The 104,251-nt window shown below is 49.5% G+C and overlaps 4 protein-coding genes, 2 long non-coding RNA genes and 1 pseudogene across 13 annotated transcripts; 2 read left to right on the top strand and 5 right to left on the bottom strand.

The window, feature by feature from the left end:
• Nucleotides 1-8,714: 8,714 nt before the first annotated feature.
• Nucleotides 8,715-9,460, bottom strand: LOC101091378 (annotated as a pseudogene).
• Nucleotides 9,461-22,700: 13,240 nt separating this feature from the next.
• Nucleotides 22,701-29,831, bottom strand: LTBR (lymphotoxin beta receptor). The gene is made up of 10 exons (XM_003988317.6): nucleotides 29,487-29,831; nucleotides 29,272-29,368; nucleotides 28,890-29,015; nucleotides 28,654-28,806; nucleotides 28,190-28,286; nucleotides 27,976-28,067; nucleotides 24,917-25,024; nucleotides 24,576-24,601; nucleotides 23,775-24,003; nucleotides 22,701-23,615 (listed from the first exon to the last, which is right to left on the bottom strand). The coding sequence occupies exons 1-10, from the start codon at nucleotides 29,601-29,603 to the stop codon at nucleotides 23,374-23,376; spliced, it is 1,287 nt and encodes a 428-aa protein (XP_003988366.4). The 5' UTR covers nucleotides 29,604-29,831; the 3' UTR covers nucleotides 22,701-23,373.
• Nucleotides 29,832-31,893: 2,062 nt separating this feature from the next.
• Nucleotides 31,894-36,715, bottom strand: LOC123386517. The gene is made up of 2 exons (XR_006600491.1): nucleotides 36,602-36,715; nucleotides 31,894-32,850 (listed from the first exon to the last, which is right to left on the bottom strand). It is a non-coding gene; the product is annotated as an uncharacterized LOC123386517 (long non-coding RNA).
• On the top strand, nucleotides 34,205-60,178 carry SCNN1A (sodium channel epithelial 1 subunit alpha). 3 transcript variants are annotated; one of them, XM_045061290.1, is made up of 14 exons: nucleotides 34,205-34,784; nucleotides 35,084-35,249; nucleotides 37,355-37,714; nucleotides 49,164-49,431; nucleotides 50,276-50,466; nucleotides 54,263-54,366; nucleotides 54,753-54,916; nucleotides 55,332-55,430; nucleotides 55,664-55,781; nucleotides 58,650-58,728; nucleotides 58,829-58,886; nucleotides 59,079-59,134; nucleotides 59,273-59,348; nucleotides 59,710-60,178. In XM_045061290.1, exons 3-14 carry the CDS (start codon nucleotides 37,359-37,361, stop codon nucleotides 60,076-60,078), a joined length of 1,938 nt encoding a protein of 645 aa, XP_044917225.1. In that variant the 5' UTR covers nucleotides 34,205-34,784; nucleotides 35,084-35,249; nucleotides 37,355-37,358; the 3' UTR covers nucleotides 60,079-60,178. The 3 variants fall into 3 exon arrangements, with proteins under 3 accessions (XP_044917225.1, XP_019689963.1, XP_003988407.1); XM_019834404.3 differs by lacking the exons at nucleotides 34,205-34,784; nucleotides 35,084-35,249 and adding an exon at nucleotides 36,645-36,687; XM_003988358.6 differs by lacking the exons at nucleotides 34,205-34,784; nucleotides 35,084-35,249 and adding an exon at nucleotides 36,746-37,190.
• A 4,882-nt stretch (nucleotides 60,179-65,060) lies between these two features.
• Nucleotides 65,061-77,772, top strand: TNFRSF1A (TNF receptor superfamily member 1A). 4 transcript variants are annotated; one of them, XM_045060763.1, is made up of 10 exons: nucleotides 65,061-65,522; nucleotides 72,976-73,129; nucleotides 73,379-73,507; nucleotides 73,714-73,863; nucleotides 74,099-74,177; nucleotides 75,688-75,761; nucleotides 75,888-75,998; nucleotides 76,305-76,333; nucleotides 76,505-76,784; nucleotides 76,875-77,772. In XM_045060763.1, the coding sequence occupies exons 1-10, from the start codon at nucleotides 65,484-65,486 to the stop codon at nucleotides 77,189-77,191; spliced, it is 1,362 nt and encodes a 453-aa protein (XP_044916698.1). In that variant the 5' UTR covers nucleotides 65,061-65,483; the 3' UTR covers nucleotides 77,192-77,772.
• On the bottom strand, nucleotides 75,512-76,007 carry LOC109501436. The gene is made up of 2 exons (XR_002159484.2): nucleotides 75,867-76,007; nucleotides 75,512-75,687 (listed from the first exon to the last, which is right to left on the bottom strand). It is a non-coding gene; the product is annotated as an uncharacterized LOC109501436 (long non-coding RNA).
• Nucleotides 77,773-77,979: 207 nt separating the features above from the next.
• On the bottom strand, nucleotides 77,980-95,354 carry PLEKHG6 (pleckstrin homology and RhoGEF domain containing G6). 3 transcript variants are annotated; one of them, XM_045061287.1, is made up of 16 exons: nucleotides 95,083-95,354; nucleotides 93,043-93,248; nucleotides 91,579-91,734; nucleotides 90,835-90,999; nucleotides 90,387-90,482; nucleotides 90,046-90,096; nucleotides 89,538-89,687; nucleotides 88,256-88,366; nucleotides 87,952-88,101; nucleotides 87,603-87,740; nucleotides 87,185-87,304; nucleotides 86,692-86,824; nucleotides 86,456-86,571; nucleotides 79,754-79,899; nucleotides 78,409-79,104; nucleotides 77,980-78,211 (listed from the first exon to the last, which is right to left on the bottom strand). In XM_045061287.1, exons 2-16 carry the CDS (start codon nucleotides 93,178-93,180, stop codon nucleotides 78,202-78,204), a joined length of 2,376 nt encoding a protein of 791 aa, XP_044917222.1. In that variant the 5' UTR covers nucleotides 93,181-93,248; nucleotides 95,083-95,354; the 3' UTR covers nucleotides 77,980-78,201. The 3 variants fall into 3 exon arrangements, with proteins under 3 accessions (XP_044917222.1, XP_006933501.4, XP_044917224.1); XM_006933439.5 differs by lacking the exon at nucleotides 95,083-95,354 and adding an exon at nucleotides 94,715-94,893; XM_045061289.1 differs by lacking the exons at nucleotides 77,980-78,211; nucleotides 95,083-95,354 and adding an exon at nucleotides 94,715-94,895 and having other exon boundaries at nucleotides 78,405-79,104.
• Nucleotides 95,355-104,251: the final 8,897 nt, after the last annotated feature.

Genomic DNA, 104,251 nt, shown 5'->3' with positions numbered 1-104,251 from the left:
TGTAATAAAAGTTATGTGAACATGGCCTCTTTATTTCTTTCTTGCTCTCTCCCATCCCCGCCCACAACACAAAATGTGTTGTGATGATGTGAGATGATGAAATGCCTCCAGGATGTGATGAAGTGACGTGAATGGCATAAGCGTTGCAATGTAGCGTTAGGCTACCTTCTGAGCATACATCAAAAAAGGATCATCTATTTTCGGACTGTGGTTGACCACAGGTAATGAAACCACAGAAACTGAAACTGTGGATAAGGGAGGGACTACTGTATATATATATTCCAATACAAGGCTTCTCTGACATTATCAGAACAGTTTGATCTTTAATCTCGTTGTCAGATTTCAGCTAGTCTGTATAGAAGAGTATTGAAGGACCTGTGGTTTTCTGGGCTAGGAAGTTCAAGATTCTGGCAGAGCCTAAATCTTAAAGGGAAATCAGCTCATTCACTCATCCTTCTAACACTCAGGAGGTTCACTAAAGCATGTGTTAGTTATTAGGCGTTATGCTAGTAGGAGGAAATGTCTGACACCTGATTCCTATCTTCAAGTTTACGGCCTAGTGAACAGACAGACATTGGTGTAGTGTTTAACAGTTTACACAGCACACATTCTGTCACATTTAATATCACTACAACTCTGTTATTTCCCCCACCCTACAGATATGGAAACTCTTTGACCACAACCTCCAATTCTTACTAAATCACTCCCACTATGCCTGGTCTGCACTCAGGACCCCCAGGGTACTCTCTCTCCACTTGATTTTCAGCCATTAGCTCCTTCCACTTTGACTTCCCTGTCCATCTGAGATCCTACAGGCTACCACTATTTCTGTCGCTCTTTTGTTGATATTATAAAATCCTCTGTCTCTCTGACCTTTAATCATATCTTTGTGGGATATACCCCAATCCTGGATGGACTTCTGTATGCATATAACCGGGTCTCTCTGAGTACCCCTGGGCAGTCTCATATGTCAGCATAGATTGGTACTTCAAGTTTATGGTCACCAACTGTACCCTCAACACTGCCTGGTGATACTGCTCCGTCCTTGTAACTAACATGCCCTTCCCCTCCAGGCAACGGCTACTCACACTCCCTCCATTCAACCTTCCAAGCCCTATCTCATCCTCCTGTTGTCAACAGCTGACCATCTTTACCAAAAAACTAAACACCACCAAATTTACAAACACACACACATTTACACATATCCTCATTCCCTGTCCTCCTCTACATTGGACAAAGTTCCCTCCTCCTATCAATTCCTCCACATGCATTCTGAACCCCACTTCTTGCAGCCTGGTCAGAAATCTTATGATATTGATTATTCCCTCCCTCTTGATATTTCAACCTCTTCTCCACACTAACTCCTTCTCCAAAACTTGTAAATATGCCCAAATTTTTCCTCATCTTAAAAAAATACCTCCCACTCAATGTTGTTAATATATCAGTACTCCCCAGCTTGATCTGTAGACTCAACACCATCTCAACCGGAATCCCAGCAAGTTATTTTGTGTATATTGACAAACCAATCTAAAGTTTAGAAAGACCCAGAAGAGCCAACTCTGGACTGGAGAAGGATAAAGTCAGAAGACTGACACTACCAGTTTCAAGACTTACTACAAAGCTTCAGTAATCAAGACAGTATGAGATGGTGAAAGAATAAACAGAAAGATAAATGGAAGAGAATAGAAAGCCAAAAGTAGACCCACACAAATAGAATCGACTGATCTTTGGCAAAGGAACAAAGGCAATCAATGGAGAAAAGATAGTCTTTTCAACAAATGTAACAATGGACATGCAAAAAAAAAAAGTCTAGAACAGACCTTCTACTTTTCACAAAAATTAACTTAAAATGGATCATTGACCTAGATGTAAAATGCAGAACTATAACACCGCTAGAAGATAATATAACAGAAAATCTAGGAGACCTTGAGCTTGGCAAAGACTTTTTCATTTATTTATTTTTTAAAGTTTATTTATTTTTGAAAGAGAGAGAGGACAGAGAGAGAGACAGAGAGCTCAAGCAAGTGGGGGAGGGGCAGAGAGAAGCAGAGAGAATCCCAAGCAGGCTTTGCGTTATCAGTGCGGAGCCCCACATTGGGGGCTCATGAACTCATGAGATCATGACCTGAGCCGAGATCGAGAATCAGACACTAAACTGACTGAGCCACCCAGGTGCCCCTTGGCAATGACTTTTTAAATACAATAGCAAAAGTAGTATCTGTGAAAGAAAAAAATTGATAAATGAGACTCCATTAAAATGAAAAACTTCTGTTCTGTGAAAGACACTATTAAGAGAATGAGAAGACAAGCCACAGACTGGGGAAATATTGGCAAGATGAAAGTCTAATAAAGAACTCGTGTTAAAAATATACAAAGAGCTCTTTAAACTCAACAATATGAAAATAAGCAACTCAACTTATTTTTTTTTTAAAGTAATCTCTACACCCCACATGGGGCTCGAACTCATGACCTCAAGATCAAGAGTCGCATGTTCCACCAACTGAGCCAGACCGGTGCCCCAGCAATACAATTTAAAATGGACCCCCCCAATGGGCAAAAAGCTCTGAACAGATACCTCACCAAAGAAGATATACAGATGGCAAATAAGCATAGGAAAGATGCTCCATATTATATGTGTCATTAGGGAATTGCAAATTAAAACAAGATACTACTTCACATCTATTAAAATGGCTAAAATCCCAAACACCAATAGGTGGTAAGTGTACGGAACAACTGGAGCTCTCATTCATTGCTGATGGAAAGACAAAATGGCATAACCAATTTGGAAGACAGTTTGGTAATTTCTTGCAAAGCTAAACATAGTCTTATCATATGACCTGGCGATTGCATACTTTGGTATTTATCCAAATGAGTTGAAATCTTACGTCTGCACAAAAATCTGCACATGTGTGTTTTAGCAGTTGTATTCCTAATTGCACAAACTGAGAAGCAACCAAGACATTCTTCTAGAGTGTCTTCTAGACACTCATTCTAAATAACTGTGGCACATCTAGATCATGGAATAGTATTCTGCAATAAAAAAATGAACTATTGAGCTCACCCCTGCAAAAACATGAAATAACCTTAATGCATATTGCTAAGTGAAGGAGGCCAGTTTGAGAAGGCTACATATTGTGTGTTTCCAGCTATGACATTCTAGAAAATGCAAAACTATAGAGACAGTGAAAAGATCGGGGGTTGCCAGGGGCTTGGAGAGAAGGAGGGATGAATAGATGAATCATAGGGGATTTTTAGGGCAGTGAAACTACTTTGTATGATACTATAATGAGGGATATACAACATTACACATTTGCCAAAACCCATAGAACCACACAACACAGAGTGAACTCTAATGTAAACTATGAACTTTGGTTAGTAATGATGTATCAATTTGCCTCATTAGTTGTAATAAGTGTACTATAAGATGTTACTGCAAGATGTTGATAGTAGGGGAAGCTGTGTGTGGAGGAACAGAAAGAATATATGGACCCTCTTTGTACTTTCTGTGCAGTTTTTCTGTAAACGTAAGCTTTAAGAAATAAAGTTAATTAGGGGCGCCTGGGTGGCGCAGTCGGTTAAGCGTCCGACTTCAGCCAGGTCATGATCTCGCGGTCCGTGAGTTCGAGCCCCGCGTCAGGCTCTGGGCTGATGGCTCGGAGCCTGGAGCCTGTTTCCGATTCTGTGTCTCCCTCTCTCTCTGCCCCTCCCCCGTTCATGCTCTGTCTCTCTCTGTCCCAAAAAAATAAATAAAAACGTTGAAAAAAAAAATTTAAAAAAAAAAAAAAAAAAAAAGAAATAAAGTTAATTAAATGAAGTGAAAGCAAAACAAAATGAATACTACCTTCCTTCAATTCCATGTCCCCCTCCAGCTATGGTCATTTCCCTCCTCCCATCATGGCCACTCTTCTTAAAAGAGTTGGTTTATGGGGTGCCTGGGTGGCTCAGTTGGTTGGGCGGCCGACTTCAGCTCAGGTCATGATCTCGCGGTCCATGAGTTCGAGCCCCGCGTCGGGCTCTGTGCCGACAGCTCAGAGCCTGGAGCCTGTTTTGGATTCTGTGTCTCCCTCTCTCTGACCCTCTCCCCAGTTCATGCTCTGTCTCTCCCTGTCTCAAAAATAAATAAACGTTAAAAAAAATTAAAAAAAAAGAGTTTGAGTACTACAGAAGATAATAATTACATGAACTGAATGCTTATTATGTGTTAAACATTTTACGTAGATGGTTGCATTCACTTCTCACAACAGTCCTCTGTTATAGATTTGGACCCTGAGGTGTAAAACGTTTGAGTAACTTGACCAACTTCACATCGTTAGTAAAGGGTGGAATCAGTGCTTGAGGACAGGCTGCTGGGCCTTAGAGATTAGAGGTACTGCTCTTTTTTTTTTTTTAATGTTTTATTTATTTTTGAGAGAGAGAGTGTGCATGTGTACACATGAGTGGGGGAGAGGCAGAGAGAGAGTGGGGGAAAGAGGATCCAAAGTGGGCTCTGCACTGAACAGTAGTGAGCCTGATGCAGGGCTCGAACTCCTGAATCACGAGAACCTGAGCTGAAGTTGGATGCTCAACTGACTGAGCCACCCAGATGCTCCTAAATTAATGCATCTATGTGCCCCTCTCCAATCATAATCAAACTTTCTTTTTCCTAGAGCAATGGCTGCGTGGTCTTTGGTGATGATCATATTAGTTTCACCACTTATGTATCCATCCCTGAACAATGTAGTTTAGTTTTTTAAACTTTACGAATGGAATCACACTGTATGTTTTCTTTTCTGTCTTCCTTCTTACTCTCAATAAAATATTTATGACATTCATATTTATTGTCATGTTTCACAAAGTGCATCCATTTTCAGTATAACATTGCACTGTGTGACTAAACCATTATTTATGACGATTAACATTGGGTTTATTTCCAGTTTTTGGAACTGGAATTATAAGCACTGATTCTGTTGACCCTATCATGCAGGAATCCTTGAAATAATATGCATACATCTCTCTTTGTATATACCTAAGAGTGGACTTGCTGGGCCATGCCAAACTCACTTCCAAAATGATTGAACCAATTTCCACTTCTTGGGCATTATATGGGAGTTCTGGTTGCTCCACACACTTATCAATATTTAACACTATGTACTTTCAGAGTTCTGAATTTTTGCCAATCTGGAGGGTGTGGTTTTATTTGTACTTCTCTGGTGTCTAATGAAGCTGAGAATCTTTTTATGGGTTTATTAGCCTTTTGGATTTCCTTTTTGGTGAAGTGAGGGTTTAAGCTTTTGCCATCTCTATGTCTGGATTCTTACTGTCTCTTCTGGTAATTCATTATGATTGCCATCTCCCTGGTGTTTTTTTCATGATTTATGAAAAGTATCCATTATTTTTAGTTGCTTTCAGCCAGAGGTTTAGACTGAAAGAGCTAGTCCGTTACTACTGGAAACTGGAAGTTTTCTATTGGTTTCTTTTAAAAAATTATTACTATTATTTTAAAAAAATTAATGTTTATTTATTTTTGAGAGAGAGAGAGAGACAGAGCATGAGCAGGGAAGGGACAGAGAGAGAGGGAGACACAGAATCTGAAGTAGGTTCCAGGCTCTGAGCTGTTGGCACAGAGCCCGATGTGGGCTCCAAAAATTATTATTTTTTAAAATGTATATTTATTTTTGAGAGACAGAGGGAGGGAGGGGCAGAGAGAAAGGGAGAGAAAGAATCCCAAGCAGGCTCTGTGCTGTTAGGAACCGTGAGATCATGACCTGAGCCCAAATCAAAAGTCAGATGCTTAACCAACTGAGCCACCCAGGTGCCCCTAAAAGTTTATTTTTAATGAAATATTTCTGGCATATAAAAAAGTATAGGTAACAATATAAATAGTCACACATGTAACTATGGGTCTGCTTAAAAAGTAAAACATTGGATGTAAAATTAAGGCCCTTTGTATATCCCTTTCCCCCTTTTCCCTAGAAGAAGTTAATAACCTGAATTTGATTTCATAATTTCCTTGCATATTTTAATAATTTTTCTAGAAATATGTTCATAATCTTCTTTGGTATTTTGCTTGTTTCTTAATTTCATGTAAATAGTATTTAACTGTATGTATCTTTTTAGCAGCTGATTTTATTTTGACACTACACACACACACACACACACACATCATGTGCCATGTATCAACAAGGGTAAATTTCCAATATATATGTATATGTGTATATATATATATACACAATAGTAAGAACGAAAGAACTAAAGCTATATGTATCAAAATGAGTAATTTACTATTTTTATTATGGTATTATATTTATATTACATTATATAAATAAACCCCAATGTACATATCCATTCTATTGATGGATGTGGTTTTCACTTTTTCAACTATTAGAAAACAATACCCGAGACAACTTTGTTGTTTATGTTCCCTTGTGCATGTGAACAAGAGTTTCTCTAGACTAGATAGCTAGTTACCTAGATATGAAATGTACATCATCTGTAAGAATATGTATCTTCTGTTTAGCAAGATATGACCAAATTTTGCTTCAAAATGATTTAAATTTATTTTGCCATTAGTTATGCATGAAAGCGCTGGTTGCTCCAAAGTGTCACCAATTCTTGCTTTCATCAGATTTCTTAATTGTTGCTAAGTCTCTATGTTCATATTTCATGACCTAGTAAGGTTGAGCGTCTTTTTTTTTAAGTTTTAATTTAAATTCCACTTAGTTAACATACAGTGTAATATCAGTTTTGGGTGTACAATGTAGTGATTCAACGCTTCCATACAACACTTGGTGCTCATCATGACAAGTGCACTCCTTACTCCCCATCACCTATTTCACCCAACCCCCACCCGCCTCCTCACCAATAACTATTAGTTTGTTCTCTATAGTTAAGAGTCTGTGGTTGAGTATCTTTTAAAATTATTTTTTTGGCATTGGTTTTCTTCATTAATGAGTTGCCTGTTCATATTCTTTGCCTATTTTTCTGTCAGATCATTTGTCTTACTAATTTTTTTTTTTAACATTCTGGATGGTAATTCTTAGTCAGTTATATGAATTGTACATATCTCCACCCAGTCTGTCCTGTGTTTATATGGTCTTTCAGTGCACAGAATTTTTATATTTTCATGTAATCAAGTTTATTAATCCTTGATAATTTTCTAGTTTGATATTACCACCCATTCAGTTGCTAAAGCCTGAAACCTGGGAGTCATCCTTGTCTCTTTTTTTTTTCTGTCTTACTTCCCACATCCAATCAGTTAGCAAGTCTAATTATTCTACTTGCCAAATATCTCTAGAATCCATCTTTTATTCCCACTGCCACCAGCTTGCCCAGGTGACCATCATCTTGTGGGCTCCTCCTGATTTCTCCACACACTCCTCTCTTGGTACCCCTGAATCCATTCTCCCTACTGTAGTCAGAGTAGTATTTTATTTTTTTATTATTTTTTTAAATGTGTATTTATTTTTGAGAGACAGAGACAGAGCGTGAGCAAGGGAGGGGCAGAGAGAGAGGGAGACAGAATCTGAAGCAGGCTCCAGGCTGCTTCAGGAACAGCTTTATTGCCATAAATTTGATAACTTAGACGAAATGAACTGATTCCTTGAAAGACACAAACTTCTAAAATTCACTCATGGGAAAATAGATAACCCAAAAGAAATTGAATTTGTAGCTAAAAACTTTCTAATTAATAGAACTCCAGGCTGAGATTAACTCATTGATAAATTATACCGAACAGTTAAGGAAGAAATCTGTTCCAGAAAATAGAAGAGGGAACACTTCCTACCCAATAAAACTACCATTGCCATAATACCCAAACCAGACAAAGGTGTTATGGGAAAAGAAAACTACCAATACCAATATTCCTCATGAACATAAGTGTATAATTCCTCAACAATATCAGCAAATCAAATCCAGTAATATATAAAAAATGTACTACAGCATGACCAAATAAAATTTACAAGAATGCAAGTTTGATTAAATGTTAAAAAATCAATGAAACACATCATATTAACAGATAAGGTAGGAAAAACCACATGACCACCTCAATAGATGCTGAAAAAGCATCTGACAAAATTCAACATTCATTCATGATAAAAGCTTTCAGCAAAGAATAGAGGGGCTGATTCAAAGATTAAGCTATTCCTTAGCCTAATGAAGAATATCTGTGAATAACATACAGATAACACTAAACCTAATGGTGACAGATTGAGTGAAGATTGGAAACAAGACAGGATGTCCTCTCTCACCATTCCTGTGACATAATAAGAAATATATGCTTGGTTTCTGCCCTTAGTTCCTGACACAGAGCTCCCCAAAACCCTTGTAATTTCCTGGTAGGAGAGGTTTTAAATTTTATTTCTATTTATAGATTCATGCAAAAATTCAGGTTTTATTTTTACTTATTTTTACATTGGTGGAAGCTGATGTCAGGAACTTATAAGAAAACAATAACTTTTGTTTTCTACCTCTTGGCTGAACAAATATACACACAGGGTGGCATTATCATTAAGCAAGACTTGCTTTTTTTTTTTACATTTCATACATGAATGCAATGTTATCCTTTCTTGAACAAAACTCATGAAAATGCCCAGATTACTACGGAAGCCATCTTTGTAGGAAGTGTTTAATAAACTTATTTTCTTTAAATAAATCCTCCAGTAGGAAATGGGAGAATTCATTACCTTTTGTTAGAAGGAAGGTTTTGAAAGTTATTGTTAAATTTATGTGTTCAGCTCACCAACATTTCCTTGTTGGAAACATCAATATATCCACATCACTGTTTCCCAATGATTTTAAAATCTCAAAATTCTGTGTCTCCTTTGGCTTGCTTCTCTCTTGATTCCACGTGGGCTTCATTAACGGTTCGCTTCATATCATTATCTTCATTTTCATAAATTTTCTTTAGAACATTCATCAATGCCTTGCTAGGATCTGTTTCAGCGTCCCGGGAGGGCTTTTCTTTCTCTTCTCATTCTTTTTCAACCTGAATCAGGTAGTGCCACCGCCTGTTTTCTGCTTTCTTTCTACATAGGAACTGTATCTGTCTTGACTTTTTTGAACTGCCTTCTGCAGAGATGGATTTCAAGAGATTGTTCACCATCATAGGTAACTCTTCCCATTTAGATTCCTTACCAAAAGATCAAATAATTGCTCTGGGAAATGCACCTGCACATTCTCAGTGGGGACTTGGGCTCCAGTTAAGGTAATGAAGATTTTCACAAACTCATCTGACTGATCCCATCTACAATTACTGATTTTCATTGTATATCCCGTTGTAATGGGAGGAACCACAGCAGCTGGCTTTTCATCGTCAAGAAATTGTTTTTCCCTGTGATTTCTGCTGCATCTTATTCTTGATTTCTGCCTCAAGCATGGATTTTTCAGCTACAAAGGCATCATGTACCCTTTTACTGGTGGCCTCTTCCAGCGGCACTTTCACCTCTTCTAGATCTTTCTGTAGCTCTTCCAAAGCTGAAGTCATGGTCCAGCTGTGTCAGGCGAGGCGCGAGCTGCAGCCACACGGGGGAGAGAACAGGAAACGCCACCAGGCGCGCACTCACCCAGAGGCAGACCCGCCGGCAGGAGTCGCAGCGCCCTAAGCCTGTGCGCACACCCGACCTACCGGCCTCCTGCACTTGGTGCCTCTCAAGTATGTTTCGTGTTAAAGTCGTGACTCTTGGTGTGTTCCTTCATAGCTTCAGGGTAGGAACTGGTTACTAGAAAGATTAAGCCACGATTAGAAGCTTGGAACGTTCAGCCTTACCCACCCGTACTCTAGGGCGGGGCGGGGGAGGGTAGAGATAGAGTTAATAACCCATTCTGCTTACATGATGAAGCCTCCATAAAAATCTCTAAACTATGGGGTTCAGAGAGCTTCCAGGTTGGTGAATGCATCCATGGGCACCCCAAGCTCCCAAGGTCTGGATTCTTCCAGACCTTGCCCTAGGTACCTCTTTATCTGGTTGCTCACTTGTATCCTTTATAATATCCTTTGTAATAAACCTGTTACTAGTTAGTAAGGTATTTCCTTGAGTTCCATTAAGGTGTTATAGCAAATTATCGTAGTTGAAGCGGTGGGGCGGGGGGGGGGTGTCTTGGGAGCCCCTGATTTGTGGACAAGTTGGACAGAAGTGTATGTAACCTACTAGCTCTGTGTAGTTAGTGTCAAAATTGAGTTAAATTGTAGGACATTAAGTCAGTATCTGCAGAGAATTGGAGAATTTCTTGGTGTGGAAAACCCATACATTTCACCAGTGTTGTGAGTAGAAACAGATCCTACTAACTGGTGTCAGACAAGTGGGATTTGCTAAAACAGCCACGGTTCACAGAAACTTATGGTTTGGGAAGAGAAAGTAAGAAAAGGCAGGGAATAAGGAAGCTTTGATCCCTGGACGGCCACTTAGTCCCTCATGGTCTGAAACTACAGCTGTGCTGAGATCAGTTATGATCCAGAAATGGTGCTGGATTTGATTCTCAAGGAGTTGGCTTATTAGATATGTAAAGAAGTGCAAAATAATGAGAAGCATGCTAAATGTACAGTCCCCTGGTTATTATCTGTAAGAGCCAAAGTGAAAGTAAAAGAAAGTGGTGGGTCAGACCTTGATGGTGGATCACGAGCTTTAGCCACTAGTCCCAAAGTCTGAGCTTTAGCCTCTAGCCTCAAAGCAGCCTACAAAGGGGAAAATTGTGCTCTAAGGCCTCTGCTTACCACAAAGGTTGTCAAGATGGGGGGAAGACAAAATCAAGACACTACTGAAGCCAGAAGCATAGTGTGAAGGAGTTGTCTTATTTTGTAGATTGCTATCATTGGTTCCCTGAAGAACTTTTACTGAAATGGATTGTGAGAGTAATTAATTTGGGGGCTGTGTCCTTGGTTTTGAATGCTGCAGAGTAGAAGAGCATGTTTGGATTGATACAGGACTTACAGCTCATCCTTGAAAAATCGAAGGTGGAGATACATGATCCAGGAATACACAAGAGATTATTCAAGAGGCAACAGCCAGCATGGTGGACTGGACAGAAACCACTGGAAGGCGTGTGTATCCTGACAAGATGGACTACCCAAAGTCCCCTATAAATGCCAAGTGGAACACCGCAGATGAAGCAGCTATGTTTCATACACAAGCCATGTGGGATTGGCTTTGTGATGGCCAGGATGTTCACCTGCTGAATATGACATTTCCTTTGACATATGGAGGTATGTCCTTGACACAGGAGCCAAGTGCACTGGGAATTCACAACCTGTTGGTGAAGTTTAACAGGAGCTAAGATTGGAGTAGGCGGATATGCAGGTGCAGTAATTGATGGAATTGAAAGTCAGGATAGAAATTGATGGTGGTTCCAAAATGCATGGCCAGTATCCTGTTTGAAAAGCTGCTGTGTTAAGACTGTCAGATGGAAGGACTGGTAGAAGGTCGTCTCTCAATGGGTTGAACTGTGTGCTGTTGCCTAGCTGTGATGAAGTATTGAACATTGGTTAAAAGCCCCTGTGTTTGGGTTTTTATGGACTCATGGGCAGTAGCCAACAGCCTGGCCATGTGGTCAAGGTAGCTGGGCAAGCAAAAACTGGACTATTAAGGGGCTGCCTGAATAGGGTGAAGCCATGTGGAAATCACTCTGGGGAGTTAAGGAACACATTAAAGCAGGGCATGTTGATGCCCATTGGACAAACTTCCTTCCAGACTTACAAGGTGATAGAAACCACCAGGTAGACCTTTTGGTGCACTCCCTTGAGGTGGCCACCTAGTTTTATGAAATGGGTGGACACGTGGGTGCTGAAGCAATACAGAGGTGGGCTGAATCTAGACATATTCCTCTCGCACTTTTTGAGGCACAAAATGCTAACAAGAGAGAGAAAGACTGCAGGTGGCGCTGGGAAAGATGCCCCCGGGAGGATGGCCCTGCACACAGCTGACATGCGGACTACATTGGACCAGTGCTGGTAGGTCCGGGGGACGATAAGTGGGTCCTAAGAGGAATAGACACTTAGGCTGGACTGGGCTTTGCATTCTTGGTAGTAGACCCAAACACTTAAAATGCTATTAAAGGACTGGTACAGAAGACATTGTACCAATTTGGGCCACTGAGTAACATTTCTTCAGACCAAGGGATGCACGTTGTAGCCCATAGTGTCCAACAGTAGGCAAAGAGATATCACATCAAATGAACAAATCATTGCATATCATCCTGAGAGTAACTCAGGCAGATGGTTGTGTAACTAAATCTTGATCAAATTCTTAGAAGGGTTCCCTGGTTATAACTGACAATATAATGGCAGAATGCACAAATACATATCACCCTTGTTTTTGTGGATAGAAAGCTAAATATGGATAGCTTTGTGGATAGATAAATATGTGGATAGAAAGCTAAGCAAAATAGGGAAAAACAATGAGATTTGAAGGGATTAAAGTAACGGGCATCACCTGGTGGGTTTGAGTTCCCCTGGAGAATGGCCTCACCCTGAGACAAGGAAGGCTGTGGGAGGTCTTGTGGCATAGTCAGACTAAGTTACATCTAGATGTGACTGCCTCTCATTTAACCCCAGTATAGGGAGACCCAACATTTTTGGGTAGAAAGTTTTGTTGTTGTTGTTTTTTAATGTTTGTTTATTTATTTATTTTTGAGAGAGTCAGAGAAAGAGTGCGCGCATGCTGGGGAGGGGAAGAGAGAGAGGGAGACGGAGAATCCCAAGCTGTTAGCTCAAAGCCCAACGCAGGGATCAAACACACCAACTGAGAGATCATGCCCTGAGCTGAAGCCAAGAGTTGGTCGCTCAACTGAATGAGCCATCCAGGCGCCCCAAGAAAATAAACGTTTTACAGATTGGAAAGGAAGAAATAAAACTGTCTTTGTTTGACAATGACATAGTTGTCTGTATAAAAATCCCAAAGGAGCTACAAGAATATTCCTAGAATAAGTAAGTTTAGCAAGTTTGTAGGATACAAGGCCAATATACAGAAGTCAATCATATTTCCATATATCAGCAATAGACAATTAGACTTTGAAATTAAAAAAATATGATTTATAATAGTCCTCCCCCCCAACACACACTTAAGTACTTAAGTAAAAATATAATAAAGTACGGGCAGGATCTGTCTACTGAAAACTACAGAACACTAATAAAATAAATCAACAAAGATGTAAATAAATGGAGAGATATACTGTGTACATGGATTGGAAAATTCAATATTGTACGGATGTTACTTCTCCCCAGTTTGATTTATAGAGTCAATGCATCCTCAATCAAAATCACAGCAGGCCTCTTTTTTCATTTATTTATTTATTTTTTTTAGAAATTGGCAAGTGGATTCTAAAATTTATACAGAAAAGAAAAGGAACTGAAAGGAACTAAAAAAAGAATGCTAGCTGGAGAAATTACACTACCCAATTTCAAGACTTATTAGGAAACTACGGTCATCAAGACAGTGCGGTATCAGCAAAAGGGTAGACACATAGGCCAGAGGTACCAACAGAGAGCTCAGAAATAAATCCACACAAATATCATCAACTGATTTTTGACAAAGGTACAAAGACAACTTAATGCAGAAAGAACAGTCTTTTCAACAACTGGTGCGGGAGCAAGTGGACATTTGTATGTAAAAAAAAAAAAAATTACATACCACAACACATTACACCAAAAGTAATGGCTCATAAGCTTAAATTTAAATAGTGAAATGGCAAAATATCTAGAAGAAAACACAAGACAAACTCTGGGTGGACCTTGGGCTTGGTGATCAGATTTCAGATACTACATCAAAAATGCAATCCACGGGGGCACCTGGCTGGCTCAGTCAGTGGAGTGTGCGAAGCTTGATCTTGGGGTTGTAGGTTTGAGCACCATGTTCGGTGTATAGATTACTTTAAAAAATGCAACCCATAAAAGTAAAAAAATTGATAAAGTGGACCATATCAGAATTGAAAAACTTTGCTCTGTGACAGATATGTTAAGAGAATAAACAGGTGAACCACAGGCTAGGAGAAAATATTTGCGGATCGCATATCTGATAACAGACTTGCATCCAGAATACATAAAGAATTCTTAAGGGTGATAAGAAAAACAACTGACCCAATTTAAAAATGGGCAAAAGATGTAAAAAGGCTCTTCAACAAATAAGATATATGGGTGGCAAGTAAGCATATGAAAAGATGGTCAACATTTGTCATAGAGAAATGCAATTAGAATCACAATGAGGTACCAGTGTTCACCTTCCAGAATTGCTAAAAATCACCACCACCACCACCCCATGGGATGGAACAACGGAACTCTCACTGCAGGAAGAAATACCAAAGGGTATACTATAGGCACGCGGAAGGGCAGTTTGACAGTTTCTAATCATGAGAAAACATCAGACAAACCCAAAGTGAAGGACATCCTGTAAAGTAACAGATTAGTACTCTTCAAAACTGACAAGGAAAAAATGAGGGAAGAAAACAAGGAAAGAAATGGTTTTTCAGAGAAGACTACAGGGTCATGACCACTAAATAGAATGTAATAACTTGGATTGGATCCTGGACCAGTAAAAGGACATTAGGGAAAACCTAGTGCAATCTGAATGAAGTCTATAGCTTAATTAGTATTAACAATGTTAATTTCTTAGTTTTAACTAACAAATCATGAGTATGTAAGATATTAAAATAAAGGAAGCTGGGTGAAGGGATAACAAACCTCTCTGCAAAGTTACTATCTTTGCAACTTTTCTGTAGTTCTATAATTATTCCAAAGTAAATAATTTTATAAGAAAAGAAACCCCACGGTGAGAAATATACTCATTAAAGTGGCTGATATCTTTTTTAAGTTTATGTATTTATCACGAGAGAGAGAGAAAAAGTGGGAGCAGGGGACGGGCAGAGAGAGAGAGGGGGCCAGAGGATCTGAAGTGGGGTCTGTCCTGACAGCACAGGGGCTCAAATTCACGAACCGTGAGATCATGACCTGAGCCGAAGTCAGACGCTAAACCGACTGAGCCACCCAGATGCCCTAAAGTGGCTAATATAAAGGTGAATGACAATCCCAAGTTTGGGTAAATATGTGAAGCAACGGAATGCTCATGCATTGCAGGAGGAATTGTAAATTGCATCATTTTAGAAATGTTTTAGCTGTATTAACTAAAACTATACGTATTTCTACCTTATGATTTAGCAATTTTACGTCTAAGTATATACTGAAGAAAAATGAGTGTCTCTAAAAAGACATGTACAAGAATATTTGTAATAACTTTATTCACAATTGCTGAAAATTTGAAACAAGACAAGTCAAAAAGAACGAAGAGAATGGATAAATTTAGGTGTATTTATACAGTGGAATACTACATGAGACAATTTAAAAAAGAAACCAAGCACCTGATGCTAGCAACAACAAGGATACATCTCAAAAACAGGATATTGATTAAAAGAAGTCAGACAAAATGGTTAATATGACATGATTCCATTTATATGTAGTTCAAGCATAGGCAAGACTAATGGCTGGGGGTAAGTCATTAAATTAAATAGTGAATATCTCTGGAGATATCCTGTATCTCAAATGTATTATATGTCTCCCAGAATAGTAACTGAGACCCAAGCAGTAAGGATTACTGAGGGGGGAGGGATGTGATGTCTTCTTCTAGGGTACTGAAAATGTTCTGGATTTTCTGGGATGGCAACATGAGTCTGTACATACGTAATAGTTCTTCAGGTTATACACTTAAGATCAGTATAGTCTATGTACTTTACCTTATGTATCTTATGACTTAATAAAATGTGAACTAAAAAAGAATAACAGGCACCTGGGTGGCTCAGGATCCTGGGTGGATCATGCAGGTCATGATCTCACAGTCATGAGACTGAGACCTCTGTCGGGCTCTGCACTACGGAGGGAGCCTGCTTAAGATTCTCCCTCTCCCTCTCTGCCCCTCCCCCGCTTGCTGGCACATGGCTCTCTTTCAAAATAAATAAACATAAAAAAAAGGTAAAAAAAATCTTTAAAAAATACGATAAAAGTAAATTTAAGATTCATTTCTTCCGTTGCACTAATCCCATGTCAAGCATTCATTAGCCAGATGTGACTGGCACCTACCATATTGGACAACACAGTTAATGATTTTTATCATTACAGAAGGTTCTGTTGGACAATGCTGATAGAGCTTTTATAAATGGACTAATCCAAAGGGAGGCTTTAGGCCTTGAGTGTAAAAATAATTGCCTTTTTGAGGTCTTATTGCTCTGGAATGGCTTCTGCGTGAATCACCCTATTTTACTGGACAAGCCCCTTTATCAAACAGGTGTTTTTTGGTTTTAAAAAAAATTTTTTTTACATTTATTTTTGAGAGACAGAGAGAGAGCACAAGCGAGGGATGGGCAGAGAGAGAAGGAGACACAGAATCAGAAGCAGGCTCCAGGCTCTGAGCTGTGAGCACAGAGACGGATGTGAGGCTCCATCTCACAAACCATGAGATCATGACCTGAGCCGAAGTCGGACGCCCAACCAACTGAGCCACCCAGGCGCCCCTCAAACAGGTGTTTTGAAGGTCAGTTCATAAGTTGAGGATATCAGAGCTATGTTACTTGTAACAAGTAAATCTTTTCATGATAAGCACATAAAAATGAACAGATGCCTAGAAAAAGATCTAACATGAATGGCACGGCTCTGTGCTGAGCAGCAGCATGGATGGGGGACGTGTTGACACTGGGGTGGGGGAAGGTGAAAGGTTAGCTATCCTAGATATTAAACTAAATTAACTCTAAGGTATAATTCCTTAAGGATGAACTGTTATGTCAGAAATATAAATAGAATTATAAAGCAATGAAGAACATAAAATAGACTAATAGTACAGGCCCAGCTCATTTATGAGAATCTGAATAAAATATTAGCAAACAGGATCCCAAAGGTACATTAAAAGAAAACAAGATCAAGTGTGGGTTATTCCAGAAAAGTAAAGATAGTTTAGTATTAGGAGACTGACTTATGCAATTCATCAGATTGATAGATTTAAGGAGAAAAGTGGTGTAATCATCTCTGCAGAATTTTAAATGACATTTGTTTTCCTCTTGTAAAAATTCAATATCCATTGTTAATTTAAAACTTCAGTGAAATGCGGATGGGTACTTCCTTAGCATAATAAAATAAACACATCTATTGTAACTTCTGCTGAAAGGGGACATTTTCTTTTTTTTTTTCTTTTTTTCTTTTTTTATTTATTTTTGGGACAGAGAGAGACAGAGCATGAACGGGGGAGGGGCAGAGAGAGAGGGAGACACAGAATCGGAAACAGGCTCCGAGCCATCAGCCCAGAGCCCGACGCGGGGCTCGAACTCATGGACCGCGAGATCGTGACCTGGCTGAAGTCGGACGCTTAACCGACTGCACCACCCAGGCGCCCCGAGGGGGACATTTTCATTAAAATCAGGATCAAGACAATGATGTTCATTAATGCCATTACTATTTAACACTGTTCTAAAGGTACTAGGCAATATATTTAGACAAGATTAAAATGTATTAGAAGTATAAAAATTAGACAGCAGAGATTAATTTCGTATTAGTTATTATAGGTGATAGTGTAAGAGAATCAAATGAAAAACTATTATGAGAAGAGAATTGAGTAGGTAGCTGGGTAAAAAAACAAAACAAAACAAAGATCTCATTTCCATGACACTTACACAGATAAAACACCTAGGAATGAACTTAACAAGAAATACTCAAGATCTATATTTAAAAAAAAATTGAACATTAAAACACTACTGAGGGATACAAAAGGAATCGATACACAGAAAGTTACCATGTTCGGGGCGCCTAGTTGGCTCAGTCGGTTGGGCATCCGACTGCAGCTCAGGTCATGATCTCATGGTTCGTGAGTTCCAGCTCCACATCAGGCTCTGTGCTGACAGCTCAGAGCCTGGAGCCTGCTTCAGATTCTGTGTCTCCCTCTCTCTCTGCTCCATCCCCACTCACACTCTGTCCCTCTCTGTCTCAAAAACAAATGTTAAAAAAAAAAAGTTACCATGTTTTTGAAAGGAAGACTAGTACCAGGAAAATGTTAGTTCTGAGTAATCTAGAAGTTTGGTAAGGCTCAATACAAATACCAATAGACGTTTTTTGGGGGAGGGTTACTAAATAAGCTGATCTTAAAGTTCATTCGGAAAAAGAAATAAGAAAATATAATCAGAAACATTCTAGAAAAGGAGATTAAAAGGAGCTCTAATATATATTAAAATATAAAGCTAAAAAATGGAAAGACTGTGGAACTAGCAAATTAAAAAGATCAGAAGAGGAGACTTGAAAATCCAGAAGTAAATTCAAGTTCTTACACAAACCTGGGTTACGATAATGGTAGTGTTTCCAGTTAGTGAAGAAAAAAAAAATCATTGTTCAATAGGTGATTTGGGGGATAGCAAGATTACATTTGAAAATTGCCCAACAGAAAAATAGTAAGAGAGATGAACAGACAGTGGAAAGTAGTTTACAAATGACTCTAATGTAATGAAAATGTTCACTCACAATGAAATGAAAATTGTCAGTCACAATAAGAAATGCATATAAGAGGTGCCCGCGTGGCTCAATTGATGAAGCATCGGACTCTTTTAAAAAAAATTTTTTTTTCAACGTTTATTTATTTTTGAGACAGAGAGACAGAGCATGAACAGGGGAGGGGCAGAGACAGAGGGAGACACAGAATCTGAAACAGGCTGCAGGCTCTGAGCGGTCAGCACAGAGCCCGACGCGGGGCTCAAACTCACGGACCGTGAGATCATGACCTGAACCGAAGTCCTGAAGTCGTACGCTTAACCGACCAAGCCACCCAGGCGCCCCAGCATCGGACTCTTAATCTCAACTCTTGATCTCAGCCCAGCTCATGATCTCACAGTTCATGAGTTTGAGCCCTGAGCTGGGCTCTGCCTTTGCTGGCAGCACGGAGCCTGCCTGGGATTCTGTCTCTCCTCTCTGCCCCTCCTCCTCTCTCTCTCTCTCTCTCTCACTCTCAAAATAAATAGATAAACTTAAAAAAAAGATGCAAACAAAAGTTACACTGAGCTAACATTTTTCACCTTTGATGACCTCAAATGTTTGATAACACACCAAAGTTGGTGTTTGCACACGGAAATGGACACTCTTAAAAATAGCTGATGTTCAGTCTCTATGGATGGCAATTTGGTAATATTTATCAAAATAAAATATATCTGCCTGTGATCCCCAAATTTTTTGACCCCAAATTTTATTTCTAGCATTTTTTGAAAGCAATATTCGCACATGTGTAAAATGACATAGTTTATTATTGTAGAATTGTTCTTTTTTTTTCGTTTTTTTTTTTTTTTTTTTTTTTTTTACATTTACTTATTTTTGAGAGAGAGAGAGAAAGACAGAGCTCAAGTGGGGGAGGGGCAGAGAGAGAAGGAGACACACAATCTGAAGCAGGCTCCAGGCTCTGAGCTGTCAGCACAGTGCCTGACGCGGGGCTGGAACTCAGGAACCGTGAGATCACGACCTGAGTGGAAGTCGGATGCTTAACCGACTGAGCCACCCAGGCACCCAGAATTGTTCTTAATAGTAAAGATTGGAAGTGAATTAAAAAGCCTCAAAGAAGTCTAGTTAAATGGAGCAGCCATATAATGGGATACTATGCAGATGCAGATATAAAAATTAAGGAGGAAGCTTTTTGATACTGATATGTAATTATGGCCAAGCTAATTTGATACATGAAAAAGGCCAGGGAAGGATATACAGAGAATGTGCTACCATTTGTGGAAAAAGGAGGAAGGGAATATATGTGTACATATTTGTAAATTACCTCTGGAAAAGCATCAGAAACAGTAACATTGTTTGCTTCCAGGGAGGGCAAGTTGGTGATTGAGGGTCAGGAGTGGAAGAGACATTTCACCATTTACTTTTTGATACTTTGTGAATTTTGAGCCATGTGAATAAATTACCTACCCCAAGAAAGGAAATAAATAAAGTTAAAATTAAAAAAGAAAAAGAAAACTTAACTCTGGTTTACACAAAAAAGAATGCCTTATGAACCATGTTCTTTTCTTTTCTTCCAACACCTCCATCCTCAGAGGACTGGCTTTTTAACTCCATGACCTTTCCTTCATGACAGCAAGATGGCTTCCCCAAGCAAGATAGCAAGATAGGCATCATGTTCTCACACAAACATTCCCCAAACACGAAAGGAGGGACAAGGGAAGCCAAAAACTTATGATGTTTTTTGTCCTGGGAAGGAAGACTTCACTATACATGTCATTGGTCAGAAATGGATCTCATGCCCATCCTAAACCTGGCAAAAGGTAATGGGCTTACTGGCTCTTGTGATTGGGGAAGGGGCCTCCCTTCCTAATATCATGGACTCTCTGCCCTAGTACAGAAATAAGGGTCTGTTTCTAGGAAAGGTATGGAAGTCTGTTGCATATGCTGCAGAAAGAATTTATCACAGCTGTCAATGTGAACCACTCCATCTTTTGGAAAAAAAAAAAAAAAAAACTTAATTACCCAAGACAACATAGATAAGCATGGGCAGTGTTATAGGGTGAATTATGTCCTCTGAAATGCATACATTGAAGTCCCAGGCCCTAGTACCTGAGAATGTGACTGTATTTGGAGATTGTCTTTAAAGGCATAATTAAATTGGGGGCACCTGGGAGGCTCAGTTGGTTGAGCATCCGACTCTTGATTTCAGCTCAAGTCATGATCCCAGGATCAAGCTTTGTGTCGGGCTCTACACTGAGCGCAGAGCCTGCTTGGGATTCTTTCTCTCTCTGTTTCTCTCAAGTTAAAAAAAAGAAAAAGAAAAGAAAGAGAGATAATTAAAGTGAGGTCATTAGGGTGGGCCCTAATCCAATCTGACTGGTGTCTCTATAAGAAGAGGAGATTAGGACACAGACATACAAAAGCCAGAACCATGTGAGGACTCAGGGAGAAGACAGCTATCCGCTAGCCAAGGACAGAGACCTCAGAAGCAACCAGTCCTGCTGACACCTTGATCTTGGACTTTTAGCCTCCAGAACCCTGAGAGAATAACGTCCTGTTCTCTAAGCCATCCAGTCTGCCGCGCTTTGTTATGGCAGCCCTAACAAATTAACACGGGCTGATATAGTCCTAAATTTGAATGGTGTCACCTAGGACTGGGCCTCAGCACCATTTCTTTAAAAGACGTTTCCTCCTTTTATTTTGTTGAAAACTGTGTACTTTTTTTTTTTTTAAATCTAAATACCTTGAACAATTATTGAGGATTCGTGTTGTCTGGCTCTGGCATACTGGCAGAGCGGGGCGTTAACTCGTGAAGATATAGCTCAGGATGACTTACTTGTCAAGAAAGGAATTTGGGTCTAATGTTTTCATGGTCAACCTTAAATAACCCATCCACTCAGTCGGATCAGATGGCCCCTGTAGCCACAGCATCTTGATGAGCCCCAGCAACAGTGTTCTCAACATCAGACCTAGACGGTGGCCTTTTATGGAAGGAGCTGTCCGCTGGCAGCTGCTTTCCTCCCAATCGTTCAAGTTCAGGTTGTCTCTACCAGGCAGTGAGGTAGACAAATTCTGGGCCCAGACGTTTTCTAATAATAGAGCTTGAGGAGATTTAAAGTTCTATTTGAGAAAAATGAAATAAGGCAAAAGAGAATAAGCAAGGAAAAATCAGGAGTGTGCCTTGCGAGTGGAAGGAGGCTGGCCCAGATCTCTTCCCCAACAGAATGGGAAGAATATTTCACATTTTAGGGCTAATGTGCGTATCTTTCCCTTTGACCGGCCTTGTGGAAAGAACACTCTTTTTTTTTTTTTTTTTTTTTAAATTTTTTTTCAACGTTTTTATTTATTTTTGGGACAGAGAGAGACAGAGCATGAACGGGGGAGGGGCAGAGAGAGAGGGAGACACAGAATCGGAGACAGGCTCCAGGCTCTGAGCCATCAGCCCAGAGCCTGACGCGGGGCTCGAACTCCCGGACCGCGAGATCGTGACCTGGCTGAAGTCGGGCACCTACCGACTGCGCCACCCAGGCGCCCCGAAAGAACACTCTTTCACTTTGCATCGTGGCTGCGGGTAGGAGAGTTGGCTGAGATTGAATATGCCTGCAGAACATGAAGCAGGTCTGATTATTTGAGAAAACCAGCCCATTTTTAAACCCCTTTTTGGAGAAACTCTGTAAGGGTATGGTGTGTGAAGTTTTTACCCGAGAGGTCTCTACGGCCTAACGGGGCGCAAATCCAGCTTTGCCATTTGCAGCTGAATTAGGCAAGTCATTTACTCTGTCTGTGACTCAGTTTCCCCAATAGTTAAATGCGAATAGTAATACTATCTATCTCAGAGAGATGTTGTGAGGGTAACATACGTTAATATTATAAGGCATTTATTTACTTATTCATGTTTATTTATCTATTTTGAGAGAAAGAGAGAGATCCTTCGTGTGTGTCCGGGGAGGGGCAGAGAGAGGGAGAGAGAATCCCAAGCAGGCTCTGCACTGACAGCAGACGTGGGACTTGACCTCACGAACCGTGAGATCATGACCTGAACTAACATCGAGGGTCAGACGCTTAACCAACTGAGCCACTCAGGCACCTCTATTGTAAAGCATTTAGAACACCATTTGGCACCTTGTCAGGGATGGCCGGCTAATACAGTTATCACCTGAATTACAGACAGCAGCCTCTCATTGAAATACCTTTGTAGGATTATATTTTAATGTTTTGACCTTTGCCTTTGACATTGCCCCAATGCAATAGTGTTTCTATGTAAACCCCAAGAAAATGAGTGATCTAGGTCTCGATCTCCTCTTTATTTGCATGTGGTTACAATTTATAAATACACTTGCCGTTTTCCTCTCCCTCCAAAACTCTCCGTTCTACCTAGTAACTGTATCCAAACCCCCAGTTTTTAGTGACTCCCTTTCTAGGAGGAGAGGGGAGGGGTGGTCCTCCATGTAACTCCATCTTCTACAGGGTCTACTTCAGTCCATGTGAAGTGTGGGCTCTCAAAGGGCCTCTGAAGCTTGGGGATGAGCACCACGAATCTGCTGGAGGTCCCGCTGATGTCCTTGCAAGTGGCCATGTGGCTGTCCTCCTTCTGTGCCCTGCTTAGGGTGCAGAATGCCGTGGCGGGCAGCAGTTAGCATCGTTTGCCCTGTCCGTGCCTGAAGCCGGGCCAGTGCAGCCCCGGCGGGCAGGAGGGTCTGCAGTGAAGTCTCAGGCCTGCACAGGAGGCGGTGAGAGTCTTGTGGCACGCACATACCCGGCCAGTGCCCGGGCCTGCTCTCAGAGATGCGTCTCAGGCCCGGCCCCTCAGGGTCTGCCTCTCAGGGGCCCTATCCAGGCCCTCTGTCAGTCCTGTGTGGGTAGGGCAGCCGCAGGGAGAAGATGCTCTTGCACCTCCCTTCTCCTGGCTTTTCCCAGACACCAAGAGGCATGGGGGACAAATTGGGTCCTTGGCCCTGTTAGAGGGCATGGCACCCCAGTGTCTCTGTTTCAGCCAGGTGCCAAGCTTTGCCATCCTCCTGGTAGGGTGTAGAGAGCCCGGGGGGGCCTGGGGCACCCTCTTCAGGGGTGGGGTATGGAGGTTCTGGGGGAGCAGGGGGGTCTCCAGGGCCCCGTGCTCCCCCCAGTACTGGCCCGTTGTAGATGTAGATGTTGCCAGTGACAGTCACAGACCCGCCGGTGACATGAATGCCGTTGGTACCTGTGGGAAGGGAAGCAGAGTGAGAGGGGCCGACGGCTAGCTGTTGGAGTCTCTGTTTTGCTCTGCTTCTGTCTGGCTCACTTTCTCCTCTTGCACACCATCCCTCCCACCCCACCCTTCCGTGCCCCCTCTTCTCCCTCCTGCCTGCCCCATGCTCACCATGGGCCACCTGGCCTTGCTCTGGGAGCTCAGCCTCCAGCTCCCTGGCCTGGCTTAGAGGACTCTGCTGCTGTAGCACCTCTTCCTCCAAGCCTGGGGTCGCTGGGAGCCTGGCCGAGGCCGGGGCCAAGTCTCCAGAGAAGGGCAGAAGTGGCTTTACCAGGTCAGGGAAATGTGGGTTGACCCTTGGAGGTTCCCAACTTCCATCAGCAGTATTTGATTCCTCTCCCTGCAGGAGAGAGGCAGAGAACCAACCAATGACATGGGCCTCAGACTCCATCGTTCTTTAATTCCCACACCCCACCCCATGCTTAGGCAGCTCATTGTTCTCTCTTCCACTTCTTGCTCCCTGCCACAGGGCCTTTGCACTTGATGTCCCTCTTCCTGGGGCGCTTTCCCCCAGATATTCTGACGGCTGGCTCCCTCATGTCTTCAGCTCTCTGCTCAAATATCTGTTTATCAGAGAGGCCCTCTCTGTCCACTGTAAGATAACATACCCCCCTCCTTTGCCACTGTCATTCACTGTCCCACTACCACGCTTTATTTACCAATTATCACTACCTGATAAATGTTTGTCTAACTTTATTCTTGCTCCGCTGGCATGTAACTCCAGGAGGGTAGGTAATTTGTTTTGCCCACTGCTATATCCGTGGTGCCCAGAATGGTATCTGACACATGGTATACTCAATCAGTTATTAGCTGAATGAATACTGAAGCCTGCACACTCTTATCCTGCCTACCCTACCTGTTCACGTATCCCCGTCTACCCCTCCTTGTGGCCTTCTCAGCCTCCCCCATTACCTCTGGACGCCTCTTGAGCAGGGATCCTGCAATGGAAAATTAAAAGGGTGTGGAGCCTCCGGTATGGCTTTCACCCTTCCCCCACACCCCGCTGTTGCTCCCCACCCTGGGGTCACAGAAGGAACATGCTATCTTTGCCCTTATCTCCAGCCTCAGAATGGGGGTGCTGGGTGGAGATGATGTCCATGCTGAGGGCACGCACTGGGAGTCTTAAGGGTGTGGAGGGACAGAAGGGTTAGCCCTGGGGAAGCTGACTGTTCCCTCCAAACCCCCTTCCCCATCAGGTGGGGACGGACAGCCGGCCAGGCCTGCGTCCCTGCCAGCATCCAGCTCCTTCCTACCCAGCTTCCTGCAGAGAGAGGGGTGGCTCTTCCAGGAGCAGGCCAGGACTGTGGTGAGGAACAGGAGAGAGGCCAGCGGCAGCAGGATGGCCAGCACCAGCACGGTTCCTGCCGGGACAGCAGACGGAACAGCTGTGACGACCCCAGGAAGGGCAGAGGGGAGGGAAGCTAAGGAACAGCTTTCTGGTCCTCTGGACAACTCAGAGAAAAGGGGCGACAGCAGCTTTTCCCTTCTAGACCCACTGCAGTTCCTAAAGGCAGAATTGGAGAAACTTCCCTTGGGTTACAGAGAAGGGGAACTAAGTTGGACTGGGGCAGGCCCTCCTGACTGCCGGGGGAAACTCAAGCGAGGGTGGAGATCTCTGGAGGGCATGGATGGTGGCCACCATGTAGAGACCAAGGACGGGGGCAGTCTTGTGGGTGAGGACAGGAGTGTGGGCACTTGGTTTTCCAGGGTTGGAAGTGGGGGTGGAAGGCAGTACGGGGAAGGTGGGACTTGGGTTTGTAAGCAGACTCGGGCCACAGGGTAGAGCCACATTTCTGTGGACGTGACCATCTTAGAGAGAGGCTGCTATAGGAGCTGAGATTGCCCCTCTGTCTCTGTGGGGGTGTTTACAGGGGTGGGGGAGTGGGGCTTGCAAAGTCTCCACCCCCTGGCTCAAGGCAGGCTCCAGGAGGGGAGGGAAGGGAGGCTGGGAGCTGGGATTCTCAGGTCTTGGTATGTAGCAGTGGATAATTTCTGTCTTTCACAGAAGAGTGTAGAGCACCCATCAGTTGTACCTGGGGAAGGTCAGGAAGACTTGGACATTTGTTTACTGGGAGGTGGCCCTTTCTGATCCACCTAAACCTAGGGCCTGAGGGAGCACAGAATGGGAGGTGTGGGAAAAAACTGGACCTGGCATCTGAGATGTCTGTGTTCTGGCCCAGTTGGGTGACTTTTTTTTTTTTTTTTTCAACGTTTTTTATTTATTTTTGGGACAGAGAGAGACAGAGCATGAACGGGGGAGGGGCAGAGAGAGAGGGAGACACAGAATCGGAAACAGGCTCCAGGCTCTGAGCCGTCAGCCCAGAGCCTGACGCGGGGCTTGAACTCCCGGACCGCGAGATCGTGACCTGGCTGAAGTCGGACGCTTAACCGACTGCGCCACCCAGGCGCCCCTTGTTGGGTGACTTTTTAAGCCATTCTACCTCTTGGAGCATCAGTCTCCTCAAAGATACAATGAGGGGGGTTTGGTACCTACTGTCTAAAATTCCAGCTCTAGGGGCGCCTGGGTGGCTCAGTTGGTTAAGCGTCTGACTTTGGCTCAGGTCATGATCTCGGTCCGTGCGTTCAAGCCCTGCATCAGGCTCTGTGCTGACAGCTCAGAGCCTGGAGCCTGCTTCCGATTCTGTGTCTCCCTTTCTCTCTGCCCCTCCCTGACTCGTGCTCTCTCTCTCTCTCTCTCTCAAAAATAAATAAACATTAAAAAAATTTAAAAAAAAATAAAATTCCAGCTCTAAAGTGCCAGTTGTATTTGATACATGGTTAAAAAGTACTAAGAGGACAAGGAAAAAGATGATATAGCTGAATGAAAAAATCAAGTGACAAAATATTCAAATGACTCCACTTTTAGAAAACCAATTCTATATATTAGACATCCATTGAAAAATGTCTGGCAGGATATATTAAAAAATGTTAAGAGTGGATATGCTAAGTGATGGTCCTGTGAGTGGTTTTTAGTTTTACCTCTCTGAATTTTCTTTTTTTAAAAAAAATTTTTAGTGTTTATTTATTTTTTGAGAGAGAGCACGTGTGCAAGTGGGGAGGAGCAGAGAGAGAGGGAGAGAGAAATCCCAAGCAGGGATGAGGGGCTCGAACTCACAAACTGTGAGATCATGGCTTGAGCTGAAGGGTCAGACGCTTAACTGACCGAGCCAGCCCAGTGCCCCTGTTTCTCTGAATTTTCTAATTTTCTATGGTGTGTGTGCATTATGGTACACGCTCTGGAGTAAGAAAGAACTGAGTACAGGTCTTTGTAATATCAGATACCAGTGAGTGATCTGGGCCAAATCCCATAACCTCTCAGCCTCAGTTTCCTCCTGTCCTCAGTGAGGATAATAATAGAACTACTGTTGACCCTTGAACAATGTGGGGGTTGGGGGCGCTGACCCCTGTGTAGTCAAAAATCCACGTCTAACTTTTGACTCCCCCCAAACCTTAACTACAAATAGTCTACTGTTGACCAGAAATCTTACCAATAACACAGTTTGATTTATGCATCTTTTATATGTTATGTATTATGTACTGTGTTCTCGTGATAAAGTGAGCTAGACAAAAGAAAATGTTAATTAAGGAACTCATAAGGAAGAGAAAATACATGTATAGTAATGTTCCGTATTGATTGAAAAAAAAAGCCACATATAAGCGACCCGCTCAGTTGAAACCCATGTTGTTAAGGGTCAGCTGTACTTTACAGGGTCATTAAAAAGATTACATGAGCTAGTGATTGTCAAGTGCTGGCAGAGTGCCTGATGCCCTAGCTCTCAATAAATGAAAGCCATAATTATAAATATTTGGTAATTTTTAAAAAGTTAATAAACTCTCTCCCCACTAATCATGTTTACAGTTATTAGAAATACCCCTTAATCATCTGTTAGGCTAGGAAACCAGCAACGTCACAGAAAAGAAACAAACAAAACAGAGTCAAATGTGGGATGAACTCTCTAATAATGAAAGTGTGTAATCTAGTAAAGAGATTTTTGGTCTGGTAAGTGGGTTATATGATGGTTGCATGTCCAAGACGAGGACAGTAATGTCAGTTACAATTACATCTCAGGGTAGGAGTGTTCCTTGGCATAATAGTACATGTAACTTACAAGTTATGTGTATAACACATAACTTAAAAAGAATGTGTATATCAAGCTGGCCTAGGGATACTCCAATTTTTCCTTAGGGAACTTTTCTGCTTGCCCCAATTCTGAGAGAGAAGGATTAATCTTTTCCCCATCTTTTTAGCTGGGAGAAATGAAGGCATTTTCCCCGATTCCCCCCATGTGCCCCTGGGCCCCAGACTCCTCACCTGGCATCTCAGGGGACTCGAGTGGATTTCTGCAGCTGGTGTCAGACTGGGCAGTGCCTGGAACTGCCTCTACCAGACCCTGTTCCTCACACCTGTGAAGGAAAGGGAAGCCCAATTCAAGCGGGCACAGGGCTGGAAGTGGAGGCTAGCCCATGCATGCGAGCATAAGGGTGGTCAGCAGCTGGGACTTCTGGGATGGTGGGGGTGCACTCACCTCGTGTGGGGCTGGCAGCGGGCCCTGGGGGAGGAGGTATTCTGGAAGTGCCCTGCCTTACAGGGAACACAGTTTCTCTTAGCCTCCGAGACTTCATCTGGCAAGAGAAAAGCAAGGCCAGCCAGGGTGAGTGGGCAAGGGGCGTCTCTCCACGCTGTGAGTTTCCTTTATTCCCACTGAATGGCCCTCCCTGCCCGTAGCACCTTTCCTGATCTTCCTCTGGCCCGAGCCTCCCTGGGCTGAGAGAAGCCTCCTTCTGAGGCCCTGAATCTGTCCCCTGTCCCTGTTCCATTTCTCTGCAGACCCCTTCTGTGGGCCTTTAGCCCAGGGAGGGAGAGGAGGCTCTTTATGTCAAAGAGAACTACCTGGGGGCTCCCCACAGATGAAGTACGCGCTCCCGGCCCCCATTCAAGATCACTGGTGCCCAGTCTCCTCCCCTCCTTCTGCCCACAGTGGCCTCTGACCTTTGAGCTCCACCTCAGTGCCAGGTGGGCAGTTGGAGAGTGGCTCGCAGTGCACACACTCGGTGTCCCAGTGCACGCAGAACATTCCGGGCTGGCAGCGGCACTGGGTTTTCTGTTTGCTGGTGCAAGGCACAGTCTCCTCGAAGCCCAGCACTGGTGGGGAGACAGACAGGGGAGCTCGGTGGAGGGGCTGCGCTCCAGGAGATCCCAGCCTCCCCGGGCACACGGCCACTCACTCTGGTCACAGGGGCGGCACATCTGGCAGAAGGAAAGATGGTTCCAGTGCTCGTTGTAGGAATTCTCGGGGCACATGGCACACACTGTGTTCTGGCCGCGGCTGCATTCCACTGAGACACGTGTGCCTAGGATGTGAGCGAAGCGATCCGGGTGTCAGGGGAGCGGGGCTCCCACCCTCACCTCTGCCGCCTGCCTGCCGTGTGACCCTGTCCTCTTGGGGGCCACGTCTGACGGATGGCCGGCTGCTTTCCCGATGCAGGAGAAATGCCTCTCCTTTCCCGGGGCGATGGTGTCTGTCTCCCCTCTGAGGCGGTAAAGGTGGGCTGGAGTGCCCTGTAACCCACCTCCCGTCCCAGGCGTCCTGTGGCCCTCGGGTCTCACCTGGGGGGCAGCGGGAGCAGCAGACCCGATGCTTGGGCTCGTAGTACTCCTTTTCCCGGTCCTGGCACGTTTGGTTCTCCGTGTGGTATGGGGGCGCCTTCAAGGGGAGATGGAGGTGGGGGGAGAATTGTCCAGGGGGCACCAGGGGAGGGCAGAGGGACTAGAGGGAGGGCTGCCCAGACCCCGCTTCCCCTCCCGAGTCTGCCCTCACCCACCTGTGCGGGCCCCTCCCTCATCAGTGGGGCCTGGGATGCTGCCAGGAGACTGCAGAGGCCCAGGACGAGTGGCCCCCAGGCCAGGCCGCAGGGGGAGGCGGCCCACGGCAGGCGCATGGCGGCCAGTCGGCCAGTCGGCCAGATGGGTGGAGGCCTGGGGGGTAGGTGGGAGGCCTGCACGTCCCGGGCAGTGGTGGCAGCGACCTCCCCCCGAGCCCAGGGTCTGGGACAAGGCTCGGGCTGACGTGCCCCTGGGGCCGAGCGCCCGGGCCTGGCCTGGCCTCCAGGGCTCCAAGAGCCGGGCTCAGGAAGTGGGAGTGGAGCAAGCCGGCCTCGGGGCGGGGACAGGGAGCGCTGGGAGCAGAGGCAGCTGTCGCAATCGGGGAAGAGGAACAGGCTTGGCCGCCCCGATGCAGGGCGGGAGGGGGCGGCCGGGAAAGCACGTGAGGGCAGCAGGGCCGGAACCGGGCCTCCTCCCTTCTTCGGAAGCCTGGCCGGGAGGGGAGGACCGCTAGGTGGGAATGGGCCACAGAGCCAGTGGACAGTGCCCAGATGGGCCTCCGAGAGCAGGGCAGAGCTGACTCGGAACAGAGGGAGAGCCGGAGCTGGGTCCAGCCGGGTAACAGATCTCAAAGTGGAAGGGCCTGTGAACGGCAGACACGGAGAGCGCAGACACCCGCCGAGGCCCACGGCCAGCCAGCTGCAGCATCTGGGAACCAGAAGTCCCAGTTGGCATCCATCTGGACTCCTGGGGGTTCCTGCCCCGTTGTGTGACTTTTAAAGATAAGCTGCAGAGGAATAACAAGCCAGCCAGCCCTTCCGTCCCCTGATCCACCCCAGTGCACACATTAGTGGGCACAGGTCATCTACAAGACACTGCAGAGAGTGCTGTGGCCTCTGCTCCCCTGTCCTTTGACGACGGAGGACCACGTAGACCAAATTCCCCATGAATAGGGGCGGCTGCACCGGAGCTGGGTAGCCACAGTCTTCAGTCCCAGTTTCCTCACCCAGGAAGGAGCCTCTGAATCCTTCTGAACTGGAGGAAGCTGAGAGACCACCAGTCCAGCCGCTTTGCCTTAATCGTGAGAAGATGGAGGCTGAGGGTGCCACATAGAGAGAGACCAGGATTCCGGGGGGCTTGGTCTAGTCCCTGCCCGCTTTCTTCTCACCATTTCCCAGCAACCCGTTAACAACAGCCCCTGCCATGCCCCCTTATGCCAGGCTCTCTGGTCTTCAAGTTGCTGTGCTCCTGGCGAATTCCCACCCGTCCTTGAGGCTCGCACGGGCTCTGGGATACACCCCCACCCCAGGCTGCACAGATGCCACACAGACAGCGGTCTGGGCTTATTCTTTCCTGCCTCACCAGGCTGTGAGCTGTGCAATGGCCTAGACTGGATCTTTAGGACTGGGTCTCAGTGCTTGGCCGAGTCTGGCCCATACCAAGTACATGTTTATGGAATAAACGATGATGCCTTGTCCACATCACATAGCCAGTCTGCGGCAGGACTAGCCTAGACTCCAGAGTTCCCGATTTCTGGGTCCCAAGCTCATTCCTGCCTGAGTTTAGATATTTCACTCTCCTCTCCCGGTGCAGACCTCAGACCTGTACTCTGCAGGCAAATGTTTATATGGACGGTCCCAGGCAGCCCGGAAGGGGAAGAAATACCACAGGAGCACACCCTGCTCAGGGCTGCCGCTCTTTCAAAGTCCAGGGAATTGGGGGCTCAGACTGGACTCAGCACTGAGCTCTTCAATGCATACAGGTATGTGCATGCAGTGGCCTTAGATTCCTTTTCCTTTTTATTATGGAAATTCACACACCACACACACACACACACGCATACACACACACACACACACACACACACACACACACACACACACACGAGGAGAAAATAATACTGTGAACTCCAGCTTCAGCTCATGGCCAGTCTTATTTCTTCCACACAGCCCTCCTCCATTCTTCTGATCTCCTCTTAATTATTTTGAAGCAAATCCCAGACATATATCATTTCGTTTGAAAATATTATAGGATTTTATCGAAAAGAGAGATCTCTCTCTCTCTTTTTTATTATTGAGGTATAACTTATAAACAGTGAAATGCTTGAAGGACACTGATCTGATGGATACAGATCAATGAGTTTTCACTTTTGTATGTTCTTGTGTATCTCCCCCAGAACATTTCCTGTACTTCAAAAGGCTCCTGCTTCACAGGTAAGCCCTATCTCAGATCTTTTTTAACCAGAGCTGGCTGAACTGTATCCTTTCTGCTGCCAATCTCATGCTGTCAGTTCAGCCTTCAAGGAGTCTCTGGGTCCTAAAGAAAGAGCCTTCAGATCTGGACTTTAATCCTGGTCCCGACACTTCCCCTCTCTGGGCCTCTTTTTTTTTTTTTTTTTTTTTTTGTATTTGCCAGTCAACTGCTGGTTTGCTTACAGATCTGTCCTCCCCTCTTCCTCTGCTGTTTTGTATCACTGCTGGGAACTACATTTCCCAGACTCCTTTTTCCTCGGGCTTCTGGGTAGTTTCAGCCAATAGGCAGACAGGTGAGTGAAGGACAGGTAGGTGGGAGGAGGAAAGAAGCCAGGCTATTTCTCTGTCTCTCTTTGCTTTTCGGACATCGGATATCACCTGTGTTTGCCTGTGTTTCTTCCTTCCCTCCTTTCATAATCCCATCTCCTGTCAGGCAGTCCCCACTATTTAATTCCTGCCAAATAACTCAGGAGGCCTCTGGGTCTATGATGCTTAATTACCCTGCTGTCCTTCCAGCCCTAGAGATGTAGCTGCTTCCTGCTTCGCTGTTTTCTGGGTTGCCTCGCTGTCCCCCGTTGGCTTCTCATCTCTTTCATCACCCGTGTACCAATTTCTTGGGTTAACTTTCTTCCATTTGGAAGACTTAAGAGTGTTTGCTGTTTCTAAGCTGGACCACAATTGATAAGTCTTAGCAATAAATGGTTATTATGCCTACCCAACCTTCTCCAGGAGGGTGAAGGAAACTCACAGGGGGTTCCATGAATTCTTTGTGGGCAGGGCGTTGTCTTGGTTTCTTTTTCTTTGTGTTCTTTGCCAGCTTCCTTGAAGCTCATTTCCATTGGGCAGCACCAGGGCTGGACTGAGTACCCCACAGATTCCCAGAATGTTTGGCCTTCTTCCGAGAGGACTGCTGAGAGATCTTCCTTCCCAGAGGTCCATGAAGAATCCAAAAAGGGTGCCTGGTGGGAATGGATTCTTCTGGATACTCTTTCCCACACAGTTCTTAGCCAACTGGTGCTCTCAGAAAGGGTCTGGTAAATACGGAGAGATGTGTCATGGGTGAGGGGGTCATCCTTCTCCGGAGACTTTGCATTTTCATTGGGGACCATCCCTTTAAATAAACCCAAAGAATTATCCAAATGTCAGTTGTGCTGAGGTGGAGAAATCCTGCCTTGACCCAAAGGAATAAACTTCTAATGGTGAACTTCTAAGCCTCCTGCCAGGTGACTAGAGTAGGAGTGGTATGGAGGAGTTTTCTGGTCATTCCCACCATATAAGTGCAGATAGAAAGCCCACTGTTTTCCACAGTGGGCAGCCCAGTGTTGAAAGGCTCATTAATTCCAAGTAGTAAGAATAAAGAGCTGCATTTAATTGAGTGACTCATTTTTTACCCTAGAAATGGAAAAAATGAAGGAAATTTAGGCAAATTAGTAGATGACAAATTAATGAGTTATCAGAGGAAATTAGGATGTTCAATGGAGAGGCTTTCTCGTAGCACATCACTCTCTGCCGAAGATAAATCTTGAGTCTTAAGATGCTCATTCTGCCATCTTCTGCAGATTGGGTCAACAAATAGTGACCACTAGACAGTGGGACGACCAAGATGAGTAAGCCTAGAGCTTGTTCTCAGAGAACTCATAGTATGACCTGTGTATACGCACACATGCACATACCAGGCTAGTAATCATATACAGTGGTAAGTGCGGCCGTAGATTCTCAACAAGACTCTCTCTCTCTGGCAGTGTGGAAGAGAAAGGGATTATTTCCATCATCTTCTGTTCCCCAGAGAGCAAGAGGCAGTAAGCCCCTTTGAACTCATGACCCTCACCCCATCGCAGACTCCCTATTTCACTTCTCTCCCTGTAGCCTTCCACATTTATGGCCACATAGGGTTAGGGCATGGCTAGTGCCAGGAGGGAAGGAACAGCTCCAGTCTGGGGGAGCATTTTCCAATGCTGGGGAAGCTTCCAAAACAAGGACCACAGGGCCGTGGGACCCCACAGAGCAAGAGTCCACTTCTCTGGAAGTCAGGGGAGCAGCACTGAACATGGAAAGGAGAAACTCAGCTCTCCATCTGGCCCCACTCCTAACTCCTCACTCCTCTGGGCCTCAGTTCTTTCTTGTGTTAAGCAAGGGTTAATGCACAGTCAACTGGAAAGGGCTTTTGGGACCATCTGGGACCCTCACTCTCCCTTCCCCCTGCCATTTCACTTTTCAGATCAGAACGCAGAAGCCCAGAGAGGTATAGTGCTTTTCCCAAAGTCACATAGTTTAAAGGCAAAAATGGAAGTCACAGAATACCTTTTATGAAAAAAAGTATAAATGTAAAGAAATGCATATAATTTTATAAAAGCACACAAAAGATACAGATGGATATACCGATTACAACAGCCCTCCTTGGCCTGAGGGGTGGGTAGGGAATGGGACAAAGGGAAGCTTTTGCTGTTCTCTATATTTCTGTCTTGTTGGAAAGTCGCATTGTGGCAAAAATGTATTTGGGCATTATTTCTGCACTTTCAAAGATAACACTTAAAATGGAGCCGTAACAGAAGTGCAGATTTCTGTGTTTCTCACAACAAACTTGCTCTGGTCCATTCCAGATCTAGAACGACGCCTTCCCTGAGCATGGGCTGCCCCCCACCCACTGCCCCGGTACACTGACAGGCACTTCTGGGGACACCACGTCCACGTGCTCCGGCTCAGCCCAGACCCGTCCTTGTGATTCTTCTCACAAAGCCCTTGAGATGAGAACTATTTGCTGTGCTGCTTTGAGCCCGTGGTTGGATTTCAGACACCAGCTAGCAAACAGAAAAGGCAGGGAGGTGCCTCTCCTAACCTTTGAGATCAAACAGGCAGGGTGCTGTGTACTCCATTTGTTTAAGAACCTGGCTCCGGGGAGAATAGGGGTTCTAAGGTTGTCTGGGTCCTGTGGGAATGTGGGGTCAGTGTAGAGAGCTTTCCACAGAGCTGGGGAGATAAGCCAGGACCCAGATTGCTGATGAGCCCATGAACTCTGCGTTTGAAGCTCCTAGGTTTCAAAACCAGGTACAGGGGGGCTCCAGTTCCCCATGAGTCTGCGGCTGGTTTGTCATGGGAAATAAATGGCAAACGTCCTAAGTAGACATCCCTGCAGGAAAAGAATTCTGATTTTGTGTTTCTCTCGGCTGCTGTTTTGTTCTGTGCCCTCAGAAAACTGGCTTCTCTTTATGGAGGGTCGGTTTCTTCATCTAGAAAATGAAGGAAAAACCAGCCTTTCCCTTCCCAGGAGAGTGTTCCCAGCAGGCATCAAGGGGAGTGATGGGACCGGGTTTGGAATCCTGGCTGACAGCAGCTCTCACTTTAAGAGGCCACAGGAGACCTTCTGCCCTAAGAGGAAGCCGCAGGGCCCAGCTGCACCCTGAGTTTGGAGTACCCCGCTTCCCTCTTACTTGTTTGGTACACCCCTTGGTGTTCCTCAAGACCCAGCTGAGATGTGACCTTCTCCAGGAAGCCTTCCTGAGTCTCCTCAGGGTGAGTGCCTCTGCCTGCCACCCCAAGACTCCCTCAGCACTTACTTCTTATCTCTGCCACTAGAGTCCTTATCTCATGTAGCATGACTGCCTTCTTCTGCCACTCTCCATCAGTGCTCAGGCTGGGCCTGTGTCTGCACATCCCAGGCCGGCTTCCCCCGGGTGCCTCCGGTGAGGGTCCGCTGTGGCCGACCTCCTACCATCAGGCGCGGGGCCTGGCTTGTGTGGTTGGGGCTCCTGTGCCTCCTTGGGCTGTCTCTGGGCCCTCTCTCTGACCCTTCCCTTTCTGTGTGCTCACTGCTTACGCTTCACTCTTTATCCTCTTGCTGGATTAAGTTCGGAGCAGAGATATGGGAGGAAAAACACAGCCCCTACCAGCGAGCCTTTCCCTCTTCCCAGGGCTGGTGTCCACTTGGGCCATGCCCAGCTTCCTCCTTCCCGACACCCGGTGCTGCCTACATCCCTCCCTATTCGCTCAGGGCCCACTGTCCCTAGAGCTCCTCAGGCTCCAGGTCTGTGCCCAGGTGCCCTGCCTGGCCCCTGTGCTGCCTCTCGGTGACCACATTCCTGCAACCCCGTGACCACAACAGGGGACATTACACATTCCTGGCCTGGCAGCCAATGGTGTAAAAAAGAACAGAATGTCCCAGGGCCCCGCCCAATCTCCAGCCTCACCTGGGCCCTTCCCTGGCCTGGACGAGGTAAGGGGTGGCAGTGAGGAGTCAGGAGGGAGAAGGATGGACCAGGAGGGAGAGGCAGAGGGGCGCTTTGTGCCCCAGTGCCCAGTGGGGCCAGGAGGTGTCCCCACTTTACTGAGTAGATACCCCTTCTTCTTCTATAAGACCTGGGGGTGAGGCTGACCTGTGGGTGCCTTTGGAAGGAGTGCCCAGAGAGGGGACCCAGCTCCTGGAAGCCCACTTGGGGCTTCATCCCCTCAGTCTCCTGGCTCTACCCCCTTCACCCTCCTCTCTCGGCCTCTCCTCCAGCCCTCCCTCCCAGGCCTTCATCCTGTCTTCTTCCATCCATCTCCCTTTTTCTGCCTTCCCTGTTCTGGTCTCCCCTGCCTTAGTCTCCCTCATCCTGGCTGGTTCTTTTTTCTTTGTTTTGCCCTCCTGGCTTTGTGCTCAGGATCTCTCTCCTTGTCTGAGATCTCTGGCCCTCCCCCTGCCCTTTTGTCTCAGATCTCCTTGCCTGTCAGCCCCCAGGGCCGTTACTCTTCTAGGTGGGGGGGGGGGGGGAGCACCCACCTCCTCCAGTCCCACACTTCCGGGGTACCTGCCCTCAGGAGCCCTCCTCCCTTCGGAGAACTCTCAGCTCAGACTCCTCCTTTGCCCCTCCCCCTGCCCTGCTCACCTTTAATTGAGATGCTAATGAGGCTTCTGTCGCTTCCATCCCAGCCTGGCGGGCGGGCTCCCTGGCTGGGCCGCTGCACCTGTCAGGTGAGGGGGAGGAGAGGCTCGGCTGCCAGATTCAACTGGAAAGGAACCAGTCCCAGTCCAGCCACAACCTGGGAGCTGGGAGCAGGAGGCCGTCCAGACCTCCTGGAGCCCTGCAGTCCCTGGGACGGACACAGCCCAGGGCCAGGGCCAGAGGCGGAGGAGAGAGCCCACTCAGACAGAGAGGGAGCAAGGCAGGGAGGAAGAGGAAGAGAGGCAGGACCAGAGAGCCTGGCACACAGACAGGAGACAGGCAAGGAAGACGAGAGCTGAGAAAGAGACCCAAAGAGAAGCAGAAAGCAGAGAGAGAGAGAGAGAGAGAGAGAGAGAGAGAGAAAGAGAAGAGCTGGGACACAGAGGTCCTGGAGGAAGGAGACTAAAGATAGACTGACTAAGCAGGGCAGACTGACAGCTGAGGAGACAGAAAGGGAGGTGCTGGGACAGAACTCCGAAGGGTGCTTCTCAGGCAAGCCCAGCTACAGGTCTCCTGGCCCGGACTCCAGCAGGTCAGCCGGCTCCTGGGACGGTGGAGGGAGGGAGGGAGGGGTAGAAAAGAGTGGGCTCAGGGCGGGATGCGGGCCTGGCCAGGAGCAGCCTTGCTCTGGGTCAAGGAGTGAGGCACCAGAGCCTAGAAGTCAGCCCTGACCCTGGCCCCCCATGACCCCCCAAGGCTCATGAAAGGAGAGCAGCATGAGGAGCAGGGGCTGGGCCCCGACCCTGCGGCACCCCCGCAGCCCAAAGAGGAGGAGGAGGCCCTGATCGAGTTCCACCGCTCCTACCGAGACCTCTTCCAGTTCTTCTGCAGCAACACCACCATCCACGGTGCCATCCGCCTGGTGTGCTCCCAGCACAACCGCATGAAGACGGCCTTCTGGGCTGTGCTCTGGCTCTGTGCCTTCGGCATGATGTACTGGCAGTTCGGCCAGCTGTTCGGGGAGTACTTCAGCTACCCCGTCAGCCTCAACATCAACCTCAACTCGGACAAGCTCGTCTTCCCCGCCGTCACCATCTGCACCCTCAATCCCTACAGGTCAGTCGACCCCTCTGTCACTTCCCCGGCGCCTGGAAGTGGGGGACAGAGGGCGCGGAGGCAGACCCGCAGACCCGGGAGTAGGAGGGGATACTCTTGTCCCTAGGTAGACCTCCCTTTGGGCAAGATAGGGAGCCCCTGACTCGATGGGCTCTGCCCATCCGAGCGGCTCTGCCAACGGGGCCCTCCAAGTGCCCACAGCTTATCCAGAGTGTGGTTGTTGGACTTCCCTTCCTCCTCCCACAAGTGGGAGGGCGAACAGATGAAGTGAGATGCGGATAGCTCCAAAGAGCAGGGTAGAGATCATTCCCATCCCTTCCCTGGAGCAAGAGGAGGGCGAAGAACAAGGCCTCCTCCACCTCGAGAGAAGAATCTAATGGACAGGTGAAGCCGTTGGCAGGTGCTGTGGGGGTGGGTGGTGAAAGCTGGCGGGGCTGGGCCCTGGTATGTTGGTCTCAGTGTAGAAGGGGAGTTTGTTTTGGGGAAATCAAGGTGGGGGCTGGTGGCAAAGGGCTGGAGAGCCTTGAGGCTGGGGGTAGAGTCAGAGGGAAACCAGGACAGGACAGAAAGCAGCCCTCCCCTCCCCCCCCCCCCCCCCCGCCATCTCCCCCCCCTCCAAGACCCAGTTGACCCCTGCTGGGCTGTGTACTTCACCTGCCCAGGTGCCTGACTTTTAAGTGCTCGGGTGTGTCCTGAAGGTTTGGGTTTCATCGTTGCCCTTTGCCAGTTTTTCTTCTAGAAGCCAGAGGGGATGGTAACCATAGAGAAGAAAGGAGGGCACAGCTAGGTGTTTATCCACACCTCTTATTTGTATTTACTCAGTCATGCAACACGTGGAGGATACCTGGAGCATATGCCCAACACTGCTAGGCACTTGGCAAATGGGTTCATTAATAATTCATTCAGTCTTCACTGAAGGCCAGGCACTTTGCTAGGTTCTGGGGACAGAAAGATAAAATACAGTGGAAGAGACAGGCCACGCAGATAACAGCAGGACAGTGTGGCTTCGAGAGTCAGTCTCTGCCCTTAGGGAGTGTAAGATTTGTGAGTGCCTACAGGTGTGATTGCGTGAGTGTGCATGTGTGTGTGTATGTGTGTGTGTGTGTGTGTGTGTGTGAGCAAACATTGGGTATAGGTATGATTATGGAGGATGGAGATTGGTCACATATTAGGGATGAAGGCCCCCCATGTGTTCCATGGTGTCCAAAGGTGTATCACGGACTAAAAAGGGTTGGGACGTCCCGTGCTGCAGGGAAAACCCTGCCGGCCGTTTTCATGGATAAGCCTCCATATGCTGTCCAGGCGAAGGGCGCGTTTCCTAAGAAGCTGCTTCATGCACCAGCCACTGCTAAGTACTCTGTGGCACCCCTAATTCTCCCAGAAACCCCACAAGGCGGGGACTATTGTAATCCCTGTTTTGCATTGGAGGAAACTGAGGCAAAGGCAGACAAGTCACAAGGTCACAGAGACAGTGACGGAGCTGTGGTTCACCCTCGGATCACAAATCCCTCCTTTTCTTGATATCCAAGGTGTGGGACACGGAATCAGCGAAGTGTGTAATCAGATGCGTACATCTCATTTCCCAGCTCTCCTTTTCCGGCTCAGCCTCATTTCTCTTCCTTGGTGCCCGTGAGCTTGGCTCCTCTCCTTTCCGACCCTCTGCTGCTTCGCTACCCTGATCTTTCCCCTACTTATTTCTCTTCACCCCCTTGGGCCATGGTGGAGGGCACTGAGTCAGCAGGGAGGGGAAGGCGGGCAGGCAGGAAGGACTAAAGGCTGGGTAGTAGGCTCTCAGTAAATGTTTGTGCTTGAAAGACATGGGTGGGAGATGGAGAGCAAAGGACTACATCTGTTGAGGCCTGCTGAGGGCAGGGTCATGGACAGTCTACGAAAAAGCCCCAGGGGATGAAACCAGAGCCACTGCTCCTGAGGCCTGCAGGCTGGGAGACAGGTGTCCACACAGAAAGAAATCCCTCCTGCCTGACTAGCGGCCACAGGGCTTAGAGGGGAGAGAGCCCCCGGGGAGGGAGGGGAGTCAGGGAAGGCACAGGGAACCGTGTCGAACACCTGCTACATGCTCACCCTTTGCTGGGTCCTTTATAAGGACTCTCTCATTTCATCTTGACAAGTCCATGGCGGTGGACATAGTTATTATTTCCATTTGGAAGTGGAGGCAAAATAATTTGAGCAAGGTCACAAAGCAAATAATAAAGAAATAGCAACAATAATAGTGAACACTTCTTTAAAAATTTTTTTTAATGTTTATTTTTGAGAGAGGGAGAGAGGGCACAAGCAGGGAGGGGCAGGGAGAGAAGGGAACACAGAATCTGAGGCAGGCTCCAGGCTCTGAGCTGTCAGCACAGAGCCCGACGGGGGGCTTGATCTCACGAACCTCGAGATCATGACCTGAGCCGAAGTCAGATGCTTAATTGACTGAGCCAGCCAGGCGCCCCAAGAACACTTCTATAGTACCTAATGTGCACCAGATATGTTACATTTTATACGAAATTATTTAATTCTCACAACAGACTTCTGAAGTAGGTACGGGTATTATTCCCATTTTATAGAAGAGGAGACTGAGGCCCAGAGAGGTTAAATAACCTGTCCAAGTTCACACAGGTAGCAGGTGGTGAAACTGGGATTCAAAAGTCACCCACCCACCCCACCAAGCAGCCAGTGCATTTCTGGTTAGCAGCTGAGTCACAAACCAAGTGTGTTTGATATCAAAGCCCTTTATCACCTCTACACTTTAAGAAGGTGCCACAGGGTTGCCAGCTGCCAGGTGGGGGCTTATGGGTGAGACAGATGAGGGGTACTTGTCATGAATGGAGGAGAGAGGGATGCAGGGCTCTTGGCTCCTATTCAAGGAGAGAGGCAGGGGTGGGTGGACAGGTTAACACAGCCTGGTGGGTGATGACCCGAGGGTGAATCACAGGTGCTGGCTTGCGGCAGGTGCAGGGGACAGGCCAGATGAGTGATTCCTACCGAAGCAGCAGGGAGGAGGTGGAAATTTGTGGACAGGATAGACGAACCCGTGAGATAACAGGAATGAGGCAAAGTCAGACCAGGGATGCCCAGAGCTGGTGGGCACGGCCGGACGTCCACGGCCCGCAGAGGTGGAGGGGTTCTGGGTTGCTTGGGAACTTCTGAGAGAGGCTGCAGGGGCCACAGTAAGCAATAAAGCGTGAAGAATCCACTGTGAAGGGTCAGCCACTGCAGTTGCTTTCTTTGTGGCCAAAAAGGGCTTTATTCATCCAGGAGAGAGGGCCAGTCTTAACCACATCCACAGAAAACAGAGCCCAAGAACATATTTCATCTAGTCCTGGGAGGGACTGAGGCTGGGCCTAAGGAAGAACTCAAGATCCTGAAACATCACAGGAGGTGATGGAATCCCTTCCCAAGATGGCAGAGCAGAGGCATGGCACAGGAGTGGGGAGAGGAGAGGGGCAATTCCCTAAAGAGGGAAGCTGTGGGCCTTTTTTTTTTTTTTTTAATTTGAGAGAGAGAGAGAGTGCGTGAATGGGGCAGAGGGGAGAGGCAGAGAGAGAGAGAGAGAGAGAGAGAGAGAGAGAGAGAGAGAGAGAGAATCTTAAGCAGGCTCCACACTCAGCATAGAGTCCGACATGGGTCTCTCTCCCAGGACTCTGGGATCATGACCTGAGCCAAAACCAAGGGTCAGACGTTCAACCTACTGAGCCACCCAGGCACCCCTGAGCCTAACTCTGCAAAGTAGGGCTAGCAGTTTGCTCTGTGATGGCAGGCCTGGCAGGGACAGAAAGCCAGGACTCTCAGAACTGCCCCCCTTGGCCCCCAGTGCTGGGCTCCTTCTCCTGTCGGGACCCTCCCTACCTCTGTAGCAGCCGTTGTTAGAAAGTTCTTCCTCAGGGCACCTGGGTGGCTCAGTCAGTTAAGTGTCTGACTCAAATTTGGCTCGGGTCATGGTCTCACGGTTCATGGGTTCGAGCCCCACATTGGGCTGCACGTTGATGGCGCAGATCCTGCTTGGGATTCTCTCTCTTCTCCTCCCCACTTCGCTCTGTCTGTCTCTCTCTCAAAGTAAATAAATAAATAAAAACTTTAAAAAAGAGAGAGAGAAAGTTCTTCCTTAGGTAAAGCTGCAGCTGACCTCGTTATAACTTCTAGCTTCTGCTCCTGGTTCTGTGTCTTTGACACAACCCTAAAGATATCTCCTTCCTCACCCACCGGCCACCAGCCCATGGCAGCAGCATCTTCAAGGTAGCTTGCAAAATTCACCACCGAATTCAGATCCTCCTAACGAGCTTGTTAGATAAGGAAGAGATACCCGCCCCCTCCCCCCTCCCAGCCAGATGCGAAAACTGAGGCTCTGAGAACCTGCCGGCTTTGCAAAGGTCACCCAGCTGTTATGTGGAGGGGTCCGAATTGGAATCTGGTCTTAAGTTCTACTTTTTTAAGACCACAAAGTCACGTGGCAGCTAAGTGGCAGTCCTCCTGTGTCTCCTCCGCCTGCTCTTCTCCAATAACAGCGCTGATACGAAGACAATAGCAGTAGTTGTACAGTGTCTACTCTGCCAGGTATTTTTCTCAGTACTTTTCCTGTATCAAATCATTTCACCTCCACAATAACCCTTTGCCACAAGGACTCTTTAAAAGAAATAGGTTTATTTAAGTAATCTCTACACCCAGCATGGGGCTCGAACTCGCAACCCCAAGATCAAGAATCACACACTCCTCCGGCTGAGTCAGCCCGGCGCCCCGGCAAGGACTATTAACAGTCCCATTTTACAGATGATGAAGCAGAGGAACAGAGGCTAAGTAACTTCTCCAAGGCAAGCCATCAATTTTTTAAAAATGTTTATTTTATTTTTGAGTGAGAGTGTGTGTGTGCAAGTGGGGGAGGGGCAGAGAGAGAGGGAGACAGAAAATCCCAAGCAGGCTCTGAGTGGTCAGTGCAGAACCCGATGCGGGGCTCAAACTTACCAACGGTGGGATCATGACCTGAGCCAAAGTCAGATGCTTAACCTACTGAGCCATCTAGGCGCCCCTCCAAGATAAACCATCCAAACGGTGGGCAAGGCTTAGATAATACACCTGGAGAGCTGATTAAAACTTTGTCCCTGCAACTTTTCTTTGGATGAAATGGTTTCTAGAGCTCTTACCACCCTGGCTGTTCATCTTTGGAACAAGCATTAGTTTGTGAACATCTGTTGGTCTAAAATGTTGCAGCCATGGGGCGCCTGGGTGTCTCAGTCAGTTAAGCATCCGACTTCAGCTCAGGTCACGATCTCACGGTCCTGTCCGGGAGTTCGAGCCCCGCGTCGGGCTCTGGGCTGATGGCTCAGAGCCTGGAGCCTGCTTCCGATTCTGTGTCTCCCTCTCTGTCTACCCCTCCCCCGTTCATGTTCTGTCTCTCTCTGTCTCAAAAACAAATAAACGTTAAAAATAAAAAATAAAAAAAAAAAATAAAATGTTGCAGCCAGGACGGAACTGAACATGTAATCTGAGACTCAGAACTGACCCTAGAGAGGCTGACTCTGTCTTCAGGAGGGATCCGGGCTGAGGGGCTGCTTGAGGGCACCCAGAGCTCACAGAGGCCCCAGGGAGGAAGTTGGAGGTGCTGAGATGTGGAGGAGAATGGGGCTGAGGGAGGGGCCAAAGAAAGGGAGGTCAAGGTTGTCCCTGGAGGAAGGAGGGTGCCGGGTAGGTCCCCAGATGCACCCTGGCAGGGGAGGAAGCTGGTGAGTTTCCAGTGCCCAGTTCTGCCAAGTGCTTCTGGAAGGCTGGCTGAGAACGCTCCACTAGGGTCCTCTGGGGGCACGGGGCAGTGGCAGGGGGGGGGGGGGTGGTGATGAGAGCCTGGGCAAATCCAAGGCTGCTCTGTGAGAAGGGCTCTTTTGTGAGAGGGGGCCACCGAGGGGAAAGGGGGAGGGAAGAGATACACATAGGAAGATAGCAGGGGTATCAGTCCTTAAATCTCTCAGTATCCCTGCTCCTGCTAGTCTGTCCTGGGCAGAGAAGAGGGGATGCGGGTGGGGGGGGGGGAGGGGTGGGGTGACAGCCCGCTGCAGGGAAAGGAGATTTTGCTGCCCATTCTCAAGTGCCTCTGAACCCGGAGGCAGAAGTAGTAGAAAAAGCAGGGACCATGAAGTCGGACAGGCCTGGGTTCAAATCTTGACTCCGGTACTTCCTAGCTGAGTGGCCCTGGAGAAGTTGCCCAGTTGATGGTCCTCAGTTTCCTCAACTGTAAAATGGAGTAGTAATGCCTGCCTGATTGAATTGGCAGGGCTCCAATGTCGGGCTGTCAGCCAGCGCAGATGAGAGTCGGGGTAGTGACCGGGACTCGTGCAGGAAGTCAAGGTTAGGGCTAGACTGCCTTGCTGCAGCTCCAAGTGTGTATTCTTTATCCCCTCTCCAGCCCTGGTCTCCTCTTGCCAGGGCCCTCCTGCTTGCAGGATAAGATCTGATGGCATTAGTGGGATTTACTCAGTGGTCAGTTTTCTTAGTTCTAGATGTCAGCTGAAAGGGAGGGAGAGATTTCTTTTCTGAAGGGGTGATATGGGAATATCTCTTCCTTAAGGGCTCCCCACCAAAAGGAAAGTAGACCTTGGGAGGGAGGGTGTTTTGTATGGAGCCCAGCCTCTTCTGGAGGTGGGGGTTGCGGTCTCATCAGAGGCCTCTCTGGAAGAGGCAGGAAGGAGCTGAATCTGAGGGAGACCACTGAGGGGAGACCTGGCTTAGGGACAGCTCGGGGCTCTGTGGGGAGGAGCCTTGTGGTTACAGAAGGTGACAGACAGCTCTGCGTCTCTGATGAGGATGAGGCAGGTGTACAAGGCAGAAGGGGGGCACAGGGCGACTTGAGACAGCTTAGAGGGGTGTGCCAAGGGAGGCTCAGCCAGAGATGTGGTGGCTCAGGTGGAAATGACTCCAGCCATGGTGGGAGACCTGGATTCTTCCTGTGTGACCAAGTTGAGTTTCTTGGGCTTTGGGCCCCCATCCATGTCTTCCTGAGATTCAGTGGCCTCTTCATTTTGTGCCACTGAATACTTTCTCATTTAACCCTGTAAGAGCTTCATGTGGTATGCAGATCTAGTGTTATGCCCATTTTACAGATGGGGAAACTGAGGCCTGGATTCAGGAAGGTTGAGTTCCTCACCAACATTCCCCAGCTAGAAGTGTGTGGCTGGAATGCCAGGCCCCACATCCAGTCAATTCTGGCTCTGGTGCTCTTTCTGGGGAAGCTTGTCCATCTGCTAAAATAGCCAGAGTTAGCAGGGACAGAGCAAAGGACAGTGTGATGGATATAGTGCTTTCTGACCTGGTTCCTGGCTGTGTGATCTTAAACAAGTCACCTTCAGGTTTTTCAGGCTTTCCACCTGTAAAAAGTATTAGCTAACAGTGGCAGATAGTTTTCTGAATTACACTGAAGATTAAGTGAGTGTTCATTCGAATACCACAGGGCCAACCTCATAGTAAGTGCTCAATAAATCCAAGCTATCACTGCCATTCTTTTCATTACCAACCACAAGCAAGTCTCTTGGAATGTCAAACACACACCTTGGTTGGACCTGGGCTACATTTTCTGAGGGCATGAGGGGTATCTGGAGCCGATGCCTAATGGCCTAGCCAGCTAGACTTTATGAAGGAAAGAGAAACAGAGCCAAGTGGAGTAGACAGTAGGGTATGGCCTAGAGACTGCTTAATGTAGCTGCACTTTAGGGTCCCTGGGGTTCTTGTAAAACAACCTTGTTTGGGCCCCACCAACATTCCCAGTAAACACCAATCTCTGGCAGGGCCCCCCTAAACACAGGTATGTGACTTTTTCTTTAGTTGAGGTATAATTTACTTATGATGAAATGCACAAATCTTTTTTTTAAATGTTTATTTTTGAGAGAGAGAGAGAGACAGAGAGAGAGAGAGAGCAAGCGGAGGAGAGGCAGAGAGCGAGGGAGACACAGAATCTGAGGCAGGCTCCAGGCTCTGAGCTATCAGCACAGAGCCTGATGCGGGGCTCGAACTCACAAACCGTGAGATCATGACCTGAGCTGAAGTCAGACACTTAACTGACCGAGCCAACCAGGCCCCCCTAAAATGCACAAATCTTAAGCCCTCGCACAAATCTGAAGCCCTCACTGAAGTTTGCTAATCAAGGTAGTGAACATTTCCATCACACAATGGCCCTCTGAAGCCCATTCCTCTCTCTCTCCCACAGCCATTCTCTGACTCCTGTCACCATCAATTAGTTTGACTTGTTCTCAGACTTCACATCAAGGGAATCACACAATGTGAATTTTTTTTTTAATGTGTCTGGCTCAACATACCCATTTTACTGAACTTAATATTTCTCAAATTCTCTCATGCTTTTTGCCTGTATCAGCCCCCACTTAAAAAAAATTTTTTTTTTTAATGTTTATTATTTTTAAGAGAGAGAGAAAAACAGAGCACAAGAGGGGAAGGGGCAGAGAGAAAGGGAGACATAGAATCTGAAGCAGGCTTCTGGCTCTGAGCTGTCAGCACAGAGCCTGATGCGGGGCTTGACCTCACGAACTGTGAGATCATGACCTGAGCCAAAGTCAGACACTTAACTGACTGAACCACCCAGGCTCATTTGGGTTGTTTCAAGCTTTGTGGCAATTATGAATAAAAGTGCTTATGAACATTCACGTACAAGTCTTTATGTTTTCCTTGTGCTTGAGTCAATAGCGGGGAGTGGAATCGGGTAAAATATCCAGAAGTGAAATTGCTGGGTCATAAGGTAGATGTATGTTTAACTGTATGAGAAGCTGCCAGATGACCCGCCAAATCGACTGTGCTGTCTGACTCTCCCACCAGCTGCAACCCCAGCTGCTCTCCATTCTCACCAGTTGACACTGTCCAAGTCTTTTACTTGTTTGGCCCTTCTCACGGATGTTAAATGGTGGCCTCATTACCTGTTTTTAGAAGTTTGCCTTTTTTAATTGTATTTTTTTTGTTGTTGAAGTAGAGTTGATGTGTAATATTCTATTAGTTTCAGGTATGCACCACAGTGAATTGATCATTATGGTTTTTTTAAAAAAAATTTTTTTAACATTTATTTATTTTTGAGACAGAGAGAGACAGAGCATGAATGGGGGAGGGGCAGAGAGAGAGAGAGACACAGAATCCGAAGCAGGCTCCAGGCTCTGAGCTGTCGGCCCAGAGCCCGATGTGGGGCTCGAACTCACACACCGCGAGATCGTGACCTGAGCTGGTTGGACGCTTAACCGACTGAGCCACCCAGGCACCCTGATCATTATGGTTTTAATTTGCGTTTTTCTGAAGGCTAATTATGTTGAGCACATTTCCTGTGTTTAGTGACTGTCTATCTTTTGGTGCATTTAAAAAAATTTTTTTTTTGCATTTATTTATTTTTGAGAGCGTGAGCGAGGGAGAGGCAGAGAGAGAGGGAGACACAGCATCTGAAGCAGGCTCCAGGCTCTGAGCAAGAGCCCAACACAGGGCTCGAACCCATGAACCGTGAGATCATGACCTGAGCTGAAGTCCGAAGCTTAACCGACTGAGCCACCCAGGTGCTCCCTTATTTTAGAGAGAGAGCAGGGGCAGAGGGAGAACAATAGAGAATCCTAAGCAGACTCCATGCTCCAAGCAGAGGGGAGGGCTGGGGGGACGGCCCACATGGGCCTGACTCAGGGCTTGATCCCATGACCCTGGGATCATGACCTGAGCCGAAACTAATATGCAGCCACTCAACCCTGACTGAGCCACCCAGGAGCCCCTAAACAACCTGTCTTTTTATTGCCAATTTGTAAAAAGTCTTTATATTTCACAATAAGTTCTTCCTTAGATACTTATTGCAAAAAATACTGCCTACCTCAAGGTCATGAAGATATCTTTGATGTTTTCCTCTAGAATCTTTCTGGTTCTGAATTTTATGTTTAGGTCTGTGATTCAAACTGACTTAATTTTTGTGTAGAAACTGAGGTGGAGGTTGAGTTTCTTTTTTTTGTTTTTGTTTTTTTTCCTTTTTCAATAGAGCATACTCTGTTTAAAAAAATGATTTTCCCCATTGAATTGAATTGGTGTTTTGGTCAAAACTCAGTTGACTGTATACGTGTGAGTATATATCTGGACTTTATTCTGTTCCATCGATCTACTGTCTGTCCTTACATAAGCACTACACTGTTTTGATGACTGTGGCTTTATAGTGAGTTTGAAGTCAGGTAGAACTAAGTACTTCAATTTTGCTCTTTTCCAAAATTGTTTTGAGGGGCACCTGGCTGGCTCAGTCAGAAGAACATGTGACTCTTGATCTCAGGGTCATCAGTTCAAGCCCCATGTTGGGTGTAGAGATTACTTAAAAATAAACTTACAAACAAAATTGCTTTGACCACTCTACATTCTTTACATTTCCACATACGTCTTAAATCAGCCCATCAGTTTCTTCAAAATGTGTGCTGAAATGTTGATAGGGATTGTGTTGAATCAAACGACCAATTTGGGATACATCTTAACTATACAGAGTTCCAGACCCAGGAACTCATGTAACTCTCTATTTTGGTTTTTGAGTTCTCTCCGCATGATTTTCGGTGTAAAACTCTTGCCTCTTTCATTAAATTCATTCCTGGTATTTGATGTTGTTTATGCTATTTAATATGGTGGTTTTTGTGATGTAATTTTCCATTTTTTTGTTGTTATTATGTAGAAATACAATTAATTTTTGTACAGTGGTTTTGTACGCTACAACCTTGTTGAATGTATTAGTTCTAGGTGTGTTTGTTTTGTTTTGGTAGATTCTGTCCCTACGGCGCTGCTACTATGGACTTTCATGACGGAGCGGGTAACAATGCCTGTGCTGAGAAGGAATGTGATGATTTATACTGGACAGCGTTTAACTTATGGTGTTTGGGCCCCACCCATCTCATTAAAACTGAGTCTTTGATGGGGAGGGGCCGTGTGCAGCATCTGTAGTTTTAAAGTTCCTGGGGAAATTCTAGAAGTGCAGTTAAGCACCCCTAATTTAGAAGGTGCCAGGCGGCAGACAGAGCCAAAGGCCACCCTTGCCGGAGGAGGCCAGGGTGGGTTGACCTGCTCCCTGGGTCTGAGGGAGCTTGTGGGCGAAGGCCGCGGCCACACCCTCTCCCGTCTTGGAAAAGGGCAGACGAGTTCCGGGTTCCCTTCGCGGCCAGGGCGAGTGGGAGGAGAGGGCCTCACCGACAGGAGCCTCCGCCTCTCCCTTCTGATAAACAGGCCGTAATAAATGCCGTCACCGCCGGGGCTCATAGTCGCCTCCACTAACCCCGTGGAAAACCAGTCTACACCCTCACGTCCCCATCCCTCCGAGAGAGCCTTGGAGACACCAGAGTTATTCCCTGCAGGCTTTTCCAGGATGGACCGACCTCACCGGTTTCTGGCGAGGAAACCGAGGCCCTGAAGGGCCAGGGACTAGCGCGAAGCCGCCCCCCAAATCCGACCCTCTTCCCATCGCCCCTTCCAGGTACACGCAAATTAAAGAGGAGCTGGAGGAGCTGGACCGCATCACAGAGCAGACGCTCTACGACCTGTACAAATACAACTCCTCCAGCACCCTGGGGACCCACCCCCGCGGTCGTCGCGACTTGCGGGAGCCCTGGCCGCACCCCCTGCAGCGCCTGTGGGCCCCGGCCCCGCCCCCCGGGGCCCGCGGAGTCCGCAGCGCCGCCTCCAGCGTGCGGGACAATAACCCCCAAGTGAACAGGAAGGACTGGAAGGTCGGCTTCCAGTTGGTAAGCCCCGCCCCCGGGGGCCCCGCCCCCGGCCTTCGGGTCCCGCCCCTCCTGGTTGCCCGGACCCTCCGGTTCTGCCCACTCCCCGACAGCACTCCCTTTCCGGACCCCGCCTTTGTTGCCTAGCGACGGGAGGCGGGACCTCGTCGGCCTGCTGGCAAAATACGTAACTAAATAACATCTCTCTGAACGCCAGCTTGTGGGGGTCTCCTCGCTGGGGCCTCTGTGGGAGGGTTTAAACGTCTGGAAGTCAAATCTGTGGCGGAAAAAGCACCTTTCTGAATCGTCAGCCCCCCACTGGTCGGGACTCCCTTGGGACCCTCCTGTATGGCAGGGAACTGGGGCTCTGCCTGCCTGAGATAGAGAATAAGGAATCAGTAAAATGAGAGACTTAAAAAAATTGTTTTAATAAAAAATAAAAGGGAGAGTAAGTGGAAGCGGGAGAGGAGCAGAGGGAAGAAGAGAGGCCCCCTTTGGGGAGAGTGGACCGCGCAACCAGGAGACCTGAGTTCCAGTCCTAGCTCAGTCGCTAGGGCAAGCCTCTGGATTCCTCCGTCTTCCCATCAGTAAAGTGGGGAGATGAATCCTTGCTCCACCGTCTTGCAGAGGCTGTATAAATGACCCACACTTGGGACCACAGCTCCTGGTCTCCTTGGCCAACTGCTCCCTTAAGCCTAGGCTCTCCTGGTCCACTCTCTTCCGGGCTTCAACTTCTGCCTTCTGTTCTTCTGCACTCTTGGCTCCCCACCCCAGTCCTCAGGACCTCAGACCACTCATTCTTTGACGTTAGTCTGCCCTGCCGCCTGTCCCCTGCTGCTGATCCTCTGATGCTCTCTGTGTTTAGTGCAACCGGAACAAATCGGACTGCTTTTACCAGACGTACTCGTCAGGGGTGGATGCAGTGAGGGAGTGGTACCGTTTCCACTACATCAACATTCTTTCTCGACTGCGGGACACTTCTCCATCCTCAGAGGAGGACATGCTGGACAACTTCATCTTTGCCTGTCGCTTCAACCAGGCCTCCTGCAATCAGGCGTGAGTCCCTCCTGCCTGGCTCTGTGCTCTCCACGGAGTCTTCTTTCTGAAGTCAGCCTGAGGCTCAGATGGGCAGCACCCAGGAAAGGCCTTTGGGCTAAATATATGCCTGCAGGGAGGAGGGGACGCACTGACCTCAGGTCTAAACTTCTGCCCCATGGATTATCCTGCAGGGCTGGGTCTGAGTGAGGCAGTCTAATGCGCTGCCCTGGGAAGGCTGTGGTTGAGGTCTGGCTTTGAGAATCCAATGGCTGGAAGCATGGTTCTCCATCTTTCGAAGGCCCCTCTGTCACTAGCACCAAACTCACAGGTGCCCGGAAGGTCATCTTCTCAGATGAGGTGGACAGCAGTGGTTTGGAGGAAATAGCATGGGTTGAATGAAGGAGGGGACCTGAGTCACTGCTCTGGCTCTGTAACTTTCCGGCCAGGTGACTCTGGGCATTTCACATCACTCTTCAGAGACTGTTTCTCTGTAAAATGCGGGGAAAATGAGATTAATTCATTGTGTATTCAGACAAATACTTTTTACTGTCTGGGCTGTGTGCCAGTCATCGTTTTAGGCATTTGGGACACATCAAACAGGGCAATGTATATAATCCGTGCCCTTCTGGCACTTTTACTCAAGTGATGAAGATGTTGATAACACCCGTCTCCACGTTCATGAGATCCGCGGGAGGGCATTTTGTAAACTGCAGTGAAAAATGGGTCTCTGTTGCTCGTGAACGGAACAGGTGAATGTGACTTGCCCTAGGCCACCAGGCCAGCCCTAGCTAGCTAAGGATCCTTCCCACTCAACTGCAGTGCCCGCCAGGCATTCCCTCTGCTATAGATCCAGTCACAATGTCCTTGCCAAGAGGTCATGGCAGCTGGGCAGTTCTCTGAGGCTGTAGCCTCTGGCCCCTCCTACCCCACCCTTCCCCTCCTACTTCTCCTTGGTTTTCACCTTTTCGGGCAGGGTGCTGAGGCAGCCTCTCCACTCTCTAGGGGCCCTTCCCCCCCCCCCCCCCATCGCTGCAGAATGGCAGCAGGGCCAGGTGTCACCTGCTTCTGCCCCACCCTCACCTGGTGCACACACTCTGGTCAGCATAGGATTTTGTTGTTGTCTCCAATCTTCTTGTTTGTTTGAAGACAGGAGCTGCCTGCTGGGAAATGAGACAGTAGCAGGGCCTGGGCCCCAGTCATCTCACCCTGCCACTGGGTGTCTCTAATTGTCACCTTCCCACCAGTCCTCTTGCTCTGCCAGCCCCATGCTCCTACCTCCCCATCAACGGAAAGTCCGTAGTTCATCTCAGTCTTGACGGTTAGGTCACTTCCTTAGCTCAGAGCCTCATCATTTCTCACCTGGGTTATTATAATCCCTTCACCTCCCATTATCTTTCTGCCGCCAAAGCCTCTGATTATTCTGCAACTCTTCCAGTTAGTCCTGCTCAAAATCCTCCACTGTCTCCTGTGGCCTCCAGAACCGAGGTGAAGCTCCTTATCATGGCTTTCTCATCCCTCTCCTCCCCATGTCATCCTTTCTCCTTCTCTCTGTAATCTTTTCTCCAGTGACAGCTTGATTGAGATACAGTTCCCACACCACAAAAGTCATCCTTTACATGTATACCATTCAGTGATTTTTTAGCATATTCACAGAATTGTGTAAGCCCTATCTAATTTTAGGACATTTTCCTCACCCCCAAAAGAAACCCTACACCTCCTAGCGGTCACTCCCGATTCCCTCCCCTCCTCCCAGCCCTGGAAACCAGGAATCTAGTGTCCATCTACGTGGATTGCCTATCGCGGGTGCTTCGTAGAAATGGAATCCTACACTATGCGGCCTTTGTTCCCGACTTCTTTCACTTAGCATCATGTTTTCAACGCTCATCCATGTTGCAACATGTGCCAGAACTTCATTCTTTCTATGGTTGGATAATATTCCATCGTGTGGATATCCCACCTTTGATTTATCTGTTCGTCAGTTGATAGACATTTGGGTTGTTTCCACTTCTTGGCTATCATGAGTAATGTTGTTAAGAATATTCCCGTACCAGTTTTTGTAGGGATGTATGTTTTTATTTCTCTCATGTATATACCCGGGAGTGGAATTCCTAGGTCATGTGGTAATTCTATATTTTGAGCAACTCTCAGACGGTTTTCCAAGTGGCCGTGCTATTTTACATTCCCCGGGCGGTATATGAGGGTTCTAAATTCTCCCCACCCTCCGCTTGTTACTTTTTTTTTTTTTTTTAATGTTTATTCATTTTTGAAAGACAGAGACAGAGCACAAGCAGGGGTGGGGTGGAGAGAAAGGGGGACACAGAATCCGAAGCAGGCTCCAGGCTCCGAGCTGTCAGCACCAGAGCCCGATGCGGGGCTCGAACTCACGAACTGCGAGATCATGACCTGAGCCGAAGTTGGACGCTCAGCCAACTGAGCCACCCAGGCGCCCCTACTGTCTTTTTCACTTTAGCCACCTTAACGGATGCCTGTAACCTTAAGAGCAAATGTATACAGCTCTTACTAAGTGCTCGGCACCTTCCAAGTGTAATTTCAACCTCACAGCACCCCTGTGAGGCAAGTCCTGTTCTTATCCCCATTTTACAGATGGGGAAACTACAGCATGGAGAGATTAAGTAACGTGGTTGGTCCCACAGCTAATACTTGTTAAAGCTAGGGTTCAAATATGGGTAGTTTAGTTCTGGAGTCTATGCTCTTAACCCTCACGTTATATTGCTTCTCATATATTCTCCTATGGATATATAAGTGGTCATGTCTCGTTTCCCCTCTTGTTTTCCTAAGCTCTGTTTTTAAGATCCATCCATGTTGTTGCATCTAATCGGTTGATTCCACCTGCTGCATACCGTCCATGGTGTGTGTCCATCACATCGTACCTGGCTGTCCCCTCTCCCCCTGAGCTGGGCTTACAGGCCCTTCAGGACTGGCCTCTGTTCACTTCCGTAGCCTCTTCTTTCCTCCCTCCCTGAATCCTGCCTTAGCTCTGGAAATGCTGGCTTCCTAGCACTCCCTAGAATGTGCACCAGTATTTCATATCTCTAGGCCTTTGTTCTTCAAGGCCAGTGGAATATTCCAGATCATCCAGTTCCAGCCTCCTCGTTTTACAGATGAGAGTAAGCTTAGAAAAAATGACTTGCTCAAGGCCATCCCACCAGAACCCTCTCCCTCTCATACCTGTCCTGGGATCTGACCTTCCTCCGCTCAGCTCTGTGTTCACCACTGCTCTCACTGTCTCCCCTAACTCTGTTCCCTTCCATTTCTCTACTTTATTCATTCGACCACTGTTTATTAATGATCTTCTGTAGGGCCTGTAGGTCAAGAACTATTCAGTTAACCCAGAGATGATACAGAGATGAAGGAGATGTGACCCTTGTCCTCAAGGAGATCACAGTCCAAATGGGGAACTAAGATTTAGATTCACGAGAAGCTAGGGACACTGCCAAAGTCTTCGTAATGCAACAGAGTGACACAAGAGAGGTCACAAGGCCAGTGAGGTCAGGTGGCCTGGTGGGGAGGAGACTGCATTAGAAGGTAGATGACCTGTGTTTGAATCTCAAGTTTGTCATCACGGTGTGACCTTGGACAGCTACTTGACCTCTCTGAGCCCTAGCTTCCTCTTCTGTGACGTGGGGATGATGCACTCACAGGCTGTTGGTTGGAGTGGCTGAGGGAACATGGGGAAAGCTTCTAGCACATAGTAGGTGATCAGGAAACAAAGGTCACTGAAAGTCCCGCTCTCTCTGACCCACCCACCCCCCAACTTTCTTTTTTGACTCTACTTTTTCTCTCTCCCGGATAGGAATTACTCCCACTTTCACGACCCGATATATGGGAACTGCTACACTTTCAATGGCAAGAACAACTCTAACCTCTGGATGTCTTCCATGCCTGGGATCAAAAATGGTGAGCAAGCCCTCATTTCCGCAATCCCTGTGCCTCAGCACTTCTCACGGCCCTGCCCACCCACAGTTACCCACCTTGTGCTCATGTCCTAGACATGCTGTGTGCCTCTGGGCCTCCCCACAACGTGCCCGTCTGCATCCTGGAAGGAGTCCTCTCTGTTCTTTGTCCCCCATGGGTACCACAAAGTCTTTTCCAGGTGTTATAGGAATCTTGTCCCAGTTCTTCGCGCCCACCCCTGAATCCAGCCCGGGGGCTGCCAAATCCCTATGTAGGTCTTCTTGGCCTTGCCCTCTGTGGAGCATTAGAAACTAGGCGCGTGCAAGGGGCTTTCCATCCCCCAACACTCCTCCAGGACCTCCCCCACTCCACTCCCTCTGCACCCCTAGGTCTGTCCCTGACGCTGCGCACAGAGCAGAATGACTTCATCCCGCTGCTGTCCACAGTGACCGGGGCCAGGGTAATGGTGCACGGGCAGGATGAGCCTGCCTTCATGGACGATGGCGGCTTTAACTTGAGGCCTGGTGTGGAGACCTCCATCAGTATGAGGAAGGCAAGAGAGGGCCGGGAAGATGGCAGGGGAGGTGACTCACCAGCCAGAAGACTATAGAGGGAGATCGTGTGGGGTGGGCCTGAGGCAGGTGGCCGTCTTCAGAAGCAGAGTTAGGGGCGAGGGGCTGGCAGAAGTAGGGACCTGAGGAGGAACCTTGGGTGAGTGTGCTGAGAAGGGTTCAGGATGTGCTTAGGGTTCCGGGGGTGCTCTGGAGCCAGTGTCCTTGAAAGTAGCACCCAGATGGGCGTTGGGGGCTGCTGGGGTGTGTTTTGAAATGGTGAGGCAGACAGGAGAGGCTGGTAGGTGCGAGATACAAATGGCCTGGACCTGAGGGAAGGTGGAGAATTCAGGAAGAGGTCTGGGCCATTTGCTCTGACTTCTGACCTCTGATTTCTTTGTGTGTGGGGGTTTGCAGGAAGCCCTGGACAGACTTGGGGGCGACTATGGTGACTGTACCAAGAATGGCAGTGAAGTCCCCGTGGAGAACCTTTATGTTACCAAGTATACACAGCAGGTGAGACCAGCCCGTTTCTATGGCGACCATCTCCCAGGCCTGCCCTGTTGGTCAGTCCAAGTTGGAGGGGTGTGTGTGTGTGTGTGTGTGTGTGTGAGCAAACGGGACAGGTGGAGAGAGGGGTACAAGTATGGTGAAGAGCATTGTTTGTCCTCCCCTTTCCTGCCTCTTTTGGGCTGTGTGTGGGGAGAGCAAGCCTGAACCCCCTTTCCTGTCACTCCTGTGTCCCCCAGGTGTGTATCCACTCCTGCTTCCAGGACAGCATGATCAAGGAGTGTGGCTGTGCCTACATCTTCTATCCGTTGCCCAAGAACGCGGAGTTCTGTGACTACAGGAAGCATAATTCCTGGGGTGAGACCACAGGGAGCCCCTGGCCGGCCCCTCTGCCCCAGGACTCTCACAGACTTCCCTCTCAGACCCTCTGTGACCCTCATTCTCCCTCTGTCCTGCGCTCCAGCCCCTCCGTTTCCTGTCACTCCATCTCTCCCCTCTATCCCCTTCCTCCCTCGGGCTTCTCTCTCTGGGTTTTGGCTTCTGTGTGTTTATAGAGAAAGGCCCCATTTAAAAATAACCTGCAGCAGAAGGAAGGAGGAGCACGTGAAGAAAACCTTGCTCACTCCACACTCTGCCTGTAGCTTCCCTGTCTCACTCTTCCGGTGCCGGGCGAGGCACAGGACAGCTCACCAGGTGCAGGAAGAAAATACTAGAAGTTAGATGTATCTATCTCATTTCCTAACATCTTCCATTTTATATATGTTTTATAATGTACTTAATGGATCAATTCTGTAGTAGCAAGTTTGTAATTTATAAATCAAATACATATGTTGGAGTTACTTAAGACCTTTTTACCTACAGGTGGGCACAATCAAAAAAAGTTTGGAGAGCGCTGAGATCTCCTTTTTTTTTTTTTTAATGTTAATTTATTTTTGAGACAGAGAGAGACACAGCATGAGCAGGGAAAGGGCAGAGAGAGAGGGAGACACAGAATGTGAAGCAGGCTCCAGGCTCTGAGCTGTCAGCACAGAGCCCGACACGGGGCTTGAACTCACGAACTGTGAGATCATGACCTGAGCCGAAGTCGGATGCTTAACCGACTGAGCCACCCAGGCACCCCTGAGATCTCCTTTTTAATCTTGGATTAGGAGTAGACAGATCCCTGTTCCTTTCCACTATAGCAGAGTTATGCCCCATGGAGGCTCTGTGGTAGGAAGCTGAGAGAAAGGAAATCCCAAACAAGAAACTGGAAAGTAGAGGGTTAGAAATCCTGGTGCACAGGCTCTCAACTGGCGCCTGTGACCTGAGGGTCCTCCTGTCTGGCTCCCTTGGGCCCAGCTCTCCCTCTGCTGGTGGCCACTGCTGGAGGAGATGAACCTCCACACCTCTGAGGGGACGGGACAGACCCCAGGGGTTATAGTGTCTGCCTCTCTTGGTTCTGTCCCTGTGGATCTTCCTGCCTCCTCCCTTCCCTGGGTCTGCTCCACACAGCTCTCTCCCCTGCCCTGCATTTGGTTCCCATCTCTCCCACCTTATGTCAGAGCACATCAGAGCTGGAGGGACACTCAGGGACCCAGGGGGAATTCGTGATGTCATGTCTGAGGACGAGGAGGATGTGCAGAGCAGGGACTCCCTGCCCCCTGCTCCCCGCTGCCCCCAAACAATGATTTCTAAGTGCTTGTGAGTTTGAGGATCTGTGAGAGGAAAAATAACAATGCTGATGGCTGAGAAGCCGTGGGGATGGGGAGAGGAACAGTCTCCCAAGGACTGTTTACTCCCCAGAGGAAGGGACCCAGCTGCTCCCCATGCTTCACCGTTCCAGACCCCCAGCCCTCGTAGATGGAGGGATTTGGGTCAGAAATGGAGAAGGACTTCTGGACCAGGCAACTAAAAGTAACAAGAATGACACAATAGAACATACTTACTTAGAACTTGGCGAATAGGGGAGAAGGGAGATCCATAGACTCATTCTCCCCACCCCCTTTTTTTTTTAGGTAGCAACTCAATTGAGATAATTTCTATCCCAAGTAATTCACCCATTTGATTTTAGTATAGCTTTAGTCTTCAGTATAATCACGGAGCTGTACAGTAGTGGCCGGTCAACTTTAGAACATTTCCATCACTCCACAAAGAAACTTCTTACCCATCAGCACTCTCTGAGCTTCCCATCCTCTGCACCCACAGCCCCCCACCTCACCCCCAGAAACTACTAATCTACTTTCTGTCTCTACAGATTTGCCTGTCCTGAGCATTTCATATAAATAGAATCATCTGTGGTCCTTTGTGACTGGCTTCTTGTATTTAGCACAGCATTTTCTTCTTCTTTTCTTTTTTCTTTTTTTTAGCACACCATTTTCAAAGTTCATCCAGCTTGTAGCATCTGTCAGTACTTTGTTTTTATGGCTGAATAATGTTCCATTGTACAGATTCGTCACGTGTGTTTATCCATTCATCAGTGGATGGACATTTGGGTTGTTTCTATTTCCTGTTTCCATTTTGTGTGTGAACATATGTTTTCAGTTCTCTTGGGTATATACCTAGGAGTGGAGTTTCTGGGTCATATCATAACTCTGTGCTCAACATTTTGAGGAACTGCCAGACTCTTCCAAAGTGGCCACACCATTTTATGTTCCCAGGAGCAATAGAGGAGCATTCTAGTTTCTTCACATCCTCACCAATACTTACTTACTTACTTATTTATTTTTAATAGCCACCCTGGTGGGTGTGAAGTGCATCTCATTGTGGTTTAATCTCATGATTCTTCCATAACAATTGTTCCCAGTTTTCCTTTTGACTTTTATTTTAGAGAGAGAAAGAGAGAGAGAGAGAAAGAGCGTGAGGGAGAGAGTATGAGTAGGGGAGAGGGGCAGAGGGAGAGAGAGAGGGAGAATCCTAAACAGGGTTCAGTCCCATTACCCCGAGCCATCAATCAGTGAGCTAGATGTTCAGGTGACTGAGCCACCCAGGCACCCCTCTTTTTGAATTTTAGAATTTTGTCCATATCCTACTCATCTTTACATAGATGAGTCCTGGGTTGTTTTTTGTTTTTTGTTTTTTTTCCTTACGTAGCTTCATTTTTTCAACATTTTCGGTGTTGCCACTCAGGAGACATCACTGTAATGCTACTTGTGATGTGGGAACCCACATATCTTGGGAGACCTCTTGGGTTCAGGGTGCAGAAGGTTGAGGTGCCCTAGGGAAATGGGCATCTCTCTGCACCCACAGGTTACTGTTACTATAAGCTCCAGGATGCCTTTTCCTCAGACCGCCTGGGGTGTTTCACCAAGTGCCGGAAGCCGTGCAGGTGAGTGTCCCCTTCCCCTGGGGCACAGGTTGGGCAGCCAGCCACTTGGCTGGGTGGGAGAACCCCACCCCCATCACTGAGCTCCTTTCTCCATCCCCAGTGTGACCAGCTACCAGCTCTCTGCTGGTTACTCACGATGGCCCTCAGTGACATCCCAGGTAATGTGGGGAAGGGGAAGGATACGAGGGAGAGGGGATGTGTGTGTGTGTGTGTGTGTGTGTGTGTGTGTGTGTGTAACACTGTGGTCTTTTCTGGGTGTATGTGTGTGTATGGATGTGTTTGATCCCACCCCCCACCCTGTAAGCCTGAAGAGTATGGGGTGACCCATTGACACCCCCATTCTTTTCTAGGACTGGATCTTCCAGATGCTATCCCGACAGAACAATTATACTATCAACAACAAAAGGTCAGTCCTACCCTGAGCCAGCTGAGGGGGACGAATCCTTGGGAGGGAAAACTGATCTGGGAAGAGAGGAGGGTGTTTGTAAGGGTTTGAGAAGTGAACCCATTGCCATTTCTCCCTCCCTTCTCCCTGACTCCAAAGAAATGGGGTCGCCAAACTCAACATCTTCTTCAAGGAGCTGAACTACAAAACCAATTCTGAGTCTCCCTCTGTCACGGTATGTCCTTGCAGTTCTCTTGGAGATCTTGGTGGGTGTCTGCCAGAGAAAACAAGGGGGTGCCTCTGTGGGGCCGGAAGTTTCGGGCCTTGAGGGCAGGGGACCAAGGAAAGGGGGGGCGAAGGTGAGGTTGCAGAGGTTGGAAGAAGGGGAGCTTGGCTGGGGAATGAAGTCTTTGGGTGTGGTTGGGGGGGGGAAGGATGCGCCAGATGGGTATGACTAGGACAGAAGGGGTCCAGGAGACCACCAGGAGGCTGAAAGGGGTGAGGGAGGACCTCAGGGAGGGAGGGATGGGGCTCTTCTTCTAGAGCCCACCCAGGGCCCTCTGCCCCAGTGATCAATGTGCCTTTCTCCCTCACAGATGGCCACTCTCCTGTCCAACCTGGGCAGCCAGTGGAGCCTGTGGTTCGGCTCCTCGGTGCTGTCTGTGGTGGAGATGGCTGAACTCATCTTTGACCTCCTGGTCATCACGTTCCTCATGCTGCTCCGGAGGTTCCGAAGCCGATACTGGTCTCCAGGCCGAGGGGGCAGGGGTGCCCAGGAAGTGGCCTCCACTCCAGCTTCCTCCCTCCCGTCCCATTTCTGCCCCCACTCCACATCCCCACCAGGCCCTGCTACCTCCCCGGCCTTGATGGCCCCTCCGCCTGCCTATGCCACTCTGGGTCCCTGCCCATCTCCATCCAACTTGGTGGAGGCCAGCTCCTCTGCCTATACTCTGGGGGAGCCTTGAGAGGGAAGGAAAGTGCCCTCCCCTCCCAAGGCAGGCGCTTCCCCTGGTGGGAGGGGAGCAGGCTTGGCAGGATTAAAGAATGTCTTGGGACTTCCTCTCAGAGCTGCCTAACTGCCTTTGGTGTGGGGGAGGGAAGCAGGGTGGATAAGGGGCTACAGAAATTGCCCAGGAAACGGGGGCCAGGGAACCTGCCCATAATTGCCCTGGCTTCTGTCTTGTGCCCTCTGGTCCTGCCTCTAGAAGACTCTGATTTCCCTACCCAAGTGCAAACAAGTCTTCTTTTCCCTGGGATCAGCCAAGCCAAACTTGGAGCTTAGACAAGGAACCTTCCTAGGAAACCACTGGCGACCGGAAACAAAACACAAGCAAGGGCACACAAAGGCATGCACAGGTTTCCTACCCAAAGATGACTGAAGCCAACCCCGGGCCTGGCCACACTGCTTTCCAGTGACACAGACATTTGATCCTCTTCTTGAACTTGAGTGGGGAACCCCACCCAAAAGCCCCCTTTGTTCGTTCTTGGGCAATTCCCCTTCCTAGGGCAGGGGCCGGAGCAGACCAATGTAGTCAAGGCTTAGCCATTCCTAGTTGGCTCCAGGCCTTTTCCAGCCTCATCTAGCCTGTGCCCCCACAGAGCCGTACCCCAATGCCTCTGTGTCTTTCATACTTCTACATATTTGCTCAAGCTATTTCCTCGGCCTGGAAGCTTTCCACACCATCTGGAGAACTCCTGTGTATCCCTTAGAACCCTACTCAGACACCTCTACTTATGTGAAGCCTTCTGCCCTTTCTTGTCTGCCCCAGATTTGCTCACTTCCCTCTCCCCTGGTCTCCCATAGCACAGCATAACGTCCCTTGGGGTGCTGATGTTGCATCATACCTTCTTGTTCACTTGTGTCTGCCTCCCCAGCTAGACTGTGAGCTCCTTGTGGTCAGGGAATGAATCTTGTTCATTTATGTATCCTCAGGGTCTAGCCCAGTGTCCCGCTTGGAGCAAGTAGGCAGGCGCTCAACAAATGTATGTTGCATAAGGAATGTCTGGAGGGCTGTATGGGTGTAGGGAGTGGATGCAAGTCCCTGGGCCCCAGACTTCCATACCCCTTGGCTTCACTATGGAAGGGTACATTCTTCAGGGGCATTGGCAGAGACAAACTTTGCTGCCAGCTCCTCCATGGGCATTGCTGAGCACGTGCTAGGTGCCCATCACCAGGTTAGGGTGCAAGAGCGAAGTCACGGTGCTGCTCTCCTTGGGAGACCTACTGGGCAGTGTTTGGGATGACTTACCATCGTCCACTGTCTGGACTTTCTTGTCCTCCCCAACTTTACTTACTGTCATCAGTAATCCTCCTCTGTGATCACTGAGTGCCACCTTCCATGCAGCTGTAAGATAAAGCCCTCACCTGCCCACCTCCCCATCAACTGTCCGGTAGTGGGGGTGGTGTGAGAGGATGAGACTCAGGCCAGTTTCTTCTGGAACTTCAAAGCCTGCTATGCTGTATTCTCTCATCATTGCAGAGAGAGCAGCAGCAGCAGCAATCCCCCCCGCCACGCCGCTTTTAATAAAGGATAAACTGAGGGGTGTGTGAGTTGAACCCCAGTTTTGGGAACCCTGGTTCCTTTCTCTAGCATCAGACCTGGCATCCGGAAGTTACTATTCCTCGTCATCTTTGGGGACACTTCCCTTGCTGCCTTGGTCTTACCCCTCTCAGTTACAATCTCCCTGTCCTGGGGGCCATGGGAACCTTGGGGAAAGAGGGGGAGATGGTGAAGGGAGTGGAGAGGTAAGAAAGGTTGTGACCAGGAACTGACGTGAGGACTTCTGACTTCCCTTTCCTGAACTCAAACTGATGGGGGGAAATGGTGGTGTCACAACCACCATTGGTGTCCAATGGTGTCCTCGTCTGAGCCCTCTTGTCTGCTTTCTGCCGCAGCCCAGCCTGGGCCTTGCCCCTCCCCAGGCCCAGCCCCTCTCCTCTGGCAGACTTCATTATGGATGATGGCAATCAGTTCCTCTACCCCCACCACCCACCCCTACTAACCATGCTGGAGTTTCTTTATCTCCATGCCCTATCTGTACGTACCGGTGGGCCCCATGGTTTAGGAGTTAGAATTGGTGTCAGAGAAGAAAGGCTTTAGGTTGCCTCCTTTTCCATCTAGGGCAGGTTAGCAGGTGAAGTGACTTGCCCAAGTTCATGATTCTTACAGACCCAGCTTGGAGCCAGGTCTCCTGCTATGACCCACCATGTCTCCGTGCCACACATGGAGTTGGATGGCAGGGCTGGGGCTAGAACCCACGTCACCTTGACTTGGAATCCAGTGCCTTTGCGATCACTCTGTGCTGCTGTGGGGGTGTGTGCGACATGTGATGGGGAGGGGTCTCTGCTCTTCTGTCTTCATCCATTGCTCTACAAGCCATAACGGCCAATTCCATCATCCCCTAGTCGCCCCTCTGCTATTTCCCCATCTCTCCATTCTCTCCCTCCATTGTTTCTTTTTTGCCCTGGAAGGATTATGGCTATATTCTCACCTCCTCCATGAGATTAGTTAGCCTTTCATAATCCTTTTTTTTTTTAAGTTTTTATTTATTTTTGTAATAATCTCTATACCCGAGGTAGGACTTGAACTCCTGACCTGGAGATCAAGATTTGCATCCTCTTCCTACCGAGCCAGCCAGGCACCCCAGCCCTTCATGTTCTTACAAACATCCATCCCTCACCATTTGTTTCAACGTTTATTTATTTTTGAGAGACAGAGAAAGAGAACGAGCAGGGGAGGGGCAGAGAGAGAGAGGAAGAGACAGAATCTGAAGCAGGCTCCGGGCTCTGAGCTGTCAGCACAGAGGCCAACACAGGGCCATCGGGGCTCTAACTCACAAGCCATGAGATCATGACCTGAGCCGAAGTCAGTTGCTGCACCGACTGAGCCACCCAGGTTCCCCAAACCATTTTTTTAAAAACAGAATTTATTGAACAAATTAATATCATATTTTTCAAAATTTAAAGTAAATACACATTTATCCTAAACAATGAAAGAAACTCTCTTTTTGCACCAGGCTACATATAATGGCTTTGACAACTGACACAGACTATTAAAAATTCCTTGTAACACTAAAAATTAGGACATTAAAGTTATTAATTGTGAATACTATTAATTGTGCAACTTTTTTTTATTGAAAAATTTTTGTGTTTATTTTTGAGGGAGAGACAGAGAGCTAGCGGGGGAGAGGCAGAGAGAGAGGGAGACACAGAATCTGAAGCAGGCTCCAGGCTCTGAGCTGTCAGCACAGAGCCCAACGTGGGGCTTGAACTCACAAACCGTGAAATCATGACCTGAGCTGAAGTCAGTGTTTGACGGACTGAGCCACTCAGGCGCGACTAATTGTGCAACTCTTAACATTGCTACCACTTACTGAATGCTTCATATATGGTAAGCACTTTTTTCTTTGGAAGCTGGAGGATGGGGTGGAGTGAAGTCAGCCAGAGAGAGATGGGAGGCATCTGAGCTCCACTGTCATCTACAGATGTCCTACTCTTGGAATCAAAAAGGGGAGGCCAGGGAGAGCCAGGGAGTGTGGAGTCTAAAGTGTGGGGTCAGCTGGAAGATCAAGGGGAGAGGGAACCAGGAGCTCTGATTCCAAGTCACAAAGACCTAGGACCTCACCCTCCAGTCTCCCTGCATTTCTAGCAACCTCAGTAGATGGAGGACCTTGGGCCTGGATGGGGTATAGTGAAGGTCATTGTGCCTATAGGATATTTGGGTGAACGTTGTAGCCTTGTGGAATTCATCTGGGAGAGACCCTGCACAAATGGGGGTGGCATGAAATACCCAGAGTCAGAGTGTGGTGTCTGACTCAAGGGGACGGATAGAAAAGTGGCAATGTGTCTATCATAGCAAAATGGGCCCTTGGACTGAAGTTGGGGCTCGGGGGTTTCAGCTGGCGGTGCAGAGAACATGCCTTGTGTGTCCCCAGGCCTCGGTTTTCTCTGAGACTTCGCTTCAGGTCATGATCTCACGGGTTGTGAGTTTGAGCCCTGTGTTGGGCTCTGTGCTGACAGCTCGGAGCCTGGAGCCTGCTTCGGATTCTGTGTCTCCCCCTCTCTGCCTCTCCCCCACTAGCTCTCTGTCTCTCTCTCAAAATTAAACATAAAAAAATTTTAAATAAAAAAAAGAACCACACGATTAATCTATAAAACAAGGTGCTGTAGCAGATTATGTCTAAGGTCAATTTGGATTGATGTATCAGAGTATTTGGGAAAGGGGGCACTGAGAATATACTGGTAATACCTGATCCAGGTATCTGTGATTTTCACGAATAATTATCTCATCAAGCCTCATGACAGCATTTTTCCCATGTAGGTGGGCTAGGCATTGTTACTGTCAATAAAGGAGGCTTGGTGGAGATTTTGCGTTCGTTTTTTTTTTTTTTTTTTTTTTTTTTTTTTTGCGGCAGAGCCACATCAGCGCCTGGGGGGGTTCCAGCCCGGCAGAGAGTGAATGAGCACCAGATTGGGGGGGTGGTATTAGGGCCCCAGTGAGGGCAGAAAACTAGGGTTTGGGTTTACTCCAAGTTTGAGTTTGGGTCGGAGGGGTAAATTCCCAAGAAAGCGAGAGATTTGGGGTGTCGGTGGAGAACTCTGGGGCTAAGGGAGGAGTTCTTAAGGAACACCGAGTACCTGTCATGGATCCTATGCTTACCTGTCCTGTCTCAGTCAGTCCTTACAGTAACCCCATGAGCTAGGTGCTCTCTCTCCATTTCACAAACTGGAAAACAGACCCACAGAGTGTTGGTTATTTGTCCCAGACCACCCCCAGCTCAAAGGCAGAGGATTCTGAACTGAAACCCAGTGAGTTTGACTCCAAAGCCCTGAATCGTTCCAGTGCTGTTCACGTGGGGAAGGCCGGGTGACTGGGTGAGGAGGGAGGGGCTTATCGCGCCGTGGGGGGGGGGGGGGGGGGTCGGGAGGGGTCCGGTTGGTGGGTTGCGGGCACCAGGCTGCTGGATCCGGGACTCTGGCGCCTCTGACTGAGCTACGAAGGGTTAAAGACCTTCGCCCCCTCCTCCCGCCTCCTCCTGTCTCCTCCCCCAGGCTCTTCCTGTCCCGAAGTTGCAACACCCCATCTGCCACTCTCCCTTCCCTTCTACCTCCACTCTCCTTTCTGCTTTAGTTTTCTCCCAGTTCTTCGGACTCGGCTCCGGCTCTGGCCTTCGGGGTGTGAGGTCCTTGGGATCAGGCGGTGACCTTCACCCCAACCCCATCCCGCTCAGCTTCCCTCCCCGGGGTGCGGGCTCTTCTTGGGACCTCCCGACCCCGCGCATCCCGGACTCCGGTCGCCGCCGCCGCCGCCGCCGCCGCCGCCACTGCCTGAGCCCTGATGGGGGAGTGAGAAGCCACAACTGGCCGGACATGGGCCTCCCCACCGTCCCTGGCCTGCTGCAGCCACTGGTAAGACCCGGGACGAGGGCCTAGTGGGCTGGGGGCTGGGGGGAGGAGGGGGGAGGGCGCCGCCCCGCCGGAGTGGAGTGGCCCTCGCCCCGGGCCCCGACCTTCGGCCGGTGTGGCCCAACTTCAGACTCGGCCAGAAGTTCGGGTTTCCCATTCTGAGGCCTGCTCTGAGTCGGAGGCAAGGCCGAGGGTGAAAGGGAACCCGAGGACAGCCAAGGAAGTTTGCTGGGCTTTGGGTGGCCAGGAATGTGGGGGCAGGTGATCCCCGGAGGCGGGGCGCATTTCGGAAGGGTAAGGAAAGGAGTGGAAGAAGGACGTTTCGTCCTCTCGGAGTCCAGATGATTCAGAGTTCTGTCCTCCGGTCAGCTGGCCAGCCGGTGTGTGTGGGGTGGGAGAGGTGAGGCTGCCCGTGGACTCTGGCTGAACAAACCTTGGCAGGGCGTAGGAGTTGGATGCTAGTGAAGGGGGAAACTGAGTCCGGGAATGGAGATGGGCTGGTGGGTAAGTTTGGGATGCTGTGTGTGTGTGCCCGTGTGGAGAGGGGGTATTTGGGAGTGGAGTGGGAACCGGATAGGGACAGGGCAGTGGAGAGCCCCCCAGGGCCAGGACGCCCACCTGCTGGCATTCCCCACTCTCTGCTTCTGGCTCAGCTTCTAGGCGGGTGCCCTCCGTTGGACTGACTCTAGACAGCTGCCAGCGCCTCCACCTGGTCCCCGACCCTGTGGCCAGCCTTCAGCCCCCTCCCCACAGACCCAAACAACAATCTCTTCGTTTCTTCTTCCACAGATCAGTTTGGGGAAGTTAGTAGAAAGTTGTTTTCGTCACTGGAAAATGTCCCTTTCTTGTGCCTCAGCCTTGTTTCAATGTATCCTCCATCTCCCTGCATGTCCTGGAGTCAGCCTGTGCGATACCGGGAGCCCCTGTCCCCCACCTAGTAGGGCGGATTTTCCTGGCCTGTGGTTGGCCAGTTTCTCCTGGGCCCCTGCCTGTCTCTGGCCCCCATCTTCCGCACTGTCCTCTCTGGGTCTTGTCCTGTCTCTACTAACCATTTCTTCCTTTTCTGTTGGTTTCCCCAGAAGTCTCCTTTCTGAACCTTTTTCTCTCTGGTGCCTCCCTCTCCCTCTCTTTTCTGCTGGGAGTCCATGTCTCCAGACCGTGATTCCCCGTGCAGCACCTCTCTCTCAACCTGAGTTCTTACTCTTATTCTCACTGTCTCACCTCCTGTCTCCCCAGCCTGTCTCATGACTTCTCTCAAGCCTGTCCTTCTCCCAGGCTCCCTCAGCCCCCATCCGACTGCCTTGTCTTCTCTTCTCTCTTTGGGGGTACATCACTTGGATTCAAATCCTGGCTCCCTCACAGACTAGCTGCCCGAACTTGATCAGGCTACGTAACCTTTCATGTCTTAGTTTCTTTATCTCTAAAATGGATATAATGATCACTACTTCCTAATGGTGTTTTGAAGATTAAATAGATTGACACACAGTTGACCCTTGAACAAACATGGGTTTGAACTGTGCACGTCCACTTATATGTGGATTTCTTTCCCATTAAATACAGTACTGTAAACATATTTTCTTTTTCTAATTTTCTTACTAACATTTCCTTTTCTCTGGCTTACTTTCTTGTAAGGATGCGGCATATAATACACATAACACACAAAGTATGTGTTCATCAATTGTTGATGTTATCGGTAAGGCTTCCAGTCAACAGTAGGCTATTAGTTAAGTTTTGGGGGGAGTCAAAAGTTATACGTGGATTTGTGATTAAGTGGGGGGGGGGTGCTGACGCTCCTAATCTCTGCATTGTTCAAGGGTCTACTGCGTGTTAGATCTTCAAAGTATTAAGTGCTGGGTCTGTGCTAGACATTATTTTAAGTGCTGGGGTGACAGCAGTGAACGAAATCTCTGCCCCCATGGAGTCTACATTCTAGTAGAAGAATAAGGTCTAGCAAATAGAAAGCACTCAGTAAGCGTTAGATTTGTTTTGTTAGTATAGTAGGGATTACTCGGGGGCTCCTGTGCTTGGAAGACAGAGGAGGCCTGAAGAGATAAAGGGAAGTGCCTGGTGGCAGGGGCGGAAGATGGCAGGTGGGAGGTTGGCTGTGAAGGGACCCAAGTTCAGCTTGGAGCTGGAGGGGAAAGAGAAGGAATGAAAGGCCTGAGCTGTTTTCAATTGCTCACCAGTCACTGGGCAATACCGCATGCACCAGAGTATGCGTGTGGGTGTGTGTGTGGGAGGTAGTGGAGAAGAATACAGGAGAGAGTGTGGCAAAGCTCCTAGGATTTTGCTGTTCTCAAAGAGCTTGCAGTCTGGGAGCCAAGATGGCTTACAGCAAAAAAATGAGCTCAGAACAGTCTGGGGAGAATATCCACAAAAGCGTTTTGATGTGGTGCCCTGGGACACGGATGGGAGGCAGGACCAGGGAAGGGAATGAGCATCATTCAGCTGCTTTTTCTTGCTTAGCTGGCCTCGTCTCTGGTGTCTCTGCCCCAGGAACCCCTCCTGCATAGACTGCAGAGCCTACAATGAATGGATTGTCTCTGACCTGGCTGAGAGCTTGACAGCATGAGTGGCGTGAATTCACTAGGTCCCTAGCAGCTATATGGGACCTGGTGCCCATGTGATGCTCCCTAACTCTATGGAATGACTCGAGGAACAGGCATTGGTCAGATGGAATGAGGAAGAGAAAGCCTCATAGAAAAGTGGATTTGGAGTTGAGATTCAAAGTCACTGACTGGCAGCGTGGCTAGAAAGAAGGGAGACTGGTTTGAGGGAGAGTAGGGGAATGGAGAGGTGGGATTTTGTGTTGGAGATGGTGGTGGCAGGAAGCTGAACACCTTGGCTGGAGATGGAAGGACCATGTTGAGGAACAAGAAGATGTGAGAATGAGAAAATTGGAGGGAGTGGGAGCGGGGATGAGAGAGACTTTGAATGTGGTCCCAAGTAGAGGAATTCGAGGAATTCATTCATTCATTCATTCATTCATTCATTCATTCAGAAGCAGTTCTCTGAAAGACCCATGGCAGCTGGGAGTGTGTTCAGAATAGCAGTGAGGTACCTCTGCAAATACACAGGGAAGGAGTGACTTGTGTGGAACTGATGTTCAAGGTCAGGCTCTGGAGAAGAAGATTCCCACACATGTGGGTGCAAGTTGAAGCGTGAACACAGATAAAGTGCGTAGGATGGATTGGAGCAGGAAAGAGGCTGGTGGCTGGGCCATCAGCTGGAAGACAGTTGCAATAATGTGAGCGTGAGGCAACCCATGGTTATGGACAGGACTGAGAGATCATGGAAGACGGACTGGCGAGATGAACTGACAGGCTGGATGGCCACAGGATCGGGACGGGGGACCTTGAGGAGAGAAGGGTGGCAAAGCTCTCACACTGTGGGTGCTGAGAAGTTGGTGGTGTAACATTTGTCTAGACCAAGAGATTGATGAACTAGGTTTGGGGCATGTTGAGGGTCTGGGAACAGCTAACTGAAGTGCATACCTAACAGACTAGAGCAGGGCTTCTCAAACTCTTATCTGCCTTCGGATCATTCACCAGTGATACTCAAAAGGGAGTGTGCGTGTGTGTGCATGCGTGTGGGAAGGAGTGAGCATAGTTTGACCACTCTCCCCTGGAGATGAGTATGTTCCTTCACGGGAGCCCTGACTCTTCTATTTCCCTCTCTGGGAGTCACTGGCTTCGACTGGAGTGGAAGACAGATGAGTCGTTAGATTGGCCAATCAATGATTATTCTGCTCCTTTGGTTTTGGGGGCTGGGAAGATACCAGGACCATAAGACACTATTTCTGACCACACACACTCTTTCTGATCGCTTATCTCATAAGAGTTTATGGTCCTTTCGGGGAGATCATATCTACACGCTCAGGATAATTATAATAAGATCCCAAAGTAGATATAGTTAATTCCTGTTATTGGTCTTCACAGGGGGCTGGGCATCTAATGAGCTCAAGAGGAGGAAGCGGCATTAATGGAGGGCTTCAGCGGAGGGAGGTGGGATCTCAACCGAGCTCTTGGAGGAGAAGCTGTCATAAACTCCCCGAAGATTGACATTAAAAGAACAAACACGTTTTAATTTCGTGAACAAATTAATGCAGGGGAAGGGCACAGCTAGGTCATGAGGTGCCGGGTCAGGGTTAGACCACAGGGTCGCTCTGCTCTCATCCTCTCCGCCCCCTCTGCAGCCCTGGTACAGGAAGTCTCACTTTAAAGTCTCCCCAAGCGGAAGTTGTGGGGGAGTTGGAGGGGTGCTGGGCCACCCCCTCAACTGTCTCTCCCCAGGCACCTCCCAGCTTCCTGCCCTTCCCCTGCTCCAGGCGACAGGTGCAGGCTGGCTAGGGTCTTTGCTCTCAGAGCTCACCTCCTAATTCAGCTGCAAGGTGCAGCTGCTAAGAAGGACACGCTCCCCAGAGCCAGCTGGTGTGGACTGGTGGGGGCCTGAGGCCCTGGCTAGGAGGGGTCAAGAGCAGGCTGGCTGGGGCACTGCTGGGGACTATGAGAGACCTGGGAAATAGTGCTGGCTGTCTTACATCCCTTCTTGCCTGCCTCCTTACTCCTGGAAGTGGGCGTTCAGGGCTCTGGAGTTTTTCCTGTGCTGCCAGTGGACTTGCAGGGAGGGACTATGGAGACTCAGAACTGGCCTTATTTCCTAAGGATTGTTTGGGGACCCCAGGGAGGTCCCCAAACCCAATCCAACTGGCCAGAATCAGTCAGGCTGTGGGAATGCAGTGAACCCCGGGTGGGAGGGCAGCCTTAGTTTACTTCCTTTTGGAACTGGGGGTTGTCAGAGGCCTCCTGTGAGAATCCAGGGAAAGGGCTGGTCGGTTGGGGACTGGTTGGATGGGGAGGAGGAGCCCGGGTGGGGCCTGTTCTAAAGGAAGGATGCTGAGGGGCGGAGAAAGAGCTGAGTGGCCCCTCAGTGGGGGTGGGTAGTGACCCGCTGGGAGGAAGCCAGGGGTTGAGGAGACTTCCCTTTGGGATGGATTGGGAGAGGGGGCCATTTCCCGAAATATGCGGGCCAAGTGGGACAGGGGTCTGTTGCCGACTCTTTTGAAGGGGAGGGTGGCAGGGGGAGGAAGTGTGCTCCGAGTGGGGGTTGGAAGGAGAGCCTGGCCCACAGGAGAAAGGGCTCAGATGGGGTTCTCATTGCTGGCTGGTCCCTTCAGCCTTCGTGCTGACTCATGACCCTTGAGGAGCTGGGGAAGCTGCTGGTTCTATCTCCCTTCCCCTAGATGCCCTCCCTCCCTGGCCTGAGTCACTGGGCGGAGTTGCTGGGAAAAGATTTCTCTTTCCCGGATCTGACTTAACCCCCAAAGTGCTGGAGACGCAGGGGGATGCTAGGCTTGAGAAAGCCTCTCTCCCTCCCTCCCTCTGTCCTTCCTTGGAAGCTTACTCCTCACAGGCCTGTGGTCCCTGAAAGGCTCCCCACCAATGCTGTGGGGGGTGGGGGGAGGCAGAACTGGAGCCCCCAGTTTTTCTTCCTGACTTTGTCTCTGCCGGTTGGCTTTGCTCCTGCAGGAGGGGGCCCTGCATGGAATTTCAAGTGCCAGTAACCTTGGGTCCTGAGAGCTCTTCGGGGAAAGGAACCACAATTTCAGGATTGGGAAGTTCTTCCCATAACCACCCTGAATTATTCCTGTGGCCCTGGACGCCCCTGTCTTGTTCAGGGGAGACGGCATGCTGGAGTGGCTCAGGGAGGGGACTGCTCTCTGAGTAGGGGAGCGCAGCCCTGCCTTGGCCGCTGCTCTGTTTCTCAGTGTGGCTTCTGATTGTGGCTGAGGCTCCAGCTTCCAGGCTGCAGTGTCTCCCAGAGGGTGACTCAGGGCAAGCACGACCTGCCTGCCTGCCTACCGGGCTGTGGGCTGCTGTGCTGTCCTGTCTCGGACTGGGGTTTCTGTGATCAGATTAGTCTGTTTTTCTCCAATTTTAACATGCTTTGAGGACATCCTCTTATCTTTACATAAAGCAGCTCTTATAGCAGAGGGAAAAAAAAAGAAAATCAAGACCCAGGAAAAGCCAGAAAGAGGCTGATTAAGAGATCAAGGAAAAAAGTCTAGGCTGGAGCTCAACACTGACTCCTGGCTTTGCTGTCCCTGGCTCTGAAGCCAGAACTGGGCAAGTGATTCAGCTGCTGAGGGCTTGCCCTGAGGCTGTCAAAGGTGCCTCTCAGAATGCCCCTGTGTGCAAAGGGCATCGCTTGCCCTGAGGCTGTCAAAGGTGCCTCTCAGAATGCCCCTGTGTGCAAAGGGCATCGCTTGCCCTGAGGCTGTCAAAGGTGCCTCTCAGAATGCCCCTGTGTGCAGAGGGCATCAGGACTCCGGCCCATCCTCAGCTCCTGACTTGATGGTCACCTGAGCCCGATCACCAGCCTCTGGATACATACATTGTATGTAACCTACATGCCTTTTTCCAATCCTGCCTGGACCTAAACTTTGTCAATCTCCTACCTCATTCCCACCTTGAAACTTTCCCTTTTACTGCCCTCCCCGTTTGCCCTGGCCAACCTGGGGTATTTGTGCAGATTTAGTGGTGGAAGGGGATGCAGCATGAGGTCTGAGGGCAGAATCCTGAGTGAGGTTTTGATACAGATTTATAAAGAAACTCTTCCTTTTGCCCACTCCCTACAAATGGTGCCCACAGAAACGTCACTTACTTCCACTCCAATCTGATTTTATTTATTTTTAAAGTTTTAGTTATTTATCTGTTTATTTATTTATTTGTTTATTTTGAAAGAGAGAGAGAGAGCGCAAATAGGGGAGGGGCAGAGAGAGAGGAAGAGAGAATCCCAGCTAAGCGGGCTCCATTGCTGTCAGTGCAGAGCAGATATGGGGCGTGAACCGTGAGATCATGAGCCGAAACCAAGAGTCTAGTTGGACGCTTTAACCAACTGAGCCACCCAGGTGCCCCCTCCAATCTGATTTTATAAACATACCCTTTCTACTGGAATTACGCAATCCGGGAAAGTGCACAGATCTAACTGCTCACCTCTGTGGATGTTTACAAAGTGAACACACTGTGAACATAGCACCCAGAAGGAGAAACACCACTTTAATATCCTTAAGGCTCCTTGTTGGAAGTAAGGGCCCCAATTGAGGTAACCAGTTCCCAATAAAAAAAACATTCCTCGAACACCCGCCCTGTGTCCAGCACTGTTAACTGCTATGGGAAAATAAGGATAAAATACAGTCCAGGCCTGGGGTCTACTAGTGTTAACTTGGAGGGACAAAAAAATTAGTACACAGAACAACTAGAGAAGAATTAAGCACTAGATCCCATGGGGCCAGCTGTCTAAGCTTAGAGGAAGGATATCCAGTGTGAGCAAGAATGGCCCCGGGGCAATGTTCCACTGAGAAAGGACTTGAGCTGGGAAGGCTTTGAACTTGCTACCTCTAGGGTTCCCACCCTCCCTCTCCTGATAGGATCTCCTCTGTCTGATTCTTCCCCAGGTACTTCTGGCTCTGTTGGTGGAAATATACCCATTAAGGGTTACTGGACTGGTCCCTCACCTCAGGGACCGGGAGAAGAGAGCTATTCCATGTCCCCAAGGAAAATATATTCACCCTCAAGATAATTCCATTTGCTGTACGAAGTGCCACAAAGGTAGGAGAAAGTGGGAACAGTGAATCACCTCAGTTACGGGGTCCTCCTTCTTCCTTTGCTTTTTCCAGATATTCTAGAACTTGGGGATCTCTGACCTCCAGGCTCCTAACTTTGCTGCCTCTTCTGGGCTGGGATTTTCTCCCTTCTTTCCTCTCTTACAGACTTCAGAGGCGTGGCCCTGGCTATTCTCTCTAGCATAGGGCTCCTTCCTTGAGCTCCCGCTGCAACCTAACTGATCCCCCATCACAGGGACCTACCTGTACAATGACTGTGCGGGCCCAGGGCTGGACACGGACTGCAGAGAATGTGAAAATGGCACATTTACTGCTTCAGAGAACTACCTCAGACAGTGCCTTAGCTGCTCCAAATGCCGAAAAGGTGAGTCTCAGGAGGTGGCGAGGGCTCTAAATGGAATGTCAGGCGGATGTGTTAGAGCAGTGGGCTCACCTGTCTGTGTGTGAGGGCAAACACAGGAATGTGCATGCATAATTGAGTGCAGGGGTGTGGGCGTGTGTACAGAGAAAGACACACTCGGTGGGGGGGGGGGGAGGTTGTGCTCACACCCTGTCTCCTCCCCCCTCCAGAAATGTACCAGGTGGAGATATCTCCTTGCACAGTGTACCGGGACACCGTGTGTGGCTGCAGGAAGAACCAGTACCGGTATTACTGGAGTGAAACCCATTTCCAGTGCCTAAACTGCAGCCTCTGCCTCAACGGCACGGTGCAGATCTCCTGTGAGCACAGCTCTCCATAGCCCGGCCCCGCTCCCTGCCCCAGGGTTGGCCCTGTCTCAGGGGAAAGGCCTCTGCCTTTCTGTACCCCAGCCCCCTGACCCCACACTTCCTCTCCTTCCCACTCCCGAAGTCTGTGGGACCATTCTGGCCATCTGCCCCCTGCCCCTCCTAGCTTTCCCTGTGGTCCTTGGTGCAGGGTGCCCCTCCTCTAGCTGTATTGTATCTCTCCCCACAGGCAAGGAGACACAGAATACTGTATGCACCTGCCACGCGGGGTTCTTTCTTAGAGGGAATGAATGCGTCTCTTGTGTTAAGTGAGTATCTCCACTGGCTGCTGGGCACTGGATCGGGTGAGGGGGCTTGGGGTGGGGCGGCGAATGGGGTGGCTGCAGGTGAGAGCCACCAGCAGGGCAAGGGAGACAGCCCAGGATGCTCTGGTTCTTACTGACTGGTTGACTCTTGGTGTCAAAACACCAGACAGTCCTTCTTCCTGCCCTCCCGACCCCCCGCCAGAATTGTTCCTAAAATCTGAAGAAGTCTTTGGGAATAGAGGCTCATACTCCACGGACTTGCAGTTCTTTGAACTTAGATATTTGGATTTTGGGGTGACAGGGTCTACTACATATAGTTCATGGATTCTAGGACGCACATTTTCATGTCTCTGAAATCAGACTGCATCTTACAATTGATGATGTATCATGGTTTAACTGGCAGCTCTGTGTGTGTATGTAGTATGTAAATGATGGTGCTTTTTAGTGATGGCATCTTTGAGGCAGTATGGTATTTCTTCCCCAGTCTCTGTTCAGGCCTCCTCACTTCTTTTGGCTCCACAGGGTCTGTTCTTGCATACTTGCTTGCAAAGAAGGAACTCTGAGGGCTCTACAAGTTCAAATCTCAGCCTAGCCACTTATGTGTGACCTTGGGCAAGTTACTTAACATCTCTGAACCTTAGTTTTCTTACCTTTAAAGTAAGGATAATGACATCCACTTGGCAAAGCTGTACAGCTATAAAGTAACACCAAACTATTTGTTTTCTTTTTCTACTAAGTGTCTTTTCTCCTTCAAAGAGCTTTTACATTCATTCCATGTGGTTCTCACTGTGAGTTTGTGAGGTCGCCTCTTCCTGCGGAGCATTGACCTTCCCAAGTTCCTTCTAGCCCCCCATGGAGTTCTCATTACTCCTGCTGCCCAGTGACAGCTTCCAGCGGGGGGAAGATGTGCTTGTTCTAGAGTGTTCTCTGGCTGCCCCCCAAAATAAGTCTTTTTAAAATTTTCACATGCATGTTTGACCCCTCTTTCCACAAAGTCAGGGATTGTCACTAGCAATGTCATCTCAAGAAAAAGCTCTCCAACCTCTCTTTGCCATGGGATTCTCACAACAGTTCAGTGACAGCCACCATTTATCGAGTGCTTCCTATATGCCAGGCATAATGATCTCACTTCTCAATTCTGACAGGTGGGTAAGGGTCTTACTTTACTGATGAGCAAACTGAGGCTTACAGGTTAAATGACATGCTTGGAGTCACAGTGCCAGCCAACGAATGGACTGGAATTCACACCCTGCCCCTTACTGCTTTGAATTAGTTCTTTCTACACAGCCTCCTTGAGATTACTTCCAATTCTAAAAGGAAATGATTTTGTGATTGGCTTGCGTTACATTCCTCTGAGTCAGGAGAGGTTTAATTTCCATTATTTCAAGAGATAGCTAAAATGTTTGGAAAGCAAAGAAATTTCCAACAGTATGGAGTTTTCTTCTTTTTCCTTTTTCCCCTGTCTTCCTCTTGGGGGAGGGCCCCTATGTACCTGTGCGATCTCTTCTTTCAGCTGTAAGAAAAACACAGAGTGTACGAAGTTGTGCGTACCCATCGTGGAAACTGTTAAGGACCCTCAGGACCCAGGTGAGGAGAAATAACCTGCTTCCCATGCTCACCTGCCCTCTCCTAATCCTTGCCCCTCCACCTACCCAGCCAGCCCTGCCCTTCCTGCTTCCCTTCTCCTCTCACCACAGTCTGCCTCGCCTCCAGGCACCACAGTGCTGCTGCCTCTCGTGATCTTCTTCGGCATTTGCGTTTTATCCTTCTCCATTGGTTTAATGTGCCGCTACCAACGGCGGAAGTCCAAGCTCTTCTCCATTGGTGAGTGGGGCCCTTGGGAGGGGAAAGCTTGCTGCTGGGGGATGTGGGAGGGGGTTGAGTGGGTGAGAGGGATCAGCATGGAGGGAAATGAGGGAGTGTCCCCTTAGCTTGCTGCTGAGGACCCCGCTGGCAGGAGGTGGCCCTGATGGCTTGGTGAGAGGTCACAATGCATCAGTAGGTCTCTTGTCCCTGGGGCCACTTTGGCCCTGAAGCATGTCACCACAAGTCCCCAGGGCCAGCCCCGGTATGGGCGCCAGGGCTGAGAGAGGAAGTGAAATTTGTGACGCTTGGTTTCTTTTTTCTCAGTTTGTGGGAAATCAACACCTACAAAAGAGGTAAGATGAAACCAGGAACCTACCCCCAGTCTTTCCCGCTGATTGTCCATTACAATCTTGTAATACCTAAATGACCCTCGGTCACCCTTAATTCCAACCCCCCTCCAGAAATAAAGAAGGTTCGGGCTGTTTGTCCTCTCCTCCACTAACGCTGTGCCTTCTCTCTTTCAGGGAGAGCCTCAGCCCCTGGCCACAGGTCCAGGCTTCAGTCCCATCCCCAGCCCCACCTTCAGCCCCAGCCCCACCTTCACTCCCAGCCCCACCTTCACTCCTAGCGACTGGGCTAATTTGAGGGCTGCATCCGTCTCCAGAGAGATGGCTCCACCCTACCAGGGGGCTGGCCCCATCCTCTCCGCGGCTCCAGCCTCCAGCCCCATCTCCACCCCAGTTCAGAAGTGGGAGGACAGCACCCACACTCAACGCCCAGAAGGTGAGCTCCTTGCAGGGGCAGGTGGGTGGAGCTCCTGGAGGGCGCGTGCGCGCGAGGGGACGGGCGGGGCCGCCTCCGCGGCCAGAGGCTCACCGCCCGGCTTCCTCGCAGCGGATCCCGCCGACCCGGCGACGCTGTACGCGGTGGTGGACGGCGTGCCCCCGTCGCGCTGGAAGGAGTTCGTGCGGCGGCTGGGGCTGAGCGAGCACGAGATCGAGCGGCTGGAGCTGCAGAACGGGCGCTGCCTGCGCGAGGCGCACTACAGCATGCTGGCGGCCTGGCGGCGACGCACGCCACGACGCGAAGCCACGCTGGAGCTGCTGGGCCGCGTGCTCCGTGACATGGACCTGCTCGGCTGCCTGGAGGACATCGAGGAGGCGCTGTGCGCCCCCGCCTCCCTGTCGCCCGCGCCCCGCCTCCTCCGGTGAGGCCACGCCCCGCCCCGTGAGGGGCCTGCTCTGAGGACCGCTGCCTACAGTCGGGGCGGCCCAGAAGGACGGTGCGAGGTGCCCTCCGGATCCCCTCTTTCTGGACAAGGGACACGAAGGGGCAGGCAGAAGCTGGCAGCCACCTACTTGGTGCTACTCCCTCAGTGTACACAGAATTTTCTCCGTTTTCGGAGCACTGCCGGAGGGTCAGCCTTGTGTGTGTGACAGATGTGTGCGTGTGATCCTGAGAGAGGCTGAGTGTGCCAGGAGCCCCAGCTTGTGGTTGTAGAGATGAGGGGCGCCATGCCTCATCACCCACTTTGGGTTTGGAAAACCCAGCAACACAGCTTCGGGGCCTCTGGGTGATCCCTGGGCCCTTGTCATAGTAGATAAGCAATCTTTTTTATCAATTATGTTACACTAATAGAAACTGGGCACGCCTCTGCCCCCTGCCTGGACAAGCACAGGGTGAGCTGACCTGTCCGAAGGCAGGGGCAGGCACAGAACAATGGGGCGGCCAGCAGGAGCTGTGGACTTTTGTAAATACACTAAAACTCTGGAATTAAAGCTCTGCTCCTGGACGGAGTGGTCCTTCTGAGTGGTGGGTGTGGGAGGCTGGGGCAGAGACTGCGATCCTGATGGGGGTGGGCTGGGAAAAGCCCTGAGCTTGGGCCAGGTACCCCACCACCATGATACCAGCCGACAAAGGAGCAGCCTGTGCTCACTCTCTGACCCCTTCCTCATCAGGTTCTCTTTCTTCCCACCCTTATCTAGTAATGACCAGGCGGTCATTTTTATGTACAACTTTATGTGGGGCTCTGGTATGTCTATGGTACAAAAATGTACAGCACTTGATCCCAAAGCCCTCAGAGCAGGAAGGGCATGGTGCCCGGGCCAGGCTTCTTATTGGGAAGTGTGGTCCTTGAGGTAGAGTCCAGGGGTGGGGTGGTGACCAGCACTCGTGGGGAGAGATTTCCTCCGGGAGAAATGCCAAAGGTCCTGAGTGTTCTTCACACCTCTCTGAAAAGAAAGGAGGTGGGTGTTAGGCAAAGTCAGATGTGGGGTGAAGAGTGAGGCTAAGTACCCTTCCTTGCCATGGCCCCTGCTCCGGTATTGCCCTCCTTCTATACTCTGTCCCCACTGACATCTTTGGTACCCCTCTCACTCCATACTGGCTTCTCCGCCCCCTCCCAGGCCACCTTCCCTTCAGCACTTACGATGTGGACAGGGGGGTGTCCAGCTGAATGATGTGGGGCCCACGCATTCTCCGCAGTTGGACCTGGGTCAGCTTCTGAGGCCTGTTGTTCCTCCGAGGCTCGGGGATGCCCTCAATCCTCTGGCTGGCCAGTTCTTCCCGGATCTCTCTGAGCATGTCCTCAGCCCGGAGAGGGCGAGGGGAGGGGGTGCAGTCAGGTCTCAGGAAGAGGGGCCCTTCTTCTTCATCCCCTGAGGACTCCCAGGGGCTTTCCCCAGCAGAGTCAGTGTGGGTTGGGGATGGGGGGAGCTGTCTCCGAAGTCGGGCCCTATGCAGCGTTTCTGCTACCACATTCCCATCTACTGAGGTCCCGTCTTCTTCTTCAGACCAGGTTGGTGGATCTCGCCTGGGAAGGCTGCTTCCTCTTCGGATACCTTCCCCTGGCAGTTCAGGGGCGCTTTGGCGTTGGGGGGCTTGGGGGTTGGGAGGATGAGGGCGCAAAGGAACATCTCGGAGGTCCAGGGTGGAGAAGGTGAGACGAGGGTCACGCCGAAGGGCCTGTGGGCGTAGACGGCTCACAGAATGGGGCCCCTTGGGGGAGCCTGGGATCAGGGTCCCATAGCCAGAGTCTGAAGTATCATCTGGTACCAACAGAGGCTCTTCATCCACGTCTTCTGTCACCACCAGCTGGGGGATGACGGTTGAGAACTCTGGAGTCCTACAATTTATAGGAAGAGTAAATGGTCAGAGTCGGGTGCTGAGGGGTCAAGTTCAAGTGCAGGAATTTTCCCTTGATCTTCCTATCCAGAAACAGCCCCTCCTCCAAACTTACTTCGGTACCACCTTTACACTGCACGATTATTTTCTCATCTTGCTGGCTAGACTGTAAGCTCCTCTAAGGTATTTTAGCCACAGCACCTGGCCCAGGACCTTGTACCAAGCAGGTGCTCAGCTATCTGCTGAAGGGTTCCTGAGCTCCCCTGAGGCAATCCCCCAGTGATGGATCTTTCTTCTCCTTAACCATGCTGCTGAACAGATGTGTTCCTGTGAACGAACCTCTCGCCCTCTCTGGATCCTTGCAGCTGCGACATTCTGCAAATCCCATACTGGCTCTCACTCTCCATCCCTGGCCTGGGGAGTCTGCTCCTCTCAAGGAGCTTGCGTCTCTTGTGTCTGTTTCTGTCACCCTGGCAACTGTTGACTAGTGCCAACCTGTTCCACTCTAACCAGTAGCCTGGGTTCCTCTGTCTATTTCCAATGTCCCCAGAAGCTGTGTTGCCACTTCTCTGCTGTGTGGGTTCCTCTCCCCTCTCTCCCTGCCTGCAGTCCCCCTACTTTGAGAGACTTGTGGTCCCTGTGGGTCTTACCTCCCTTCTGCGCTGCTCTGAGAGTCCTCTGGGGAAGGTGAGGAGGGCCTGGTGCGTGGGGCCTCCCGGTCCTGGTTCCGATAGAGAGCTAGGAGCTCCCTCTTCTGTTGGACATACTCCTCTGTCTTCAGCTTTTGCAGGGTGATCTGGGGTGGGCATACTTTCATTAAGAGCTCTCATTTATTGAGACTTGCTGTACGTCACCCATGTGCTAAGTGCTTTACATACATATTATTTCATTTAATCTTCACAGATTATGACTATATTATGAAGGCTATGAGGCAGATATTATTTGTTACTCCTACTTTACTAGGGAAAAATGGAGACTCGGGATAAGTAACTGCCAAGGTCATGGGGCAAAAGAGAGTGGGATGGCGCCAGGAATGGAACCCTCCAACTGGCTCTGGGGGTGGGTGAGGTGAACAGAAGACCCCCTTTCCTGCTTGTACGGTTCTTCCTGCTTCTTATGCCCCCTTGTTAAGCCCTCTATCCAATCTCTTCCCTCCTTCAGGAAGCCCTCCCTGATATATGGTGATGGTGGTATAAGTGTTCTAAATGGTGGTGGGCCCTCAAGTTACTCCTTCTCCTGCGTGCCAGGGTGGGCAGGGTCAGGTTTTGTCCTCTGCTGTCCTTCAGAGATGAAAGCAAGACCGTCCCAAGAGGAATGGAGGAGGATACACTGTATTTTCTGTCTTCTTCCCTCAAAGTTTTCACACAGGTGCCCTCAGAACAAAATCGTGACATCTGAGAAGCACCTTACAGGGCACCTCCACATGCATGTGATCATTTGATACACACCATCACCCTGTAGGTTGGAAAGCATGGATATTAGCCCATTTTACAGATGAGAAAACAAGACTTAGAGAGACAAAGGGACTTGCTCAAGTCCCACGAGAAGAGAAGCAGAACTGGGACTGGGCCTTCTCTTTGAGTCCTGGTTCAGGAACTACATTGACTTTCAAGGGCAGCCTTAAAGGGCAGAGCTGCTAAAGGACATTTGCTTGGGGAGGGGGAGGGAAGGCAGCAGAACCCACAGACAGGTTGAAGGCACAGGCTGGGCAAAGGGAGGTCCTGGTGGCAGCTGCGGGCAGTGCTGGTATCAGTACTCACTGGTATGGCCATATCATTGTTAAAATATTGGAGTACTTCCATGCTGGTAAGCAAAGGGCTGCTGTCCAAGCCTCCTGCCTCCTTTCCTTAGGACTGGTAACCCCATCCTTCAAGATCCAGTGATAACATGTGGCACAGCAGGGGACCTCTAGCACACTCCCAAGCTCCCAAGATGCTCCACTCTAATTGGATGATGGCCATGCCATACTGGTGGTTAAATATTTTGATTATCTCTCCAGCTTAGGTATCTGAACCAGCAACTCTTGGACACCTGGACCTTCCCAAAGCCTCTCCAGAAACACAGGGGTAGCTGGTTCAGGACAATAGACATGTTGGAGAAATGGATGAACAGGGATAGGAAAATGACATCAGGTTTATATTGCAAGTTTCCTTTCTCTGGCTCTCCAGTCCCTCAGTCCTGTGAGTGACAAAGCAGTGCAAAGATTCTTAGCAGTCTCATAAGACTAGTCAGTTGGCCAAAGCAAGGGATGATGGTACCTGGGTGCAGAGAACCAGCACACCAGGGCCAGGTCCTGTGACCTCCTCCCTCATCTCCAATGTGGGACGGAACAAGAAGCAAGGATGCTGGGTGGGGTTGTTCTTGGGGCCAGGGTGGAGTGGAGCAGCCTGCTTGTTGGGCTGAGATGACCTGCCCTTGGCTCCACATGACCCAAGTTCAATGGAGTGTTTGGGAAGTCCAGGATAGGATGGTGTGGGGAAGGAAAGAACTGGGAGGAAGGGGTGGGGTTTGTAAGGAACAGCTAATACAAGTATCTCCACTAAACGTGCCCCTGGCAGTTGCCCCTGGCCCAACCCTAGGAAAAAGCAGGGAGGGAGGGGACCTGAGGCATCAGGGAATGGGGCTGTTTGAAGTCCCCCCCAGACACCCCAAAGCTTCTCCAGCAACCCTGGGAGGATCTTCTCAGCTTGGGTAAGAGGAGAATCAGGTTGGGAAGGGAAGAGGAAATCGGTGCCTGAGCGAAAATGTGGCTCCTCTACAAAGCTGAGAAGAGGAAGGGAGGGCTCCCCCAGCATGATTCTTCTTTCTTTGCCCTGGTGGAAGACATAAGCCTTGAGAGGAAACACCTCTTCTCCCCACTGCCTCTGGGGTTGCTCCTAGATTCATCTGCTCCTCCCAAAGTTCCCCAAGTGGACTAACACAGATCTCTCAAAGGACTAACACAGATCTCTCAAAGTGCCCACGAACTCTGAGCAGCTGTGAGGCCTTTCCCTAGTCAGCACCTAGCCCCGCCCCGGCGCCACTGACCACCTCCTTCTTCTAATGATAATTACAAACATTTATGGAGCGCCCATTAAGTGCTGGGCCTCATGCCAAGCAGCAACAATAATTGTCCCATCTCTCCTGCATGACTGTGCCCACTATCACTGCAATTCCCCAGATGGGGACTGGGCTTGGAGAGATGACATAACCCCTGCAAGAACACAGATAACAGGTGAGAGCTGGGCTCTGGCTATTACCTTAGCAGCCTGCTTCAGCCTCCTGCCATTCATTTTTTGACCTCTGTCTCTGACAGCTTTTTCTGTTCCTGTCACTGGTTCCTTTTTCCTCTTCCCAGTCCCTAATCATGGGCATTTCCCAGGATTTAGTCTGTCTTCCCTAGAGAAGCTAAAATTTTTTTTTCCCTAAAAGTTTAAGCTGCCCTGGCTAGAGCTGCAGGGAATAAATCTACATCTACATTTCTGTGAGGGGGAGAAAGCAACAGTCCCACCCTTGGGTGGTTGCTCTATCAAGGGGACCAATAGATATTCCACTGCCTTTATCAGTTTACAAAGGCTGATGGCAATAGAGAGCAGTTTTCTTTACGAATTCAGTGTGAAACAATAGCAGGACAAACTAATTTCAGTTTCAGTGTTCTTTGTTTTGCTAAGGGAGGCCAAGGAGCTTGTGCACTGCTTGGTTATGTATCAGAAGTGACCTCCTTTCCTCTGTTAGCCAGGAGTGAGACTGCCTGAGGTAAATTAGTTTGAATAAAATCCCAATAGTTTGTAGTGGTCCCTTGGGGGTTCTAAAGGGAGGCAGGAGGGGGGTGTCATTTTGGGACTGAGAACCAAAGGAAGAAGACAGAATTCTGACAGTGGGGTGGTGAAGGAAAGGGCCTCCTGTGAGGGCCCCCCACCTGGTGCCTTGGGGAGCCCTGTGGCTTGTTTCAGGTATTCAAGGAAGTGGCAGTCCTACAGGGTTGTAAGACACAAGATCTTGAGGTTCCGTCTTTAATTCTTATTTCATGCCTTTTTTTTTAATGGCAAAATCCTCATATTTACTTTCTATTCTCCTAATTCATGGTTTTTAATACACTAAACAGAGACTAAGTTCTGGATTTTCTTTTCTTAAATAAGCTCTCCACATTATGATATGATAATATAGATAAGATTTCAGGAAGAATGCTTAAAATTATTTAAAGAGCAAGACTATTTTCACACATTTTCAAAAGTTCCAGAAGCCTTAATTACCTAATGTGCCAAGGACAAATCATTACTATCTATTCATTAAAGCAACCCCTATGAGAACCACTAATTTGATTTTAACTGTAAAAATAATGAGGTTGCATTCTTTAGAAACAGTCTACATTAAGATTTCTTGCTTTGTTCAAAATGCCCTTTTTTTTTTTGGTAATTGAAGTATAATTGACATAACGTTATATTACCTTCAGGTGTGCAGTGTAATGATTCAACATTTGTATAATGAAATAATCACCTTGGTAAGTCTAGTTAACATCTGTCACCATATGTTTCACAAAAAAATTTTTTTTTCTCTTGTGTTAACTAACTTTTAAGATCTACTCTCTTAGCAACTTTCATAGTTCATCCTTTGTCCCCACCTGAACCCCAGGGCTGTGTTCTACACTTCCCAGAGTCCCTGAGGTATGTCCACTTGCCTAGCCCCCACCACATCACTTTCAAAGTGCTTCTGTTTAAAAGTTACTACTGCTCTAGACCCACCCCTCCCAGGAAGCAACAACCAACCCAACAGGTTTCTCTCTTTGTATTGATTTCATTTCACACAGAGGGGGCTGCCAAAGCTGTCTTTCAAAGGGGAAATCATCCTTTGTCCTCCCTAATCTGTGACCTGCATTCGGGTGCATCTACCTAGAGCTGGTAGCATGCTGCCTTGCTTAATCAGAATGACTTCTTGGGGCGCCTGGGTGGCTCAATTGGTTAAGTGTCCAACTTCGGCTCAGGTCATGATCTCACGGTTGGTGAGTTCGAGCCCTGCCATCAGGCTCTGTGCTGACAGTGTGGAGCCTGGAGCCTGCTTCAGATTCTGTGTCTCCTTCTCTCTCTGCCCCTCCCCCGTTTGTGCTCTGTCTCTCATTGTCTATCAAAAATAAATAAAAATGTCAAAAAAAATATTTAAAAAAAGAATGATTTTTTGGGCTCCTCTCTATGAGGCAAGGACTGCCATTATTTATGTCCATTTTGCAGGTGAAGAAATGGAAACTCAGCGGACCACATAACTCACCTAAGGCCACCCAGCTAGGAAGAGGTAGAACTGGTGTCTGAACCTGGAGTTTCTTGCATTCAATATAGGTTTTTATTATTTTTTTATTTTTTTTAAATAAAATTTATTTTTATTTTTTTTAACGTTTATTTATTTTTGAGACAGAGACAGAGCATGAATGGGGGAGGGGCAGAGAGAGAGGGAGACACAGAATCGGAAGCAGGCTCCAGGCTCTGAGCCATCAGCCCAGAGCCTGACGCGGGGCTCGAACTCACGGACCGCGAGATTGTGACCTGAGCTGAAGTCGGATGCTTAACCGACTGAGCCACCCAGGCGCCCCTCAATATAGGTTTTTAATCACAGTCTCCCAAAGGCTTCTCTTCCTTCTCTAGCTCCTTTCTCTAACCTGCCCCCCTCCAACTTTTCCCCCTTTTTTGCAACATGTCCCTAAGAATATGACACTAAACCTCAATATTTCACACTCAAACTAGTACAGTAAATCTCCTGCCACCAATCTCTCTTGCCTCCAGCCCACCTATCACGCTGCCAGCTATCAATTCAAGATGAACACACTGATTTCACCGTGGCATTCCCTTGTTCAAGAATCTATGGTGGCTCTCTCTTGTCAACCCAATTCAATTCAACCTTGTCCCATCTGCCCTCTTCTGTAGCTTTTGGGGTCCTGTAAAACCTGGCCTCTCCTCGCTTGTTCACATAAACCCTTGGCTCAGACTTAGACAGATGTGGTCACTGTCCCCAAAATAATCCAACCCAGTTGCTCCCTTGATTCTTTTGTTCCTGGTCTTCCCTATCCTTAAAAGGCCAATTCAAATCTTTACTTTTTGGCCATTCTGCTCCTATGGTGGGTTGAATAGAGGCTCCAGAAAGATACGTCTAGGTCCTCACCCCCAGAACCTGTAAATGTGACCTTACTTGGAAGAGGGGTCTTTGCAGATGTGTAAAGATCTTCAGTTAAGGATCTCAAGATGAGATTATCCTGGATTTAGGGTGTCTGTACAAGAGACAGGAAAGGGAGATTTGTACACAGAGACAGACCGAGAGGAAGGCCACATGAAGACAGAGGCAGAGACTGGAGTGAGGCAGTCATGAGCTAAGGAACACCAGAAGCTACCAGAAGCTGGAAGAGGCGACCAACATCTGGCCTCCAGAACGGTGAGACAATGTTTCTGTTGCTTTAAGCCATTAAGTTTATGGTAACTAGTACAGCTCCATTTGGGTCTTTTGAATTCCTCTAGCTTTTATCACATGAATCTGCCCTGTTAAACACCTTCTCTCGATCCTTGTCATCGATAGGACAAAGTTCAAGTTCCTTAGCATAGCACCCAGTAGTAGACATGAGCTGGTAGTACCTACCCCCTGGCCTCTCTGCCACTATGCCTGCTCTGTCCTGGTAATATCAACTATGAGGCCAGTGGTTTTCTCAACACACACACAGTCTCATGTTTCCCACATTTGCACAATCTGCTTCTCCATCTGGAATAACTTTCCTTCCCATCCTTGTTCTCCTCACGAACTCCTAGATATCCCTCCAAACAGGGCTCAGACAATAGCCTCTCTGTGAAAGTATCTCAGCAGACCTCCCTCTGCAATGTCCCCTTTCCCAACCAACACACCAGACAGAATGAATTACTCCCTTCTTGGTCATAGTTCCATTCTGTGTTTTCTATTATCTGTACATTAATATAATTTGTACCCTAATGGAACATAGTTCCATTCTATGTTTCTATTATTTGTACACTAATTTGTCCAGCTAGGCTGCAGTGCATATTCCGAGGTGGGGGGGGGGGTGTGGTGTTTTATTCTTTTCTGATTCCCTAGCACCCAGCAAGTGCTCCATTAATGTTGAACGGAACATGAAGTTCAGAAGATCATGGTTTCAGGGTACAAAAGCCTTTAGGGGATGCTGTCTTGGGCTCTCCCAGTGACTGGCACAGTAGCTGGCCAAAGGCTTTCTTTCATGCTCTTGTCAAGGCTGTGTCTCCCTCCTGAGGGCCCAAACCAGACTGAACCTGCATCCACCTCAGCCTCTTTCTCTTCCTCCCTCCCTCTTGTGCTCCCTTTTCTGACCTCCGAGGGCCCCTCCCTGCTCTCTACTCCTGGCTTTCACATACCTGGGCCTTCTGGGTCTTCTCTAGCCACCGGGCACGGTCTGCAGCATTGGGACAGTGCACAACGAGGGCACTGGAGACACACTGGAATTCAGTGAGATGGATCACCAGGAAGCTGTCTGGGTAGAGGAGGTGAAGGTCTGCTCAAGGGCTAGACCATATTTGATCCCCAACCTGACTGCTCCTTCCCCTTGCCAAGAGGAAAGGAGAAGGAAAGTGTCCCCTCAGGAGAGACATACTAGGGTCTCGGAGTGGTCGGCACACAAGCTTCTCCAGCATGAGTGGGGGACGGATAACCTTGGCTTTGTCTGCCTTGCGTTGGGGCTTGGTCACCAGCAGCACATCAGAGAAGAGGAACAGGTGCACATCCAGCTGGGAGGCAGGTGTCAGAGAGAGACAAGGGTCAGCTGGAGCAGGGGAAGGGTGGCACATGGACTGGGGCTCCTGCATGGTGTGCGTGCATGGGTGCACATGTGCACAAGGGACAGAACCGTGGAACGCTAGAGCTGGAAGGGGTGTCACTTTGGTCCCATCTCTTGTCTTACAGGCTGATTCAGGGGTGTACAGACAAGCAGAGCTGAGCCACAGCACGTCCCCTTCTCAACACACACAGACACACAAACATCTCTTTGCCCAATTCCAGCTTTTCTGACTCTTATCCTGTGTCTTGGCACCCCTCCCTTCTTTTCAGTCTACCGGCCGTCTTCTCCGGTCTTCCCCGTAGCCCCTCACCTTCCCTTCTCGCCCCTCCTTCACTCGCACAGGTCCCTCCAGCAGCAGCTGCCTGGTGTGTTCGGGAGCCACCCCCAGCATGGGCGACATCAGGTCCAGGGTGCAGAATGGACGCAGGTTCTGAGGGACACAGCGCGGAGAGGATCACTGCCTCCCCCTCCCCCTCCCAGCCACCATGGGTCTTTGTTCTATCACCAGCACCTTCTCCCCTCATCCTCGCCTTCTTGGAGGGAGAGGAAGCGGCCAGTAATTCCTTTTCACTCTTTAGAACTCTGACCCTCAGCCCCTCCTCATGGCGAAGCAATGGTGGGCACGGGCCCTCTGTGCCACCTCTGCCCCTTAGCCTCCAGGCCTCTGCTTCATCTTCTTTCCCAGGGACCTTGTTTTGCTGAGCCCCCTCCCCCCTGCCCTCCCTCACCTTCTCCACCTCCTCGCTGGATGGCTCCAGCACTTCGTAGGGCCCAATGCGTTGGGCTGCAGCCACCAAGCTCTCCTGCTCTTCCCCTTGGCGCACCTGTTTATTGACGTATCGCAGGAATGACTCCACAGCGGCAATCTAGGTGACGGGCGGGGTGTGGAAGAAGGAACAGCTCACCTCCTTACCCCGTACATCTCACCCCACCAATGACAACCCAGGCGGCTGGTCGGTGCCACACTGGCACGTACGTATGAGGAAAGAGACCCTTAAGAGCCTTAAGAGTTCCTGGAAATCAGTTCCCACACACCAGCCCCCAGTGCCCAAGGCACGGCCCTGCCAGGCCACATACCATGGCGCTCAGGCCCTCCCGGGCACGTGCCTCAGGGCTCCTCTTAAGCACAGCCTGGAGCAGCAGCGGGTACTTGGTGATGCGCTGGTGGGGCTTGATGAGCAGGTCGCCCAGCATCTGCCTCCCCGAGCGCTTGTGCTTCTCACACCACTGCCAGCAGAGGAGGGCAGGGGGTCAGGAGTCTGAAGGCCCCTTGCCGCCCCATTCTATCGCCGGACTCAGCTTTGGACCCAGCTGGAGATGCCGGATGATCTGGTTGTTCCAGGTCCACCCCAGCCCCCTTCCCAGGCGCCCTCTCTCCCACCTGCACAAAGGAATGGAAGAGAGGATTGGTGTCTTGCTGTTCCTGGGCGTAAGCCATGGTCTGCTTCACTTGCAGGCAGTATTGGACATAGGGCTGGAACCGCTGGCTGAACTGAGGGGACAGATACGGGCAGGCAGGGGGAAGAAGGTCATGAAATACAGGCTCCAGCTGCAGAACACGGGGAGCACGGAGGAGAGAGCCTCCCACCGACCCTTAGTCCAGTTGGTGCCAATCCCTACCCCCCATGACGCTCTCCCCCGTGACTGCCAGCCCCTCCCTCTGGGTTCCAGGGAGAAACTGAGATCCCAGGAGGCTGACCCATGGCCACTCTCTGAGCTCCCATGCACAGCCCCTACAGTACCCTGCTTCTCTGGACGGACTCTCCTGTCATCAATAATTCAGCTGGAATGTTTTCAGGACACAGCAGGTCTCGTTTCACACAGAGGTGGGTAGTGACCTGAGGCTTGCCCAGAAGCCCTATTCCTATGGAAGGGGGTACCAATGGCTCCCAGCAGACTGTCTCCCCACCTCTCTCCCATATTCTGGCTCTGCAAGGCCCACATTTTCTTGATTGGGTAACACCGTGGAAGAAAGTCCGACCCCAGGCCCCTTGCTTTGTTTCTTTCTTTTTTTTTTTAAATTTTTTAATGTTTTATTTATTCTTGAAAGAGAGACAGAGCATGAGTGAGGGAAGGGCACAGCAAGAGAAGGACACAGAATCTGAAGCAGACTCCAGGCTCTGAGCTGTCAGCACAGAGCCCAACATGGGGCTCAAACTCACAAGCTGTGAGATCATGACCTGAGCCGAAGTCAGACGCTCAACCGACTGAGCCACCCAGGCACCCCAGGGCTCTTGCTTTCTTATTACATTTCTCCATGCTCTGGATGCCCTGTGGCCTTTTATACCCCCCCACCCCCACCCCCAGCCAGTTGCCCAGGGGATGCCTTGCTTCGGCCCCATTCTTCTCGCAGCTGTTTGTCAGAGGCTTTCTGGACAAGAAGTAAGATTGTATAGTTAAGAGATTTCAGTGGAACCCTTCTCTGAGATAGCTGCATTTCATTTCAAAAGAGTCACCAAAAGACCAAAGAACTTTTGGGACAGAGGTCGTATCGGTGGAATGAAGGGCAGGAGGTGAGGTGATATTCTGGGGGTGGGGGCGTGCCCTCAGACTCTCCCAACTCCCAGAAGGGTTTGAGTGGCACAGGCTGATCCTGAAGACAGGATCTCTCTGGGCTTTCCCAGGCCCGCCCCAGCCACACGTGGCCCTTCGCCATGCCTCACCGTCAAGAAGCCGTCTTGTAGACTGACAGGGTCCAGAGGCTGGCCTGAGGCTCGAGCCTCCCCCAGGGTGGGCCCCAGCACCTCCTCCCAAAATCTCTTGTGGACTCGAATCAGGCTGGGGACATTTCCAAACAGGGTCTCAGCTGATACCTGGAGGAGGGAGCAGAGCTTAGCCACAAGCCTTGGCAGGTCACTGTCAGGCAGCACTGGCCATGGACAGGCAAGGAACCATAAGCTTGGATGAAACTTGCGGGGGAGCTGAGAGATGGAAGGGGCTGGAGCTTTCCCTTCTATTTCTCTGGCACATTGGCGCAGCTGTGCTGAGCACCGGAAAAGAGCAGAGGCCAGCCTGCTTGGGGTCGAGAGCAGGAAGGGGACCAGGGAGGGCAGGGGGTGTCCTAGAAAACAGAGAATTTGGACAGCAGCCTGTGGGGCTCTCTGCAAGCCCACTCCCACTCCGCGGGCTCAGGGCTTGGGGTGTGGAGGGTCCTCCAGAGTACCCACTCACCTCGGTCAGGAGCCCCACTCGCTGCAAGTTCAGCAGGCCGGCGGCCAGGAGCTGGATGCAGGGAAAGATGAGGGTCTCAGCACCTGACCTCTACCTTTGGGACCCCAGCCTAGTCCTCTGAAGTGTCTCTACCTCCAGATTTACCACTGCTAACCTTCTTCCTAAGATCCCGGGGAGGTCTCCAATGGGGGGGATCTCTCAGCTGCCTGTCCCCCACCCCTACCTTCCTCCCACCCTCTGCCATGGTCCTCCCTTCTTGGCCTGGGGGAATGGGGGACAATGCAAGGGAGATGGATAAGTGGCTGAGGTGGGGGCCTGGGTTGGAGCTGGGGGCAGCTCACGTCGGTCATGATTTTGAGCTTCCGCACATAGATCAGCTCGGTGGTCAGCAGCTCCCACAGTGCTTCCTGTTGGTGGCAAAGCTCCCGGCTCATCTCCTGGGGTAGGGACAGTGCTGGCTCAGTTGGGGGAATAATGACAAGAACAGCAGCTGTCATCTGTTCAATGCTACTAGATCTACTTCATAGATGACCTTTTAATCCTCAAGTGTGTAGATGATGTTATCCCCATTTGACAGATGAACCAACTGAGGCTCAGAGAGGTTTACATTCTTGAGCAAGGTCTCACTAGTCAGTGGCAGAACTAGGAGTTGAACCCAGAACGAGATGTCTCCAAATGCTTTCCCCATGTGACCCCACTTCCCAAGGCCTTTCTCTCTTCCAGGGCAGAGGGGAGGTATATGTGTGCATCTGTGACACCACAGGGACCAACACTGTGTTCCAGGCCTACCTTGTGCCCAGGCACCAGCTCCTTCCAGGACTTCTCAATGACCAGGCCACTGTCAGTGCCCTCTCCTATCTCCCAGTGCTGACGGTCCTCAGGGGGCAGGCGGGGCATCCCAAACATGCTGAATGTATGCAGCCTCATCTCCAGTTGTTGGGCCTTGGGGACTTCCTGGGAGAGCCAAGAAGGGGACCAGTCCTGGCCATGTCCTGTGCACCCAGACCCCTGGTCTGGGGAGGGCTGCATGTGCGTGTATGTGTGCGTGTGTGTGTGTGTCTGAGAATGGGAGGTGGCAAGCAGCACTGTCTGTGAGTGGGGACACGGAGGCCTGGGGGACAGGGGTTGACCCCGGCTGGGATTACAGGCGAAAGGGCATCGCTGAAACACGGATGGAGACGTACCTTGGTCTCCAGAAAGGTGCCTGACAGAGGAGTCTGACCAGAAAGATACTCTCTGACCAGAAAGATACTTTGTAGGGTCCTTCTGAGGCAGAACCCTTTAGAGGGACCTTTGGGTGGAGACCAGACAGGACTAGGGAACCAGTGGTCTCAGGCAACATTTTGACATTTGCCTCTAAAATGAACATTTTTATGAGGCAGCATGGTTTGGAGATGCATCCTTGAGAGGGTCTCTAGACAGAACCGGATCCAGCTTCTTGGAGGAGCTGGCCATGCTCTTGGCCCTGACCATCTGTGGAGGACCCCATGGCTTGGCTATGAGCATGGGAATGGGAGAAGAGGGGCCCCTCACCTTGAGTTTGGGGGAGTGTGGTGGGCCAGCCCCCAAATGGCCTCCATGCCTCTTCTCATGCTCTGGCTCTCGCGACTTCAGGGGAGACAGGCCTCGGACCTGGCCAGAACCCTTGGCAAAGGGGACGTAGTCTTGGAAGCGTCGGCGGCTGGGATCCTGGAGGAGGAGGAGTAGGGTAAGTTCTTAGAGGGGCCTCCCTTTTCCCAGAAGTCCCAGAGTGGTAGTGGGGGCTTGACTCCAGACGGTGTCCCTCACCGCTGCAGGCAGGGCGGGCTCACCTCTCCCCTCAAACCAGTTCGATGTGAGCCACTCCCGCCCTGAGTCACAGCACCTGCTGCCAGGGGAGGCCAAGCGGAGCTGGGCAGGGGCATGCCAGCTTGGCTCCCCTAGTGGGCCCAGGGGCAGAAGTGGGGGGCCTACTGTAGAGCAGGCGCACAGGCACCTACACGCCTGGGCTCTGGTGTGTGTGTCCCCCAGCATCTGCCCACTCACAGGCGTGCTTCCTGTACCATGGGCTTGCGTTGCACAGTGCATTCTGGTCCCTCGCAGCTTTCCTTGCATGTGGGGATGAGGGAGCACGCATGTGTGGCCTCCCCCCCCCCCCCAGGGGCATGCAGCCTGTGTCCTTTCCAGTTGGGAGTGGCTGCCCTTCTACATGAGAGATTGAGACCAAACGCTGGCCACACACACGTCCTCCTCCCCCCCCCCACCCCCCACCCCGGGGCAGGCCTGGTCACATTCCTTGATCTGCCTGTGGCCTGACTAACACTGCGTACTTCCTAGTCTCCCTTCCTGCCCTCAGCCTGGGAGAGTCCCTAGCCGTCCTCCTTGTCTCCCAGGGCAAAATCCTCTTCCAGTAAGACAGGGGATACCCCAGCTGGAAGCAGAACTGTTCTCAAGGTGACGGGATAGCTTGGAGGCTGAGGGAAACACTGCTTGGCCTCCACACCCCTTTTCTTGGTCAGCATTTGAGGCAGGCCAGGAGGGCGGAGCAGTGGTGAAGCCCAGGCAGGCCTCCGCACCCCTCCCCGCTTGCAGAGTAGGGACATCCAGAACCTTTGCTCTTCCTTCAGTGCTGACTCAGAGGGAGCAGGTCTCAGGGAGACCACAGGCTCCTCCCAGGTAGAGGCGGGAGTCTGGGAGGTACCAACCCCAAGGGTTGATACATGCCACTCTCCACCACCCCCCACCCCTCACCTCCATGCCTCAGACCTGTCTAACAGCACCTCTTCTGAGGACCTGGCTTCTCCTGGCTCTCTGCCTCACCTGCCGCATCTGCCTGGGATGGGTGTGGAGTCCTGGGAGTCTGGCCCAACCCTGCCCTCCTCTCCCTCACAAGCCAGGAAAGAAGGTAGGGGTGAGGGACAGGAATAAAGCAGCCCATGAACCTGCAAGATAGACCTGAAAGCCTTGGTATCCTCCCTCTGCCCCACCCAGGTCATTTTGGGGGCAGCCTGGACTCACCAGCACAGGCCCTCCTCGGGGATAGAGACTGCCAGCAGGATTCTGGGTGGTGGGCCGATGCCGGCCCCCATAAGTCTCAATGCGGGAGGCCACAAGTCCTTGGAGGGGACCATCATCTGGAAGAGCAAAGGTCTGCATCTTTTCTCTCCTGGGTCACCTCGGAAGGGTCATAGCTTCAATGTCCAGGAGAAAAGGGTCCCCTGAGGCTGCACAGAGAAAATAGAGAAATGGAAGGGCCAGCCTTGATCAGTGGGTGGCTCCAGGTTGGAGACCAAGGGACGGAAGAAGGAAAGATGATGGAGTGGGGGAGGAAGGAACAAGAGCTTGTCACTTATTGTGGGGGCATAACTGCCTGTGACATGGTGGAGTTGGGTAGGACCCCACATGCTGGGTGGAAGCCCCCTTGGAGCTATGTCTCCTTCCTCACGTGTATGCACATTTGGGGTACAGGCTCCCTCATCTGCCTCAAAGGATGCTTGTAGTCCTGAGTAGCTGGGAGCAAGAGCCATAGGCAGGTCCCCAGGCTTCCTGGATGCCCCCTTCCAGTGGGGGTATTTCTTTTGCACCTAGCCACCCACCCCCAGCCCGGGGAAGAGCTGCAGGGAGAACACGGGGTGGGGGGCAGTGGACACGAACCACCTGCCTACTGTTTTTGTACAGCCCGAAAGCTAAGAATGCTTTTCACGTGTTTGAATGGTTGGGAAGAAAAATCAAAAGAAGAATAATATTCCAGGACACATGAAAAGTGTACAAAACTCAAATCTCAAGGGGCACCTGGGTGGTTCAGTCGGTTAAGCGTCCGACTTCGGCTCAGGTCATGATCTCGCGGTCTGTGAGTTCAAGCCCCGCATCGGGCTCTGTGCTGACAGCTCGGAGCCTGGAGCCTGTTTCAGATTCTGTGTCTCCCTCTCTCTGCCCCTCCCCTGCTCATGCTCTGTCTCTCTCTGTCTCAAAAATAAATAAACGTTAAAAAAAATTAAAAAACAAACAAACAAAAACCCCTCAAATCTCAAGGTCCCTAAGTAAAGTTTTAGTGGAACACAGCCACATTTACTCCCTTCCAACTGTCTACCACTGCTTTATTGCTAGTTGTGACAGAGTTCCTATAGGCTTCAAGTCTGACATACTTACTCTCTGGCCCTTTATTCAAAGTTTGCCTACTCCTGACTGGACCCTCCTGGCCACAGACAGGGAGGTGAGGGAAGACAGCTAGCAGGCCGCTGGGCTTACAGACAGAGGCAAGGGGCAGGAGGGTATGTTTGGTGCTCCCCAGCCTCTGGGAACACCTCCAGAGAGCCGAGCCCGGAGCCAGGTCGGGGGGGGTCCATCACTTCCCCGTAAACCTGGATAGAGGACCTACCCTTCGAGTGGGCAGGGCCTGGAGAGCAGAGGCCTTCTAAGTAGCTGCTTGTGCCCCTCCAGATGGGCCTGAGGCCCCTGCTCAGCTCCTTACTTTTCTCCGGTTTATGAGCAAGGGAGGAAAACGTTCATTGTCCCCCAGGTCCCCTCCCAACAATCATCTCTTCAAGGGCTGCCTGTCTCTCTCTCTCCCTCTTCCTACCCCCGGACCTTTTCGAGCTCTGACGCGGGCTTCCCTTCCCTTCTCGCCCCCGCGCCGCCAGCCTCGCCCCCCGCCCCCCCGCCCCCGTCCGTCCGGCTCGCAGCCGCTCACCTGTGCCCGCAGGTGTCCCGGCGCCCGCCGCCCGCGCCGCCGGCCCCCCGCCCGCGGGGCTCCCGGTCGCCAGACGGCTGCTCCGGCAATGCCAGCCCCGCAGCCAGGCCTGGGTCTGGGACCGAGCGGCCCGCGGGACCCGGGCAGCACAGGGCCGGGCTGGGAGGGAAGGTGGAGGGAGAGGGGCGGGGACGCGTGCTGGCACCGCCCTCTCACCGCGGGCTCTGGACCGGCTGTGCCGCGAGGGCACCCGTGGGGCCCCGGGGACGGAGGGTGTCGTGCCAGGGACGCAGCCACCTCTCCCCGGGCCAGGAGAGCTCACTGCGCAGCCCCCCCCCCTCCCCTCCCTCCTTCGCACCCGAACTCACCAGCTACCCGGACTGTGCGCAACTTGGAACCGCGCGCCACCCTCCGGCCCTGCTCTCCCGGCCAGACCCCTGCGAGGCGCCAGAGTAATGAGGCATAAATGCGAGGCTGGGCGTCGCGGCAGGCGGTGGTGAGGGTAAGGACCGAGTGATCTTTGGCGCCCACCTGGCTTTCAGGTGCAGCGAGTGGCCGGCTATCCCCTCCTCCCCCAGCCTTGTCTTCCTCCTTTAACTGGGCAGGGGAGTGGGACTGCCAGTAGAAGGGGTACAGGGGCCCGGGTTCTCTGGCTGAGTCCAAAGTGTGACCCTTATCTCTCACATGCCTGCCCTGGCCATCGGGTCGAAAGCTGTCTCTGGACTTTGCCTTTGCTCCTGGGATGGCACTTGGTGCCCCGCTGAGGCCGGACCCGGCATTTCTCCCACCACCCAGGACTAGGGGCGGGTGGACAGGGGTATCAGATGGGGGCACCCTCACACTTCACTGGCACACAGGCACATCCCAAGTTTCACAAGGACCATCCTGGCACCTGCAGTGGCTGCTGACATGGTCACTGTTCCAGCAAGGGCTCTGGCTGGACATTACACGAAAGGACCACATTTTCACATCCCCAAATCGTGACCCATCACCCGGCTGAAGCGCTGGATATTGGAAATTAGAAGTGTCCACGGATGCGGGGTCGTTATAATCTTACAATCATGAAGCCAAAGAGCCTGTAGTGGTGGGGGCTGGGCAGTTTTCCTCCCACAGATCAGCTATGCAGCGATGGATACGACTCCTTCCATTTGTAGAACATTCTGAAATTCATGAAACATTTTCAAAAGTATAATTTCATTACATCACTAGGGGAAAGGGTCTCCATTCTTCTCTCCCTTCTGACATATTTTTTTTTTAACGTTTATTTATTTTTGAGACAGAGAGAGACAGAGCATGAACGGGGGAGGGTCAGAGAGAGAGGGAGACACAGAATCCGAAACAGGTTCCAGGCTCTGAGCAGTCAGCACAGAGCCCAACACGGGGCTTGAACCCATGGACCGCGAGATCATGATCTGAGCCGAAGTCGGACGCTTAACCAACTGAGCCACCCAGGCGCCCCTCTTCTGACATATTAAACACATAAATGATTGGAAGTGTTCTAGTCCTTACTCCAATGATTCCGTTTTGTTTGGGAGAGAAGTCTTTTTCATTCCATGGCTTCTAATTTCATCCACCCTCCTTATATTTGCTCCTTCAATATTCTCTTTTTTCTGAGCATGCTGTTACGGGATTGCTCTGTTGTTTTGGAAGAGTACCTCTAGCTCCCTGCGTCCTACCTCCTGTTTCCTGCCTCCCAGTTGATCAAGATTAGTTTTAGGGAGAGGAGCTGAGTAGGGCAGGAACTGTAGTGGAAAGAAGCCCCATTCTTTTCCATTCACACCGTGTGTGTGTGTGTGTGTGTGTGTGTGTGTGTGAGAGAGAGAGAGAGAGACAGAAACAGAGAGAGAGACACACACAGAGAGACAGAAAGAGACAGAGATTCAGGGATGACAAGAGTAGCCATGAGGGAAAGACAGCTAATAAACCAGGAGATGGTGATTACTGGCAGTATTAAATGACACCCCAGAGAGAGCTGGTGCCTAGGGCTCCTGGCTTCTCCTCCCAAAATCTCCCAGAAGGAGGTGGAAGGAGGAGTAAGAGGGAAAGGGGAATGGAGAGAACACCAGAGACAGGTCTGGACTTACAGGGCTCTGGGGTGAGCTGGCTAGACTGGCCCAGTGGACACAAGGAGAGTTAACCCTTTCACTGCCCTCAAGTCAGTGATCCAATCTCCACCCGCCACTGCCTTGGGGCCTGTCTTCAGCCTCTCTGGGAGGAGAGGTTCCCAGGAAAAGCTGGAGTCTAAAAGCGGGAGGTGTGGCCGGGCACAAGCTGTGAGCTGGGAGGTGGGACTCCTGTGATCTAGCCACTCTATTCCGGCCTTGTCGGGTCCTCGCCCTCACAACACCTATTTCCCCGTGGGAGGTTCCCCTGTGGAGAGCCCCCTTCAGACAGGCTGAGGGGGAACTGGGCTCAGGGAGCTGAATGAAGCCCAGAGACTTGGTGGGGCGGGGGTGGTTTGCAGGGTTGGCCTCTACTGTGGGGTGCTGGGGAGCACTTGGCCCTTGGTCCAGAGAGGGGCACTGGATGCTTGTCTTTCCTCCTGGTAGGCCCAGACTTTCCTCACATCTCTAGCTTGAGTCCTATCCCTCCTCTGAGCCTGAGTTTCTCCCTTAGTGTGGACACCCTCTGTCAGGGTATCTGCCAGCCCCACCCCACAGCTGATGAGAAGGTGTCTGTGTGTCCAAGACCAGAGCTTTGAGGATTCAGAGCATGAGGGTAATCTTCTGGGGGCGGCATGTGGGGCTCCATGTCCCTTCTCCCTGCCTCCACAGGCGGGAAGGTCAGGGAGACTCCCTTGAGCTCAGAGCTCTACCCAGCCCACACCTCTCGGGGCAGGGCGGGAGCCATCTGGGTTAATGAGGTGCTAGCAGGTGCATCAGCATTAGCCCAGGGTCAGGGAGAGGAGGGGAACCTGAGGGCTTGAGCTGGGAGGTGCCGGGGCATGTGAGGCAGCTGAAACCAGGAGGCCAGGCCACTGGGCACAGCTGCCAGTGCCGCAGACCAGGACTGATGCCCTCCTCCCCTTTCCTGCTTCCCTTCTCCCTCCCTCCCAGCCTTCCTTCCACACTTACTGACAGTGTTCGTCTGTGCAAGAAGGTATAGAAGGGAGTGTATAGAGCAATATATTCCCAGTATGAGGATTAGTCCTATTCCTAGTGCAAGAGACAGTCCCTGGCCTCCAGGCGGCTACAGATAATGGAGAGATGGATGGATGGTGAACAGAACACTGATCTATACGTCATACATATAACGAATGAGCCAAGAGCCACGGGAGCTCTTTGGGGGGGACTAATAGCTACATGAAGGAGCCAGGGAAGCTGCATAGAGGAGGTGAGATTTGTACTGGGACTTTAAGGATGAGTAGGAGTTTGCAGCGCAGAAAAGGACGAAAGGGCATTTCTGGAGGAGGGAACAGCGTGGACAAAGACCCAGAGAAGTGGAGAAGCATGTGTAAAAAGAAAGGGGGAGGAGCACCTGGGTGGTTCCATCAGTGAAGCTCCTTCAACTCAGGTCATGATCTCACGGTCCTGATCTCATGGTCCTGAGTTCGAGCCCTGCATTGGGCTCATTGGGCTCATGGGGCTTGCAATGCCTGATGTGGGGCTCAAACTCATGACTATGAGATCATGACCTGAGCTGAAATCAAGAGCCAGATGCTTAACCCACTGGGCCACCCAGGCACCCCTAACAGATACCACTCTTATTCTGCCCAATACTGTCACTATTGGATATGCCCATGTCCCTCACTAGACTCCAAGCTCATTGAGAGCTGGCCCCCAGCCTAGGGCCTGGCACAGGACTGGCATCCAGTATCTGTGGAATTGAACTGCATTGATTCTCTAGAGGATCCAGATGGAATCGAGTTGTGGGTAGACTCGCCTACTGTCATCTCTCTACCTCTGCTCAAAGGAACCACCTTTGTTTTTTAAAATAACTGGGATTCTGTCCTAACTTCAGTTTGGCATTCCTGCTCCATGACTGTAGCTTCAGCATTTCCTCGCTGCTTCTTCTAAAGGTTCCTGTCTCATTAGGACAAACATACCATGTAAGTTTCACCTTGCACATCACTCCTGATGGGTTAGTACTGGTCGCCCTAGCATATAATGCCAAGAAGGATTCTGTGGATGATGAGGGCTCAGAAGAAAGAGCCCTATGATGGCTTAGCAACATTTGCCATGTGAGGAGGCACGGCTCCCTCTGCCTTCTGTTTATCAGATACTTTTCTTACATGAAGCCAAGACTGGGGCACCATGAGAGTCTGGAGCCTTTCCCTCTGGTGGAAGCCAAGGGAGGAGAGGGAGCAGAAGAGGAGCTGAGGGCTCCAAAGGTATGTTTATCTTCTTGAGGTTTCCTAGAGCAGTCAAGGGTCTGTGCTCTTACGTGATCAGTCCCCAGAGCTGGCTGTGGACTCTTAGCAAGACCAATAGGGCCTCGTGGCTCGGGATGCCCAGCAGGTTCCTCAGCAGGTGAACCTAAGGCAATGGCCCTGAGTTCCCCATGTGTGGGAATGTTCCCAATTCCTCTCTCCTCCTAGGCAGCCAGGCTTCAAGAATGACAACAATGTATCAACATGTAGAGATATTTTATTTCTCCTCTATCTTTGCTGCATTGCACCTGGGGGCCATGGTCTCCTCTAGTGACATCCCCCCAAAATGCTATGAGATTTGACTTGGTTTCTGGGGCCAGGAGTGGACAGGCCCCCAAGCCCCGCCCTTTTCCACTTGAATAGGACCCATGTGGTCTTGCAATCCAACAGTCCTCCTCATGCAAGAACACTGGCTAATGACCTTGACAGATAGCCCCATTATCAGTCTCTACCTGATAACCTCCAGTAATGCTGCTTCTAGATTCTGTGCCTTTGTTCAAGTGGTTTTGATTAGTGGAGGTGTGCTCACTTCCTTCAAGCCCCCTTCCTCCCAGGAATCACCTGATTTCCTCCCTCAGGTTTATACTGACAGTGGGTCTCCACCTCTTCGGCCCAGGGTAACTCAAAAGTACTTGTAATTGTGAAATTTAAGGCTCTCATTGGTCTTTGCAAATGCTCTCCAAGTTAGAACAGCCTGGCTCCCTGCCATAGTCAGTTTCTAGCTCTGTGACCCTCATTGCTTCGTCCAAGGTTACAGCCAGTCCTTGCTCTTGGACCGTATATTTTGAGGCTTATTTGCCCAGGATGGCTGACTGTCTCGTCCCATATCATTATGATACATGTTGCCCAGTCCAGGAAGATGGGCAGATATTTTACTCTTTGAGTAGAGGCCAGCACCACAGTCCTAAATCATTAGTTCTAATTTAAGTTGACAACCTGATTTTCAGGAAGTTCTTTCTCATCTCTGACCCAAATACCTCCAGCTCAAGCTGAAGATAATTTCCTCATACTTTGGGAACTATCCTTCTCTGTATCATGAACCCCTTTTTGGATAATTGAGCCACAATCGGGTCATCTTAGAGACCATCCTTTAGAGACCTTAATTCTCAGTTTGGGTTCCTGTGGACAGGCACATAGGTTTGAGGCACCTAGGTCTGGTGCCAGGCACTGTGCTGCATGCCCAGTGTAGTTGATTGATCAATATTCTCTTACTCAACCCAGTGGAAACAGGTACTACTGGTATTATCCCATTTGATAGATGCAAGGTTGAGTCTTGGAGGTAAAGTAACTTGGCTAAGGTCACAAAGCCAGCACACGGAACACTGGGGATCCAATCCCCACATCTAACAAGGCTTTAGAGCTGGGAATTGGTCCAACCACTAGCCTCCGAACAGGAGATCTTTGTGAGCATTTAGGACAGATACCTTCCTCTGACCTGACTCCCATTCTACATTGGTCCCCACCCTAGTCTTGCATTAATCCTTTCTATCTGCCTAAATGACCTTCGGTCGTAGCCCTACACCTACCTTAATGGTCTTTGTTCCCTGTCAGTGTCTTTGTTCAAAGGCAAGCCCTTCACAAAGGCTTCTGGGGCAAGAGGACTTGACTTTTCTAGGTCTCCATCCTTATATGTAAAATGAGGATAATAATATTAAATTTTAGGATCATTATAATAATAACAGCTAACATTTTAATAAAGCAATTACTATAAGCAGGCATAATTAAGCACTTGACATGTTTCACTTCATTTAATCTTTACAAAAACTCTATAAGTTAGATATTATCCTCCTAGGACACATGAAGAAACAGGCTCAGAGAGGTTACGTAACACACTTCAGAGACTAAGTTAGCAAGAAGAAAAGCCAGGATTTGCTCTCATGTTTTTGCCTCACACCGAAGCTGGCACTTTTAGCCCCTGTCCTATGGGAAAATAAATGGGCTGCTCTGTGTATGTAGCTTGCCATGTGACAAGATAAACAAGGAAAATGGACTGTCTTGTTTCAACCCTGAAGGTCACCTCAGCATTCAAAGGAACAGAAATCTAACCCCCGAAGCCTTGAGAAGTAACCTTGGTCTTTGCTAAAGGCTGTTGACCTGGAGCCCAGGGTCTTGCAGCCGACCACATGGCAACAATTCCTTAAAAAAAGGTCTTTGCACATCATTCCCTGTCCCCCAAAGATCCCTTCTCATCTGTTCAAACCTCTCTCACCCTCTTTTCTGTCTCCTTCCAACCCCTGTGCCTGGTCCTTCCCCCCACTGCCCCCCCCCCCCCCAGCTCCATTCCTTTTCCTTTATCAAGCCATCCATTGTCACCTTCCCTTGTGCAGCTCGGTCCACCCTTCCGCTCAATAAAACCAAGATTTTTCTGAAAACCTACTATTCTCAAAAGGGGGTAGTAAACCCATATACAAATTGAATAGGATTGTCCTTGGCATCCTGGGCACTGAATGCGTGTCCAGGGGAGGTGGAAGGAAACCCTAAGTGGCTGAAGACACAATGAAGAGGGGATTTAGAAATTGACTTTCTTCCTAGGTCCCCCATTCCATCCCTTTTCTTTCCCCTCCTTCGGTACCTGGAGGAGTGGAGAGGAAATATAATTATCCCACTCTCCTTACTCATCATCTGACTCAATGTTGCATGTTGTGCCAGACCCAGATGAACCCCCCACCCGACCTTCCCCACCTCTCCAGTCCACAGTGCCCTTTCCTACCTTTGATTCCTGTTGCTTTCATCCCCCTACCATTTGTCTTGGTTTCAGTGTCATCAACCTTTCCACGGTGGTGTATCATCTCCTAAACTAGGCTATAAGTTCCTTGAAAGTAGGACCTTGCCTCTCCGTTGAGCGCAGCAACGTGCTGGGCACACGCAGTGATGGAACTTGAAAAAGATATTGTCAAAGATTTGCTAGGGAGGTGGCTGTGAACTACTGGTTAAAAGAGATCTCTGAAATTTGCATCATGGCTCCATCACTGTGGATCGTCCCTGGGTTTTTATGCCTCTGTGGCTCTCTGTCATCTGAGAGCACCCTGCCACATTCCCTCTGGGCTTGGCTTGGTGATTTGCTTTGGCCAATAGAGTGGCAGAAGTGACGACGTACTGGTTTCCAGTCTCGGGCCTCAAAAGGCTTTGTGTGCTTTCATTCTCTCAGACCCTTCCCACCATCACAAGAATAAGCTCAGGGTAGCCTTCTGGAAGACAAGAGACCATGCAGAAGAGACCCAAGTCATCTCAGCTGAGGCTGGTCAGCCAGAATACATTGACCCATGGCCACAAATGCATGAGTGAGCCCAGCTGAGGTGAGTTTCGCCTGGCCCAAATCAGCAGAAGCTCCTAGCTGACCAATAGACTCACTCGCAAAAGTAATTATTATTAGCCTGTTAGTAGAGGTTTTGTGGATGTTTGTTATGCAGCATCAATGTGGCAATAGCAAGCTGATACAACCACTTACTGGCTCTGTGACCTGGGGCAAGCTATTTAATCTCCATGTGCCTCAACTTCCTTATCTGTAAGATGGGGATGCAGCAGAGTTTTCCCTTCCATGGATTGCTTCAGCTGAAGAGCTGCATTACTCAAGTGTCTGCCCCTTCCCCTGGGGCAGCCTATGTCTGATGACTGGCTGATGTGGAAGTATAAAGTTCTGGCCCCCTCGTTCCGATTTGGGACAACCTGCCTGGCCATCCCAGCTCCAGAGCTGTCTGTGGGATCAACTAAGGCTTTTGTTGCAACTGTGTCATTGCCCTACCTCTCCCTCTGCCCAGTCCTGCTTCATTTGCCCTCCGCAAGGGTTGAAGCCAAGAGTGCTTCCAATAAACTTCATTCTATTCATAGCTTCATCTTAGAGGCTGATTTCCCGGAGCTCACCAATGACAGAGGCTGCAAGTGACCACGTAGTGAGTTCTGGCCAATGGGTGAAAGCAAAACATGGCAGTTTTCTGAGATGTTCTTGGTTAAGACTGCTGTCTTCAAACTTTGTACTCGTTACCATTACCAAAAGAATTTTGGACAACTATATACATTCTTGCATACTTTTTAGGTCTAAACTTTTTCCTTATGTTAAAAATTTTTTGGGGGCGCCTGGGTGGCTTGGTCGGTTAAGCGTCCGACTTCGGCTCAGGTCATGATCTCACAGTCCATGAGTTTGAGCCCCGCGTCGGGCTCTGTGCTGACAGCTCAGAGCCTGGAGCCTGTTTCGGATTCTGTGTCTCCCTCTCTCTCTGCCCCTCCCCTGTTCATGTTCTGTCTCTCTCTGTCTCAAAAATAAATAAATGTTAAAAAAAAATTAAAAAAAATTTTAATGTTTTTATTCATTTTTGAGAGACAAAGAGATATAGAGTGCTAACAGGGGAGGGGCAGAGAGAGAGAGAGAGAGGGAGACACAGAATTTGAAGCAGGCTCCAGGCTCTGAGCTGTCAGCACAGAGCCTGGCACAAGGCTTGAACCCATGAACTGTGAGATCATGACCTGAGCTGAAGTCGGACGCTTAACCAACTGAGCCACCCAGGCGTCCCTTCCTTATAGTTTTAAAATGTAATTTTTAGCATATTATATTAACATTAAAAATTCATTTTTTATTTAACTTACTTAGAGAATTCTAAAATCAAAAAATTTTTAACATTTATTTTATTTTTGAGAAAGAGAGAGAGACAGAGCATGAGCAAGGGAGGGTCAGAGAGAGAGAGAGAGAGAGAGAGAGAATCCAAAGCAGGCTCCAGGCTCCGAGGTGTCAGCACAGAGCCCCATGTGGGGCTCGAACCCACGAACCGCGAGATCATGACCTGAGCTGAAGTCAGATGCTTAACTGACTGAGCCACCCAGGCACCCCCTAAAATTTTTTGAAAGTTGCAAAATGATATGATAACTTCTTGTATATGGTTTCCTTGGATTCATCAATTATCAACATTTTGCCCTGTTTGCTCTTGCCATACTCTACACATCGTTAGAATCATTAGTACAAAATTGATCAAAGCAGAAATATATTTCAAATACACATTACACTTAAAAATTTGTTGGACTTGTACTTCTCCAGTGGGATGTCCAGAGCTTTCCCTGACCTTAAATTTTTTCAGAGAGGCAGCCTCATGCAGTTTAGCTCATGAATGTAGTCAGCAGCCTGGATTGGAAGCCTGGTTCTGTCACTTATTAGCTGTCTGGCCTTGGGTAAGTTATTG

This window comes from Felis catus, chromosome B4 (genome assembly GCF_018350175.1).
Source record: "Felis catus isolate Fca126 chromosome B4, F.catus_Fca126_mat1.0, whole genome shotgun sequence".
Taxonomy (NCBI): domain Eukaryota; kingdom Metazoa; phylum Chordata; class Mammalia; order Carnivora; family Felidae; genus Felis; species Felis catus.
The sequence above is the reverse complement of the archived record's forward strand: the minus strand, read 5'-3'. Positions and strand labels throughout refer to the sequence as shown.

Excerpts from the sequence above, each read along its gene's own strand:
- LTBR (XM_003988317.6), bottom strand. The coding sequence starts at position 29,603 with ATGCGCCTGCCGTGGGCCGCCTCCCCCTGCGGCCTGGCCTGGGGGCCA. Across the intron at positions 28,068-28,189 it reads CGCTGCCAGCCCCACACGAG|GTGTGAGGAACAGGGTCTGG; the intron begins GTGAGTGCACCC and ends TTTCCTTCACAG. Across the intron at positions 24,004-24,575 it reads TGCTCAAGAGGCGTCCAGAG|GGAGAGGAATCAAATACTGC; the intron begins GTAATGGGGGAG and ends TCTCTCCTGCAG.
- SCNN1A (XM_045061290.1), top strand. The coding sequence starts at position 37,359 with ATGAAAGGAGAGCAGCATGAGGAGCAGGGGCTGGGCCCCGACCCTGCG. Across the intron at positions 49,432-50,275 it reads GGAAGGTCGGCTTCCAGTTG|TGCAACCGGAACAAATCGGA; the intron begins GTAAGCCCCGCC and ends CTCTGTGTTTAG. Across the intron at positions 59,349-59,709 it reads CTGAGTCTCCCTCTGTCACG|ATGGCCACTCTCCTGTCCAA; the intron begins GTATGTCCTTGC and ends TCTCCCTCACAG.
- TNFRSF1A (XM_045060763.1), top strand. The coding sequence starts at position 65,484 with ATGGGCCTCCCCACCGTCCCTGGCCTGCTGCAGCCACTG. Across the intron at positions 73,130-73,378 it reads CTGTACGAAGTGCCACAAAG|GGACCTACCTGTACAATGAC; the intron begins GTAGGAGAAAGT and ends CCCCCATCACAG. Across the intron at positions 74,178-75,687 it reads GAATGCGTCTCTTGTGTTAA|CTGTAAGAAAAACACAGAGT; the intron begins GTGAGTATCTCC and ends CTCTTCTTTCAG.
- PLEKHG6 (XM_045061287.1), bottom strand. The coding sequence starts at position 93,180 with ATGCAGACCTTTGCTCTTCCAGATGATGGTCCCCTCCAAGGACTTGTG. Across the intron at positions 88,367-89,537 it reads TACAAGACGGCTTCTTGACG|TTCAGCCAGCGGTTCCAGCC; the intron begins GTGAGGCATGGC and ends CTGTCCCCTCAG. Across the intron at positions 79,900-86,455 it reads AGAAGACCCAGAAGGCCCAG|ATCACCCTGCAAAAGCTGAA; the intron begins GTATGTGAAAGC and ends TGCCCACCCCAG.